The 144,179-nt window shown below is 41.0% G+C and overlaps 2 protein-coding genes across 7 annotated transcripts; both read left to right on the top strand.

The window, feature by feature from the left end:
- The first annotated feature begins 40,561 nt into the window (after positions 1-40,561).
- SPIN1 (spindlin 1) lies at positions 40,562-98,286 on the top strand. Of its 6 annotated transcripts, none has more exons than XM_075410537.1 (6): positions 40,562-40,650; positions 69,576-69,801; positions 82,816-82,864; positions 88,109-88,362; positions 89,381-89,614; positions 92,093-98,286. In XM_075410537.1, exons 2-6 carry the CDS (start codon positions 69,750-69,752, stop codon positions 92,290-92,292), a joined length of 789 nt encoding a protein of 262 aa, XP_075266652.1. In that variant the 5' UTR covers positions 40,562-40,650; positions 69,576-69,749; the 3' UTR covers positions 92,293-98,286. The 6 variants fall into 6 exon arrangements, with proteins under 6 accessions (XP_075266652.1, XP_075266654.1, XP_075266651.1 ...); XM_075410539.1 differs by lacking the exon at positions 40,562-40,650 and adding an exon at positions 40,849-40,898; XM_075410536.1 differs by lacking the exon at positions 40,562-40,650 and adding an exon at positions 40,849-41,139.
- Positions 98,287-110,556: 12,270 nt separating this feature from the next.
- NXNL2 (nucleoredoxin like 2) lies at positions 110,557-119,321 on the top strand. The gene is made up of 2 exons (XM_075411120.1): positions 110,557-110,937; positions 118,767-119,321. The coding sequence occupies exons 1-2, from the start codon at positions 110,636-110,638 to the stop codon at positions 118,933-118,935; spliced, it is 471 nt and encodes a 156-aa protein (XP_075267235.1). The 5' UTR covers positions 110,557-110,635; the 3' UTR covers positions 118,936-119,321.
- Positions 119,322-144,179: the final 24,858 nt, after the last annotated feature.

The raw sequence follows: 144,179 nt of genomic DNA, 5'->3' as shown, positions 1-144,179 counted from the left end.
CTTTCCAGCCACTCTTCCCCAAGCCTGTAGCGTTGCATGGGGTTGTTGTGACCCAAGTGCAGGACCCAGCACTTTGTCTTGTTGTATCTCACACAGTTGGCCTCAGCCCATCAACCCAGCCTGTCCAGAACGCTCTGTACAGCATTCCTACCCTCCAGCAGACCACCACTCCTGCCCAACTTGGTGCTGTCTGTGAACTTACTGAGAGTGTGCTGGATCCCCACATCCTGATCATTGATAAAGACATCAGACAGAACTGGCCCCTCTGCTGAGCCCTGAGAAATGCCACTTGTGACTGGTCACCAGCTGGATTTAGCTCTTTTCACCACAGCTCTTTAGGCCTGGCCATCCATCCATTTTTCTACACAGTGAAAAGCACACCCATCCAAGCCATGAGCAGCTAGCTTCTCCAGGAGAATGCTCTGGGAAACCGTGTCAAAGGCTTTACTGAAGTCCAGATAAACAACATCCACAGCCTTTCCCTCATCCGCTAAGCAGGTCACCTTGTAATAGAAGGAGATCAGGTTGGTAATTTACTTTGTTCTTCCCAAGTCAAATTTCCCACTTGCTATAACCGTGACCTCTAGGGTGGTTAAACTACCTAACAAATCACCTCAGCTTATTTCACAGGCATTAGTATATTTGTTATATACATGTATTTATATGTAGGTAAACTACGTAGCTATGATATAAAGATTATATGCTATTAGATGTACCGGTTCATGCTAGATAATACCAGACATTTATTTCTAATGTGCTGAGAAGTTCAGCAAAACTTTAGACTGTAAAGCTACAGTTTGTCTTTATTTAGGCTAATTGGAAGTAAAAGGAGCAGAAGATACCAGTAGAGGAAAAAAACAAAACTGAGAAATGAGCTGAGATTTTCTGAACACAAGAGTCAGAAGCCAGTTTGAATGGAAAAAAAGAAAAAAAAAAAAAGATAAAAAGTATGTTTGCCTTACACAGATTGTCAACCTGCTGTTAATAATGTCCACTTAATTATACATTTTAGATATTATTAAGTTAATAATAAGTAAGTAAAAGGTCTTGGCATGACGCTTGTCTTTCTCTTCATCTGCAAATGCCCCAACTTTTCTTTAGAATTTATTCTTGCAATTTAAGTGTACCCAGTGGAGCTTTCTCCCCAATAGGCTGACTCACTGTCACAGAATCGTAGAATAATTCAGACTGGAAGAGACCCCAAGGTGTGTTCACAATCCTAAAGGTACAATTTTAAGTGTTGACTCTATATATTGATTTCACGTTATACACAGTAAGAGGCTTTCTACTGCTGTTATAGGTCACTTTCATACGTTTTCTTAGCAGTTAATGATTCTTTATTTACACACTGTTCTTCAGATGTGAAGTAAAAAATTTATATGTGGTTGTCCTGACATCATGTTCAGTTTATAAAGGAGGGTTGGCTGGGGGTCAGGAGCACTTTCTTTGTTTCTTTCCATGGGTTCAAATCCTCTCTTGTCCAGGAGTTTGAACTTTCTCGGGAGTTTCATGAAACTTGCAAAATTCACGACTTCTTAGTTCCGTGATTGCTGCTCAGGGACTGGCTGCAAATTGGTTGTTGGGCGTTGAGAAAATTATGTTGTATACAGCTTGGTTTGCATATTCATTATCATCATTGGTAGTATTAGTATTAGTATTCGCATTTCCTTTGTTGTCTTATTAAACTGACTGCATCTCAACCCATGAGTTTTCCCTTTTGTCCATTTCTCCTTCCCATCCCAATAAGGGGGAAGGGGAGGGGTGACTAAGTGACTGTCTGGTACTTAGTTGCTGGCTGCCGGGTTAAACCACGACCCTGGTAAAATATGGCTGATGTAGGGTACCTTTCTTAAACTGCTACAGGTCTCACCTTAGGTCCAAGAATTAGGAAATTACTAAAACTTTTTGCTAATTAGTTTAAAAGTAGATATTATTAAGAAATAAATGTTAACATTTAATTTTGTTTATTTCTGATGCACAAACATATGATATTTCCACCTGTAATGTGACTGTTTAGCTGGTAAATTTTATTGAAGAATCAGCATATTTCATACCATCTCATAATTGGATTAATGGCTGTGGATCCACCTCTGACCATCAGATAATATGAATTTGAAGTGAACAGAGTAAAATTTTTGCATTATTTCATCTGAAATCACTACAGGAATGATTCAAACCAGCCCATTAGTCAAGCTTTCTGAGCACAAATCTTGAATTAATTGTGAAATATTTTCAGCTTCTCTCATTTTGGACAAATCCACTTAATGTAAGTCACAATGTGACAGACTGAGAGGCTGGGATGTGAAAGAAGAGGAGAATACAAATAATCCTTAGGTCTGATCTCTTGTATCACTTTCAATGTCAAGAATGCAAGCATATCCTTGAAGCTGATGACAACACATATAGCTTACGAGTCTATTAATCAATTTCTGATCCGGACTGCAACTCAAGAGTTAGCTCTGTAGCAATGTATGGTATAAAACACACACAGCTGGGTGAAGATAAGTCCTTCTAAGACCACACCCTCATGAGATTGGCATGTCGATATGACAGCCACATGTCTATCAGGGATACTAACAGATTAGCCAACCAGCTTAACTGTGTCTTGATTTTTTTCTGTAGCAACTAAAGTAACGAATGTGAGACAGTAGGCAAGGTGATTTTTATTTTAAACAAAATTGATTTCACTCAGTGATTTTTATCCTTTCATACTCACAAGCCCCAGGATGTGTATAACCAGTTAACTTGGATTATCCAGTTACTTTGCAGTTACTTTGCCAAGTTACTGGCAAAGTAAATTTTGCCAAAGTTTCTGGTGTGTAATCCAGAAGAAAAGGGATGGTTGCTTTCAAGTCCTTCTCATGTATCACGTGTTACCATGACTGATAATAAGTGGTTTTCAGACATGCCTTTGGTCCCTACCCACTAGGATATGAAAGAATTACATCTTTTTACCTCTTCACCCTGTCTCATCTGTCGTGAGTTGGTGGCCAACCTTGCCAATGTACTTACTTTTTGTTTGTTTTTCTGCAAGTCTTAACACTCCAGCTCTGCTCCTCATCTTCCTTCCATCTTTCCTCAATGGCTTCAGTCTGTCTTCATTTTCCTGATCTTGACAAATGCTTCTACTATGTGCTGTGATCCTGATGACCTGCTTCCTTAGGTGCTACTGATACATACCATTTTCTGACTTTTCTTCTGCCATTTCTTCTTGTGCTTTCACAAACATATGTACATACTTCATTCATACAAATGTTGATATTCCTAATGCAAATTCCTATACTCTCAAACAGCATCTAGAGGATACACCAAACCCCACTTTTTATGAGTAAGGGACTCCTGCAGAATATGGACTTTTCACATTAAGGAAGCAATCTAGTCAACTACTTTTAAAGAAGGAAGATTCGTGTCCACAGAACATATTTTCTTAGTCTGGGTTATGTCTGACATATATATTCGTATCACTCCCCCTGTTTCCAAGTTTTGTAGAGCTTAAAGCAAGAGCAGTCACAGCTTATTTTCACAGTTCAGACTCAGGTACATTGCGTAAGGTCTGGGTGAATTTAGAGGACACAAGCTGATTTTGACAGTCTGAACAATTACTGGTAGAAGTAGTCTAGCTGAATGTTAGAGTTAAGGCTGAATTCTATCTGAAACTTCATCCCAGCTATTTCGGAATATGTTTTTAAACCAACTAGAACCATCTGTAAGCTGTATAAGAGCTAATTTAGCAGCAATTCAGACTACTAGAGTCTAGAGTACTAGTCTCTCTCATAAGGACATCTGTTTTTCTTCTTCCATCAAATAGCTCATAGGGACTCCTAAAAATGATTTTAAGTATTCTCACTCATGAGTCTGATTGCCATAACACAGCAGAAAAAATCTGCTATTATTTTCATTAATGGAACCACCCTTCCAACCAACCATTAATAAATTGCTCATTACATCATCTATCAGTATTTCACTTCTAGATTCAATTCATTCAGCCAAGAATAAATCAGAAACAAGCATTAATGGCAAATTCTCCTTTCGTTTTTGTTGTAAAGACAGTAAAAAAGTGAGACCCGCCCTACATTTATGTCATCAGTGGTATCATAGCTCATTGTTAGATGGAATGATCTTTACTGACATTTTCCCCAAGACTTTATTCAAGGTGAGACACTGTGCTGTATACCTCAGGTTTCAAAAGAGCAGAAGTAATTATCTCCATAGAATGCAATCCATTCACAGATTACCTGACACACTTGATTGCAGAGGATTCAAAGGAAAATTATTTTTGCCTTAGATTTTCAAAATGGACTGCTGGTTGTAAATGGCAACATATGATATTAACTGGGTGACTCATTTAGATATTCCTGGACCTTATTCACTACAGATGCAAACTAGGCTGACACATCCTTCAGCAGAATTGCCTTAACCAAAAAACAGTGAACAGCCACACTGAGTCCATTCATATATTTCCTATGAGTCCTGAGGGATGGCATCACATGAGACCCTCAGACTTATTAAAAAAATTCCATGTGGACCAAACCATATGCCATTCACCAAGTTTAGGGTTCAGTCATAATAATAAAAAGCTACATGTACAGTAAAAATGGTCTTTTACAGATAGTTTTTAATTATGACTCCTATAACTTGACAGCCTTCTCCACAGTTTGAAGTCTTATCGTCTGGATTATAGGTGGAGACAGAAATTAGAGGCAAGCTAAAGAGCTTTTTGTTACTCTCATCTGTATGTCAAAAAAGTTCACGCAAGGGACTGGCAAGATACAGAAGAAGGACAAGGGGCATTTTCATACTCTTTTGCCATAGCCATATATCCTGAAGGAGAACATGAGTGCTAAATATCATAAAGACCTACAGTCACTATCAAAGTAACTAGCTTTTGTAGTCATACTTAACTCTCTTCAAATGTTGTCCTCCTAAAGGGCAATTCAAGTAGTTCATTTAGAAATTCAGGTCTTGTGGTTGTGGTGGTTTTATTAATATATGCTGCTTCATGCATCTTGGAAAACTGAAATCAGACTTGCCTGCTTTGCTTCCTTAGGCATTAGTAACACCTCACTGCTGTAAAACAGTACTGTAAAAGTATATAAAAGCAAAAGGGAAATAACAAAAACTTTCTTGTATGACAGTGCTTTTGTCATAAAGCTTTTGTAGTAGATTAAGTTTTGAGAAATCCATTGCTTCTTTTTGTTGCTGTTTTCTTTTTCTTTCTATTCATTCCCTTGGCTGCTTAAGGCCTGGTGGAGATCCTCTACACGCTCACTGCCTGGGGTGGACTTTTACCCACATAATCTTTTTAAGGCAGTATTATCAGGAATATTTTGTGTTCTGCCATTTCTTGGAAATCACCCAAATACATCCATGAGATTGTTGATTTCCATAGTGTTACAGTTGTGTGAAGTGAACAAAAAACCATCGTGGTTTTCAATATTACAGCTGTGACAATTTAGTACTATTTTGTTTCACACAAAGGGAATATGATTCTCTCAGGTTTTCTTTTTAATACATGTCTGTGTGAAACAGCAATAAAATTTCAGCTGCTCCTAATCAGACAGGACTTCCTTCATTCTTGACCCAAATTTCCCAGACCCACAAAACCATTTTCCTCTGTTGTTGCAAGCAACAAACATTTGAGGTGTTGATTTAAAACTCCTAAAAATATAATGCCTGCATCATGAGTCATGAAAGAACTTCTCTTACTGCAAACAAGAAAAAAAACCTTTTCATTGAAGACAAGATTTACCCCTTACAGAATAATTGCTTGAACTCCTTATTGGTGACATAGCTAATAGTGAAAAGCAGAAAGAGGCATTAGTTAATGTGGGCAGTGGGAATCAGCTTCTGATCTTGCTTTCAGGAAAAACATCCAAAGTCAACAAGAGCAAGCATATAGCATTGTTCACATAAAATTACAGCCCCCAGTCCTGCAAGTGCTGTACCATGAATAGTCCAGCTGATACCCGAATGCACACATAAAATGACTCAAAAGTGTGTTTTCAGAATTGAGCTATTTTGGCCAGGTGCGTTGAAATGCCTGGCAGAGTAGAAGTGCAACAGAAAGATGTCTCTTTGTATTTCACAACTCATGCATACCACGAGGAGGCAAGTTCTCCATTTCTCAGACAACAATAGATTTGCAAGCCAGGAGTACATCTGTCATGGTTTAACCCTGCAGCAAGCAACTAGGACCATGCAGCCGCTCACCCACTCCTTCCCCCCCACAGTGCAATGGGGACGATAATGGACAAAAAGTAGAACTCATGGACTGAGATAAAAACAATTTAATAAGACAACAAAGAAAGGAATTATAATAATAATAATAACAACAACAATAATAAGGAGTATGCAAATCAAGTGATACTCAATACAATTTTTCTCACCGCCCAACAGCCAATTGTGCAGCCAGTCCCCAAGCAGTGACTGCAGAATTCGCAGATTTCCTGGACAACAACAATCACAGAATCACAGAATGGTAGGGGTTGGAAGGGACCTCTGTGGGTCATCTAGTCCAACCCTCCTGCCGAAGCAGGGTCACCCACAGCAGGCTGCAGGGGACCTTGTCCAGGCGCGTCTTGAATATCTCCAGAGAAGGAGACTCCACAACCTCCCTGGGCAGCCTGTTCCAGTGCTCCATCACCCTCAGAGTGAAGAAATTCTTCCTCATATTCAGACAGAACTTCCTCTGCTTCAGTTTGTGCCCATTGCCCCTTGTCCTGTCGCTGGGCACTACTGAAAAGAGCTTGGCCCCATCCTCCTGACACCCACCCTTCAGATATTTGTAAGCATAACAACAAAGATAGCAATGAATATGCAAAACAATCTATACACAATACAATTTTTCTCACCACCCGATGACCAATTGCACAGCCGGTCCCCGAGCAGTGATTACGGAACTAGCAGATTTCCTGGATCTCGCAGATTTCGCCAAACTCATGCAAAAGGACAAACTCACTGAAAAAGGGAGTTCCTGCCCCCCAGCCAACCCCCATTTATATACTGAGCATGATGCCTATGGTATGGAGTATTTCCACTGGCCAGCTTGGTCTAGCTGCCTGGCTGTGCTCCTTCCCAGCTCCTGCACACCTGCTCATTAGCCGTACATGGGAAATTGCAAAAAGCCCTTGATTTCACAGCAATGACTAAAACCATCAGTGTATTATCAACATTCTTCTCATACTAAATTCAGATCACAGCAGCTACTGGAAAGAAATTTAACTCTATCCCAGCTGAAACCAGGACAGTGTCCACACTTTACTTTCTTCGTCATAACCCAAATACCCTGAGGGGTTATGCGTTGGTAAAGGTTCAGGCTGTTGAGAATGGATCTGAATAAGAATAATCCCCGGATTTCTCCCCGGCTGCCTTACTTCCACCCAACTGTTTGACATGGGTACACATACAATACTGGACCAATGTCCATAAAATGATGTTCGAAAATAGGAAGTAGAAGTACCCACTGGGCTCCAGTAGGTAGAGAATTAAACCAATCAAACATCTGGATTACTGATGTATGTACGTTTTATTAAGCATCTAAGTATTCACTAATGCTTGTTAGATTAGATCTAATGGAGCTAACTGTATTCAAGTATTAATGGATAAAATCGTTTATGTATTCAATAGTAACAAGAATAATACAGATAACACTCATGACTGCAATTAAGGCAACTAGCAGTGTTACACGGTTAGGTATCACTGGCCGAGAGGATGTCACTGCACTCGTGAGATCCTCAACTAGTTCTGTCCTAAAATCAGCTTTTATAAAGTTGCTTTACCTACACGCAATTACTAATAGCCATGATCTGAAAACAAACCGCAAACCACAGGCAAAGTGCCTTCTCAACTAGGTTTCCATCTTTTCAGAGCTAATTTCCGTACAGCAAAGTGCTTGTGGTTTCAGCAATGTTCACTGCAGCACACCATTCAGTCTACAGCTGCTAAGAGAAAGGGAGGGGTGGGCGGAATCAGTCACCACACTAAATCATCTACATCATGACCAGGTCCCACATGTTCCAGTAAATTACTGCCACTTTTCCTGTGTTTTGATATACACACACAGGTATCATTCCCTAGGTCTATGGGCCATCCCTCCAAAATGTCCATTGAGTTCATTTAGTTCCCAACTGTGGGTTCCATCTGCCATAACAGTCTTTCAGGGCAGGAGAGATGGTGCAAAGCAGAGCAGTCGGCAGAGGAGGACGAGGCTTCAGTGGGGTGCAGCAGCCAGGTGACATTGGGCACAGCAGGAGGATGGTGTGTAATACTGGATTGTCACATATTGCATCTGGAGGTCACAGCTGGTGTATCTGACATACAGCAACAAATAGATGTGATGACATACAATATTAGCAATTAACATCATACAGTTCAAATTACTGGATATTTTCACTCAAAGTCAAATCTACTTCACGTACACACTGGACTTCTCCATCCTTCCACATCACCCACCAGGTGCACCCAGGTCCTTGAGAAAAAGCAATTGCATGGATGGATTTGCCTTTGACCGTGGCAGGACTAACCCAGACTGTTTTCCCTAACACATTCTTCATGTGGACTGTGGGGACTTTATCCCCTTCTACAGTATGTAAAAATTTTGACAGGGAGGGCCAGCTCGATTGGTAAATCCCCTGGTGTTCATTAACCAGGTAGCCTTTGCTAAGTGAGTATCCCAATGTTTGAAGGTCCCACCAAACATTGCTCTCAGAGTAGGTTTTAACGGTCCATTGTACTGTTCACTTTTCCTGCAGGCTGGCACACAGTAGGGGATGTGATACAGCCACTCAGTATCACGCTCTTTGGCCTAGATGTCTGTGAGGCTGTTTCGGAAATGAGTCCTGTTGTCTGACTCAGTTCTTTCTCGGGTGCCATGTCTCCACAGGACTTGCTTTTCAAGGCCCAGGACAGTGTTCTGTGTGGTGGCATGGGGTACAGGGTAGGTTTCCAGCCATCCAGTGGTGGCCTCCACCATTGTGAGCACATAGCGCTTGCCTTGGCACGTTTGTGGCAGTGTGATGTAGTCAATCTGCCAGGCCTCCCCATATCGATATTTCAGCCATCGTTCTCCATATCACTGAGGCTTTACCCGCTTGGCTTGCTTGATTGCAGTGCATTCATGGATAACCTGTGCGATAGTGTCCATGGTCAAGTCCACCCCTCGGTCACGAGCCCATCGGTATGTCGCGTCTCTTCCTTGGTGGCCCGAGGTGTCATGGGCCCACCGAGCTATAAACAGCTCACCCTTATGTTGCCAGTCCAGATCCACCTGAGCCACTTCAATCTTAGCAACATGACCCACCTGCTGGTCATTTTGATGTTGCTCAGTGGCCCAGCTCTTAGGGGAAATGGGAGTCCATGTGACGCACTTTTACAACCAACTGCTCCAGCCGGGCAGCAATATCTTGCCACAATGGGGCAGCCCAGATAGGTTTGCCTCTGCGCTGCCAGTTGTTCTTCTTCCATTGCTGCAGCCACCCCCACAAGGCATTGGCCACCATCCAGGAGTCGGTGTAGAGCTAGGGCACTGGCCACTTTTCCCATTCAGTAATGTCTAAAGCCAGCTGGCTGAAGTAAAAGAATATCTCTGGTGAAATATTAGCTATCTGCCAAATTAGGAAAATCATGTTATATACTCCTGCCATGCTAGGCATTTCTTCCCTTCCTATGGCCCTCTCTTACCTTTGACATTTCTAGGTTCTGTTTTAATCGCCATGTGTAAAACACATTAATACATATCTTCTTTTGAAGTAGTAGCTTAGATTCTTGGTGCCACTTTCAACTGTGGTATCATGTAAATATATCTATCACATGTGTCAATCCCCTTAGGTCTCAAAGGAAGATCAAAGATTTCTGGAGGTTCTCTTGAAATGAAATGTACAGACCTCCATCGTTTTCATTACTGTTCATCCCAAGCCTCTGTGGTGGTACAGCCTCCCCTCACCAGACCACCTGGCAGTCTCAGAATGAGTTGACATTGTGTTCTTGCCTGTACTGCAAAAGCAGTGAGCTGGGACGCCTTGGCACTTTCCTTGCCTTTGTACAAGAGCAGTGAGCTGGGCCGATCAGACACTCCCTGACCGCACCTGGAACTCCTGCTGCCTGGATCGTACATTCTGGTAAGTACTGGAATTGTGTGGTTGCTGTCAAGATACCAGAATTACCGCATATGGATTGTGGACGGGATGGAAATTTACTGATGCCTGAAGTCAATCATCTCGCGACTCTATAAACAGCGGTACCAAGTGAGGCCCTTTGAGCTCTTCTAGACTGCAGCGAGCTGCACCCAGTATCTCCCTCTGAGTGGGACGCCTTTCAGAGCCCTCAAACTCTGAAGTTCAAGGTTACCTGGGCTGAACTACAGGGATTCCTCACTCCTTGAGGCTCAACTTTTGCCTGATGAGGAAAATAATTTGAAGTATTTCACTGAACTTGAGGGGAATTCTTAACAGGTACCTTTATCTATGCGTATTGTCTGCGTGCGTGTGTGTGTGTGTATGTGTGAATCAATTCAAATCATAATATCCTATTATTGTGATTGTAGTGAATTCTTTTCAACCACCTTGTCAATGTTAAGTTAACCAATGATTAATTACTGTTAAATTCCTGTGATTTTCTCTCTCATTCTTTTACTGTGAACAAACCTTAAATTGCTGCTAGACATATCCTTCAGACATAAACCATTGTGGTTAATGCCACACCTAGGCTCCTCTAGGAGAAGGAGTTTAGAAAGAAATGGGGTCCATTCCGAATCTTGTGGCTGAACAGGAGGGTCTCCTTTACCACTTGCAATTTTCTTCAATCTCTGTATAAACCATTTTAGCTCAATCCTACCTCGATTTTGTATTCTATTCATTCAATAAGTAATAGAGTGAACCTTGTCAACAAACTTTGTTAAATCACATAAATTCTTACTAAAATAATTTCTTGCAAATACCTTTGTGAGTGATTCTGTAAGCGACCTAACCACTCATTTGCTACAGCCTCCACCATCAGTTTCATGTCTTCCTCCTTCTAACACCACCATATCTATTCTGCAGTATTAAGTGATTGCAAACTTTTTTTTTTGCAGTATCACAAACCTGCTTTCTGCAACACACAGCTATTTAATACTGTGATCTTAGTTTAACAATGTTAGCTATATTATATATTCTAATTCCTGCATACTCTGGTTGCATAAGCAAAAAGGTCAAGGGTGCAAACTTTCAGGCTCTTTGCCTTGTAAGAGTTTTCAACTTTGGTGACAGGTACACTGGAAGACTGCGGCACCCACTTTTTGCTCTTGATTAGTAGATTTCCTGTTTAAACTTGTCATGCACCTCCTAATACACTTTATATTGGATGGTTCTTGGTTTTATATTAATCTTCTTATTGTAATAATACTGCACACAGAGTAGCTCTTCTTTTACATTGCCTTCTAAGTCACTTTAAGTAGTAGTTCTAGTTATCAAGATAGTAAATCCATGCGAATATCCATTTATTCATGGAAATGGATCTGCTAATTACTTTGCTTCCAGAGGTGCTTCTTTGATTGTGCTCTTCAAATAGCCTTTTTTATACAGAAAAGTACATGATGTTTCAAGGTAGACATAAATATGTATAGCTTCTGTTTATTACAACCTGACCAAATTTCCTCATAACAGTATCCAAGTTATAAGAAACAGCAAATGGGGGTGGAGTGGGTGTAGAATAAAACAGTAGAGCCATTGTAATTTTGTATCTATCAACTACGTTTTGCTGAAGCATACAGGTCATTGGCTGCATTGTTTACACACACACACCCCTTTTTTTTCTACTCAGCCCATTTAATAAGCAATACAAACAATTACAGATTCAGTCAGGTTCTTGACTGTTGTTGACAAAAAGCTCTAAAGAAGTCACACCACCATGTAAAACAAGGGCATATCTTACACTGCAAATATCAAAGTCAAGGTAATGCAGATGCAAAATTTAGTCAGGAAAAACTTTAAAAACAAAAACAAAGAAGTTTTATCTGGTTTGCTGTATAGCAAAAACCTCTAAACTGTTACGTATCTAAACTGTCAGTCCAGTCATTTGTAAGACAAACTTTTAAACGTCCAATAACACCTAATTGTAAAGATTATGTCCTTTGCTGCTTTTGCTGTTGATAAGAGAGAGGAGAAGAGAGACCCACAGTTCTCCATCTAGGAACCATTACGGACACAGTAAGTTACCACTCCTAGTAACTAATACAGATTTGCGAAATTGGTTCTCTGTACGTGGAACATGAGGAGGCAGACGAGAGGTGGCTGTAGGCTCATTTGGCCCTGCCCTCAGGCCGCCAGGCATTTCACAGACAAAATCAGCTAATTGTGGATATCAAGGTATGGAGGAATGTAGTGACAACCACATCTCCGAAGAGGTTGTTTTTTCCTTAAAGATCCCTAAACAGATAGAATAAATTCTATCCACAAGCCACTTGAGAAGACTAGGAAGGCATTGTGTATGGCCATCGTAAATCTGTTTCCAGTGTTTAAATACACAGCCCATGCACTTTGTAGGCCATTCTACGATTCTGGTTCACTATAGTCCAGACCACAGGAGATACAAAAATGCAGCTGGCATCCTCCTGCCCAACTACACAGATTTTGCACTGCAAAAGAATCCTCCTCAGATCTCATTCAGTTGGGATGTAGTCTGGATCCAATGAAATGTTTTTAATTTTTCCCCACCTACATGTACTCTTCAACGCTATTCACTCAAGCCATTTAAGTGGTACCCTTCTCCAGCATCAGTCACACCTGCTTATGTGACTCTTGACAGATTTTTGTCTGTTAACCTTGCCCCTGTGTGTGGATGTATGTGTCTGTATATCTGTCTGTCTGTATGTAAAAAGCATTTATTTTCAGGATGATACTCAAGAGACATTACAATACAGTTTTACTACCAGCATATGTCCTTCTTTGCTGTAAGATAATAGGTGTATCATGTTAGGCTGAGCATAACAAATAAGTTTTTAAATCAGACAAGTGGTCTCTGTTCCATACTTTAAGTAATGTTTTGTCCCTTTCTTCCATCCTGTGCTCAACACTGAGTCACCTTAATCAAAAAATTAAAAATTATACAAATATAGAACTAAGTGTCAATTAACCAGTTTTTTTCTAATCCTTTTATTTTAGAGATGTGTGGCCAATTCCCAACTGAATCTTAACCAACACAGTAGAACTATGAAAATGTAAACATTCCTGCACTGCTGGGAACATACACGTAATGAAAATCTGAAATGATTCAGGCCTGAATGAGAATTGTTTGACTTGGTATATTTACTAAATCCTGTTTGTCACAGGATTATGATTATTTTGAAGTCAAGGACTTAGGGAGAATATAATTCCTTACGTGTAAATGTTCTAACAGGTTCTGGATGAAATTCACAAATAATTGCGAACTCTTACTCTTTTAGATATTGTGTCTTCAATAAGCTTGTGCTGTGTCTTTGAAATTATATGCTACCAGCAACAAAATAATTACAATTATTTTAACATATGCAGATTAACTGCATTAGCACTGTATAATTAATTGCACTCCTTATTTTCCTCTGTATCTCGTGTTACGTTACCAGCTGAGGTGACCCCAAGCCCTTAGTTTTATGTAGCTCAGAGCAGAAGAATGTAACATGTCCCCACACTCATGTTGAAAACAGGCGGTACATGAGGGAAGACTTGTCTTTTCTCATCAACTGATGCAGTTGCCTGTAGTGGGATGCTTACTTCTGCTTGCTCCTAGAGCCTGCTGGAGTGAACACTTTCCTAGAAAGATATAGAAGAAAGGAACAGCTGTCTACGGAAACAAATGCATGTTACATCATGATTGTATTTATGGGAGACTCCAGTCTAATCCTCTAAAATATTTCTGGACAAGATATTTGGTACACATTAGCTAATTACAGTGTAGATAGCAGCTTTCCTGTCTTTTTCTTAACTGCTTTGACTTTACCAGAAAACTGTAGCATGACATTTCCCTGATATTTCTTGATTTATAGGGAAATAGGGTTTCTGTCTCATACATTCATGTAAGCAGTTTTCAAAAGTTGTTTAGGAAAGCTCAGAATTGTCTCCAGCAGGATGAAGACATTTAAGAACTAGGATTTTCTTAACAGGATCATAGCAAATGATAGGCTGGAAGGGACCTCTGAAGGTCGCATAGACCAATTACCTGCTCAAAGCAGACCTAACTTCAGAGTCAGATGGGGTTGCTCAGGGACTTCTCCAGCCAAATTTTGAAAATCTCTGAAGATGGAAATTCCACACTGTTTCTGGGCAGCTCATGCCAGGGCCTGACCCCTTGCACCAGGAGCGAGTCGTTCTTTATATCCAGCCAGAATTTTCACTGCTGTAATTTGTGACTGCTGCCTCCTATCCTTTTGCTGTGCACCTCTGAGATGTGTTTGTCTAGTTAAAACTACAGCATGCTCATCCACCTTGAAGAAAACTCTTACCGGGGTGTAAAGCATAAGTTTAGATATCATGAAATTAAAAACATGCATATACAGATGGCAAAAAGAGACCACACTTGTGAAGGAAAAGAACAGGTGCCCTGTAAATCATGCCGAATTTACCTCATCTGCCAAAAGTGACTCTTCATAATATAGTTGTTCCCACACACTTTGCATTTCCATTATGATCAGCTAAAGTGAATTTTCAAGAGACTGGCTGCACTGCAATAGGCATACATTGGTATAAAGAATTTGACAACTCATCAAGGACCTTATTTAAAGTACATAGCTATCTTGTGGATAGATTATGTGATCTGCCTCTGTCTCTGGTGAAATGGGAGGCTTTAACCATGACACCCCTTTTAGGCTCAGTCAGCACCCCCTTTTTAACACTGTTATTGGTTAGAAAAAGTTTTATTAATCACCATGCTAGAACACGCATTTGTGTTTCAACAGCACTTTCACAGCAATTCAGACTTAATGGAGGAGCCTTAAGAGAGCTGTGTTCCAGTCAAGTGAAGTGACAGACATCCTCATAAAAGAGGCCCCCAATTATAGTCTCGTTTCCTCTTATGTTCTTTCAGTTTTCAGCATTCCCTTTGCTATATAGAGCTCTATACAGGAAATAATATTGCAACACTGGCAGCAAAGCTCAAAATGAGACCTTACAGGAAGGAAAAGTGGTTTTATTTTACAATAAAATATATTTCATCCACGCTGTCATATCCACATACTCACAAGCACCAGTAAGTGTATGTCCAAGAAGTCTGTCAAGCATCAGGTGCCACTCTAAGTGTGCAGCCAGGTGTCTTTCCAGCATTTAGATTTCCTCAGTGATCCAGAGAACAAGGTACACAGACTATCACGCCTCAACACTTCTCCTAGGTCCCTTTTTAGGTTATTGGTGAAATGCTGATATTGGATGTACCTTCTTTTTTCCCTTGGGAGACAATAGTACTACATCCCTTCATCTTGTCCCACCTCTCTGAATCACCGGGATTTACTGATTGTCCTTTGACTCCCCATCTGGGTGCTCTGCAAAGATGCACATAGACTTCATGAGATCTTGATGATCTCCTAATCTACACGTCAACACATTCCGTGCCTGCATCTCTTCTGCTGCTCTTAGTTGCCCTGGTGCTTCCACACCCAGACACTCCCATTAATACCAACCTAAACATTTCTATTGAATTTCTCTACATCAAGCTAAACAGTCATTCATCAAGACTTTTCAGCAGTGGTGCTAGTTCACACAGCTGCTGGCCCCAACCTTCTCCAGTATGCATGCACGCGTGTGCGTGCGCACACGCACTGTGTGTAGCCTGCGGCAGTCGTGACGCTATTGTATGAGGTGGTGAGATGGTGAGAACAACCTGCAAAGAGAGAGGTAGCAACAGCTTAAAATTCACTACTGAGGAACGTGCAGCTGCAATCTAAATCCCCATCTGGCATTCCCTCCTCCCATTCAGAATATATGTTGATGTTGCTACTTGGCCAGTCCGTGTTAATTGTCTCCTCTGATTCATCAGTTGTCTACACCAGAAAGAAAGATTTATTTTCTACCTACCTGATAGAAAAGATACCTTTGGATTCTCTGGAACCACAGGCAGAAAACTTCCAGGATCACCCTCCTTAGTCTTGCCACAGTATACAACAACTATGTCTTCAAACCTAAAATACTCAGATAGTATCATGTTGCAAAGACTGATGATTTCTGCAAGCAGTTAAGACTTCTTTGCATGGTAAGCTTTTATGCGGGCTAATTCTAAAAATCTCCTAACAGCAGGAACTTATAGTTTATTTTGCTCTCCTAATGAAAACAAATCCACTCCAGATCAGAAATAAATAGGAACAATTTGCCTCAGTATTTTTCAGAGATTTTTCTTTCTGCAGTATCTTTGCTGGGAGGCTGGTTAGCTTATTTCAGATTCACTTGATTCATTAAAAAGTCAAGCCAGACCTGTTTGAGGCAACTTTCCTATATTTTTCAATATTGATTTGATTTCCATGGGATATTATTTATTCCTCCCAATGATAACCTGATTTCAGATGATATAATTTTTTATCTGTAGAACAGAGTTAAAATAAACTTTCACAAAACATTAAAGTGAAATTCTAGTTCTGCTTAGACAGGAATGTTTTCCTCAATGAAACACCTGAATGAAAATCATTCAGGTTTGTTTAAAACACAATAGATTATTTTGTAACCATCTGTATTATGAGGTCTGCAGGGTGTAGAAAATAGTATACAAGAGTAAACTAATCAATTCTGTGTCATGAAATGTGTGCCCAGATTACAAATTCATATGTTAGATCTGAAACAGTACGCTGAATCTTGTTGATCACTCTCAGCACAGCCCAAAAATATACGTTTATGAAGACTGTGACAGAATTATTTTAGAGCCATTGACTTACCTGTGAGATGTGAATTTTTATTTTAAAAATACACAGTACATGGAAACATACAAGATGTTTAAAAGGCAAAGGTAACGCACAGAATGGAAAGGAACAAACTGTTGATCTGCAATGATAATGACCACTAAATACTGTCACTTGGAGGCTGGGGATAATATTAACAATCTGATTTCTTGAACTGAAACCTAAGTGACAGATACGCTTCTCCTTAAAATTACAAAAGAACTAAAAGATTTAACATACGGGTGCTGAGAATCACTGTAAGTTAATGAACTCTCTTAATTCATATCAAGATTTACAATATTATCTTTATACTGCATATTAATTGTATATTAGAAATGTATGTTGTCTGGCTGCTATGTGTTGGCTCCAGACTACGGAAGAGTGCTCAGGCTGACTACTCCAACAGTGTTATTAAATATAAACAGACCGAAAAGACCTATTTTTAGACTGCAGATTACAGAATTTCATTACACGAATCGTCAATATGTGTGGTAGTCTAGTTAAGTCTGGCACAAGAAGCATGACAAAGCCTTAACAGTCTTCATCTAGGCACTTAAGCCCACAAGAATGTTCACTCACAGTAACGCCAACGGGTATTTATATATAAAGTCATTTCTTTTATTGCATCTACCAATTTAACAGGGAGCTGGAGGAGAAACCAAACGAGATGAACTTTAAGTTCTTTTGAGAAACCAAACAGAAATAGCACATGTCAAGCTAAGAACATTTATCTAAATTTTATTGAATTGTACTAATCAACATAAAAAACTAGAGAAAAGACAATGCTCTGCATCAAGGGTTTGACAAACGTTAGCAAGGGATAGAGTAAAAGTGTGTGCTAGCAGTGAATATCTGCAGTGAAATTTTAGATCATGCATATGGAGAGAAACATATCAAAATCCAGTACTTTTATTAAATTTACTTAGGGATCATTAGTCCCCTTGTGTGAATGATTGCTCCCAAGTTTGGTTTTGGCGGTATTTTTTGTAATCTCCCCAGAATTAAAAGACTCAGGCATGCAGGATAGTTGTTTGTGAAAAATACTCTACTATTAAATAGACTTCTCCATCCTTCATTGCCAGATTCAGTGCTGATTGACAGAGTTTGTTCAGTTTAACCCACACTGTTTCCATGAAGACATATGATGGATGACATGGAGTATATCACATACTACTACGTGCACATATAGAATTCCTATAGTTTGATGGTTCAGCTGTGAAGGCACCTATGGAAATGGTTGTGAAGACCTGCAGGTAAATGTTTTATCCATTATTCTGGTGCAATCCGCTTCAATTTGTTGTTTGGTGTCCCGGAAGCCTGGGCCTGGTGAGTTTCACTGGGCTGTGGGTAAACAGGGTTTATGTGACATCCAAAGCTTCTTTAAATATATTTAACAAATTCACACAGAAATTCCAAAACAGAGTGGTATAAAATAACTCTATAAGTTATTACTTCATATTGTATTAATTCTATATCGTTTTTTTTCTTTTTCTGGCAATGCTGAGCCTCTCAAACTATATTTTCCTTGTGTTGCCCTTATTTCACTAATTCCTTTAAAGGTTGTGTTGCAAGTACAGCTGTGTATGAAGTAATTGCGGCTTTTATGCAAGCATATGTTTTAGACAGTTGCTGGTTTTATGAAGGTGGATGTGTTAATGTGTGAGTTTAAGTGCACCTAGTAGTCTACAAGTTGCTATTTCTTTTTATGTTCATCATACTACTAGAAGCTTCCTGGATAAATATCACTATCAAAGCAGCTTAATTTGTATCTTTAGACTATCACGGCTGAGACCACTGAAATATAGTTAATCATTCTACCAAGTTATGTGCACACTCCATCTTCAGTATCAACACAGAACAGAGTAAAACCTAATTTTATTTTTACACAACTCATGCATAAGAACTAGCAAATGCATCTAAACTGGAGGTAACATGACTGTAATTAAAGCAAAAAAGTAGTGAAGATATTACACATAAAAAGTGAATGAACAGCAAATGAAAATAATAAATACAAAGTCAAACTAACGTAAATACTATGGCAAATAGAAACAGAAAAGGCATTACGCTCTTTATGTAACTTTAAAATAGCCTGTAATACATCCTAATTAATCCAACATTATTGGAAGCAAAATGACATAGTATTTTGTATTTTCCATCTTGTATGGAAATAAACTTCGCTTCCTTTAAAAATTGATCTGTATTTCAATTTTTTTTCCCTCCTCTTAGTACTAAATCTTTGAAAGAACAGAGCTTTCCTGTCTTCTTTGAAAGCTATTAATAGATTGGGATGCCATGCCTTTTTTTCCAAGATTTCTCACAGTGTGGTTTTTTTTCCTGCTATGTACTTTTTTATATCATTCTTTGGTTCCCCTGGAAAGCTTTAAAGAACGCTACACAGACAGCACTTGTCTCATGCTTCTGTACCTCCTTTTAAGCAAAAATTCTCAGAATGGAAATAAATATCATGTACTTGCAAATTAAGCTGCTCATCAAACTTCTCATGTTTCAAAGCCCATATAAAGGAAATAATGAAGAAAAGGTCTACCTTGGACTACATACCTTCCCTGTCTGTCACAGAGTTTCTCTACCTATATAGAAATTATCAAGGGAAAAAAACCCTATACTTTGTCTACCAAAAGGCTAAGGACTACTGCTTTTGTGTGTGCATGTGAAAGGGAGGAGGAAAGATACTAGAGTGGGACGAGAACTGTTTAAATTTCTGGAATAGGAGTGTGATTCATTTGGTATTCTTTCTTGCTGTGACCAAAGCAAGTCTGTGAACAAGGGTCTCATCTTACACGACAGAAAGTCGTATCTATTTTAAAGGAATGTCAGGTCAACATCCATGACTCTTCTCTCCAAGCACATCTATAACCCTCTTCTTCAGTAGTTTATCTTTCCTTGACACACAGTAATAGATCATTTACGTATAAAAGGGATGTAACTACACTGGTAAAAATGAAGACTTTTGTTGACAGAAGAAAAATCTAATAATGAATTGAGACTGACCTATTAAAAAAATAATTAGTTTTGCCACAAAATATTCCCCATCAAACCTCTAAAACCTCAGATAGTTTTTGGATTTTGCTCAAACTGAAGTCCTGATTTAATTTATATTAAACAAAGGTTTTTTTCCATTTACTTTTTACATATGCTTCAATTCTAAGCAGATTCGTTGTAAGCCTGCTCATAGAAGTTAAATACATTGATCAGAAGTCTCTCTGTGAGAAGAAGGTAGAAATATCTGATAGATTTTTAGTTCAATAGCAGTTGGAGCACTTCCTTTAAAAGCTGAGCTTTATTTACCACTTCCTGATGTATGCATGGACTCACCTTAAAAAGGGCAAATTTTAATGTAGATCACCTGAATTTGAACCTTATTGCTGTTTTACTGATATTGCTAAAACATAGATGTTTGGTTCATGTAGGCATGACATTTGTTAAATGTTGCAACCATGTCATTGAGCAAACACATTGGAAGAAGGCCTCTGTTTCTCTTAATCTTAAATTTCTGTATGTTGGGTTAAACCACGACACAGCTTTACAGCAACTTTCTAGCAAAAGACAAATTGGCCAGGGAGCAAATTAAAGTTACCTTTTACTAAATTAATAGAGTCCCCCTAATTATTCCCATAAAGCAAAGTCAAATCAGAACTGGCTGATCGATCCCAACATTTAAAGATGTTGGTTGAAAATCAGGCTCAGAGGCAAGATGTTGATCCTCCTTCAAATTCAGATCAAGCAAAGATCTTCCCACTTGGATTCTGAGGGTTCTAGATTCTGCCATCAAGTCAAGAGGGCTCTGTTTCTTCAGTAGTTAAGGCTAATTCTTCTTAGGCTTGGAGGATGTCATAAAAGAAAAGTTTTTTGGAAACGGAGGGAATCTGGTTTCCAACCAAAGCATCCCAATAGCCTTCAAAGCTTATGGAAGAGTTCAGCCATTTTGTTCCCAGAAAACATAAGTAGCATTTAAACCATTCCAAAATTCTAGGAAGTTTATGTACGACATTCTTTTATTTTTAAACATTGGTAAGTTAAAAGACAGTTTGCAGGATAGTATTAATTAGGCTAAGTTAAATTTTGATTTCAGAATATGATGGCCTCAAACTCTTCTCAACTCTTAAGGTACAGGAAGTCAGATGAAGAGTGTTTCATGGCTGCCTTTGTGCATTAAAGTTTTGTTGTCTTACGATGTTGTAACAGAAAAAGTCGTATCATGTCACACTATACTTGCCAAGCTCTAATGGAGAGCTAAAAGCTAGGAGCACCTCTGACAGTCCACCAGTCAAAGAGGCAGAATTAAAGCCATCTTAGAAGAAGGCTGCCACTGCTAACATGTATCTTTGCATATCTCTTCAACACACGGCATCAACATATCTCCTTCTAGTTTACACTTTTTCTGAATACTGGGATATCTATACAAATTCACAAAAGCATCAACATTTTCCAAGTTGATGACAAAACAACATCAACTGCAATATAGTGTTAAACTGCAACAACCCATTTTCCGGCCACCATTCCCCATCATCCAATTTGCGATCGGCCACCACTCCATGCAGTATCTTTTCAATTAACCACATTTCTTTTGGATATCTGGTTTTATATACAAAGTCATAAAGGCGTCAACACAAGGTACCTCATCCCACTTTTCCATTCCATGACAAAATAGCATTAATTGTAATATAGTACTCTATTTTGAAGACCCGTTATGTGGCCACATTTCCCCACAATCCAATTTATAATTCAGCCACCATTGATTACAATATACTTTCATCTTGTCTTTTGTCATCGGGTCACTCCAGAATTTCTTCCAATTGTTCAGGATGCATCCAAGAGGGGAACAAGGAGGAATTTCATTAGAAGTACTCATTCCCATATTATTACCATAACCTTACCGATGGCTCTACACAATCAGCTCTGACCCTCTGTTGGCAAAGGTGAAAGACCCCTTCTTTCAGCCACATGTCTATGTGTAGAAACCTCTCTTAAGCTACTGCAGCAAGTCTCTGCTGGCACAACTTGTGCAGATGAAAAAATAAATAAATAAATCTACTACATACCAATAGATGATTCCTTGTTCTCCACATAGAAATATCTCTTTCATGCATTGCACCTTTGAGTTGCTCACTGCCCAACAATGGAGAGGAGCCGGAGGAGGCCCCAATCAACAGTTTGGTGCACTCTGGAGTCCTACTTGGTCCGCTTCTCCTTCGGTGGGGATGGTAAAACGATCTGTGCAAGGCTTTGTGGCTGTCCCATCTGGGTCACCAAAATGTTGTCCCAAAATCAGGGCCCTTTTACGCAGTGTGCAAAAAAGCCAATTAACACACAGAGTCGAGATATTTGCTTATTTCATGTCTGCGCAGAGATGGGTGTTAGGTGGTAATTCCACACGGCACACTTTGGCTAACACACAGTAAACATTTACACATGGCAAACACTTATACGTTTGGAGCAGCACTTATCAGTACTTTTAAAGTTACACTTCATCACCCTCTTGCCCATTGGTCCTTACATGTCTCGCCTCCACTTAAACCTACATTATGCTTCCTTTTTGCGCGCATGTTCCATGAGGAAGGGGCTTTTCTTCGTAGTGGACTTTCATTACTCGAGAGCAGGTTTTTTACCTTCTTTTTATCAGCAGTTCTTTTCTTTTGTATGTATCTTAGTGCCTTGTTTTAATCACAGCTGTGGCTCTTCAACGCTGCCATGCTAGTCTTAATTAGGATCCTTTGAGACCTGCTTGCTCAGGCATCAGAAACAGTCCACCAAGTCCATCAAGACTGTGTAAAGAACTTGTAACCAGTACTTTTGTTTCACTGGGATTTTTGAAGTGTTCCCCTACCTTCTTTTTTGTTTCCCTTTTCCACAGTGACAAGAAGAACTAGAGTTTACAGGAATCTTTTTCAAGGAACTACTCCTCTTCCACCCCAAGAAGTAATGCTGGGCCCCTTCCATAAGGAAGACAATCTAGTGCAAAATGCAGTCTTTTGTTTTGCTTTTGTCAGCATCTATTACTTACTGACACTTTGCCTAGTCACATGAAATGCTAGTTAGCTATCAGGTACCTGCACACTCTTGGGCTTCTCTGTACAAACACGACCACCACCACTTCCCCACATCACCTGAGTGACCACCATTTGGAGGCAGTGTAACCCAGAGCTCCAAGCCTGAACTCGGGCAGCCCGCCAACTCACAGTCTGGCTGAAGCAGAAGGTCAGATCCGAAGCTGCAGGGGTTAAACAGCCAGGTTGGCCCTGCAATGCCTAAGGGTGAGGCACACAGGAGATGTTAGCAAAGAACAAATGGGCTTGATGGGCAGCCAATCTCAAGTGCTTCTCAATCAAGTGGACACTCTGCCACACCGTGAATGGCCATGGGATGGGAATGCAGGATTGTGCATTTCTCCTTCCGGGCACGGAAATGCAGTGTCCTTCCGTGGACAATTCCCAGTACCCACAGAGAACTAGGCAGAGTGGTTGGCTCTTGAAAGAGCTGTTGGCACGGAAACGATGCCGTGGAGTTAAAGACACAACACTTCGACTACATTCCTAAGTAGAAACAGGGGTAGTACAATAGTTACAGCATTAGATCACTATGTATGCAAGAATACAAACTGTAATAATAAAAACTACTAACAACTAGAAAATATCATTAAAGCTACTTTATTATAGTTTCATGTTTCTTATGATGCCTTCTATCACAATGATCTTGCTCTGGGAGGGTTTTCCAAGGTAATGGCTCTCTGCAACCTCCCTTTGTTCCCAGGCGAAGACCTACGACTACCCTGAGGCAGCCCAGGATTACCAGCAGTTAAAAGTTCGGCATTTAAATTGCCCTCCCTTTAACAGCATACAGGAGCTACGCTGTAAGCAGTGTGTGTAAAACTGAATGCAGTCCTTGATCCTGGGCACAGATATCCCTCCAGAAATTACTATTTGTTGACTTCACATTTGGGCTGATGACTTCAGGAACCGTCTCCAAGACAAGACCTAGTTAGACTCAAACAGTATCTCATTCAAGAAGCAGCCGCATCCCTTTTTCGTTTTGTGGCCAGTGGTAAAACTGGAAGGTCTCTGAGTGAGGGTGGCAGCTGCAGTAGCTGGCAGTGCATATTTTGGTCTGGCTCTCTGGATGCTCAGAAGCTACTGAACTCTGAAAAAGAGTATATCTGGAATTGGTTCTTACAGAAAACAATTTAACAGTGTTATAGACGCTCATACTCAAATCAAATTGAGAAGCCAATTTTTCATTAATCAAAGTGAATTTATTAGCAAGCGATAAAAGAGCAAAACAGCGCTGGGCGACCGGGGAGTCAGTGCTCCGCCAACGGTTCGCGCCGATAGAGGATGCAACCCCCCTTTTTATAGAGATCTTATTTCCTGCGTACGTGGCCCCTGGTATCTTCTGCGTTGTGTCTGCGCTTGCGCGACTAGTTGCTAGGTGGTCGTCGTCTGCCTCTCGGTGGTCGTTGGGATGAAGGCCGAAGTCTTTCTCAGGCGTCCTGCTGTCTGCTCGTTCATCCCCCAAGCCATTGCTCGTTCATTCCCCAAGCCATTCCTTTGCTTATCAGCAGATGGGCCATTCCCTTATTTATCAGCAAATGGTTGTTCACTCCTATGGATGTCTGCGGCTCCAGCTTAAGTTGCAAAAGAAACTCTAACACCCACATGCGATTTCATGAACAAAGTTAACCCATTCATCACAGGGTTTCTTCTCTTTCTCCATCAGCCGGTTTGAGAACAAATTTTATATGTATACATTTATTACAACAGGCTTGCTATTTAGTCTGTTTGAGGAACAAAATCCTCCTTAGTGTTTGTGTAAAGGCAGCATGGGAAGTGCATAAGATAAAACTGACCATCCAGATCAGGTTAAAAAATATGTTAAGGAGGAAAAGGATGTTGTCAACCTTGAGAAGTGCATGATTAAACAAAGGAAATACCTTCAGAGCATTGGCTGTTTTAAAGCAGCAGACCCCATATCTGCTGCCTGTGAAACATACATTAGTCTTTGCAAATTGGCAAAATTGAAAGGCAGTAAAAACAAAGCTTGTGCCCTTTGGACCTCGTTATATGCCTTATATCATGGATGGAATCTCCCAAGAGAAAAATCTGAGGATGTAAGGACTGAGAAAAAGAAATCCAGAAACTGAAGGAGGATGAAATTCCCAAATTAAAATAACAAAACACTACCTTAATCGGAAGAATCGGAAGAGATTAAGATCTTAGATCTTGTTTATGAACTGAACAATTAGAGTTAGACACTGGAAAAGTGCAAGTTTATAAACAAGAGGGTTTGGAAAATTATCTAGAAAAAGCTAGAACAGCAGCTCACTTTCTAGCAGAGCAACATAAAGTCATTCAATCAATGCATCAATGAAATGCAGTCATCGAAGATCAAACAGAAAACATTTCTCTGCATGAAGGGTTAACAGCTGTTGTGAGGGGAGAAGAAATTCCTGCTATTTTCCTAGCTCCTGAACCTTGTTGCCTAAGAATTTATTCTGAAACTTGGGAACCCTCTCCCAAAGACACACTATGAGGAGCTCCTTCCAACCCGGAGCTGCAGGGACTCCATCGCATTAACCCGACAGTAACCAGAAAGGTTGAAATTACAGGACATAAAGGAGCAAGCATTCAGGAGGAAGTAAGGGAAACAATCCAACAGAAGTCCCATAAGGCTAAGTCCAGTGTAGACCAGTTAGGTTGGTTCTTTACATACAAATACTCTGACTGGTGCACTTGAGTGTGGAGCACATATCTGCACTTCAGTGGAGAAGATGTAACCCAGATGGCTCATGGCAGTCTGTCTAATGCTGATGCACATATATTTAGGGAAGATTTATGCATTTTGGCCAATCCAGACACAAATTTTTAACAGGTAGATAAGAGGTTTTGGCCCCACTTTTCCCAAGGAAGAGTCTTAATACTCATTTGAGAGTGACTGCATTGGATGCTGGGACCATCAGAAGGCCTGGTCGGTTGCAAGGGAAGAACTCCTGTGACCCTATTCAAACTATGATTTGTTCCAATCATTGCCCTTACTCTGCTTCAGGCAGAAGAGCAGGAAACCTCACAAACCCCAGATTTCAGTGTTTCTTCATGGAGTAGTCTAACCTTTACCCAGCAGTGACCACCTTTTAATCAAAGCCACTTGGGATAAAGAAAACCAAGGCCATCCAAAGGTGCAATTCAACTCACTGCCTACTCATAATCCCTGCACACAATCTCCTGAACTCGCAAAAGATACATTCAGAAATCAACTCTGGAAGGAACTAAATGATCTCGGAGAAGATATGACAATCTGCCATAACCAAGTCTACCAATACTTTTATGGAGGCTTTGTGAATAGATCTGAAGAGATAGAAGCAGGGACTACAGCAACTTCTCTGTCCCCCCAGTGAATCTGTCACCGAAAATCCGGGAATAAAACCTTGTAACACCAATATAGTGTTAAAAGGCAGGCATTCTTTATTGCAACGCTGGATGCACGGGGGATAATTCCACTGAACGTGCATATTTCATACTTGTTCTGTGCAGTTTATATAGATCAAATTATACATATTCATTAGGTTGCATAACCTATCCCTTTCATATTAAAATCTGTTCCAATAAGTCATTTTCATATACTCCTCCCAGCTGCACTTGTGCAGTACCTCCTAGTGGTGGTCGTCGGGGATCCAAGATGAAGGCTCATCCTCTTCATCACAGTTTCTGCGCAAACTCAGTTCTCTTCTGGCTCCCATCCACACAGTGGGGTCGTCTTGACCAGTTCTAGGCGACTTCCAGCCCCTATCAAGAACTAACCCCTTTGTATGGAGATGCAAGACTCTCTGCTTCAGTTAATTTACACAATAGATAGGTACTGTAAATGCACCTGCAACTATTAGGTAATGCTATTTCTATTAAAAATCCCCTTCACTACTATTATTTAACATTAATGGTTACCTAGAGACTAGACCCTCTGTTCCCAGACCTAATGTCCAGGTGGGTAGGGCTGTACCAGGAACGTAGCAGCATTGTTCATGTTCAGGGTTAGCTGATTCTATCTCCCTGGTTACAAATCGGTACCAAGTTCTGTAATACTGAGTTTGGCCAACTCGACAGCAAGTCCTAGGCAAGGTCTGTAAACTCTGCTAGGGAGGCCCAGGTTCCTGTGGGCTGACACCACAGATCCTGGTACCTTTGCCCATGGATTCCTGGGGATGACCCTTAAGTCGGAATGGTCATTGAGAACTGAGAAAAAATTGCCCCAATTATTAACAGACATAGGAGCATCCATAAACATTCTTGAGATGTCTATGGTAAACTCAAGCAGAAAAACTCAAGTGCAAGTCACTTTACGCAGTTAGGGTAGAGCTCACCAGCATGCCCCTTTTTATGAAAACATCCCTTTACAACTAGAGAAATTAAAGGGAGCAGTGCATAGCACAGTTAGCAAGAGCCCAGAAGGAAGACTTGTACGTGTACCATTTCTAAAGGAAAATTGTCTTACATTGCATTTGACAGAAAAAAGTTCATCGTATTTTGAGGTAGGATCCTCAGTCATTTCTGCTGTGCTTCACTGGGCTTCACTCAATGTACCAGGCTCATTGCTACCACAACTGATGATGCTTGGGCAGGAAATCCGTGAAAGCTTGAGCACAGAACGAGACCGAGTGTGTGTGGGAACATACTATATTAACGAAGGTCATGATGTCCTTGAGAGCTTCTGAACAAGACTCAAATAGGACTTTATCACTTGCAACAGAGGACTTTGGCAGAACACCCAGAGCAAACGAAGGAGAAATCATACACAGTTAAGCTAGCCAATGGAATGTTTAGAATAGGCGGGTGAACCATATATGTTAAGGAATAAGCATTTTGGGCTGAAGCGCATGGACAGATTTGTAAGGATATAAAACACAGCCTTCTGATAAATTAAGGGTCTTCGATTTGGATATCGGAGTCCGTGTCGTCAGTCTCCTCAAGTGTGGTACGACTGAAGCAGATATGATGATCTTGTAAATAAAGGTGTTCTCATAGAGATGCTGTCCATCTGTAATGTTCCCCTGTGGCCTGTGAGCAATGCAGATCAGTCTTGGAGGATTATGGTGGACTACAGAGCTTTGAATGCCTGTACAATCCTGGAAGCACTTGTGATTGCCAAATACAAGTAAGTTATGACAGCAGTGACACCAGGATCATGTGGATACTGTGTGACAGATGTGGTCAATGCTTGTTGTCTGTACTGTTAAATCAAGCTTGTTGGTACAGATTTGCTTTTTCCTTTTTGGGAGCTCACTTTGCCTTCACTTGCACCCCCAAGGTTACCACTCTTCCTCCAGTATGTATCACATGCATGTATCACGTATGGCAGAAAAATTGTGACTAAAGTCCAGAAAGCATGTGATGATTAGTGGATGACATTTTAATGCACTCACCCACCCAGGAAAGAAAAAAGAGAACTCATGGAAGAAGTATTGCCTTTCCTAGTTGAAACAGGACTTCAACCCAGTAGGTAAAAGGCTCAGTTAGTTCAAAACTAAGTCAAATACTTAGAGGTGTCCTTGGATAAAAATGGGTCAAACCCTGCATGTTCAGATTGGAAACACCGTAAAATTCCAGCCCCAACCAATGCTCACTCACAATGGTAATTTTCAGGCTTAATTAATTTTCCCAAAGATTTTATCAAATCCTTTGCAAAAAGCCACAAACCTCTATATTGGCTACTCCAGAAAAAATGTAAATGGATGTGGGGAAAGGAACAGAGTGAAGGGCTCGTAACTTAGAGTATTTATATAGGGCCACTGCATGAGCCCACCTAGACCTTTCTCCTTTTTACTTTCAGTTAGCTGGTTCCCCTGAAAGATGGGAGCCACAATTTCTCAAATTCAAACAGGGAAACCAAGGGTTATTGTATATGCATCCAGAATTTTGTATGTAAGTGAACAAAAATTCAGCCTGCGTGAAAGGGTTTGCCTTGCCCTAGTATTGTCCTGGTTTTGGCTGGGATAGAGTTAATTCTCTTCCCACTAGCTGTTTTGGATTTAGTGTGAGAAGGATGTTGATAATACACTGATGTTCTTAGTTGTTGCTAAAAAATCAAGGACCTATCTTTGAGTTCTCCGTGTTCAGCTAATGAGCAGGTGTACAAGAGCTGGCAGGAAGCAGAGCCAGGAAGCAGAGCCAGGCAGCTAGCCCAAGCTGGCCAACGGAAATATTCCATACCATAGGCATCATGCTCAGTATATAAACAGGGGTTGTCCGGAGGACAGGAATCCGCAAGTTCCACAGTCCCTGCTAAGGGACAGGCTGCACCATCAGTCATCGAGTGGTCAGAAAAATTGTATTGTGTATTGCTTATTTTGCATACTCTTTATTATTATTATTATTTTATTATTAACATTATTATTACTTCTCCTTCCTTTGTTGTCTTACTACTTCATATAAAACCACAAGTTTTACTTTCTGTCCATTCTCTTCCCCACTCCACTGGCGGGGCAAGGGTTAGTGAGCAGCGTTAAACCATGACAAGTATGGAGCCCAAAGCACTGAGATAATGTAATTGGAAGGTCCAAAGGGATTATGCACACTGCACATTCCTCTCTAAGATAATTTCACATAAAATCAAGGACAGTCAGGTTAGCAATCCCAGCACAGCACACTTCAGCTGTAGTAAATCATGGTATCAGCTTCAAAACTGCACCCCAAGAATCTTTAGCCCCAAATGAGTTCCTGGTGGAGGGAGAAGTATGCACTTTTCCCTTCCCCAAGGTACAGAATGTTACTCAGCCTGCAAATGCAGTGAATCACAACAGCAAGCTGCAAAACAGGGTTTTACCATCTGCTATACACATGGGTCCCCTTTTTATGATAAAGGTATTATCAAAACAATGATATGTGAGAGAGCAAGTAGAATGCATTGAGCTTGGCCTGGGGGCAAATGAGGAATGAGTTGAAAGCTTGTGGGTTAGAATTAAGGGACAGGCTCATAAGGGTGACATTACGGTGGGTGTGTACTACAGGCCACCTGACCAAGAGGAGGAGGTTGATGAGGCCTTCTACAGGCAGCTGCAAGCAGCCTCACAGTCACAGGCCCTGGTTCTCATGGGGGACTTCAACCACCCTGACATTAGCTGGGAAGACCATACAGCTAGGCAGGCACAATCCAGGAGGTTCCTACAGAGCATCGATGATAACTTTCTGATGCAAGTGGTGGAGGAACCAACAAGGAAAGGCGCGTTGCTGAACCTTGTGTTAACAAACAAGGAGGGACTGGTGGAGGATGTGAAGGTTGGAGGTAGACTCGGCTGCAGTGACCATGAAATGGTCGAGTTCAGGATCCTGCGTGGAGGAAGCAGGGCGATAAGCAGGATCAAAACCTTGGACCTCAGGAGGGCTGATTTTGCCCTCTTCAAGGAGCTACTGGGAGGAATCCCGTGGGCCAGGGCTCTCGAAGGCAGGGGGGTCCATGAGTGCTGGTCGCTCTTTAAACAACACTTCTTCCATGCACAGGAGCAATGCATCCCCCTGAGAAAGAAATCTAGCAAAGGAGGCAGGAGAACTGCATGGTTAAACAAGGAGATTCTAGCGGAGATCAGGCAGAAGAGAAAGGTCCATGGAATGTGGAAAGAGGGGCAGGTCACTTGGGAAGAGTACAGAAACGTGGTCAGAGCATGCAGGGATGCGACGAGGAAGGCCAAGGCTCACCTGGAATTGAAGCTGGCAAGGGATGTCAAAAACAACAAGAAGGGCTTCTTCAACTACATCAGCAGCAAAAGGAAGGCTAGGGACAATGTGGGGCCGCTGCTGAATGAGGCGGGTGTCCTGGTGACGGAGGATGCGGAGAAGGCAGAGCTACTGAATGCCTTCTTTGCTTCAGTCTTCAGTGCTAAGACTGGCCCTCAGGAATCCCAGGCCCCGGAGGTAAGAGAAGAAGCCTACAAAGAGGATGACTTTCCCTTGGTCGAGGAGGACTGTGTGAGGGATCGCTTAAGCGATCTGGATGTCCACAAATCCATGGGCCCCGATGGAATGCACCCACGAGTGCTGAGGGAGCTGGTGGATGTCATTGCTGAGCCACTCTCCATCATCTTTGAGAGGTCCTGGAGGACAGGAGAGGTGCCCGAGGACTGGAGAAAGGCCAATGTCACTCCAGTCTTCAAAAAGGGCAAGAAGGAGGACCCAGGGAACTACAGGCCGGTCAGCCTCACCTCCATCCCGGGAAAGGTGATGGAGCAGCTTATCCTGGAGGCCATCATCAAGCAAGTGGAAGAAAAGAAGGTTATCAGGAGTAGTCAGCATGGATTCACCAAGGGGAAATCATGCCTGACCAATCTGATAGCTTTCTACGATGACATGACTGGCTGGGTAGACGAAGGGAGAGCCGTGGATGTTGTCTACCTGGACTTCAGCAAGGCTTTCGACACAGTCTCCCATGATATCCTCCTAGGGAAGCTGAGGAAGTGTGGGCTGGATGAGTGGTCAGTGAAGTGGATAGAGAACTGGCTGAATGGCAGAACTCAGAGGGTTGTCATCAGCGGCGCTGAGTCTAGTTGGAGGCTGGTAACAAGTGGTGTCCCCCAGGGGTCAGTACTGGGCCCAGTCTTGTTTAACTTCTTCATCAACGACCTGGATGAAGAGTTAGAATGTACCCTCAGCAAGTTTGCTGATGACACCAAACTGGGAGGTGTGGTAGACACACCGGAAGGCTGTGCTGCCATTCAGCGTGACCTGGATAGGCTGGAAAGCTGGGCAGAGAGGAACCTGATGAGGTTCAACAAAGCCAAATGCAGGGTCCTGCACCTGGGGAGGAACAACCTCATGCACCAGTACAGGCTTGGGGTGGACCTGCTGCAGAGCAGCTCTGCGGAGAGGGACCTGGGCGTCCTGGTGGACGACAGGTTAACCATGAGCCAGCAGTGTGCCCTGGCTGCCAAGAAAGCCAATGAGATCCTGGGGTGCATCAAGAAGTGTGTGGCCAGCAGGACGAGGGAGGTTCTCCTTCCCCTCTACACTGCCCTAGTGAGGCCTCATCTGGAGTACTGTGTCCAGTTCTGGGCTCCCCAGTTCAAGAAAGATGAAGAGCTACTGGAGAGAGTCCAGCGGAGGGCTACGAGGATGATGAGGGGACTGGAACATCTCCCCTACGAGGAGAGGCTGAGGGAGCTGGGCTTGTTCAGCCTGAAGAAGAGAAGGCTGCGAGGGGACCTTATAAATGCTTATAAATACCTGAAGGGTGGGTGTCAGGAGGATGGGGCCAAGCTCTTTTCAGTGGTGCCCAGTGACAGGACAAGGGGCAATGGGCACAAACTGAGGCACAGGAAGTTCCGTCTGAACATGAGGAAGAACTTCTTCCCTCTGAGGGTGACGGAGCACTGGAGCAGGCTGCCCAGGGAGGTTGTGGAGTCTCCTTCTCTGGAGATATTCAAGACCCGCCTGGACAAGGTCCTGTGCAGCTTGCTGTAGGTGACCCTGCTTCGGCAGGGCGTTTGGACTACATGACCCACAGAGGTCCCTTCCAACCCCTACTATTCTGTGATTCTGTGATTCTGTGAAAACAAGATACAAAGCAGTTATGTCGTAGATGGTAAAACACTGTCTTGTCCAGCATGTCCTCAGTTTGCATAAACTTTGGAGCTGCAGGCAGTGTTGGAGGTTTTGAAACTCAAATCACCAAATGTTCTTCTGGAAGTTTATATGGACTCAGACTGGAGCATGTCTGGCAACAGTCTGGCCTCCTGTTTGGTAAGCAAGGAATCTAGAGTCGTCAGATGGCAAATGAGTAGCACAAAATGCTGAATGGCAACACATACCTAATCTAATCTAGACCACAAAAGGAGTAATCTGTATCACACACATTCCTGCCCATAGTGAACAGCAATCGGCAGCAACGTATTGTAATAACCAACATGGCTGAAAATGTGGCCAAGCAAGCTGTATACAAGTCTGAGCCCAGCACAGAGCACAATCCTGACTCCATCCCTGTTGCAGCTGTCATAACTCACACTCAGGGCAGAACTGGAAGAGTCATCTTGGACTTAAGAACCTTCCAGGATAAAGATGAAAAAATTAAAGAATTGGCTGAAGCAGAAAAAGACCAATCAGGTCAATTCACCACAGTATATGAGAGTAATAGCTACTGGGCTGCAGACAGAGAAGACAGTAAGCATTGCATTGTGTCTCAGAATACACAATATCTAATACAATTCATACATTAGCAAGGCTATAGAGCTAAGGCAAAGACTCTGAGCAGAGTGAAGGACACAGTCTGGTGGCTTAATAGGAAGAAGGATGTAGATAACTGGTGTGAGAATTGCCTTTTTTTGTGCACAACCAAGGCAGATTATGCTAGAGTAAATGCCCCAATCCAGCACCAATGTATTAAATGCCCATGAGTACAACTGCAGATTGAGCTTGTGGGACATCTGTCAGCGACAGCTATAAATAACAAATACATCTTGGTAGTATCAGATCCTTTCAGAAAAACCAACACTACAGCCACCACTACAAAGCTGTTACTTAAAATGATGGGGTATGCCCCATACCACAGATTCTGATTTTGGCACCTGCTTTGTCTGAACAGTTAACGTATGAGCTACGCAAAGCCCTAGGAATAAAGCAGAGGTTCCACAACGCAGGGCATCCCACATTTTCACATTTACTGGAATACATAAACCTCACAGTTAAGGAAGCTTTAAGAAAAGGGTGCAAAGCTAATAGCAAGAACTGAGATGAGAAACTCTGCATTATTTACACGGCATTGTGAGGATCTGAAGCAACCCATGGTTGTTGTACTCCCAAGTTATGACACAGCGGCAAATGAGAATGCTCAAGTCCTGGTGGTTTGGGGTAGAGTTACCCAGCCCTTGGGAACACAAGGTAGTTACAGATGAGTGCGTACAAACATTAGTGGAAATAGCCAAGGGTCCCCAAGACACAGGAAGACACCTAGGGAAAGCCCAAGTGGGTATGGACAAAAGGTTAGGATGTGATAGCAAACCATCTACATGTGGTGTACACCAGACAGTAATGTATAGGAAATTCCCTGTGAACAAACATTCTCTGACACATCGGTAGAATGGACCCGCCTACATTATGGATAAGGATAGCCCTGTTTATCAGGTTGAAATTTCACAGTGTCAGCATAGCAGGCCATAGAGAAAATACTTCTGTCCTTCTCAACTGAAGGAATAGAAAGCAGAACCTTCAGCCGCCACAGATAGATGAACTCCCAGAGTGGACTTCAGTAACACAGATTTAATGCTTTCATGGTGTGCTAAAAGGTTTGAAGATAAATAGTTCCAAACACTTCAGTTATAACCTTATCCTTTACCAGGGAGTGAGGGTGGGGAAGGCATTGGCAATACCATCCTTCTCTAGTTCTGTTTGTCAGAGGAAAAACGCAGTCATATCTATGCATCTGGTTGATATACACAATGAGAGTAACAACAGTTGAGACCATTCAGCCCATTGATAAGCGACTGAAACATGTCCCTCTAACAGTTTGGAGCTGCTAAGTGAAGCAGAACTGTGTTGGACTGTCATATGCAATGGTTCAACAGCCACAAGAGTGAAACATACCAATGCTCCCATATTTTCCATACACTGAAATGGACTGAGAGCATCCAGCATCTCTCTGGAGATTTGCTGTGCATTTGTTATGGCACACGTCCTTTATGAGGTGATCAGAAGGGAATTATCACAGCTTGTAAACCACTGCAGAATTACACAGGTGAAAAGCCAGACTCCAGCATCACCCGTGATGTTTACACTGAGACTTGAGAGGCACTGCTGTCAGCTATTGCTTAAGCTCCAAGTTCTCCTTTTAGTTTTGTTATTCTAACAGGGTCTCAAATATTAAAAGAGCCAAGCAATGAACTGTACCTTGGTTTGATCAACCTCACCAGTCTTAAGACCATGAAAGTCACTGCAGAACGAACTCCCTACCACTGGACTATTAAAGGCAGAGATTTGAAAAAGAAAGGTCCTGGACTGGCTCAGTCCACTGAGTAGAACCACATCCAGTAAATCTATGTCAGTTATCCACTTCAAAAACTTTGATAAAGCGTCCTTTAATATTAGGGAGGGTCTGGAAGGGAACTATGCATTGGTTTTAGGAAGAAGAATCAAACACTGCACATGTTTTGTATCCTTTCACCATTAATGAAATTTCCCTCCACGACTTAAAATATTCCACTATTGGTTCCCATGTACTTAAAACTGGATCAGCCTACTAAAATCCTCAGAAGCTCAAAATCTTCTCTTAAGGTTAAGTCCAGCTGCGATTAGATGGCTCAAACATCTCCATAACCATATGCCAATGTGCTTCCTACTTGAAAATACACCAACAGGGATGGATGAGATGGACCAATATACAGAGCACTCAGAAACACTCAAATTCGAGTTTAAAAGAGGTTGCAAGATCTAGATAGGTCCTAATGGAGCAGGTTTCTCTCCTATTAATGCTGCAGAATGAAGTAATTGCTAATAAGCTTTCTCATGCTACCAAAAAGTAGGAAAACTGGACGCACCCCATGCCAATTCTTGCCATCAGCTGGGCACCAGACAGCAAGACATTAGTAAAAACCTTCCAGTGTGAGAAAACATTAGGAATAGTTCATGCTTACAAGTATTCAATATCTTGGATCAGGGAAAATAATGTATCTATGGCTATACATGGCTCAGAATGTATTACAGACTATAATCATTGGCATGGTTAGACAAGCTAGATTGGGTAACATGTTTACGGAGGTAGTATCGTTGATCAAACCTCCACTAATCATGAATGAGATTTCTTTAAGTGAATGCAGCAAATTGGCAAGTGCTACTTATTATCAAAACATAAATCAACTATGATTATTCATAACCCTAATTTCAGATGCTGACAGACATATTGAATGTCTATCCTGTGGTCCGCTTGCATTTGCAAGTAATGTAGGATTTCGTAATGTATTCTAGGAGATGAACCACTACGATACTGAGAATGAAATAGTTTTAAAACTGTGAATGTTGAAGGTTGTAACAAATATGACTCTTGTTTTTGTTTGTGAAGATCAAAGGTTAGAGTCATAATCCTTGTTTGTCACCACACCCCGCTGATTCTTCCTCCTGTACATGTGATTTAGTCAAGGAGAACAACTTATCTATAGTTTATGTTGGTACAGGTTGTTTGCATGTCAGAACTGCTTGTACTTACATTCTTACTTCTCTGGGCAAGCTGGAGAACTGGGCCCACATGAACTTCATGAGATTCAACAAGGCCAAGAGCGGGGTCCTGCACCTGGGTTGGGGCAAACCCCAGTATCAATACAGGCTGAGGAATGAAGGGATTGAGAGCAGCCCTACTGAGAAGAACTTTGAGGTACTGGTGGATGAAAAAATTGGACATGACCTGGAAATGTGTGCTTGTAGCCCAGAAGGGCAATTGTGTCCTGCACTGCATCAAAAGCAGTGTGGCAAGCAGGTCGAGGGAGGTGATTCTGCCCCTCTACTCCACTCTAGTGAGACCTCACCTGGAGTCCTGTGTTCAGCTCTGGACCCTCAGCACAGGAAACACATGGAGCTGTTGGAGTGGGTCCAGAGGAGGGCATCAAAATGATCAGAGGGCTGGAGCACCTCTCCTATGAAGACAGGCTGAGAGAGTTGGGGTTGTTCAGCCTGGAGAAGAGGCGGCTCTGGGGAGACCTCATTGCGGCCTTTCAGTACATTAAGGGGGCTTATAAAAGAGCTGGAGAGAGACTTTTTAGTAGGGCCTGTAGCAATAGTGTTGTCCAGGAATAGGTTTGTGCCTGGTGCGCCAGAGCCAATGAGCACACCGAGTCGAAATCCACTTCCTAATCATTAACGCAGTTCTTCTGTACAGAAAGGGGTGCTAAGTGATAATGCACAAGAACTAGCACACCTCTGTGGAGAAGGTGTAGGCTTTTACATGTTACAGAAAAGAAGTTGCACAATACTTGCTCGTTGGTCAACTTTTACTTACATAACTTGTGTACTCCTGCCCATGTTCTGACTAGTGATTAGTTCATCATTCAAAAGTGGTCCTACATCACCATGTCATGTCTCCTTCCAGGAGTGTGATTTTTACCATGCTAATTAGCCTTGGATTACCTTCAGGCAACTTCATCCCCTTCTCCTCCCCGCCCCCTCCACCTCTGATGACATTAGCTGGTTCTTGTCATTCCTGTGTTATCTTGATGTGATTTTCTCACCTTAAGGAACACAATAGGACACAGAGTAATGTTTTTAAACTAAAAGAGGGTAGATTTAGACTAGATATAAGGTAGAAATTTTTTACAATGAGGGTAGTGAAACACTGGAACAGGTTGCCCAGAGAGGTGGTAGATGCCCTATTCCTAGAAACATTCAAGATCATGTTGGACGGGGCTCTCAGCAACCTGATCTAGTTGAAGATGCCCCTGCTTGTTGCAGGGGGGTTGGACTAGATGACCTTTAAAGGTCCCTTCCAACTCAAACTATTCTATGATTCTATAATTCTTTTAATTTTAGGAAAATTCAACCAATAGTTGCTCATCTCAACAGCTGTCTTGTAATAGCTCAATGATATACACATGTGATTGATTACTGATTTTATAACCCTGCTTGGACAGTATAGCATTACTAAGCAGTACCTTCAAATTTACCAGTCTTTATCCTCTATTTCATTAATCTAGTTCTCACTTTCCTAGAAACCTTACTCAATCACCCCAGATTACATGAACAGTTAGATCAGTTAAAGCAAATGAGAGGAACAGCATTCTTCAAACTTTTCCGTAACAACCAACAAATCTTCAAGCATCACTGCTGAGGTAGGCAAGGCAGGCACTCATGAGTAGTGGGAGACTGCTCAGTTGAACACCCTCAGCTAACCAGATGTTCTCAATTGTCATTCATCCCACAATAAAAATTTTAATATTTCAAATACTCATTGTGATATTATGGCCGGCTTGTTGGAAGCAATGAGAACTTGTATAGCATGAGACACTGACTTCTTGTCACTCATAGACCTTCTGCTGGCAAAATTCTCTGAAAACTGCCCAACAAACACAGAGCAGCCAGTGTAACCCAGAGCTCCAAGCCTGCACTCGGGCAACTCGCCGACTCACATAGTCTGGCTGAAGCAGAAGGTCAGATCCGAAGCTGCAGGGGTTAAACAGCCAGGTTTGCCCTGCAATGCCTAAGGGTGAGGCACACAGGAGATGTTAGCATAGAACAAATGGGCTTGATGGGCAGCCAATCTCAAGTGCTTCTGGATCAATTGGACACTCTGCCATGCCGGCTCAGGGATCGCCACACCGTGAATAGCCATGGGATGGGAATGCAGGATTGTGCATTTCTCCCGGGCACGAAAATGCAGTGTCCTTCTGTGGACAACTCCCAGTACCCACAGAGAACTAGGCAGAGTGGTTGGCTCTTGAAAGAGTTGTTGGCACTCGATGATCCTGCTCTGGGAGGGTCTTCCAAGGTAATGGCTCTCTGCAACCTCCCTTTTGTTCCCAGGAGAGGACAACCTACAGCTACCCCTAACTCAGCCGAGGATTAACAGCAGTCTTTAATTCTCGGAGGGTACTGCCACAAACAGAGCTTTCAAGCACCTCTTTTTGTTAACTTCTGTAAATCTTAAAAAAGACCTCATAAGAATCAATGCAAGTTTTTCAAATAACTATGGGGTCTGCATAAGAGAGAGAGAGAGTAGAAGAAGAAAGAAGTGAGAGGTCCAACCCATACAGCAGGGCTTTTGATCCCACTCACTACAAAACTTCAAGACAGGTACAGTTCTCCTCCCTTTACTCCTACAAGAAAGTGAAGCTCTCTTTTTCACACTTTCTCACTCTCTTTCCCTCTCTTTTCCTAATGCTCTTGGAAGCATCTCTCTTTACTCAGTCATCATTGCTGTAAGTTTCTTTAAATTGTAAACAGGTAACATCCCAGATTCTGGGGAACCCTGTTGACAGAGGAATTATTGGGTAAACAGTCCAATTGATGAAATTGATGGCTTTGAAATTAACACAGGTCTGACTAAAGATACGATTCTTTGTTCTCCTGTTTTGCCAGCAACAATTTTAAGCAAAATGTGTATGCCTGTACATTCATGCTCCTGTATTTTATTTTCTGTCAAAGACTCTGAATCTATGAATGACGTGATCTGTGAGTGTGAATTGGGAATTCAGACCTTACCCTCTGTACTTGCTACTGTCGAACTAAGAAATCCCAGATACATATCCATCCTTTGAACCAAATCATCTTTTTCCCAAATTAATTCCATTGGACTCCAACTGCACATGTGGCTCTTAGCCACATGCAAAAGCTCTACACATAACAATACTTCACAGCTCCCTTAATGAATGGAAGTTTGTCTTACGAGGTTAAAAGTTGTATCATGTCATAATACACTCACCAATACATCTGCTGTGAAAAAAAAGTACCCATTTGATTTGTTAAGGCAGACCGGGCCCCAGCTGTTCACCTCTTTTCATTGTTAAACAAATTTGTCAGAGGAGAACACAATCTAACTTACTGACATTTCCCATTTTGTTGTCAGTCTGAAGCTATGAATGGCTCCTGGAAACCTAGCCATACCACAGACATCATGCTCAGTATGTGAACGGGAGTTGCCGGGGGCGGGGGGGGAGGGCCGGGGGGGGGGGGGGGGGGGAGGGCACAAACTTTTCTGTGAGTTCGTCGATCTCTGTGAAATCCGCAAGTTCCACAATTGCCACTTGGGGACTGGCTGCAGCATCAGTCACCGGATGGTGAGAAAACTGTCCTGTGTACCACTTGTTTTGCGTGTTCATTATTCTTCCTTCCTTTGTTGTCTTACTAACAGTCTTTATCACAACCCATGAATTTTTTGTCTCTTCTCCTCCCCATCCCACTGTGGGAGGGAAGGAGTGAGCAAGCGGCTTGGTGTCAGCTGCCCTGATAAACCACGACAATGCCCTCCGTGACTGCTTCGCTTCTTGGTGTCCTGGGATTTAACACTAATGGTTCAGTAGATGACATCTATCTGTGGTCTGCCAATTGCTGAACAACAGTCTCCACTACTTGCAGGTTTTCCATCAGCCGCCTAACGGGAAGGCAAATCTGGGAGCACCCAGGGCAGTCCATCATGGCTACACGTGTAAAGAAATCGTAACCAGCGCAGTGAGGGATTTCTGAAGCATCCCCTCACCCCTTTTTTGTTTCCCAGTTCCACAGATGATGATATGTTTTCAAAAGTATCCTTTAAGTTTGAACAAACTGCTCCTCCTTCGCTTTCCCAGTAACGTTGCCCCTCTTGCGAGGATAACTCAATTCAGTGCAAAACGCAGCCTTTTTTCTTCGCGATCACGCTATACTCGGCACACCCAAGAGCCTCTGCTACCTACTAACACTCTGCCTAGTCACGGGGAATTCTAATCAGCCTTCAGGTGCCTGCACACCCTCGGGCTTCTCTGCACTGACACAACAGCCACCGTTTTCCCAGACCACCCGAACACTCTCTGAGGGCTGGCGGATGACCCGGGACGCGACACAGACCCGCCGCAAAAACGCCGGCCGCCGCGAAACCCGTGAGGCTGCCAGCCGCGGTCCCGGGCCCCAGGCAGGCCGCAGCCCCAAGGCCCGCCCGGGGAGGAGCCGCCGGCACCGCCGACACGGCCCGCCGCGGCCCGCCCGTGAGGCGGCGCTGGGCGCGCTGCGGAGAGCGGGCGGGGCGGCGCGAGGGCCGCCCGCCGCCCCAGGGCCGGGCAGGCCGCGTTTCGAGGCGGCCCGGCACTCGGCCGCCCGCCGGCGGGCTCCCGCAGCAGCGCCGTGATGGTGGGTAGCCTGGCCGGGCCTGCGACAGCGGAGCGGCGAGCGCGCATGCACGCTGGGATGGGCGGCGGCGGGCGGGGCGGGGCGGAGCGGGAGAGCGCGTCCCGCGCTCCTGTCGCAGTTTGGGAGCCGCAGTGCGCCTGCGCGCCGGCGGCGGCAGCGTGGGGGGGGGGGCAGGCGGGGGAGGAGGGCGGGGCCCGGCCCTCTGTTTTGAACGGCTCGATGCGGGTGGCTCACTATTTGGCAGGAAGGTGAGGAGGCCTCTATCCTGGCGGCGGATCTGGCGTAGGCAGAGGGGGATCCAAATGTGGCAGAGGCGAGCAGGAGGCGGCGGCGGCGGAGGGGGGCAAACGAGACAAGGGGAGCGGCCGTCCCCGCTGCCGCCGCGGAGGAGCTGAGCGGCCCGGCGAGGCAGGGGCTGCGGCAGCGGCTGCAGCGCTGGCACCCCCAGGCCGCCCGCCTGGCACCCCCGGGCGCCGGTCCCGCCGGCAGGTGAGCGAGCGGGGAAGGCGGGGGGGGGGGGGGGGGGGGGGGGAGCGCAGCCTGTCGCGCCGCCCTTGGCCTGGCCCGGCCCAGTACCGGGCAGCGCCGGAGGGAGTCGCTGTGGGGAAGCCGGAGCCGCCGCTCCCAGCCCGGCCTCCCCTCCCCTCCCCCGGGGCTGACATTGTGTATGCACCCGCGGCGCCCGGGCCCCGCGCCCCCTCCTCCTCCGCCGCCGTCCGGCGCCTCTCCCGTCCCGCCCCCGCCTGCCGCCCGGAAGCCGGGGGAGGCGGGCGGCAGTGAGGCCGTGCGGGCCCCGGGCTCATGCTGCCGTGTCTGCCCTCCCTCCTCCTTCTCCTCCTCCCTCCCCCTTCCCCCGCAGCGCCCCGGCTGCCTGGCAACCCCCACCCTTCCGGGCTGCCGGGGGCTGCCGCCCTCCCCTGGCACTGGTCCCGCTCGGCATCCACCCGCTGTCCCCTGCCGCCCCACCCCCCCATCCCCCCATCCCCCCGCTGCGGAGCCATTGTATGTGGGCTGGGGCCCGCCGAGGGGCTGCCGGCAGATACGCCTCCCCCTCGGTGCCGGAGCCGGGGGGGCGGACGCGGGCGAAGGGGGCGTGAGTGCGGCGGCAGGCGGAGGGGGAGCCGCCGGGCAGGGCCGGGCCGCGCCGCGGGCTGGCAGTGGGGGGGCTGCGGGCAGCGGCGTGAGGCGCCCCGCGTAGGTGCGTGCGTGAGTCTGCGCGGGTGCGCGCGCCCGGCTCGGGCCGCGCTGGGATCCTTTGTCTGGCGCTGCCGCCTTCCCCTCCTCCCGCCCTCCTCCCCTTCCCTCCGTCCCTCCCTGCCTGTGCCTGCCTCGCCTCCCTCCGCGCCCGCCGCGCTCCCTCCCTCCGTTCCCCTCTCTCCCAGGCTCCAAGCGCTGCTGCAGCTGCAGGTTTGTAAATACTGGACCAAGACACACACACAACATGGCTGACGCTCGCCCTGCTCCTCCACCAGGGTCTCCGCCTGCTCCCTCCTCGGTCTCCGCCGCTTAGCCTCTCCTCCGTTTAGGCTTTTGTTTCTTCCCTCTCCACCCCCCTCCCCCCACCTCCCATCCAAAAAAAAAAAAGGAAAAACAGTTCACCCTCCTTATTGCGCGCATGGCGGGATTTCAAGGGTAAGGATCCTGGCTTTGGAAGCTTTCTCCTTTCGTTTTGCTGTTTGCCACAAAATGAAACCTGAAGTCAGAGGGGATTTGGGAGCCTGGCGAGGCCTGGGGCGAGCGTGGGAGGGAGGGAAGGAGCAGGGGAGCGGGGTGAGCCCTGCTGAGAGAGGCTTGGCTGGAATGTGCATATCTTTTTCTCTGGGTGGGGGGCGGCCGATGCACCAGGGTGCCAGCAGAGACTGAATACCGCTTTACGGCTTGCGGAACAATCGAGGGCCGTTTCTTTCGTTTCGGGACGCAGCTCGGTGTAAGGTATCAATTCAGCACAGTCACATGAAAAAAAAGAGACCTGAACTAGTTATGTCAGAAGAGGCATGGTGGAGGTAAAAACCGTGGCGTAGGCTGTGTGGATTTCTTTGCATTCCCTGTATCTCCTTGTCAGTATCTTAAACTGCTTGCAAATCGTGGGATCCAAACCTGGAATTAACACTTGCCAGGTCTTTGTGCTGCTAGTTTTCGGCCACGGATTAATTTGCCCTTGTGACGACAATAGCACAAACCGAAGCATTTCCTTGTTGCTGGAAGGAGCGCCCCTGCTTTTCAGATTTGTTGCTTTTTCTTTTTTTTTTATCTTTTACAAAAAGGCATGGCATCGTGAGCTGAAGTGAGCACCTGAACTGAAACCAGACCACATGCTTCTGACCTCGTAACACGAGGCCGGTGCACGGTTCACTGCCCCCCACCTCCGTTATTCACAGCACCCCCTTCTGGCGTCGAGGAACGTGGCTTTTTCTTTTTTGTGCTTACTTAGGACGTAAACCCAAAATCGTGTTTGGAGGTAGTTTGTTGGGCATATCTGAAGTGATCTGGCCTGAAAGAGATTTATATCTGGGTTGTAACTGAAGGGTGAATGCTGAAGGTGCACAGACATGATGCATTATACTGCCTTTGGAGAGGTTACTGTAACTCGTAATGAATGCTTTGTTTTTCAAAGATTATGTTTAAAGACACGGTTTTTATTCAGTCATATATGCATGGATAGCCATGGCTTCTGTTAATGTCTGAGCGTTGCCCTAAAGTAGTGCATGTTCTACCCCTGCCGTCTTTGTCTACTTTACTTTGCAAGCTTCTAGTGGAGAAGCACTGGCATGGCACAATCATGCAGCTTTTACTGAGATAGCATTGAATTGTAGTATTTATTACTAGATTAAGTATCATATATTAATACTTTTTTCCTGCTGCGTTTTCCATCTGCATTAACAAGCGTTGATTGACTGGAGGTGAGGAGAAAATAATTTATAATAGTGAGTTTACAACGACGTAAAACTTGAGTGGAGTCATCCAAGTTACAAGATCGTTTTGGAATGTGTATCTACGTCATGGCTTCTGATCCAACTGTACTACTTCTAGATGGAAAAGTCCGAGCAAGAGTCTGCAACTTGATACACAAGTAGATTGCTGCAGCAGTCAGTTGCTTTTTTTTTTTTTTTTATATTTAACAACCTTAGTACAGTATTGGTTGAGCCACTAAAATAGTCTACCCGTTGTAGCTAGTCATTCATTATGGTCGCCACCAAATTTTGAAATTACTGCTCTCTTACTAGAAATGTGAAATGTACTGAGGTACATAGCTGCTCCTTCAGAACAGGCCTTTGGATACTGAAGCTGATTCTTAGGCTGAAGAGCAAAATAAGCAAAATGAAAATAGGCCATCCGCAACACATCTGTTTAAATGATGGATCGCTTAAAAAAAATAGTCATGTTTCTTAACTCTGGTACACTGTAGTTCTGTTGCTACAACTGAATTTTAGTCCATAAAATTCAGGTCTACTTCATTAGCTCTATGAAATTTCTTGTTTATAGCATCTTTGCTATAGTTTGCGATTGTGTTGTTTTCTATGACACCTAGAAGATTTTTCTTTCTGTCTTGGTGGTGTTGGTGGGTTGGTCAAAAATAAATATTGTGGGTCTTAGTATCCCATGAAGAGCTGATCTAGTTGAAGAACTTGCCAAATCTTTGTGTCTTTTGTACCACTAAGTGAGGACACTCGTTTTTGTCATTGTGGGTAAAGCTAAGCTGTATTTAACCAAATTAAAAACCAGGTACTAGTAAAATCTTCTTTTCCAAGACTGTTCATTTTTTCATAATTGCAAGTGAGACCAAGAAAGAAGACTGCAAGAAATGCAGTCTCAGTGATCTACTTGCTGGAAGATTTCTTTTAACAAAAACCAATTTTGAATCAATCTTCAATCAAGTAAATAAATAACTCAGTGTAATTCTAAATATTTATGAAATTACTAGTTAAACAGAAAGTCCTAAAGGTAAGAAAGACTTTCAGCTGATCTTATACTTAATGCTTTCTGTACATTTTCTCAGTCAGAGAAGTATTCTTGCATTGATGCCTCACCTTGTATCTTTCCTTGCTATCTGTTGCCACGCTACACTCTTTTGACATGTTCAGATCTGTAAACATGTAGCTGACGCAATAGCTGTTTGAAAGTGTTTTTTTTTTTTTTAATGTAGCGCATAATCTGCTAAAAGTTTGACAAATGAAAGATTTTCAGCAAGATTCTATTTTCTGAAGAAAAGAAAGAGCTTGGGGGGGGGGGTTGTTGTTATTTTTTGTTTTTAGAATGAAGCCTGTTGCTGTAAACTTTTTATAGTTTCATTTTGGTTTTCCTTGCCTCCTTTCCTCTCTTTCCCCAGATATCAGAAAGCTCAAATTTGATTTTTTGATAGTATGTCATGAGAATATGTTTTTGTAGATGACTAAAACCGATTCCACAAAGTGGTTTGGAAACCACCTTTCGAAAACTGTTCACTGAAGCTGAACCAAGAGAGAGAATCACTATTATGGAAAGTTATTTCCTGTTATATGGTTAGATATCTTGTTCCTCATAGCAGGTGTGGGAGAATTTTTTTTCCTTTGTTTTTCTCATTTTCCATCTCTTACTATTCTTCAGAGTTTGGTGGTTTTATGATGGGAAGGCAAATGCTGATCTTTCTTGACGCTGGTTTTCCGAATGAGTGCTTTCTGTATACCAAGACAGGTCGTGCTTGCTGTCGAGATACTGCCTAGAAGTCTGCATACCACAAGATTTAAAGGAATGAGGAGTGTGACCTTCCTTGTGTAAATGTGCAGGCTGCTTCATCTGCATTGCTATGACATGGCTAAGTGTTGAGTTCCTGGAAACAGTGTAGTTAACTGGTTTGTATTATCTATAAACAGTTGATTCTAGTGACAAAGGGGGCCTTATTTCATCACTGATCCATTTCAAATATGGTGAAATAATTTAATTCAAATTTACTCCTTTCACCATGTGGTGGTTGCAATGAACTTTCCGTTGTTGTAGTGTAAAATGTGAATTTTATGATAGCCTGCAGAATTCAGGAGGTAAATTGATTTGGCTAGCAGGTTGTGGAGAATGATTCTTTAAAAAAACAAAAACAAACAAAAAAACCCCACGAAAAACCCCAAACTTTTTATTCCCTTCTTGTATTAATCCAATTTAAATGTAAAAATGAACTTTGCGAGATCATAATCTGTTACCTGAAGTGGGTAAGAACTGAAAGATTTATAAAGTGTTGCGACTTCTGATTTGGTATTTATTAAAATCAAATAATTATGTTTGTTACAAAACTCATTTTCCTAATTTGGTGTTTATTTTCCCTGCACAGAATTATTCCCTAGTATGCTGAACAAAGGTAGCTAAAGTCCAGTGTATAATCTTGTGTTTGCTGTTGGGATTTTTAAAAATGGAAATTTCCAGCTTTCTATATTTCATGTAAGTGTTGTGAGCCAAGTAGCACAGGAGAAGATGTGTTCTATAACAGAAATGTCACCACAGAAGTATTAAGTTTTCTTGGTAACCTTTTCCAAATATCTTGACAAACATAACATCTGCTAAAATGGAGTACGGTGCTTAGGCTTCTAGTATGCGAAGGTAAGTAACAATTATAAACTGGCTAGTATTGTGTCTGTTCTTTTGCGTGTCTATAGCATATCTGTGGTCTTCAACTTGAACTGTAAAAATGTTTGCAGATGAGACTGTCTCTATTCTGTTTTCTAGGAATGATAAAAATGATGCTTGGAGGATGTAGGTTGTGTAATTCCTATGATTATACTTGGAAGACAGTTGACTATGTCTGTATCATTTGGGACAATTGCTTGCCTGTCTGTTCTGTGACGAGATGTGTTTTAGGCAATGATCTGAACAGCAGAGTGACATCAGGATGGGAGCAAATATGTTAGAGATTAATTTACTACTTCCTTCTCAAAACTGTGCAGTTGCAGAGATCTTTATTAAATATACACAATGACTTTTTTGTTCATTAATTTCCTTCAGAAGTTTTTTGTCTTAATGGTGAAAGATGACGCACAAATTCATTAATGGTGGTTTTCCTGTCAGCGGAACTGCAGTTTTCTGAGGTAGGATTGGTCAAAACCTGTGCTCTGACGAGTATATTCAAAAAATAGCTTAACAGTAAGTTCTGCCTTTCCTGTGACTTCCTAGAAATCTCACTCTTAAGTGCTTTTAGGGTTAAGGAGTATGCAGGTCTTTGATGTGCTGGCAACCACAGATTGTTGGATCACTAGAGACATTCGGCTGTATTAATACTGGATGAAAAGTACATTTTTAAATGGTAGTATCTTACTGTCACCTTGGTGGGGAGGAAGCCTTGCATTACAGATAGTTTTAGGCTAGATGCTTGAAGAACAGATTTTATATGGGTTCATTGGAGGTGGGGTTTTTATTTTGTTTTTGCTCATATATATAGACTTAATTGAAGGAGGAGAAGTGGGGAGGGAGGGTAAGACTTTGCTGTGAACAAATCCTGGTTTTCAGTTGTACTTATCAGGCCTCTAACCAGGTTTCTTTGTGTTTGGGTGGGAGTTACACAAGGCTAAATATGAAGCAGGGATCAGCATAAGAGGCAGAGGCATAGTTACCTGTTTTTGTGTGTGCTGTGTTTATCTGTCGGACAGACTACGAGAAAGCCTCATCTGCTTTTATGATGAAGGATATACTGCTTTCTGAGATCCTGTTTTCATTGGAAGATAGCTCACTTTTTCTCTTTTGAACTTCTGTTTCTCCCCTTCTCTCTTCCTCAGCTGAGCAGACTAAATCTTGTTTCAAACACCACGGGACAATTTGGTCTTCTCTGCAAATAAGTATGTGCATTTGCAAAAGGAAAAAGGGATTTGGTTTTTTTTGGGGTAGTAGTTGTTGTTGTTGTTACTAATACCTAGATTGATACAAAATCTCAGGAAATACAGTTAAATGTTTTATGTTGTTGAATCTAGTTCAGGTGAGACACAAAGCTTTCTGGAGAGAAAATTAGATTACAAAGCTAAACAGAAAAGTCTGCCTTTGCCAGTTGCTGCTGCTGAAAGTTCTTACTCTGAAGTCCTAGCTCGATTAATTTACTTTCTCATTTAATTTGCATTTGTGCTGCATGTACAGTGAAGTAATTTCAAAGTGGGGTTTTTGATCAGAGCTTATTATCAAAGTTTAAGAAGGGAAAGCACATTTGCTGTGGGATGAGCAAGGTGTGGTAGGGAACAAGTGAGTCCAAGATAGTTCTCATTTTTAATGTCTTTGCATCCTTCTTGTCATCATTTTGTCACCTTCCTGCTACTGCAGAACAGAACGATTTCAGTGCTTTAAGGCAGCTGTTACTGAGGAAAAACTGTCATATACTAAAACTTGTGTAGGTGTTCCCTTAGGGGACATTTTTTTCACAGTCCAGTAACTAACTACTCAGAGTATGTTAAAACAGTTCTTCATCCTTTTAATACTTCAGGATCTTCTGATTAGTTTAATGAATACGCAGATGCCATACCAGTTTCAGAACTAGTACTTTGTGCATTTTTCTTCCGTGTTTTAAAAAGCACCAGCAGTGTGGGGATTGGTCTATTCTGATGCCTCCACTGCTTTTTAGAGAACATCACTGGTTTCACAGCTTGACTTTTCTTTCCCTATTGTCCTGCCCCTCCTGCCCTCTTTCAACTTTTACTTATGCAGGACGTGTTGTGTTTTCCACCAAAAATCTGAAAGACCTGTACGTAGGCAAAGAAAATACTGTGTAATGTTAGTCCTGATGGTTCTCATCTTTTACAGAAAAAAAGTATCATCAGCAGTTTGATAAGTTGTCATTGTCCTTGCTGATGAATCCAGTGTTGACTGCAGTATTTAAATTACTAATATGACAAATCTCTGATATCTTTTTCTCTACATCTGTACTACTCTTAAGTAGCAATTTTCAGTTTAAAGTACTGTTCTTCCACCGATCCTCCAAATATATCAAAAACAGTGTAGTTAGCTGTAACTAGATCTCATAGTGCAATGTTGAATTTTGTTTTCAGTGCCTGGCTGTTACTGCAGATTACAACTTTGACGTCCATTGCAGCTACTCACCATTTAAAGCTGATAATCTGTTTAGGTTGAGATTCATATTAATGTTGTAGACAGTGAGTGAATATTCTGCAGTTGGTCTGGAAAAGCAAAGATCACATTATTGATTAGTAGCCATGGCAAGAGTTGCCATTTGTGACAGCAGCTGCTTTTACTTAAGTGATTTATGTTGCCGGTGTACACAGTTACTTGAATGCGTTTGTGTGGAAACTGCTTACATCTAAGGTAAAATGACTGAAGGTGAAGAAAATAGGTAAGACAATTTCAGTTCATGATTGGTTGCTCAGCTTTTCCTTGAGACCTCTTTTTTTTTTTCTGATCATTGCAAAGACAGGATGGAGATTAAATTATCAAATCATGTCTATAAGCTTCTCTTAAAATCAAGTCTGTAAGGAGAAATTTTTCTATGCTTTGAGAATGGGCTTAGGGTCTTTGTATTGGTGTGCTCACACATCAGTTTGCAAAATGTTCCTATTCACTCTTTCATTGCAGTAATTCCTAACAAAGTTATTTGTCCATTTTGTTCTGACTAGGGGAGGCCTTAATTTACCCAACAGCTTCACGCTAATTCCTCCCTCTACCCCCAGCTCATACAAGAAAGAGAACTACATTTTATCAGAGTAGAGGCAGTCAGTATTTGTGTCCAGTAGAGACTCATGTTAATACCTCTGATTCGTTAAGCGTTTTCTGCTATGATTGTAGTTACTGGGGTACTGTGGTGTTGATGATGGGAGAAGTTTAGGCATGTTTGTCTCAAATCTGTGAATTAATGAGCTCATAGTACAGGTTGTCGTAATTCTGGTTGTATACAGAGCTACTGTGGGTAATTGTATTTTCTAATCTGGTACCTCCCAAGTATTTTGTGACTTTTTTTTTTTTAAGTGCTGAAGTACTTATTTGTCAATATCCTGTTTGGCTACTTAGGTTAAGGTTTATAACAATGAAATGTTGACATTCTAGTGAATACTGTGAGTAATAGCTTGTCCTAATAAGAATGTTAAATGTTCATGCATTTTGTCTGCTTTTAAAACTGATAGGTAGTTGCTGCAGTACAGGAAACAAAATTTGTTCTTTGCCGTGGGCCTTCATGGATAAAGTTGTAGAAGCCTGCTGTATTAGAAAAAAATGGTTCAAGTATGTCAGTAAAATATTTGTTCTTGCAGAACTGATACCACAAATTCTTAAGCTTGGGTTAATAAAATATTTTAATTATGCTTATTTTCAATTTAGTGTTGAAGTGGCGTCTTGTCAGTGTACTGGGCTCTAAGGTCTCAGAACACATGTCCAAGAATGATTTGTTACTTAAGATCCACAGACGACTGATGAGCTAAAAAGCTTGACAATGGTCTGCCAAATGGCATTTTTTTTTTTTCACCTCCTCTTTAAAAAGTAATATGAAACTTAAGTTCCCTGGATGTTGGAAGGTGTGTGTAGCAGCGTTACTAGCCTGGATTGTTGAGAACTGGCTGTTGTACAGTTAAAATGCCACTTAGAAAGATCAACCAGCCTCTTAAAGAGATGTGAACCCAAGAGTTTGATTTGCCATGACTAATTAACCAAGCAGACTTAGCTAAGTGCAGTAAGTTACCACTCCGTTACCTTCTAGCAGCAGGGTTAGTTGTGTTTGCCCTGGGCTTGCTCTTCCAGAATGTTTGGGTGGTCCTTTTGACTTTGTTAGTCTGAGAAACGTTCCACAATAGCAATTAAATCTGGTCTTCAAACAAAGGCTGATGACCTAAGTATCTCCTGTGAGGAGACACATAAGCGAAGAACAGAGAAATGTCTTACTTTTGCAAATAGGCATTTCCCTCTCTAGTTTCCTGAGGCCTGTCTTTGTAACTTGTTACCAAACCAAACTGAGTAAACTTGCTTACAAGTATAATAAATTATTTAGGTCAACTGCATCTGTAAGAGAATGAGTAAGGACAAAATACTTACATTACAGCACTTTAAAATTCACTTGCATTTACCATAGAATGGTGGCAAGCTTGTACAGTAATAACGTGCTGCTGTCGTATCCTGGGCGGTGGTTATTTTTGTGTGTAGTTTTTTGGATTCGGGGGAAGAAGAGGATAGTTAACTGTCAATGAGGAAAAGCTAAGCTGCTTCAGCTTTGCCATGATGCAAAAGTGTGCAACTTAAGGCAGTTACACCTGTGACAACTTGTTACTGTGGTGTCCGTGCGTGTTCTTGCCCTGTGGTTAAATGCAAGGTAATTTGCAGTAGACTGAAAAATTAGCAGTGATTGAAAGTTTACCTTTGGATAAAGAGATGCAGGGAATGTTCTCCTGGCTTTGGATAAATACTAGATATCTTCAATTTTTTTTTTTTTTTAATAAAAGCAGTATCTTGTAAGATTTCTCTAAGTATGGAGGGCTGTGCATTTATGAAATGATCAATCGGTAAGTTGGAACATACACACAGTTTAGTCAGCAAGTAGTTTTGCATTGCCTGTAAGAGAAATCATGTGGATGCTTTAAAGAGTCATTGTACTTTAGAGCTGTGGTGTTATGTAAAGTCACAGGCAGGGTTGTAGCAATGTGATAAAAAGAAATGAAATCACACCTTAATACTACTAAGTAAGTGATAAACTTTACCATAGTTTTTAAAGCTGTTGGCTAAACTCTCATAGCTATTCATGGCGGTTCCGTAGCAGAACGGAAAAATACTGAAATTGAGCTATGCCTTCTGTTGACACAGGCAGATCATTCCAGAATAAAGACAAGAGGCAGTGCTTATCCGTGCTACTGGAGGGAAGAGTATGCTAGAGCTCTAAAACAGCCCTTCAAAAATGTGCTATGCAGGTGTCTTTATTGTTCTAGAATGAAAGGTATGCACAATACTGTGGTATTGGGCAAATATTTTTCTTTTCCAAATTAGTTTTGCCATGCCAAAGAGTGACTGAAAGGTTTGTGTGTAGATAAATGTTTCACTTGTTCTCAGTTATTGGAAAGGAAATAGACTGGAAACTACTTTTTTATTTAATAACCTACTGGAAACTACTTTTTTATTTAATAACCTGTACATGAATTAATGTGCAACTTAAAATTTTATGTTGACAAGCACGTTTTTTTTTATTGAAGTTGTTGCAAGCTCATTTGGCACTAGCCACTTGTCTTATTCCTTCTTTAGCTTGGTTCCTGTTCAGTGAACAGCCAGTGCGTGTGTTTTGAATACCGAATTTCGGATCGAGTTTTCAGGATTCTTGTGTTCAATTTTTGGTATGTATTTTTTTGGACTAATGTAGGTGTTGTGGTTTAACCCCAGCTGGCAACTAAGCACTACACAGCTGCTTGCTGACTCCCCCCTAGCAGAATAGGGAGAAGAGAATTGGAAGGGAACAAGTGAGAAAACTTGTGGGTTGAGATAAGAACAGTTTAATAATTGAAATAAAATGAAAGATATTTATAATAATAATAAATTGTAATGAAAAGGTGTTGTGGTTTAAGCAAGCAGCCGGCAACGAGACCAGAGAGCCACTCGTTCACCCCTCCCCTTTGCAGTGGGATGGGGAGAATGGACAAAAAATAAAACTTGTGGGATGAGGTAAAGACAGTTTAATAAGACAACAAAAGAAGGAATAATAATAATAAAGAATATGCAAAACAAGCAATACACAATACGGTTTTTCTCACCGCCTAATGACCGATAGCACAGTGATCATGGAACTTGTGGATTTCACAGTGCCCCTGCCCCCTGGCCAACCCCCAGTTATATACTGAGCGTGGTGTCTACAGTATGGAACATTTCCATGGGCCAGCTTGGGCTAGCTGCCTGGCTGTGCTCCCTCCCTGCTCCGGCACATCTGCTCGTTAGCTGGACATGGGAAGCTGAAGAAAGGTCCTTGATTTCACAGAAGCAACTAAAACCATTAGTGTATTGTCAGCATTCTTCTTATACTAAATGCAAAACACAGCAGCTACTGGGAGGAAAATTAACTATCCCAGACAAATCCAGGACAAAAGGAAAGTAAGAGAAACAAAACCCAGGAAAGACAAGTAATGCAAGTGAAAGTAATTGCTCACCACCAACCAGCCGATGTCCAGCTGGTCTCCGAGCAGCGGCCCCCCCCGACAGCCTCCCCCCGGGTTTGTTGCTGAGCATGACGTTTTGCGGTATCTAACATCCCTTTGGTCAGTGGGGGTTGGCTGTCCTGGCTGTGTCCCCTCCCAGCTTCTTGTGCACCCCCAGCCCACTTGCTGACGTGGCGGTGTGAGGAGCAGAAGAGGCCTTGATGCGGTGTAAGCCCTGCTCAGCGGTGACTAAAAGGTCTCTGTATTGTCAACACTGTTTCCTGCACAAATCCGAAATGTAGCCCCATACTAGCTACTATGAAATTAACTTTACCCCAGCCAAAACCAGCATAATGGCAAACAAGGAATTTTTCAAATGGCAAGCACGTGGCCAAATGTGCTGAGCCCCTTAGACAAGTATTACTGAATCTGATTGTGACATTACAAAGGTGAGAGGCAGATCAAATAAGAAATTATTACATTTAAATCAGTTTAATATTAGACAAATGCTTAATACCTAGCTTTACAAGTACAAAGCCCTAAAAACCAGTCTAAAGCTGCAAGGCTTTCTGGAATACATCTTTGGAGAACTTAACTTCTTTTGTTTTCCGGTATTATTAATTAATGTATTCTTAGAACGGCAGGCATGTAGTTGTCCTTTGCCTCTGAGACCTGTAGGGAGTTTTAGAAAGCTAATTGTATTTAGTGTGAGATTAAACTTCAAACCTGTAACTTAGAGCAGTTTTTTTCGTCTTACTGCATTCTTGGCATTGCATGTGTATGTCGCTTCCTACTCCAAACCTCTTTTACCTCAGGAGTTTCATTTTTCTTTTGATTATTTTGTCACTTTGGTTTTGTCAGTGTTGTTTTTGTTTTTTGTTTTTTTTTTTGCCTGTGCATGTTGATGACTAGCTCTTAACGCTGTGAGGCGAAATCCTATGCCTGTAGTTAATTGTGACCATCAGCTAATGTACTTATAGCTTGTCTGGTTCAGTGAACATGTAGTGTTATCACTGTCACTTACTTCTAATCAACCTGTATGTCTTGAGGTTTAGCATTTAAAGATTAGTGGTCTTTGGATGTTAATTCCTTAACCACTGATGTACGATTCCTTTAGTAGTGGGCTATAGGCCTTTCCTGGCATTTTTTCTTTCTATGAAGAACTCCAGGAACATACAGAGCAACACGTAATTAAACATAACAAAGAAGGCTTTGATCAGAGGTTACCAAACTGTTCCCAATTGATTGAAAGACCCAAACAATGCAAGAAGTCTTGATCTGTGAACTGTTGAGCTGGACCAGCCAAGATCATCATCTCTTGTGTGCGCATCTGGCTGTTCATCAAGGCAAGATCAAGAACTTTAATAACCTCTGGACAGAGGTGAGCTAATTCGTACACAACAGTGCTGGTCTGAACGGTGCATCCATCAATGGAACTTCTTGCTGCCTTTTATATGGGAAAACAAAGGGTGAAAAACAAAGTGTGATAATAGTACGCCTTTCTTCTGATGAAGCCAAAGTTAGCCATGCCCTTTGTCCTTCTTTGTCCATCTCTTAATTCTATGAATGGAAAAACTATCTGGCCTCTGGTTGGCTTTTGTGGTAGCAGAGGGTGAGGACTCATTGGTTTTGTATATCTGCACTTCCGGTGCTATTGCAAAGATCACTCTATGTATCAGGTACATACAGGTGTGATGGAGGCTGCATGCTATGCAAGTTCCTAAAGTTCAGAGAACTGTGTTAATTTGCTGGTATACCCAACACAAAACTAAGTATAAAAGTATGTTTTGTATTGCTTTCACCTTAGTGACTTCTATCCCTGATACATAAATAAGGCTGCAAGTTGAAAGGTTGTTGTGGAGCTGTGCTAGAATATTTTGTGGACAATTAAATGTTCACAGATTTTACTGAAGCATAATATTTCTGATTAATTCCACAATTTTCTGCCATGCTAGGAGTTGATTCTTTGTCCTGTTAGTTCAGAGTTCTTCTCTGAAACTATATAAACAGCAGTATCAGTTTCTTAGTGGGCTGGAATGATGCAAACTTTGTCTACAAATATTTGTAGGGATTTCTTACTTTCTGCTGAGCTTACATTAACTTCAAGTAACTGTTTGCCAACCTTTTACCACCCTTTAGGAAACAGATTTGAAAAACTTGACAGTGAATTGTCCCACATCTTGGATTGTTTTGCTCATAAGATCTTATTAAGCCACATTTCATTGCTGCCTGACTGAAGACTGAGAGGTGTCCAGTCAATCTCTGCTGTTAAAAGGTTATGAGTACAAAACAGAGGAGTTCTTGTTGTTGAAGTTCATTGGGTTAATCTTTGTGTATGTTCATGATGCAAGTATTTAGGTATACATAGGAACACGTGTAATATGTGGTGAGTTTCCAGGTATTTGTGTATATCAGATTTCCTGTCTGGGAATTTGTCATTGTCTCATCATTATGTACTCTTGTCTTTTAAAAAGTTATTGTATTTTTGCTCAACAAAGATCTGTAACAATGGTTGCAAGAACTTTTGTGAGTTTTTAGAAAGAAACCTCTTAGAACAGAAGTGCTTTTCTTAAATACAGTGAAGCATGACAGAATTCTATCAGAACAGAGACTGGTTTCATCAATCAGCTAACTTTCTTAACTTAATTTGACATACTTATGGAACATGTAAGTATAAGAAATTGTGCATGCACACTCAGAGGTATTTTTTGTGAGGAAGGTTAGTTTCTTCAGCTGCAGGACATTCTTGTAGGTATAACTTGTTACATGATCTCATGTGGTGTTCTGATAAGCCATACTTAGCGCGTGTCCTTGGTTTAATTTTCATTCAAGTTCCATTAGCGATTTGAAAGATAAAATGGAAGGGTGCTTACAAAACCTGAGACAAAAATTTTAGGCAGCATACTTTAAAAATAAAAATGGAAAGTATAGAGGAATAGTAAATAGAAAACATAACACTTTGAAAATATGCTTTAGGTATAATTAATTTAACCTACCAACAAGGAAACAGCTAAAAATAGATGATCATTTTGAGGAATTTTTTAAGGTCTGCTTCTCTAAGGTGCTATTTCATTATGCTTGTTACAGGGACGGGGAAAGCACTTCACTGTCTCTGAAGTCTTCAGCGTACAGAATAATTGAGGAATAGTTGAAAAACCTATGGGTGAATGATGAAGACATTTTTAGGACAAGTGTTGCCTTGGTTTTGTGAGTTGATAATGATTTTTTTTAAAAAAAGCTAGTGAAAGAAGAGGCTAATAGAACTCAGATACAACTCGAGAGTTTAGTTAGTTTGGGGGTTGTTTGGTTATTTTTTTTTTGCATAACAGTTTTATAGTGTGGGACTGTATGGATCGTGTTGACTATTGTTGATGGAAAAAATGTTGTTCTTCCACTGTTCTGCAAATAGATTGGAATAATATTTTTCTTAAGCCGTATGAAGAGATTTGTGTGGTGTGATAAGTTCATCTTGCTTTGAGGGCCAGGATTATCATGCTTTATTAGGTGACTGGATTACCTACATATTAGTAGAATTAAGTGTTAAGGCTTGTAACAGAAGAAATAAAATTCTCCAGGTTGTCAGTGAAGTTGTAATGTAATTACCAGTGTCCTAGGGAATTAAGAGAAGAGAAGGCAGAAAGGTTTCTTTTGACCAAATTTTACTCTTACAGTAGAGACACTGGCTCAACTCTACCAATACAGCAAAGCATTCCTTCATAATACTTTTCAGGGAAACAAGATCATGTTAAGTCACACTCTTGCCTTTTCCTGTTTGAGTGTTACACTGGGTTAGTAGGAGACCTCAGCAGAGGAGTTTGATTCCAGGCAACTCTACAGGTGGACAGGTGTTAAATGTAATGTAAATGGAGAGTTTTAAAATGTATGATTCAATACATGGATATTAAAACACGTGATCTGGAGAACCTTTCCGTATTGACATTTACACCTAAACTATTTTGTAAGGAGGTGCAACTCACATCCCTAAGGCTGAATTACAATTTTTTGTTATTTAAAAAAAATCATTTAAAAATAAACCCCACAACTCAGAAGCAATGCAATGCATTGCTAGTGAAACTAGCTACCATGAGGAATACGTGTGCTTCTGAAGGCTTTCTAGAAACAGCTGTTTTGTAAAGAAGCCTGAGATGGATTTTGCAATACTAAGATCCTATTAAAAACAGCATGAGAGGGAGATGCTGAGTTGCTGAAAAATTGGGCCAAGTGTTTTGTGCATTGTTCACAGATGGAATATATGGCCTCCAAAAGGATATTGGTAGTGCCTGCAGCATTTCTAATACCAGTGGTTGTTGTCATCATAGGTTACACACCGTGTAAAGTAGAAAAAATCATGTTTTAATTGTGGTAGAAGATACTACTGGAAATAAGAAAACTATAAATGAGATCCATGCCTGCTCTGAAAACTTATTTAGCTGCAGAAAAAAGGGAAGAAACTCCTGTGTAGTTAGTAGTCACATACGTACATACCTATACTGTTTCAACAAAGCACTGAATGGTAAACAGGTCAGAAAAAACAGTGTTGTGTGATCGCCTCCTGTAAAACGGCAACTGTGTCCCCTGCATAAGTGGAACAGGAATGGATTTCAGGTAGATCTACAACTGATAGCCTGAGCTGTTTTTTGCTGTCTTTAGCAAGAAAATAGGAAAACTTTTTGCTCTTTCTCTGGAAATGTTGGTTATGTTACTCATTCTGTATACCTCAAGACTGTCCCTTGCTTAATGTATGCAAAGTGCTTATCTGTGATGTAATAATTGTATTTTGTGTTCAGCTGAAGGAGGTAGCTGTGTTCTTTCTGAGTTTAGAGCTGTTCCACCTTTTAAACCCATAAAGTGAAGAGGTCACTTGGATTAACCAGTATAGTTTTTTCTCTGGCTGTACGCAGTTGTGTATGCGTGGATGCATGTACTTGAAATTCATTCTGACCAGTGCCTGTTTTGATTAGCTGTCTTCCTAAGTGTTTGCTGCTGAACAGTGAGGAAAGTCAACCATTTTCAATTGCATATTCACTCAGCGAGGGAAAAGGCCGATGAAGTCAGGGCTGAAGTGTTCAACAGTACCTTGCTTCTTAACACTACTAACTAATTCTGGTCGATTTGCAGAATTGAGTAAAATTACTTTAAACTGGAAGGAAATTTTTAAAATGCTTCCAAATCCTGTGCCACTGCTTTTGTTCTTAAAGTTGTGGCTGGTAATAAAATATGTAGTATATGAGTTGTTGAGTTTTATGTACTGTAATGGAAAATACTGCTGTCATTTAAAGTACAAAGGCACTTGTTTGGATAGCTTAACTAGTATTTTAAGTAATATTTTAAATACATCTCATCTTTTAAACTGTAAATGCAGTCTACTTGCTTGTGTGTGCCCTGCATTTTGCTGTTGATTGACTAAAACTGGTGAATACTTCACTGAAAATTATTTATGACTTGTCAAATATCAGTTAATGTTTTCTGACAAACGTAGTTCATTAAATGAAGAATCAGTACTTCACTGCAATGAGTGCAAACTAAGAGCTGCCAATATGTTAGAAAGCATATTCACCTTTACATTTTCGTTAAGGTAGTACCAGATGAACTAAGTTTCTGCCATAGGCTTTTTATTAATTTAGATAACCTAATGTATTTATTGAAAATGAGGTCATTGGGTGGAAGGTGGAAAAGGACCACTGGTTCTAAAACTTTGTGGAGAAGCATCCATCTTCTAACAAAGTGATGGAAAGAACAGTGTGTAACAGCTTGTCAAAATACATTGGTGTAAGAATGGGATTAAAAATGGCTTCCTTTTATTGCATTTTGGATTAATGACATGATAATGTGGTTGGGAAATGCTGCTAAAGAAGGCATATAAGAATTTTGTGGTAGTGGGGGACTGGGGTGCAGTGAGTCTGCCCATGGTTCTGTTTATGGTGGAAGCTACTTGATGTTCTTGTTTGGGAGGGCTTTTTTGCAGTGGTGGCCAAGAAGGCCAGCGGCATCCTGGCTTGTATCAGGAGTAGTGTGGCCAGCAGGAGTAGGGAGGTGATCGTGCCCCTGTACTCAGCTCTGGTGAGGCCGCACCTCGAATACTGTGTTCAGTTTTGGGCCCCTCACTACAAGAAGGACACTGAGGTGCTGGAGCGTGTCCAGAGAAGGGCAAAGAAGCTGGTGAATTGTCTGGAGAACAAGTCTTATGAGGAGCGGCTGAGGGAACAGGGGTTTAGTCTGGAGAAGAGGAGGCCGAAGGGAAACCTTATTGCTCTCTACTACTACTTGAAAGGAGGTTGTACCGAGGTGAGTGTTGGTCTCTTCTCCCGAGAAACAAGTGATAAGAAGAAATGACCTCAAGTTGTGTCAGGAGAGGTTTAGTTTGGATATCGTGAAAAACTTCTTCACCAAAATGGTTGTAAAGCACTGGAAGAGGCTGCCCAAGGAGGTGGTTGAGTCATAATCCAAGGAGGTATTTGAAAGGTGTGTAGATGTGGTTTAGTGATGGACTCGATGGTGCAAAGTTAACGGTTAGACTTTTTCCTAAACAATTCTATGATTCTATGGATTTCTTTTGACTGCCCAAGATCAGCCGTTAAGACTTGCACCTCTGATTCTGGATGTATGCTGTAAGCTCTTTGGAGTGAACTTCTGATAAAATTTCAGCCATGATTGTTTAATTGTCTTCATGATGATACAATGAAGAAAACTGTTTTTTCTGCAGGAAGAAACCATAGCCTTCTTCATACAATACTTCAGTCTTTAGACCAGAGAAGTGAAACTGAAGACTGTAAGAAGTATATGTGGTTTTGATAAGGACACAGCGGTTTTTTTACTAAAAAAAATTGAAGTACTGAACTGTTAATGAAAACTTTGGCTATGAACAAATAAGCACTGAGCAATCCCTGTTCATGCATACTTAGCAGAGACCCACTGGGGTTTGGCAGCAGAGCTCCGTAAGTCCCCACGTGTGTTTTCTTTCTATCCAGTATGGTGTGGGCTGGATAGGATTGCAACCATAATTCGGTAGTGTGTCATTTGTTGTGCTGCTGAAGACGACTAGTGAGAGTTTCTCTGTTTGTGTACTGTGCTCTGGTTTTTTTTCTCGATGCTTTTTTTAAGTGGTTTTGTCACTGACTGAAATGCAGAGTTTTTGAGCAGAGGTGGCTAAAAGTTATTTGTGACAAGTAGCCCTCAGTGAGAAACCAGAAACCACAGAGAAACATGTACTGCAGCTAGTTTTGCAAACAGGCTAGACCATAAAAAAGTGCTGCAGTGATCCCAAGAGAGTATTGGTACGAGGAACTGCGCAAAAAAAAAAAGTTGGGCAGCTGATTGAACTGGTCATTGTCAGATGACTGGAGAATTTTTTCTGTAAAGTAGTGGTAAAATAACTTCCGTAAATACAAGGAAGACTAGAGGCTGAAGTCAGGGTGAAGGACAATGCAGAAAGTGCAAGGCAGTGCTTAGGAAGTGACATCCTTAAACAAAGTTTTGAAAGAGGTGAAAGACTGCTTGGTTTGCTTTATTATTCTGCAGTATTCTGCAGTGGCAGATAGCTTTAGAAACTATGGTAGAGTGAGAAGTAGTTTTGACAGGTAAAGAGACGTAGCCAGTCTGGAAGGATAACTGATGTGTAGTGAATATGGGCAAAAGCCAGGAAAGCTAGGTGCGGGCAGTGGTGCAAACTTCTTAACCTGATACCCTCAGTAGAAGTGTTTGAATGTACATCCGCAGTACTAATACTCGCTTCTGTTGTGCACTCATTAAGGCTTATCTCACCTCTAAAGTAGTTATTATCCGTGTACTTAAAATGTTGTGAAATGTGAGAAGAGCAGAGCTCTAAGGAACATGGAAAGAATTAATTGTGTTTTTATACAGAAAGCCATATGTGATTAGAGTGAAGCAAGCGCAATGGGTGCACAACTTTGCCTTTGGTATTTAACTCCTTTTAAATAGCAATCCATTGTGGCTAGTTCCAAGGATCCTACTAGGAAAAAAGTTTGTAATGATTTACATGCTTTAGAAGTACATGAAGTATTTCCCAGAGTTTGTAGAGTAAAGGTATTTTAAAAAGTTTAAAATCCTTTAGAAGTCTTTTTTCAGCTTATCAAGTAGTTTCTGTATGCAAAAGAAGTTTAATTTAACTTAGACTGGGATTTGATTTCTGAGTTGTACTTTTCCTAAATGTAACTTTTAGATAGGGTTCAAATGTTTTAAATTGTTCTCAGGATACGCTGAACGGTACTTCTTTGCTTTGTGTTTATTTCACATATTCTTTGAGCAGACTTTTTTATTGCTCTGAAATATGAAAGTAAGTAAAATCTAAACATTAGTTACATTGTTATCTTGGAATTTCAACAGCGTGGGCTACAACAGTTCATATTGCAGTTCTGTGTGTCAATCATGGGCTGCGTTTTACAGTGTTCTTAGTACCACAGGATTGGCTGAAATAAGATCAAGGGAAAACTGTTTCCTAGTTTTAATGTAGGTGTTGTGAAGCAAGCTTCTCTATCAGATTTCACTGATCAAAAATGTATGTATGTATGGCATTCTTGTTCCCACTTTCATTTAAGAGCTTTTATTCTTAAAAGAATCTGAAGTAATAATTTTAGACAATTGAAGGTATAAAGTGATTCTGATAAGACCCATGTGGTGAAGTTAGTTGTAAAACTTTTACTTAATATATCAGTGTAAAAATTGTCACTCTTAATTATTTGGCAATTACATTTTGCTGCTGCATGAAGTGGTGATGACGCTGAGGCATAATGTCAAGCCTCTGAGAACGTTTATAGAGCCTTCTATATTCGTGGCAGAGACATCCAGTTTAATTTCAGAAGTTCTGTGTGGCAGTCTGTGCAGAGCAACTGCTAGTTCTGTGTAGCACATAACTTGCTTCTTAAGTCGTGGTGCTCTCTACTAGTAGACCTCTGACCATTTGTGAAATCAGCAAGAAAATTAAACTTCTTATCAGTTCTGTCTGTAATACTTTATCCTTAGCCTGTCGTCTTAATTTCATGCTGGAAAAGAAATCCCTTTATCGGAAGACTTTTTATGCATTGAGCTGATAGCTCTGTGGACTTCTAGAGTAGAGTTTTATTACCATAACTGCACATTAAACCTTCCCACATGGTGATTTCTTGACCTACTTCAACAGATACTGGAGAGTTAATAATGGAACTTCTTACCGGTTATGTTGAGATTCCTACCTAATTTTTATATGTAGGAAACTGTGGAAGATAATTCCAGATCTCTGATGGACCAGGCTTCAACTTCTGCTTTTGTTTGCTAAGAGTCTTTGGACAATTTATTCTAAGGGCTTTTTTCCTGCCCCACTGAAGAATAAATAGAAAAACTAGATGGGTACAACCTGAGACTTCATAACCCAGAAAGTAAATACTAGTTCTCTTATGATGTGTTCATACATACTTAAAATGTTACATCATGTGTTCAAATACACTGAAGAGACTATCCTCCACGTGAAAGACTCTGCAAAGGAAGAAAACCAGATATTCTCTCTAAGGGTATACACAACTGGTGGGTGAAAACAGTGGTATTGTGCAAACAGATGGGGTGAAACTGAGAGAGAAAGAGAGAAAGAAATAACATGAAGAGCATGCAGGCCGCGCTACGATATATATGCCTAGTTTTTAGCTGCTACTATGATCAAAAGTTGTGGCAAATTATCTGTTAATAGCTTTAATCTAGATTGGATAAAAGAAGGTAAATTGAAAGATACCCGAGGTACTTCTGTGCTTTCACTGTACAGATAGCTATTTTTCAGGTAGCTGTTAGGCTCTGCCAGGCTAACAGCTAACATGACAGTTAAGCCATCTCTGGGCAGTTTATCTTGGACAGTTTACTATTTACTCCCTGCATCCACTTGTGGCCCACTGAGTAAAATCTTTGATACGTGTAAATGCAGTGCATTTCATAGGGAGTCCCTTGGAACTGTGTTTATGGTATGCCACTTGTGGAGACTGCTGCTTTTTGAGACCAGAATCCCACATTCGTGTTGCATATGGAGTTGATACTGAGAGCTAGCATGAAGTATCAAGCCGGTCAGATGAGAGTGAGACGACATCACCATAATTTGTAGTTGACCAGCAAGTCTGAAATAATCCTTTGATTGCTGTAAGATTTATATGCAGTTTAGAAAGTGCCACCTTAGTGTGTTTCTAATAAGGAGGAGTTCATTTCTAGATACCTAAACTTCCAGAGAAGTAGTTCTTACTATCTGAGGACACCTTGCCTCCTTCAGTGCTTAATTTCTAGACAGCTAAACTTTGATAATCAATTTCACTGATGTGGCACTAGCCAGATCCATTGACTGTTTTGGTGGGCTGGAACACATTTAGAAATTCTCACATTTGTGGTTGTTTTTCACTTATGGATTTGATTTATTTTAAGAATGCAATGCATACCTCTGTGAATGTTTAAAACGAACACCCTACCCTTCAGTTTAGGGTGCTAGAATTAACTTCCTGAAATTGACCTCTCTCCCAATAATCCAGGGCTTTTCAAGGAACAGATGCAAGTAGAATATGTCCAAACGGGATATAGTGTATTCTTCCTGTAATTTAGTGCAGTTGTCCAAGATGGTAGTGTTAAATGTGGTTACTCTGGTGTTTGGGTGTTTGTTTGATGTTTTTCTGTAGAAAGTGAAAAATCGTGCTAGTTTTGTGTTGGGTGCTGTAATGCAGAAAAGAGCACACTTCCGTACCTTGCCACCTCCCAGGAGTAACTATTTAAGCATAAGGGTAATGCAGACAAAGCTAAGTATTATTTTATAAGCTTTTGGAGGAAAGAACATCTTTTAGCGTTTAACCTGTAACAGTTTGTTTTGTTTCTTTTAATCAGAAATAGGTGCATTCTGAGTCGGGACTGAGAATCCTGTGCTCTGCTCTCTTGTCGCTGGTGCTTTTGTGATAATTTAGAACTGTAGTGTGGGAGTTGTGAAGATTACTCTTGCAAGATGATACTCTGATGCTGAGAGGGTGGTCATTAAGTCCCTGAAACGAAAAAAGATAAGCAAGTTTGTTTAAAATACTGTTTTATAATACTGGCTCTAATTAAGTTCTTACTGCTGCCTTTACAAAGTGGTTGAATTATACACTGTCAGAGCTTATTTCAACATACATCTGTTGCGAAAATAAGAGCTTTTAAATGCTAAATTGGATTAAGTGAGGCAGACTGCTTTAATGATGTATGTCATGAGGAAAATGCAGTGAAAATAAAGAAGAAACTATACTTTGTCTGAGTAACAGCTACATTTTGCGAATTCAGGAGGAAAAAAACAACCATGGATAGGAAACATTGTAAATTATACTTTCAGGGTTTTTCTCTGGCTGTTCTTGCCGTTTTTGTTTTTTTTTTGTGTGCGTGTGTAATAACTTTAAATGCAGTCTTTGAGAGTTACCATTTGCATGTCTTGTAAAACTGTACTAATGCTTGAAGTTAATGAACTTAGTTGTAAAAAATTAGCATTTCACTTGAAATACTGTTTCTAACTTCAGTAGAACTGTGGTAGAGACATGTACTGAATGGTCATTTAGACAAAACTTGTTCAAACTGTTGCCTGAGGTAGACGAGTTCTGAAAGGTTGGTATCCTTTGTAAAGCCACCTGTCTAATTCTGAACCATTGGGATAATTCTTCAAAATAATCTTACTATTGATACTTGTTCTTGGCCTGTAGCATTTTCAGTTTCTTTTAGATTCTTAGATTATGTCAACTTCCCTAGTTTTATGCTAGAATATGAAGTTCATGACTTTGGAACTGATCAGTAAACCCTTTTTTGCTCTGTGTTACGGTAAATAGTCTGTCTATTTGTTTATGCTAATATGTTTTAATAAATAATTGCTTATTAGTAGAAACTGCAGTGTGCTGTCTCTTGCATTCTATATTGTTAATATAAAGTTAAAATACAGGAGTTTGCTGAGGGGTTAAAAACATTTTTGTTTGATTCCAGAATCGTCATTAAATATCATAGTCTGATCCCTAGAATTCGAGTGTACACATGTGCTGCTTCCTCTGTAGCAGAAACAGTACAGTGTTTGCAGACCCATGCTCAACAAAAGTCACTTGAATGGACACCCTATCAAGAGACAGTTTGCACAAATTTCAGATTCTTTCAGTCTTCTGCTGGATAATCTGCAGTTGCATCACTATAACATTGTAGCTTGAAGGTAACCTAAAATTTTGTTTGTATAGCGGTCGTAGGATCAGTGTGTGGTTTGTGTTGGAAGGGACCTTTAAAGACCATCTAGTCCAGCCCCTCTGCCAGGAGCAGGGACATCTTTCACTAGATCAGATTGCTTGAAGAAGCCCCGTCCAACCAAATAGATGTGCATGTGTGTTTGTGTATATACCCACACAGTTGCATGCCAGTGCTGCTTGTTTCTGTACAATTGTAGATGAATAACTCCACATCTATGGGTAGAGGAAAAACTGCAGAGGCTATCATAGGTGAGGGGTAGTAGCACTTGATTTTGGGTCTTTCAGCTCATAAATTGATGCCGTGAAAAGCCGGAGTTGGAGACTAAATAGTTGGCAGACTATTAAGCAGGTATTCCTTATTGCGGCGCCGGGCACACAGGGATCTCTCCTCCGTGTGTGCGCGCCGAACACCCTGACATTTCAGGTTAAACACAATCACAATATACATATTCACTATGTTTCCAAGAAATGATTAGCATATTCATGACTGTTCCAATAACTAATTAGCTTATGTTAATATCTTTCACACATGTCTGTTAGCGTCCTTGGGTGGTCTATGGGTGTTCTAAGATGAAGGCTTTATACACCTCATCACAGCGTCTGCTGTTTGACCTTTGTTTCTGCGCAGACTCAGTTTTAAGATCAGTATACCATGTCCCTCCAGGTTGTTTTGCTCTGGTCTTGTTGCCTGCTTGGTGCCTCTTTATCGCTGTAGCTTGGTGCATCTGCCCTCCCACGGCTGAGCTGTCTGCGGTAGAATTATTTAGGAGTCTCTCTATCTTAGAGCTTTCCTGTCTTCTCAAAACAGCAATGATATACTTTAGTTTAATTACAATTGCTCTACGAAGTGGAAATTTTACATTTATGGGTGTCAAATACGTAGTTGAAATGTATTGCTCTTCATGGGTGTCAGCTGTAAATCACTTTTATGTTCAGAGTTTATATACTGTAATCTTTCTTCTCGGACATCAGTTGTTACTACCTATGCAAAATCCTGGTGGTAGGATAAAAAATTGTTCTTAATAACCCATATGTTGGATGAGCCTGTAGGATACTTAAAAAAAAAAAGTTGAAATTTGAATGGCTGATTTCTTATACCGCAGGAAAGTGTTTGGTGAGATTTTTAGGGAAGGAAAAAAAGTGACACAAACCAAAACTGGGCGTATATTTTTATTCCCCCTGTTATTTAGGAGGTATTTTAACATAAAGGTTGCCTTTGGGGGGAGTGGTGCAGAAGACTTGCATATGATGATCCTTTCTATTTGTATGGTAAGAATCAGGGAGTCTGAGTAACATACGTGTTTCATCCAGCTTGTTAGTGCTGAAACCAGGGTACTGCTTGAACCGAAACATCTACCAGCAGCTCTGAGCTGAGTTATGGATATCAAAATACTACTGCAAAAATAAACTTTGTAAAACAGCTTTATTGTTTCTGTCTTAATGTTGTGTCTTCCTCCCTGCTCTGAGAGTATGATTGTGCTATTCTTATTAAAACTGGTATTATTGACAATCTGTAGGGCTTGTGTTTTTAGTCTGACACTTAAGCTTCTGTGAAACGCTCCACAATAGTTAGAACAGTATCAGAAAAAGTACTCATCTAATTTCCACATTGCTTTTTTAGCAATTGTGCTGTGATCTAGGAAGGTTTGTAAAAATGAACAAGAAAAACACCTGGGCTGGTGAGTAGCTGCAGCAAGTCAAAAGAATGCCTGCAGCTGCGCAGCTGGTGACTTCTGCTGTCATCTGTTGGGTAAATCAGTGCCTAACTGGTAGGCTGTGGCATGTCTCTTTTGAAAGTTAATGGCAGTCTGTAAAGACTAGTATAACTTGTTTTGAATGTGTCAGTTTGGATCCAAAAATGCTCCTTGTGGTGGTTTTGCTATATCTGCTGCTATTAACAGAATTACACTAAAAAGGCGATTGTTTCATAAGTCATCTTGTATACATCCAAACAAGGAGTTTCCACTCTTCCTTAACAGTATACCTTATTGCTGAGTACATCAGAAGCACGTTCAAAACTTGTTTTCTGCTTTTATGTGGAACAGGACATTCTTAGAGACTCATAATAAAATTTTATAATAAAATGTTTTGCATTTTGTGAGTTAATTTTTTATTTAATTTTATATGATTTTCTGTATTAAGAGTTTTAAGATATTTGCATGATGGTATTAAATGCGTTGTTTTGTCATGCCTCATATTTAAGAATCCTAAGGTTTATGGGTTTTGGTTTGTTTTTAATCAAATAAATGAGACTTAGTTACATATTCTTTGAAAGTTAAGATGTTGCCAAAGTGCATCAATATATTTTCAGAAAACGAGGTTTTATCCCTCCTTATTAATATCTTCAGAACCATCAGTGTGAAACTGAAATGTAAATTGTATTCAGAATGCTAGTTTTAGGAAAACTCAAGTTTCATTTGGTTTCAGCAAAAATCTTAGGGTGAGTTTTTGAATTAGTGACAGTTACTGGCTTAGTTTTTGGAAAATCAGTTTGAATGGCTGAATCAGGTTTTCAGTTCAGTAGCCATGATGTGTCCTGATGTTCAGAGAACATGGTGAAAACCCTTGATTAAGTGCGAGCAAATTAATAGCGACTTTAAAAGGTTTAGGAAGTAATTTTCCTTTTTAGAGGTATGATTTCAAATTTGTGGCACAGTAATGACTGGGGACATACCATAAAAAAAGAAAAGCCAGCTGGTAGAAATCCGCAACTTTTCTGGTGTTTTAATTATCTTTGTAAAGATAGCTACTTAACAAAGTACTGTGTATAGATATTTTAATTTCAGTGGTTATGTTTTTGCCATGTATTGGAAATCTGGGGGGGGGGATATAATACATACAGCTGTCACGAAAATACTTACAGCTTCTTGTGAAAGGGTGTGTTAGCTTCTACATCTGAGGGATTTTCACAGTTTGGTTTGGGGGGTGTGTGTTTGGTTTATGTTTTTTGGGGCTTGGGGGGTTTGTGGGAGGGGTTTATTAGAATTATATAATTACAGTGACTACAGTTTATTCTCAACTAATACCTCATCTAGAGGAAAAGATTGGATCTCTCCTGTATGCTTATGCAGTGCTTATAAGACTGAATATGGTAGTATATCACAGCAGTACTCTGAATTCAAGGTTTTCATAATCAGTGACACTTCTGTGCAAATGTATTTTCATCCACAGTGAAATATTCTTGAGTTTAGTAGAAAAAGCAATCCTTAGGCTCTGTTCAAGTAAAGTAGTTAAGCAAGCTAATTGCTTCCTATTGTGTCTTCAAGGGCTTTTAAAAAGTTGAGTATTGTTGCCTTGGTATTGTTCAGCATTGTGCATCCACTGGGAGATTTCAGGAAGAGTTGAAATGTGGAAAAGCTAATAAGTTCCTGTAAATGAATTTTTAACTTTGATTTCATAAATTCTTACAAATTCCTGAGTTCTGAATGTCTAAGCCCTTCCAAACATAACACAGATCTTTCTAAAAGCTGCAAATTACGGCAGTTGGTCTCACTATTGCCATTTTTTTCTTAGGAGTTTTCCTTTGTGTTACTTTAGTGTTTAATGGGTGCGATTCATGGAAGAACTGGCAAGTGTTGTTACATGTAAATACACTTTCATCCGTAACAGTTTTACCACATAACAGTTTTACCACACCTCGAGGCATGTCCATTTATGTTCCCTTATTCAGTAAGGCACGAGGGTAAGGTACACTTTCTCACTCAGCTGGGTCGGTAGTTATGAGCATTCCTCTGGTTTTAACCCCTATGTGAAATTGGCGTCAGGTTCCCGAAACTGGAGTAAAAGAGGGAAGGCCAGTGCTGATTAACAAATTGCAGAGAATATGATTGCAGCAATTATATTTCTTAAGGAAATGAGGCTAAAAGGGTGATCAGACCTCACTTGTCTTAGCTGTGTGCATCACTGAAGTAATGGATTAATCTGGATAAATGTCTCCTGTCCAGAAATTTTAGTCTGAAATAAGGTAACCTGTAGTTCTTCAAATTTTCAGGCGATCACAGGTTCATTAATTAAATCCTGAAAAGGACTTTAAAAAGTTGTTCTCACTTATCTCCCTCATCTAGAGGAATGTGATGACTAAATATTTTAGGAATCTGATGAGTTTAGGTGTAGAGAACTGCCAAAAACAACTGCATGTTTTCTATTAACCATTGACGTACTCAAGAAGTTGGTGGCTTGAGCAGTCATTGCAGTGGAATAGGTGTTTTTGATACCATTTATGTGTTGGATTTTTTCAACAGTCTTGCACAGGTATTCTGCTATGTGAGTGTGAGGGTGTTCGGTTTCTAATAAATGGAAATAGTTGATTTGTGCTTTACCTCTGGTCAAGGGAGTACAGTTTCTTCTAAACTAGTAGTCACTCTTCCCTGTGCTAAGCTCAGTGGTTTTTAAGAAGCTTTCCTTTCTGTTTGTAATTGACTTTGGTGTGGTATGCAACTTGCCTGTGAGTAAGAGGGAAAAATAGCAGCCCTAGTATTTATTTTGATGTATTTTTTCCTATATGCCTTCTGTTTGCTAAATGTTTTCAGAGTAACAGAATACAAAGGAACTTCTTGCTGAGTTTGAAAACACGCATTAAAGTGAAACAAAATACATTTATCTTAGACAAGTCAGTTAATATTTATCTTAACCAAATCTCAAATCAAACTATTTATACTTTACCTGTTCTGTTTTTCAGAGTACTGTAATTGAAAGTGCATCTTCTACATTTGAGGAAAGACAATTTCATGATTGAATGGTGGATTAATAAGTAGCTGTCTTATTCCAAGAGTAAGAAGATACCCTGTGAGTTGGGAAGAACTGGATTTTCACCCTAGTCCAGCAGCTTTGCTGCTCACTTAAACACAGATGAATGAAGACCCCATTTGGAAAATCACCAGGTCAGCGGTCCAGAGCTGATGCAGGTGAGATGTTTTTGTGGGTGGTTACAGTTGGGTTTAGTGGGTAAGAAGTGGTCTTGCTTACCAATTTTTTTTGTATACATGTATGTTGATGGTTTTATGAAGGTGTTACAATTCCTGTCTTAAAAGAACATTTGCTTTTGTTATAGAAGCTCTTGAATGGAAAAGGCATATGTAAATTTAATTTAGGATAGGAGCATATGAGAAGCGTTTAATATGGTCTATAATACCGAAGTTTTATTAGAACATCGTTACATAAAATGCTAAAAAGGAACAAAATCAATGTTGTAGGATTACATTGACATTTAAGGGGAGAATTTATCTTCTCAGAAGTGCTGGAACATAAACAGATTTATTCACCATATATCTGTAACGTAGAGTAAAACTCTAAATGATTTTGTAGAAGCTGATCAGCTAGTAACTGTAAAAAAGAATCTCTTGGAAACTACAAAAATGCAAATACTGTTGCTAGTGTATGTGCTTTCTAAAGTGAAATAGGTTGGTCAAAGTATTTTAAAGCAATTTTCAGAGAAATGAACAGTGTGAGTAAGGGTTCATCCTTTTAGGACTAGTTAAACTTATTCACAGTCTTGCAGCTTGAAAGACTGATGAATCTCAGTCAGTCTTGTGTGCTCTGTAGTAAGGATTGTCAGCAGTGATGCAAAAAAAGCATCAAGTGACCCACAAAGAATTGCTCAGTAAATTGATACTTAGTCCTGTGTAAATTAGACTAGACTCTGCTTTGGCCGTGCATTCTGCCAGAACTAGTGTGGGACAGGGACTAAAAGTTACTATTTGCAAGTGACGAATTCTACAGACCAGCAGTGTGAGATGAAAGGGTTACAGGTGAATGTTGTTCATTGTTCTATTCAATTATTTGCTTTTTAATAAGAATTAAAAACTGATTTAGGTAATGTAAATTGTTTTGTATATTTAGTAATTTTTTTCCTGTTATGAAATTACTTTGTGTTTCCCCGGGGCGGGGGGGGGGCGGGCTGGAAGAGTGAGGAACGCCCTTTGTATTTTGTGCTACAGTGAAACTCACTAGTCAGTGACCTGTGCGGGGAAAGGCTTTGTAGACAGATGATGCAGCACATTTTCTATCGCCAACCATTGCGAATTGGTGCTTCTCTAAAAATCTCAAGAAACCAAGCAATTGGGAAAGCTCAGTTAACTTTTGAAAGAGCCACTCAAGTGTCCATTCTGGTGCTTTCAAATCCTTATCTAATTCATTGAAAACTGAAGCAACTGATACTGGAAAATTTCTCTGAAACCCTTTGGAAACTTTCAAAACTGTGTTTACCTGTGATTATCTTACACTAATGTTAATTTGCTGTCACTCATTTGAAACATCTACAGATTTCAAAGGTAACTTCAGCAAATATTTTGTATAAATGGTTTCAAAGGAGAAACCCAGTACAAGGTCTTGAACACTTGATTCGGTGAGTTTTCATTTAGTCAACTGATGAGTCATCCTTCTGCTTGACACTGGGAGAATACCAGTGGGAGTAGAATTGCACTTTTAAGAAAGGAGAGCAGGCTTTGACCTGGTGCTTAACTTCAGTCTTGTTGACTTCTGAGCATTAACTGGGCACTGTGCCCAAGTTCAGAGAATTCGGACACTAGGTTTTTAAGGCAACTGTTAGAAGACTTTTATCTAATGACTTCAGTGTGATATGGGATGAACAAGAACACTACAGCACAGATTTGAAGTGTCATAACATGAAATTTATGTAGAGGGTGATTACGTGGCTCAGTTTTTTATGGTGGAAAACCTTTAGTAAAGCTAGGACATTTTACTTAAATATGTTGAGAAGAAAGTTTTTCTTCAGTTTTTTTTGACTCTTTAAAACAAATTGAGGCAGAAGTCACAGATTTATTTTCAAGAGTCCCGTTCTCCATTATTTCTTCATTATTATTTGTCGTATAGCTGGCACTATGTGAAATTGTCATTAAAATTTACATATTTTAGATACCATTTTTGCTTTTCTAATATCTCTATACAGCAGTTACAATTTGTCTTTATCTTTTTCTCTGTGAAGTTTTTTAATCTCAACTGAGAAGTCCTTAACTTATATTTGTTTGATTAATGCAGTATCAGTGTCACTTAAATACAAAATGTATTTAAATGTGTAAATCATACACATTTGGTCTGCCTCAACTGTTGGCACAGTTGTGGCCTAGGCTTGCATGTTGCCAGCTTTCGGTCTCTGGCTTTGTGTTTTTGAGGAAGACAGCTGCTGACCTTGCTGTTGTTGCTGCTTCTCCTAATCATATTGGGTGGGCTGAGGCTAGATAGCTTTTACTGCTTTTGGCGGGCATGGAGGGGAGAAAGAGGGGTGTGGGATTGTCTACTCTTTATTTCTTCATTATGGATACGCATTAGGAGAGAGTCCAGCAGGCAGCCATTACTAGGCAACTGCATCTTCCACTCTGCAGCAAAGACTGGGCATGGGACTTTTAAAGGCAGCTGCTGAGCAAGGAGGACAGAACATTTATCACAGCAGTTCTTTCACTGATAGTGGTCAAATTCTTCGTTTGAAGAGAACAACAGGTGCAGTACTTGAGTTAGTTGGAGTTCATATAATGATTATTTTGGTGGCTGGAAGACAGGCCTTGCCAGTGTGATGTAAAGGGCCACAAAGATGATCAGAGGGATGGAGCACCTCTCCTACAAGGACAGGCTGAGAGAGTTGGGGCTCTTCATCCTGGAGAAGAGGAGGCTCCGGGGAGACTGAGGTCTTTCAGTTTATAAGGGGAGCTTATAAGAAGACAGAGAGGCTTTTATTTTTCCCAAGGCCTGTAATAACAGCACAAGGAGTAGTGGTTTTAAACAGAAAGAGGGTGGGTGTAGATTGAATATAAGGAAGAAATTATTTGCCATGAGAGTGATGAGACACTGGAACAGGTTGTCCAGATAAGTTGTGGATGCCCCATTATTGGAGGTGTTCAAGCTCAGGTTTGATGGGACTTCGAGCAACCTGGTCTATTGGAAGTTCCCTTTTCCCGGCAGTGGGTTTGGGCTAAGTGATCTTTAAAGGTCCATTCTGTGATTCACCAGAACACCTGTACAAGAAATTCCTGTACATTAACAAGTAACTTTTAAACTGGATTTGCTGTGCTTTACAGCGTTATTGATGCAAATACCTTATTTTGACATTTAGTATCTTCCTATTTTAAAGATGGTCGCCACTTCCAGGAGACTGCGTGAACATGTCGTGTTTCAGAACATGTGTCTCAGAACAACTAGATACTTCAAGTAGAAAATAAGTTTCTAAAAGTCATGGCTATAAAGTTGCTGTCATCTGGGAGTAGATAACACAGCAGTAGTATATTCTTTCTATTATTCATTTTCCCTCCTGGTTAAAAGATATGGAGAAAGCATAGAAATAGCTTACAAACTTTATATTTGATCTTTTAAATCATGTAAAACCAAAAAATTGTGGGATTCTGGGAGACTCCTGGATCATGTACAGGCTACAAAAAATTATCTGGAGGTATAGCTAAACTAGTGGTTGTGTTGGGTATTCAAACAGGCCAATAGAATTACTGTTACAAAATTTAATGTGTTACCAAGGGTTTTTTGCAGTTGACTGTGATTTAATCTCATTGTAGAGACTTATTAATCAGTGACACTACAGGTGTTGTGACTTCTTTGGAAAAGCCAATTTTCATCTGTCCTGTCTGTCTGCCTACAGAGGAGGTGCTTTTATTTGCTGTAAAGTAGGTGTAGAGGAAGAGGTACATTTGATTAAAATATCTAGGCTTTTGAACTCTCTGTGTACTGGAAATAATCCTTCATAGTTCCGTCTTGAGAAAGAAATGGTAGGACTGAAGATGAAGAAAAGAAGGAAAGCTAAACTTTGTATTTTTTTCACAACAGTAGATTACATGGCTACAGCCTCTATGAGTTTCTCAAAGTATAGAGTTGCTTTCCGGCATATAGTTTCAGTAGATCAGCCAGGTGCTCCTGTGCATGGCAGTCTGTCTGTCTCTCTAATTAGTGTATGTCTGTCTCCAGTATAGGGGAGTACAGATTTAATTTTTAAAATTAACATTATGTAGCATAATTGATTGTAAAATAGGTTGTAATTACCCTTTTGTTTACAATTGCATTTGGCCTTTTTTAGTCTAGTGATCAGCTGTTTAATGCTGTGTAAGTGAAAGGCATGGTCCTCTAGAGTCCTTCCTAGCAGTTAACTCCCAGAGGCAGAGAATCCCTCCAAACTGCCTGATGGTCAGGAGCAACTGTAATGCCTTTACGGCATGGTTTGAAAACACAGAAGTAATTTTTTAGTAAGGAAAAGAACCAGGAGATAATAAGTTGTATACAAGCTTTTGCAGTTTTTTCCCCCTTTAAATTGTTTCAGTACTGTGTTTGTGAACGAAGAAAAGGGATCCCACTCCTAGATGTGGCTTACATAGGATTGCAGTGAAATCTTTTGACAGAGTCAGAATTCATTTTTTCACTGCACTTCTGGTCTACTTTGATTAAAAGAACTCTCTTCCTTTCCCAAACTTTTAAGTTGATCTTGAGTGATACTAGGTGTGAATAAGCATTTTGACATATTTCTTAGGTCCCCTTCTAGTTTTGCTGTTGAATTTTAAGGATCTGTTATGAGCAGAATTAACCGAGCCTCAGAAAACGCACAGACCGCGTGACAAACAAATGCTTAATTCTGTTGCTGTTGCCTGGGAGTTGGAGTTTGTGTTCACTTTCTAGTATGAAAAATGTGTTTCTGTGCTGTCTTATATGTGACTGAGACATAAATATTTTCTCCTTCCTCAGATGCATCAAAGTTTGAGTCTTTGCTGCTTATTACAAAGAAGACTAAAACTAATCCATGTACTTTGATTTTTCTTCAGTATTATTTTTTTCTATGTTTGTGTTCAGAGCAATTTAGTTGTACAGAGTATTTTGAGTGTTATCCAAAATAAGGAATTTTGTGGGGTGTTCTAGTTAGAACTTGTCTTTCTGTAGTTAAAAGGAGGTAAAGAAAGTGGATTTAAACCCATTCAGTCAATGGCATTCGTGCTATATAGAATGTAATAACTCTCCTTTATTGTGCTCTAATTAGTATTAACATCTTTGAAGTAATATTGCTGCTTGTGAGCAAACTGTGCTTGACGCCAAAACGCTTTGTATGCAGATGGTTTTTTTTCCTCTTAAAAGCTTGCATGAAGAGACTGCCCTTTAAATGTTTGGGATTTTTTAAATGCCTTTCTGTTTTGAACTGAGCACTTAACTGTGAATGGCTAATGCTAATTAGACTTTTATTCCAAGCCATTTAGGAATTACTGGAGGTTTTAGGAGAATTTATATAAGCCAGGTTACAGCTTTATGTTCCACAATAATAAGGTGAAAGTAGAATATCAGCAATATGTGTCTATGTTAAAAGTTAATTAAAAAAAAACAATTTTCTTTCAAAAAATGTTTTAAGTCATTAAGACATAGCAATACGACATCATAGGCATCACTCATTAAAATGTCATGCATTTACAAATAAATATCTTTGTAAAGAAACTGTATGAGCTCTTGGCAATTCTAAATTGAGGAAGAGTCTCATGCAGAGCTGGTTTCTTGCCATATAAAGAAAAGTTTCGTGTCTGTTTTATTTTGTGGTAACTTTACTTCTTTCTTTAATCTTGAAAAAAAAAACCAGAATACACAAGACTTAAAATATCCTCACACATCAGAAGAATTCTAGTATTTCCAATTCATTTCTTAATTCCTGTATGGACAAGAAAAACTGAACAGCATTTCTAAGTATTTTTATTGGGAATTGGCTATAATGAGCTTTACCAGTTCAAAGGAACAAGTTTTGCAGTTATTCAAAGACTACCTGGCATTAGCTGCTTGAAACAAAGGTTTTTGTCTTGGCATGGGTCAGATGATGTTTTGCAAGGATGGGATGATCATCTCACAGATGCTTTGGGGTCCATAGCTATTCCTCTCTGTCACAGGGGCTGTTCAGAATACTTTCTGTATTTTTACTACCAGTGCTTGTGTCTGTTGGAACATGCTGTCTTTCTGTACCTTGCTGGACTTCAGTGTAAGCTCCTGTTAGCACGGTGGTCTTTCACATACTGCTGTTAAACAGAAGTGTGTACATCTCACTGATGAAATTTGGAGGATTACAGCATTGCATAATACATGCTTATCAACTGTGGAACTAGTTTCCTAAGGTACAAAAGCTGCATTTGCTTGATTTATTTTTTTATTATTAATCTTTACAAATAATAGCCGTAATTGTTTTAGCAGTTACTTTAAAGCGTTACTTTGCCTTAGATAGATACTTCTGATAATAAAAGCAGCTTGAAACAGTTCTGGTGTGTTACGACCATTTTATCTGGACGTCATCTTTGTTTTTCAGTGATGGAAATGGGATCAGGCAGTGAAATTTGGGGGTGTGGTGGGCAAGGGTGTATGTGTTGCAGTTGCCACATCAAGCTGTCTTACTGTTACATGTGCTTGAACGGCTTAATTTGGCTTCTTTGATTGTCTTGATTTCAAAATCCTCACTGAAGATTGCAAGGATTGTAGGTGTACTATTTGAGTATATCTTGTTAGCAGTAAAGAAGATGCTGTCCCGCATGTTAAATAACAAAGTGGCACCGTGGACATCTTGAACACTTCCCTCTCTCTGCGCTATCCTTCTCTCCCTCCCAAGGGTTAGATGTAACTCCAAGCTCCGGATGTTATTGAACTTTGGCCCTACGAGTGCCTCGTAGCTTTCTTGCAGCTTTCCAGTAGCAGTGGAAAAACTACTGTTGAAGGAATTCTCCTGGAATAAGAAGGATTCAGGCAGGCAGATCTATCAGATAATTCTGGTTTTGACCTTGTTGGTAGAATATGTTAAATGTAAGGATTCTGTGCTGTTCCATCCCCCTATTTAGAGGTGCTGTAAGGGACAGAAACGTTCATGATTCAGTGAAGTCTGGGTACAATTTCTGCAACTGTCTAGCCAAGTGAAATGCTACACAATTTGATAGTGTAACCCGAGATGTCTTTGAAAGGAGTTGGCATCTCTTTGAGACATTACTGGATTCAGACAGTGCAAAATACAAAGGTGAATTCTGGCAAATAGGTAAAAGAGTGAATTTGTCCTAGGATCTTCAAATACTTGCTATTGTATCTTCTTGAAAAGCTTGCTATATTTGTATTAAACATCCAAATGCCATTAACTCTGTGTATTGAAGTGGGAGCTATCTTAAAGTACTGACTGACATGAGAAGCTGAGCAGTGCTTAGTCGACTTAGTTGCATTTGGTTTAGAGCTCACTACATAAAAGAACATGTTGAATACGATCAAAAATACGAGGTTCCCAAGGTGAGAAGTTAGTGAACAGGGCAAACACCCATTCCCAGAAGCTTGCATAGCTTCTCCTTTGTGTTTATTGCAGCTGCTGTAGTAAGTCTTCCTTCTGTGTGCATCTGGCATTCCTGTTCTTCACGTTGGGAGACAAATGCCTTAGATCGCCGTTCTTATGCACAGGTTTGGAGTCTATGAGCAGAGGACAGAAAGCAGATTTTGTGGTGAACCTTTCTGCAGAATATGTGGGTGTTATTTCTGTAGTGTTTTTTAACTGCTTGAGCTAATTTAGCCAAAATCCGAGTTGTGTCATCAGCCCAGTAATGTAAAGCATAGAGTGTGTGTGTGTGTGTGTTCCTGTTCTGATGATGCAGTTCCTCTACTTTCTAAGAACAGATCTCTTTCTCTAAGTATTCTGGTTTTAATGAAAGACCATCATATTTTTAATGTAACATGTGTAATATTACATATTAATAAAACACAGCCACCTCCTATACAGAAGAGGTAGCTGGTGGTATGATCACAAAGCTCCTTTAGTGGTTGTAGTCAAGTCCCAAAGTCTTTTGGGTTTCTAATCAAGCTTTTTGTGAAGATGTTTTTTAATTTCCAGTTAATAGTTCTTATAAGCGTGCAGTTTAATTATTTTATCTTAAAACAGTCAAAAATTGCAAATAGGAACTTGACTGTAGTAATTGGTGTGTAAGGCTTAACTGTTGAAACACAAACATTTCAGATTTCATTACAGCTGGAAATGCAGATTCCTGAGGATTTGATACAAGCTTGAATGTTGTAAACAGTAGTAGTAGTAGTATTTTAATTCTGCCATTTCTGTAACTTTGTATGTGTCCTCTTGAATTTTTCATACGAAAATGTACAGATTTAAATATTTATGAAGACTTCAAAGGTTAATGGTACTTTCAGTGCCTGACTGTCTTGTGTTATGCTAGTACTATCACAAAAGTGTTCAATATATGTATTTCAAAGCCATGCTTGTAACATACATATAGAGTTAAATTTAAAAGAATGAGTTTGTTTAGACCTGCAGAGAAACTCAAATTATTTCTCTGTAGGTGTTAATTTAACCATACATACTTGAAATTTGGGATGTGTTTCTACATACACAAGACACTAGTTACTACATGTGTCATCCAGCACTCTGACCAGGTGCTTTTAGATGGTGCAGGCAAGGAGGGTTTAATGTTTTGATCCCGATTACATGCATGTGACATTACATGAGATGCTCATTTAGCAGAGCAATGTAGCTAAATTGCAACATATTCATAATACAGCAATTGCACTATCACAGTGGCTGTCACAGTGTCCTCTTTATGGTGTGAGCCAGCTTGCTGCCTTTTGTCCTGAGCCCTGTAAAAACCACAGTGGCTGGCCCATGACTGACCAAGCTTCTCTATGCTGTAGCACCGAGGAGACTTGGCAGCTGCCTATCCTGACCTACAGGCTGGGATCTGAGTCTGAGAAAGCAGATTTCAGCATGGCGATTTGCAGTCCTTGAGTGACGGAGCATGCGGAGAAGGCAGAGCTACTGAATGCCTTCTTTGCTTCAGTCTTCAGTGCTAAGACTGGCCCTCAGGAATCCCAGGCCCCGGAGGTAAGAGAAGAAGCCTACAAAGAGGACGACTTTCCCTTGGTCAAGGAGGACTGTGTGAGGGATCGCTTAAGCGATCTGGACGTCCACAGATCCATGGGCCCCGATGGAATGCACCCACGAGTGCTGAGGGAGCTGGCGCATGTCATTGCTGAGCCACTCTCCATCATCTTTGAGAGGTCCTGGAGGACAGGAGAGGTGCCCGAGGACTGGAGAAAGGCCAATGTCACTCCAGTCTTCAAAAAGGGCAAGAAGGAGGACCCAGGGAACTACAGGCCGGTCAGCCTCACCTCCATCCTGGGAAAGGTGATGGAGCAGCTTATCCTGGAGGCCATCATGAAGCAAGTGGAAGAAAAGAAGGTTGTGAGGAGTAGTCAGCATGGATTCACCAAGGGAAAATCATGCCTGACCAATCTGATAGCTTTCTATGATGACATGACTGGCTGGGTAGACGAAGGGAGAGCCGTGGATGTTGTCTACCTGGACTTCAGCAAGGCTTTCGACACAGTCTCCCATGATATCCTCCTAGGGAAGCTGAGGAAGTGTGGGCTGGATGAGTGGTCGGTGAAGTGGATAGAGAACTGGCTGAATGGCAGAACTCAGAGGGTTGTCATCAGCGGCGCTGAGTCTAGTTGGAGGCTGGTAACAAGTGGTGTCCCCCAGGGGTCAGTACTGGGCCCAGTCTTGTTTAACTTCTTCATCAACGAGCTGGATGAAGAGTTAGAATGTACCCTCAGCAAGTTTGCTGATGACACCAAACTGGGAGGTGTGGTAGACACACCGGAAGGCTGTGCTGCCATTCAGCGTGACCTGGATAGGCTGGAAAGCTGGGCAGAGAGGAACCTGATGAGGTTCAACAAAGCCAAATGCAGGGTCCTGCACCTGGGGAGGAACAACCTCATGCACCAGTACAGGCTTGGGGTGGACCTGCTGGAGAGCAGCTCTGTGGAGGGGGAACCTGGGTGTCCTGGTGGACGACAGGTTAACCATGAGCCAGCAGTGTGCCCTGGCTGCCAAGAAAGCCAATGGGATCCTGGGGTGCATCAAGAAGAGTGTGGCCAGCAGGATGAGGGAGGTTCTCCTTCCCCTCTACACTGCCCTGATGAGGCCCCATCTGGAGTACTGTGTCCAGTTCTGGGCTCCCCAATTCAAGAAAGATGAGGAGCTACTGGAGAGAGTCCAGCGGAGGGCTACAAGGATGGTGAGGGGACTGGAACATCTCCCCTACGAGGAGAGATTGAGGGAACTGGGCTTGTTTAGCCTGAAGAAGAGAAGGCTGCGAGGGGACCTAATAAATGCTTATAAATACCTGAAGGGTGGGTGTCAGGAGGATGGGGCCAAGCTCTTTTCAGTGGTGCCCAGTGACAGGACAAGGGGCAATGGGCACAAACTGAGGCACAGGAAGTTCCATCTGAACATGAGGAAGAACTTCTTCCCTCTGAGGGTGACAGAGCACTGGAACAGGCTGCCCAGGGAGGTTGTGGAGTCTCCTTCTCTGGAGATGAATTCAAGACCCGCCTGGACAAGGTCCTGTGCAGCCTGCTGTAGGTGACCGTGCTTCGGCAGGAGGGTTGGACTAGATGACCCACAGAGGTCCCTTCCAACCCCTACTATTCTGTGATTCTCCCACCACCATCTCTCCCTTGCCTGCTGCTGATCCGTCATGATGGCTGGCAGGGAGCTGCCTGGCCCATCGGACAGCATAGCCCCGCCTGTTGCAATGCTGGGTTTGTAGGAGAACCCTGAGTCCTTAATACTAAATCTCCAGCCTCCTCCATGGTGAGGGTAACCTGATTTGCTCCTTTTCCCCATAAAATTCACCATTCAAGGGGTGCATCTCCTGGTTTAGCTGAAATTTTAGTTTGGAGATCAAGTAACTAACTCTTAAGAAGATAAAACCTCTCACAAGGGGGTGGATGTGGTATTTGCTCGAGATTTATCATGGGAGCAACTGCTTTAGAGTTGTGTTCTTTTCCTGGATCATATGAATATTCATCATGAGTGTCATGGTTTAACGCTGCCTGGCAACTCAGCACCACACAGCCACTTGCTCACCCCCCGAGGTGGGACGGAGGAAGAATCAGAATGGTAAAAGTAAGGTGGGAAAAAACCCCCAAACTTGTGAGCTGAGATAAAAACAATTAATAATTAGAAAGAGATAGTAATAGGGAAAAGAAAAAAAGAGGGGAAAGTAAAACCTAAGAAAGACAAATTATGAAAATGAGTAACAATTGCTCGCCACCAACTGAGTCATGTCCAGCCAGTCCCCAAGCCGCAGCCTGCCCACCAGCCTCCGCTCGAGGTTCTTGCTGTGCACGACATCATATGGTATGGGATGTCCCTTTGCTCAGTGGGGGTCAGCTGTCCTGGCTGTGTCCCCTCCCAGCTTCTTGTGCACCCCCAGCCCACTCACTAGCGTGGTGGTTTGAGGAGCAGAAGAGGCCTTGATGCGGTGTAAGCACTGCTCAGCAGTGACTAAAGCATCTCTGTATTGTCAACACTGTTTCCCGTACAAATCTGAAACATAGCCCCATACTAGCTACTATGAAGAAATCTAGGTTTATCCTAGCCGAAACCAGCACAATGAGGAAGACGGGGAGAATCAGGGTCAAGCCAGGCATCTCCTGGCGATTTGTTGTCCTCGGCATACATAGCAACCATCACTTTTACAGGTTCTACTTGAGTTGACCTTGGTAAATGATCCCTACACGTGTGGGCGCTGGCTATGATCTGAGGCTGCAGTTTTCATTCTAAGAACTTAATTTGATTTTTCTAGCTGTGCACATCAGCTTTTATACATCACTATCTTTTGTAACTGTGTTTTCTATCATCTTGTTCTTGCATATCTTGGCTACTGACTTCTTCACTCCTGCTCACAAGGAGCTTTCTAACAACCAGCACACGCCTGCTTTCCGCTGTCCGCTCTCCAACTTACTAGACGCTTTCCATTTTTCATATTAATACCAAAATATCACTGGAATGATATATCAGTGCAATATGAATATAATGAGTATCAGTGCAATGTTCTTCCGTCCATGAAAAAATCCCACTCAGGATTTCTCCATTCCTTTTTTTCGAGTTTATCGGCTAGCTTTTCCCAGCCTTTGTTAGCACTCGCGATGTTTTATCCCCTCTAAGCGGTGAAGGGCCTGACTGTAGACAGTCATATCACTACCTTTCCTTACAGAGCAGGTCACCTCGCTGAGGCTCTTATTCATGACTAAAGCTCTAAATCAGAACTCCCAGTATTACTGAACTAATAGTACATATCATCCACCCTGTCAAGGCCATGATGCCAGTTAGTGTGAAGAGTCCACCACTCTCTGACCAGGTTCTCTTACATATTGCACAAAAAGAGAGTTTAATGTTTTAATACCTTTTTTAAAGGTTTTTTTGTACATTGCATCACAGCATGCTACAACCATAAAATCACCAGTACTTATCAGAATATAATAATTGCAATATAAAACTGTGTGTCAATACAAATGTGATTCTGTGTACTGATCTCTATAACATGCTCACTGTCACAGCACTGGGTGTCTCCAGTTGCAGGGAAGGAATACACAGATTGAAGCCAGCTCAAGCCTGTTTCTCTTCTGAAGGATTTTTTTGTTCATTGTTCATTTTTTGTGTGAAAAAAGCCTCTTGTTAGGCTGAGATGTGTGTATACTTCCCCAGTGCCATTCTGGCTAGCACAGGAAGATGTGTATTTGCACCTTTTTGATTAACTAAAGGATGGTAAGTTAGAAAGCCAGTTGAGTCACGTAACTGTTGTAGCTGATTGATCGTCTGGGTTTTTACAATCGTTTTCCCAGAACAAAGACTACACATGTCTATATTGTGTTGATTTCGGCTTTGTTTTTAATAGTTGTGGTCAGTTTCTCCTTGTGTTCATCTGTGAGCTTCATGAGTATGTCGACTGTGTATAGCTTTGCAGAGCTTTCTCCCATGGTAGCAGTTCATTGATCAGTCATAACATGAAGTGTTTGGATTTTTTACATTTTGACATTCAAAAGAAAGACTTTTGTATAATATGGCTTTTTTTGGCATTATATACACACTTTGTTTTTCAATAACTCCAACGTCATTTATATTGTAGGTCATGCAGGAGTATCTGCCAGCATGATGAAGAAAAGAACTTCCCACAAGTAAGTTGTTAATATTTTTACTAAAGTATAGCTCTCAGTAACTGGAGGTACTGTTCTAGAAAAACATCTGTATTGTTCCGCACACTTTGTTTTTGAAAGCCATGTGGAACAGTATGCAGTCTGTGCATGTGTATAGAGTCAGACTTTTAAGTTTGTCTGGAGGATGGTAGGAAAGAAAGCCCCACAGATAAAGTTTTAAAATCATTTTGACTGTTAATATGAAATTGTCCTTGAATACAATTTTGTAACTGAGAGAAGGAGTTGCAAGCCAGAAGTTAGCCACGTGCTCTGTAGGATCTCTGTTCTCTGGCACAGAGTTCGTGCATTGTCGCCACGCTGGTAAAAACTGCAAAGCATGCTTGCTGATAACCCAGTCTGGAAGTAATCTTAGAAATACCTGATCTTGCATTCATTACAACTGTAGTTTTGAAAAGGATTTTTTACTTTTCTAAAATCAAGCATATACCGAAGTACTCCTGTAAGGTGGCTGCTATTTGCGTGTGTGAAGGATACCTGCTTATCCTAGACATTCATGGCATGTATTTTTCCCTATACAATGTTTTTAAATAGTAGCAGCTGAACATTGGTGAGTAGCTGTGTGAAAATAGAGGTAATATTCTGGGCATAATTGATCTTAGTGTCAAACAGCAAGATATATCTAGCTACATCTCTGGTGGGAAAAATCTAAGATGGGTAAGTGTGAAACTTAACTGAAAATGTTACCAGTCGTATTTTAAGTGTGAAGTCCTATAGTGGTGCATCAGTTGAGTTGTTTGGCAGGTGTATTTTCCACAATTAACATAGTTAATCACTGCTAATAGTGTTAACTTTTTCCCAGAGACAACACCTGATGTAAAACTACTCTAACCCCTTCCACCAGCTCATCATTATCCATTCTTGTCTATCTTCATAGAAGGCAAAGAGAAACATTTTTTTGTCTAGGGGCAGGTAGAGTTGGTTAAAACTTAATTTCTCTTGTTCTCTTTCAACCGCTCAGAGAAAGGAGTGTATGATGGGAAGACTATCAGAGGTGGGTTGCCTTTTGTACTTGAGGGTGGCTAGATTTGTCTTTATTGTTGTGTTGATATACACTTATTTAAATACTGAAGTAGGCTGTAAATTTGTTAGCACAAAGGCTTTTATGAGGTATACGAAGTTTTGATCCTAAGTGACATGATTTTGAGGCATTTAACTTTAAGTGTCCAGCTTAGTTTTATGCTAATTTAGCCTAGTTCAATTGTGTATTAATTATTTAGTAAAGGTTTTGTGTACTGAACCAAGATGATCTTTTGTGTGCTGCTCACTGACTTGTTTGAGGCAGAGTAGTAGAGAATTGTTTATATTTGTAGTTTACCATAAACGAGTAGAACGTGAATGACCATGTAATAATATATGCTGATATTATTCTGAGCTGTTATGGTAGACCGTGAGTTAGTAATGCATACTTTGTCACTGATTTAGTTATTTATTTAGTTACTTCTCATTCAAAGAAAAAGAGGAATAAGCCTACTGACACTCAAAGGCTGATAAGACTTTAAACTAGCTTGAGAAGGTTTGTGGCAGAGGAAGGAGCCAAGAGCATGGAACAGGGCATAACTGTAATTGAAGATGGGGTAGAATGAGCAGTGTGGATGAGTCTTCTGAACTCTTCTTTACTAAATGGCAGTTAACTGTCGAGCCTTTTGGAAATAGTTCACGTGGTTATAGGGCAGTTCTTCCAAGTGCTCTGTCAATGGGTAGTGGTGATCTCTGCCAGTATGAAGATGACCTCACTGGCATCAGATCAGTCTGTAATCTTCCAGATCTCATTCTTTCCACCCTTGATGCATAAGGAAAGAGTACAAGAATTAGGGTAAGTATAAAACAACCTCTTATTCATAGGCTTTCCAGATTTCTTGTAGTTGGTGACTCAAGGACTTTGAGGGGTAGGTTGTACCTGCAGTTTAACTACAAGTGAACTTAAACATTTTGAAATTCTGATCCTGTTTTAGGCTAACTTGTAATCTTGGTTCCTGCAGCATCTGAAGGTGAAATTCACAACAGATTGATGGCTTTTGAGGGTGTACAGAAAGCAGTTTTACACTTTTGCCTCAGCTGATGTGCCTCAGTCTCAATATTGTGAAAAGTAGTTAAGAACAATTCTCTCATCACCATTCTGCTATTAATGATAGTCTGTAGTAAGATCACAGTTGTGGTAAGTTTTGGGTCCTGTTTTTAATAACTTCTCTGCTTAGCACCATGAAAGACTTGAAATTGTGCTCACCATTGCTGCTGTAGTGCATTAATACTTTTTTTTATAGTTTTCCTTCCTGTTTTTCACAGTTGTGCCTTTTTCCATATCTGAGGGATATGGTTTTCTTTCAACCTTCTGGTTTTTTTCTTAGTTGTGTGGTGTTTTGCTGAGATGAGATGGTCAGAAAAATAGAACAACCAACAACCAAACCTAAATTAAGAACTTTACTTGATAGGTTATTGGGAATCACCATTCTTCTTTTTATAAATGCTAGTTTGTCTTTTAAGCACAACACTGAAGTAGCAGTTGATTTTTTTCTTCTACCAGTCATGTGGAGTTCTGCACTACATTGGTTTCCCTGGTAGCAGCTGACAAATAAAAGTTTGTGCAAAAACCATATAATTGCAGCTTTAAAATGTGAGAGGACTGCTTTCTGCCTGTGTAGTCTTTAGAAATTTTCTAAAGTGTCTGGTTCTGATAATGAAACCTTTTCACATAACTAGATTTTACTTACCAGCTCACTGCCTTCAAGATAAGGAAGAGGATCTGAAACTTTTGGGGATTGAAGGGCCGCTTCCAATGATGATGTGTCTAATGTGGCAAGAGCTATTTGCAGGACTTGCTGTTCTCTGTGTTTTTTGGCTCCATGTTTTATGTGTCTAGGAAAACCATTATCCAGTCTTTAAGAGCAAATCTTTACAGAATTTTAAAGATAATTCTGATGAAACAGAAGGAGAAAATTGTGTGGGGTCTTCTGGATATAGCATCGTAGAAGGTGATGTACATTTGTATTGCTAGGTGTGTCACAGAAATAACACTGTTGAGAAGAGGTTGAAGTTGGTTACTTGGTTGTCTTAAGTGGAAGTATATTCATAGCTATTATTTATCGATAGTTAGAAACCTATGCTTACTTTCTTACCGCATGTTTAGATGCAGGAAGAAGTAGGTTTTCCTTGGTAATTTACTATATTGAAAATATAATTTCTTAACAGTGTGAACAACTGCAAATGAGAGTGAATGGCTGTTCAGCAGTACAACCTTCAAACAAAAATTTGAACTGCAAGTACACCTGGCGGGTACTTGACTTGTAATTAAATTTTTAATTCTTTTTGCCCTGAGGCATTTTAAAGGTGGTTACCAGTTTGAACTCAGTTATGTAGTCATCTTCAATCATACTTTTTAAAATGAGTATAGAGCTTTTTGCTTAACTGTTCTGATTTTAACATTAAAGTGGATTATGCTTTATAGGCAGAAAGCAAAATTGACTGTGAGGTCTGAACATTAAAACCTTTTTCAGTGATCAGATTATCAGCAGCAGAGACAAACTGTTTGATATTGTTTTGTCTACTTTAACTTTTTTATCTTTAGTTGGTTTTATTTTGCAACAGAATGGAACTACGATTCATTAGAACTACATAAATGAATTGCATGCAAAACAAACTCTTTTTTTATTATGCCAAGAACCAGATCTCCAATCTCATTTTGTAATAGTAAACTATTACTGAGACTTTTACAGTTTTTTAAAGAAATATACCTGAGCAAGGACTTGAAAACACGTTCTAGTTTCTGCATTAAATTAGAACCAGCTTTGTGCGAGAGTGCCTCTTAACTGGAAGAGGCTGGAATTCCTGTAATAATCTGTGCTGTCAACGTTAGGAATACAAAAACTGCAGTGATCTTGCTGAAAAGGTCAAATGATAACAAAATTTTTAATAGTTATGATTACATCTTCAGCATTATGCATTGCAGTGTCATGTAGTGAGTGCGTTATTCTGAAAAGCTGCTTCCAGGATTTCAGTGGTATGATTGTTGTTTGTGTTTTTTTGGGTCATACAGGGACTTTTCTGAGAGTATCCACCGTTCCAGGAGATGTTTCTCTTTGGTCACTAATCTAAGGAAGATAATTGTTTTCTGCAACTGATAGACTCTTTTTGTTGTTGCTTTTAAGCATGCTAGTGGTGTGCATATTTTACTGCCATTGAAATGAAGTATGCTACAAATAGTAACCTGAAAATTTATTCTACAGCTAGTTTACATTCATGAGAAGTTTGATCAGGCAACCCTCTAAATAATCTTTTTAGGAATAAGTAAGTGCATTGTAACAGGCTAAAATAGATACAATATCCATTTCTTATCACTAATATACTGTCGTAATGTTCCTTAGTTGCTTCCATTTGTATTAAAAATTGTCAATTTGTGTTTTTGATAACTGAGTGGAACAAAACTTGTTTAACGCTTCTAATGATTTGAAACTGTTAAATAGCTTGTATGACTGTTGATCCCAACTGTTATTCACCAGAGGGAATTTCCGTGCAACTTCCATGGAAATAGAGGAAGGACAAAAAAGTATATTTGATCTGTTTTCCATATTAAGGAGTATCCATTCTATTGCCATTATCATTGCATATCATTTTTCTTTTGCTATACTAAAAAGGAATGCTTAGAGAAGTGTTGTTGGTACTATGTGTTTTTAAAAACATTTGGAGTAAAAAATAACTCTAAATGGAGAAGGAAGCTAGATTTTCTTCAGGTGAAAACACAGGTTAGAGAAAACAAATGCCTTGGAAGAATTTTAGTGAGGCACTTGTAGTGTTTGCACTGACTACTTCTTCCTGGAACAGGAGTTGCATTTACTTTTCTGCAGTGAGCAACAAGGCAGTAAAGTTACAATAGTGCCAGATAACCTCATGCTTTGAGACTTGATCCAGCTCAGTTTTACTGTTGATATTTAATGTGGCAAGGGCTGAAATAATTCTTTTGGCTCAACCAAACTAGTTTTAGAAACAACTGTTAGGAAACTGACCTTACAAAGCACATCAAAAAATCTTTCACTACTTTTCAGTGTGTTTTTTCTTTTTTCCAGTACAGTGTAATATGTTTTATATCCTAATATGAATAAGGTGCGCTAAGCTATAAAACACATTACCATCTTAAAGCATACAGCTCTTGTCTGGAGTAGAATTTTGAATATGTATGTACTCGTTTAATATTATGTTTGTGTCTGTGTACAGAAAGCATAGAAACAATGTGGGACCAAGCAAACCTATTTCTCAGCCACGAAGAAATATTGTAGGCTGCAGAATACAGCATGGATGGAAAGAAGGGAGTGGACCTGTAACACAGTGGAAGGGCACAGTTCTTGATCAAGTTCCTGTAAATCCTTCTCTATATCTTATAAAGTATGATGGTTTTGACTGTGTGTATGGACTAGAACTGCACAAAGATGAAAGAGTTTCAGCACTTGAAGTTCTTCCAGACAGAGTTGGTAGGTGATTTTGATTTTTCTCCTAAATTCACAGACATATAAGCCAACATTTACTGTTCAGTGTTCTCCACTAATCTCTCCAGACTTCCCTGAGGATAACATCTGACCACTTGAAATTTATTAGTCCATTTAATTTTTGTCACATGGCAGGTAATCTAAATGCTTTATTTAAATTTTCTTGATTCCAGAAAGATCTGATGATACCAATGAGTGCAGTGCTGTCTTCTGTCTTTAAGTAGTATGCAGTGAATTCTGTAGTTTTTGTTTAGAGTCTTATCCCTAAGAACAATATGTAAAGTTAACATTGATACTTCTGTTAAAAATTGAAACTCTAAGCCATCTTGGATGTGTTGTCTGTTGTGTGTATCTGACAGTTATAATGCTACATTTTTTCTCATGTACTTTCCCCCTATTAATAAAAGTACTTTGGGGAAGGGCGTTTTCCAAGTGAAACAACTTTATTAGTAACAAGGCTTTTTCATTTTCAGAATTAGCACTGGAATGTTAAACTGCAGGCTTTTCAAACTGCCAAGTTTGATAATTTACCGAAGTAATTGCTAGTTGATAAACAGAATAAGCTGTTGCTTCTTCTGACTGCAGAGCCATTGGTAGCAGTCTCTAGACTGGTGTTAGGGGGAATCAAACCCCAAAGTTTCGTTAATAACTTCATAGAACTGTTCTGTGATTGGCTTCTCTTACTCTTCTTCCCTGCCTGCCTCTCCCCCTCTATAATGTCTAGTTAAAATGCAAAGAGGCTTCACTGCTTTGGCTCGATTGATCTCCCTTTATCTTGCATGACGATAGTTTAATTGTAGGGAGCACTATGATGTATTGTTATTTTAACAACATGCTGATGTTCTGCAGTTCTTCAGCAGTGAACTCTCTGGAATGGACAGTGTTTGTTTTGTATATGAATAACTTCCAACCAAATTTGTTTATCAATCAGGGTAAAGATTATTTTTTCAGAAAGACATATATCTCTGCTTTTGAATGAACTTAGGCAATGCTGTCATTTCAGCTTCATCTCGAATCAGTGATGCCCACCTGGCAGACACAATGATTGGTAAAGCTGTGGAACATATGTTTGAGACAGAGGATGGCTCAAAAGATGAATGGAGGGGGATGGTTTTGGCTCGAGCTCCTATTATGAACACGTGGTTTTATATTACCTACGAGAAAGATCCCGTCTTGTATATGTACCAACTCTTAGATGACTATAAAGAAGGTGACCTTCGCATTATGCCCGATTCAAGTAAGTAGGCCGGTTACTGCTTTGTTCTGGGAACTGGCAGCTTTTTATGTTAACATTTGGCTGTGTTTTATTTATGGACAGAGACATCTTGTTTGTTACTCCCTTCAAATTTTTTTTTTTTAAAAGTATCACAGCTGACAGAGGTTATAGTTAAACAAAGAGCATCGGTGTTAACTGATGAAATATTTTATCAGCAGTGACACATGCAGGGAAAGCATTTTCCATAATTATTTCTAGTTCTGCTGAAAATATGTACATACTACTGTGGAAGAGTTAATGCATGGATTTTTTAATGGAAACTGACAAACCACAAGTTTTGTGGTTGAAGTGAAAGTCATTAGGGCTTTTGCTATTAATTTAAAAGGATTTTCACAGAATGTATATTGTTCAGGAGATTTGGATAGCCAGTTCAAAAAAGAAGGCAAAAAAGCTTTGAAAGGGTACTTCAGTTTTATTTCTCCCATGTGCCTAAAACACACTTCTCTGACAGAAGAAATCTGGGCTTTAAAGAAGATAATTGGGTAAGTGTAGAGGTTGGCAACTCAGTGTTTTACATAAGTATTAGTTAAAATTAATTTGTTGTTTGAGACTGTCTTCCTTCAGATCTATCAGTGATAACAGTCTGCTGGCTAAATAAACAAGTGGCACTTACTTGCATAATGTCTGTAGTAATCATCTGTGTTTAGATTTTACACACACACACACACACCCCTCTTAACAAAAAGCAACGTCTGCTGCCTGTAAAGAGTGATCCACAAGTGTTAATGAAAACAAAGTGACCTTCCTCTTCCTAAAGAAATAAAGCAAGCTCTTTCGGATTTGAATCTTCAAATAATTTGTTCTGTCCAAACTATTAAAAAGAATTTGGAATGTCTTTAAAGTCTACTTTGCTGTCTTCCACCTTTGGGGGTAGGGAAAGAGCTTACATGCATTCCATTGAAGAACTAACTGGTTTTAGTGCACTTTTTCCTCCATGTTCACCACGAGACTATTTACTGACTGCTTACCTGTTTCCAAGATGCTTCTAAGTATTTGCTGCCTTCCCTGAATCTGGATACTTTGCAGATCTTTTGAATTGTGTCCTTAAGCCAATGATTGGATGTTAAGAATAGTACTTTTCAAATCAGATTGTAGAATACCTGAAAGAATATCTGTAAATTTGGTGGAACTTGCCATAGTATTATAACTAAAGTTTCTAGGGAACCCTTTCTTCTCAAAGACAGGCTTTGCGTACGTGAAGGGAACAAAATGTAGATAATTTCTTTTAAGCTTTTTCGATAAGGGGAGAATGTATTGCTGGATCTGATACTAAAGCTTTGTCAACGCTTTGTAATTCCTTGTAAATGAAAATGTAAGAATTTAACTTGCATCTTTGCCAAGGAAAACTCTTTACATAGAAATGATATTAAGAGAATAGTAACTATGTATGACTGTGTTTATAGAGAAACTGAAATAAAAGTTGAAAGAGAAACTTCTGAAGTTTGTGGAAGAATCTTAAGTGCAAGTACAAGCCAATCTGTTCATTGCTTGTTGGTTTTATTTCTCCTTTGGTAGTTCTTTCACAACTCACAGAACTGAAAATAGGCGAAATATGTAAGTGATTCTTAATGCAAACTTGGAAAAAAGACATTTATTTAAAGGCTTAGGATTTCCAGGGTAAAAGCCACATCAGGTGTGACCCTTATAAGAAGATTCCTCACTGGAATACAAAACACAAGTTTATCTAAACTAGTCACAAAGACAAGCTGAGAAAGAAGGTGTGCTTAGCTTCCAGTTCTCCAGTACAGTACTTTTACCTTTTATCACATTTATTCTGTGATTGTTTTGTAACCAGCCCCCTGGCAACTGACATGCTACAAATCATGCCTCTTTGTATCCAAGTTTAGCATAGGCATCAGCTAAAATACAAAGGTATTTATGGCTAGGTTTTGCTACACAAGAAGACGATATGGTTAGACTTTACCAACAGCATTATTCCAATATGAAGTCAAAAGCCCCTTTTAATAAGGAGTTTACACCTACTAACATTTTAGAAGAGATGTTTTTGTTGAAGTGGCATGCATGCAGTGAAACTCTGAATGATGTGTGTGGGAAGAGGGAGATTTAGTTTGACTGCCTTTCTGCTAAGGAGACCCAGTGCCTTTTTGTGCTGGTGGCTTAAATTCAATTATCTACGGACATGTTCTATAACTTGTGCATAAACCTTCATGTCAAAAGACTTACTTCTCGTACCAATCAAAATGCTACTTTTGTCTTAATAAAACTGAAGACAGTGTTACTTGAAACTTTTCCTGCAACTGCATTTTCGAGACACATGGCAATCGTTAGGTGCTTGTCTGAACAAAACTGATTTTCTACATACTCTGTATTTAAAACTTCTGATTGTTTCATATGAGTTTTGAAGAAGACTCTGCAGTTGTCTTCCATATTGAAAAAATCAGTTAATGTCTACCAAAGTACACTGGTTTTGTGTTACAGATGATTCACCTCCTGCAGAACGTGAACCAGGTGAAGTTGTGGACAGCCTGGTAGGCAAACAAGTGGAATATGCCAAAGAAGATGGCTCAAAAAGGACTGGCATGGTCATTCATCAAGTTGAAGCCAAACCATCTGTCTATTTCATCAAGTTTGATGACGATTTCCATATTTATGTCTACGATTTGGTGAAGACATCCTAGACATCTTCGTGAACTTTTGCCAAATTTGTGGAACTATTAAATGTACAATTTGTAGACACAAAGACTTGACTGCTTTCCAGTTTAATGAAAGCTTAAATGTCGCTGCGAACCCACAATCTCTGCCAGCAAAACTGTTTTGTTCTGAATAACATAAACGTGACACATTTTGTGTAAGGGAACTCCTTTTCTTGAAGGAAGTCAATATATTTGGGCAGGAGGGAGTTAAAAGCAAAGAACAGCTGCAAATTCAAGCTGTGTAAAGTTGATCTAGTATTTTAATCATTAATCTAATTTTTTTCATAGATTTTAACATTTTCTTCAACCTTGCACTCACTTGTTTAACTGCCACATGCAAGTGTAGTTTGATATTTTGATATGCCTTCTTTTGTAACATTAAATTTAATTTCTTGGCTACTGGCAGTCCTTGTTTTCAGGGTTGGGACAGAGGTAACTTTTCTGAAAGGTTTAAACAGTTTGTGCAGCATTGAGGAGTGCCTAACCCAAGTAACATCAATCTGCTGTGTTTCTACACTTTATTTTAAATTTAGCTTTTTAAGAACTTGCAGTACGTGGAAATACGTGTGCATTTTTACTAGTCACAGGGCAATAGGACATCAAGTGTTTGACTTATGCACCTTTCAGTGAAAAGGCTTTAAACTATAAAAATATATTTAATCTGTATAACCAGTTAATTAGAAAATGCAGGTTAATGGCCCATATTTACAAGTTGTAGGAACCAGTAAAATACATGCAACAAGGCTGCCTTCAATCCTAATTGTTGTACTTCTTTCTTTGTTTGTTATACACACTTCTTAGCAAAACCCAAGTGCTTGGTGCCACAACTTTAACAGTATATATGCTACTTCAGAAGACTTTAGACTACGCATTGGCAATCGGTAGTCTCTCATTTAATGTGAAAACCTAGCAACCTGAATGTTTGTGTGTGGACTTAGAAGCCTAATGGTAGTTAATATTTTACATGGTAAATACAATCTCATGCCGGGGGGTGGGAGGGGGTGTCCTTTTACATTGAAGACTTGTTTTAGAGAGGGAGAAGCATTTGTTGCCTTCTGCTCAGTCTGTTGCGTTCCTTTGGTTTGATTTGGTTTTAACCATTTTGGTTCAAGAAGGCGTCTTCCCAATTTATTCTTTTTCTGGCTTTTCCACATAAGGAGTGTCTGGACAAATCTACAGCTTCAACCTGTTGTTGCCTTTTGTGGTGTACATTGTACTTGCTTTGAGGTACGCTGTTAACGTGAATTTCATTCTATGAACACTAGAGTTCTGCATGCCAGTGGTGTACTATCTAATGGAAGCTATAGGCAGTCTCAGTGGTTCAGTCATCTGCATTAGATTGTGGATGTAAATAGCAGCCCACAATAGCAAAATCCTTTCACGGTTTTAATCTTGCAAGGTAGTTGTAAATGAAGATTAGAGTTTAAGTGTGGCAGCTTTTAAAAGTATCAGAATTGCAACAACGATCAGCACAGCAACAAAATCGTCATGTTACATTAAGGCAGAGGTCTGCAAGTTTCAAAAAACTGCTTCACAGAAATGCAGTGTGTGAAGACAGTCAACGCTGTTGATGGAAGGAACAAATACTCTGGTATCCAACCTTACGCCGTTAGTGGAAGGATGCAGGAGAGGTGCTGTTAGTCAGAGATCAGAGGTCCAGACGACCTCTGTTGTGGGTATTCTTGATACTGAAGACTCGGTGGTTTAAGCCCCTTTCTGTCCATTTTTTTGCCTGATTTCATATTTTAGCCTTAAGGCTCGTGCCTCATTATGCTGTTGAATGGTAATAAATACTCTCCATATAAATATGATACCTTAATTCTTTGTCCATTGCTACTATATTGCATTGTGTCCAGTATTTCATCATGGGCAACCAAAGGCAGGCTGTTGTCTTTCAGTGAATAGCTTCTCAATGCAGTCCTTAAGCACTAAGTACCCGAGTCAGTAAATGTTCCTTGTGTTTTGAACAAAGTGAGCAGATTTGCAACCCAGTGTTTTCATCCTGCAGATCTGTTATGTGTTTTCTATTGACTCTTAAGAGTCCTGCATGTAAATCTCAAAGCTGAGCCTGGCTCCATGAGCCCAAGTTGATATTTGTGGCACAAGAGTGAGTGAGTGTATTGACTATACACAAGATACATGAATAACCTAGTACACTGAACTTTGGGCTATATATCTGAGGAATACAAGGTTTGTTTTGAAATGTCGGAGGTTTAGGCCTACTGGAACATTTTTAGCATTAGGCTTGCATTTGTGGGTTTTCTGCAAGCCTCTTGAATATACCACCTGTTCTGCCAATTAGACTATAATCTATGAACCGTAAATTTTATGGTTGTTTTTAGATGGCCCCATTGTCTGTTGTGTGGGTATTTCATTTCATCTTTTTTTTTCCTCTTTTACTTTTTTTGGGGTGTTTTTTTTTTGTTTTTTTTCTTTTTCTGATAGCTTAAACCACCTTTTTGAGGCTTGAGACTATTTCCACTCCCTGCCCATCTGCTTTGGGCTTTGTTTTAGGCTCATGTTTCAGATCTGCATGCAGTGCTTGCGTTACCCTGGTAACTAAATGTTGGTTCCTTGTTATAGGGGTTCAACATTACTTTCCAAAATCACATAGGGCTTGTGATGGCACAAGCCATGGATCTTTGTATAAAAGTTATTCGCCTTTCACATTTACCTGCTGTAGTATTGTTGTATATTGTGTGTGTGTGCGTGTGACGTCAGGCTGCCATGTAAAACTTTTTAAAAGGAAAAAAAAAACACTTAAATGCAGACCATCCTTTTTTGCATGCTTAAAGGGTTAGAACGTTCAATGTAACAAACTAAAGTTGCATGTTAAAATGTTTAGGTTTTTTGTTTTGTTCTGTTTTTATTTTGTGTTCAGTTTTTTGTGAATTTGCTTATTGTGCTGTTTTAATGGTTGTTAGTAGGATTAAATGCACCGGTGAGACGAGCATAGTGCCAACGGAAGGTAATTTTCCAGTTGTATGTGTCATACAGCATTTGAAGGGACCATGTATTCTGTTAAAGAAAAAATAAAATTGCAGTTATCAGCAAAACACTACATTTTTCTTCTTTCTTTTGAGTGCCAAACCCTAAACTATGTTGGAGTAGACTATGGGGAAAACCCTTTTTATTGCAACAGGTAGAAGCCGCCTTTAAGTGTATTACTGAAAACAGAGGCTTTATCTTCAGATAGAATTGACTAGTTGCTGTGGGGAAAAGAATTACGGTAAAAACAGTTTCTGGTTCCTTGAAAATGCTGTACTTTTTGTATTTTACATCATTAGTGCAATTTGGATGGTTCTTGGTATGTGTATAGTTCAAAGGTCTTCGTGTTCACATTTTAAAATTAGGTAATGACTTCATTTTTAGAGCTTGGTTTTATTATTTTATTTTATTTTGAACAATGTAGACAGTTCCCTGTTCTCTGCATTTAGAAGTATAAACACTTTAAATCTGTTACTTAATTCTGTAAGTAATTTTTATAATTATGATGTAACTCTATCCTTAAAACATTTAAAATAAACCCTTTATGTGCAACTTATGACTGTAAACTTTGTTCGCATGAGCAAAATGTGGTGATGTGATTTCAGGTTGTGAAGAAGCAGTTTCTTCAGTTTTCTAATTAAATAGGATTTATTATTTTAATGCTGAGCCATATATGCTGGTATAATATTTGTTCTATGTTAGAAGTTTGCTTGCAATGCCAAATCTCTATGCTTTTTTTCTAAGTATGTATAAATGCTGATAAGATGGAACTCGGCTAACGTAAAGCATAGCGCTTAAATTGTATTTTACGAAACACAGAAAAACTCCTCTCCAGGGCATTTTGCAAGGCTGTGAAGGAGTCTCTATTTCCAGAGCAGACAGTATTTCAGCAGTGGGGAACAGCAGAAGCATGTGGCAGTGTTTAGATGATACATTTGTCTGCTTTGAATTAGTGAAATTCAGTTAAGCACACTTTAGTGATGATAGAAAAGCAAAATTGGTCGAAATTGGAGGTGGTGAGCAGAGCAGGTAACATCACAATGCTGCAGATTTTTTTTAAGTCATTTAAGTTATGATTAATGCATGAAGCCTTAATTGTTTTATGTTGTTTAATTACTAAGGCAGACTTCCAATATTGAACAGATTTTCTGTATTCATACCTCTTTCTGATAATAGAGGGGAAAGTGTTGTATGGATACCCCAAAATGCATTTTTTGGCACCAAGCTCATTAGATGTATAGTGAAGATCTTGGAGCATGCCAGCATGCAGTTGGGATGAATACCTGAGCCTCTTTGGTTCCCTTAGTTTAATGTCCTGTTTGTTGGAACCTGTTGCCTGAGAGACTCGTCCCAGTGAAGATTTATATTGTGTACATCTGCTGATTAGGGAGAGTCTAAGACTTTGCTTTAGCCAAGAGTATCACATCCAAAAAGCAGATATTAATTTGTGTGAGCTGGCTACGTTAAATTGTAGTTAGATACACTAACATTTTATGACTAATGCCTGAACCTGTTCTGCATTACAGCTGATAAACCAGCCTGAAGTTTTGTAGCATCTCTTTTCTCTTAATGGAGGAAGGAGCCTTATAAAAACAAAGATATTTTTGTTCTCTGTTACTGCAGTAATGAAACTGCCCCTGAAAGCTGGTTACTTAGGAGGTCGTTTACAAGTAGCTCAAATGTTAGTGTTTTGAAGACAGTAATGTCCCACAGATAGAGGAGGGTGGGGCTAGGAGTCCTACCCGGAGCTGCAGCTTTGGTACTACTGTACTCTGTTTTCACATCCATCAGGTTCCTCCTTGTGCATATGAATAGGTTATATTTTTGGGGGAAAAATAGCTTCTCTCTTTCTCCTCAATGAGTTCTGTATTTTGAAGTTAGTAATTTTTTAAATATTCAGACTGTGAGCAGTTTTGCTGCTCATGACAAGTGGACTCCATTGCTTTTCAGAAAGGATAAGCTTTAGTAAGGATATTTTGGAGCAGATTGGGCTGCCACAATTTAAGATCATTAAGGTCTAAAAGGAGAAGTAAGAATAGGTCAAGGAAAAGATAGGTATGTTCTTTCATCCTTGACCACTGGATAATAAAAGATTTTCACTTTTTTTGCACACTTAAAAGCATTTATTTCAATCTAACCCCAGTTTCTTTTTCAGTACATTCCTGCCTTGGTGTATTACATCACTTAACTCTTTTCTCTGCCAATATCAGTACCTTACCAATTAGATTCATTTCACGATTGGCAGCCTGGGAAAGTTACCAGGTTACTAAGCTTTTTTTTTTCTCCCAGGCTCTGCTTGTCCTGTTTTAATAGTTTACTGCCTTGTGAGTTCTTGATTCCTCTTCCAAATTCAGAGTGCAGAGCTGCATATGCACAATACACAGCTGTGTATGCACAACAGAAGGCAGCTAGGGTCTCAGCAGTGTAAGCAAGGTGGCGTCTACTTCAGATTTCCCCGTTCTGCTTGGATGTGAATTACAGATTTCTGCACATTATTTTCCTGAAATCAGTTATGATTTGCATAACTTCACTTGTACACAGTTTGTGTGAATGGGTTTGTAGCCTGACAGTTTAAAAAGCTGCATGCTTTGGCGCTGGTTCCACTTACCCCACCCCTGTGCAATTAATCCTTAAATCTGCTTGTATTCAGTGGAGTCTGACGTAATTTTACAAGTCCTTCTTTGAACATGTTGATGCATTTTCGTGCCACATTTTCACAGGTGTCTGCACTAAAGACTGATCTGTTCAAAGCTGATTTTGGTAATGAGCATGGACATGTGGACATTTACTTTGATTTGAGCAAACTTCTTTTGTTACTTCTGAAGAATGTTGCACCCAGACCTGATATTTGAGAGACATATTTTTGTTAATAAATTAGTCAACACAACTTTACACTACTTTAAATGCATATTCATGTTGATGAAAGTGATTTCATGTGAACAGTCACTACTTTGGAAGAGAGGAGGGCTGAGGGGTTTTTTCTTACATTTATATGGAAGATTGATTGCCCAGTGACAGGGCAGCTAGTCCTTGAAGTATGAGAAAGGAAGGTAAGATCCTTGCACATTTCACTCAACTGGATTTTGAGCTGATGGTTTTTAGTCCTGTTGCACTAACTGGCTACACATGGTATATACTCACCTTTGCACTGGACTGTGGGATGACTTCTTAAATTTTCTTCACAGAGATGTTTATCTTTTTACAACTGCAGTTGTGCACCGGGAACACTGGTGGTCATGTTTTTCATAAAAGTTCTAATTAGTTTGATTTTACAACACTGTTTACTAACTCCTAGCCATTTTTAACTGAACAGAAGCAGAAGTCTGATTTAAACTCTCATGAATTTAATGAATTAAAAAAAAAAATAACCTTTTAAGCTGTAAGAACAACAAAATAAATGAACACTAATAGCAGAAGCATAAAATAAGTTATTTTTTGCTACATTACCACACACTTTATTATGGGTTGAAACTGTATCTTGCTTGGAATCCTCGTTAATACCCATCTTTGTTCACTGATTCTCAATTTTCTGCCTTAAAAGATGTTCATTTTGCCTGACACAAAATTCCCTTCTATTGTTAGTGAGGGTCAGTGTATTGTCTACTCAGAAGCTGGCTGACAGAATAAAATTAAAAAGTGGAGTTGTGCTGTCTTCTGAAAAAGTGAGGTGGAAAATCTAACTACTCTGATTCAGAATTTCTGATGGTGGGGTGAGGAGAAAAGGATGCAGTGTCTAGTAATCATGAACTGAGAATAAGAGTCCATTCCAGAAGAAAGCAAGACTAACCAAGAGGATGCTCATAATATATAATAAACAGAAAATTACTGCCTAGGACAGGCAATACTTTCCACTGCTGTAAATCCAAACATCATTATCCTTGTCTTTGACTTGATATTACAAGGCTAGCAGTGTACATAGGAGGAGATTCATAGCATTTTGGCATCCACAGAATTAGTTTAACCCATGGAATTTCTCATATTTAAAACACAAATTATGCAAACAAATGGCTGAAATTAACATCATATGTGCTCCAAATTCTGAATTTTCAGTCCTATAAATAACATTCTTGCGGATTACAAAATTAAAACTACCTAAAATTAATACTAAATATTACCAACTAATCATACTCTTACAGGTATCTGAAAGTGTGAAAAAGGAGATCTGAATTGCTTGAGACTTTTATAGAATACAGTCATGTATGGAGCAGCTTATCCTGGAGGCCATCATGAAGCAAGTGGAAGAAAAGAAGGTTATCAGGAGTAGTCAGCATGGATTCACCAAGGGGAAATCATGCCTGACCAATCTGATAGCTTTCTATGATGACATGACTGGCTGGGTAGACGAAGGGAGAGCCGTGGATGTTGTCTACCTGGACTTCAGCAAGGCTTTCGACACAGTCTCCCATGATATCCTCCTGGGGAAGCTGAGGAAGTGTGGGCTGGATGAGTGGTCAGTGAAGTGGATAGAGAACTGGCTGAATGGCAGAACTCAGAGGGTTGTCATCAGCGGCGCTGAGTCTAGTTGGAGGCTGGTGACAAGTGGTGTCCCTCAGGGGTCAGTACTGGGCCCAGTCTTGTTTAACTTCTTCATCAACGACCTGGATGAAGAGTTAGAATGTACCCTCAGCAAGTTTGCTGACGACACCAAACTGGGAGGTGTGGTAGATACACCAGAAGGCTGTGCTGCCATTCAGCGTGACCTGGATAGGCTGGAGAGCTGGGCAGAGAGGAACCTGATGAGGTTCAACAAGGGCAAGTGCAGGGTCCTGCACCTGGGGAGGAACAACCTCATGCACCACTACAGGCTTGGGGTGGACCTGCTGGAGAGCAGCTCTGCGGAGAGGGACCTGGGTGTCCTGGTGGACGACAGGTTAACTATGAGCCAGCAGTGTGCCCTGGCTGCCAAGAAGGCCAATGGGATCCTGGGGTGCATCAAGAAGAGTGTGGCCAGCAGGACAAGGGAGGTTCTCCTTCCCCTCTACACTGCCCTTGTGAGGCCTCATCTGGAGTACTGTGTCCAGTTCTGGGCTCCCCAGTTCAAGAAGGATGAAGAGCTACTGGAGAGAGTCCAGCGGAGGGCTACAAGGATGGTGAGGGGACTGGAGCATCTCCCCTACGAGGAGAGGTTGAGGGAACTGGGCTTGTTCAGCCTGAAGAAGAGAAGGCTGCGAGGGGACCTTATAAATGCCTACAAATATCTGAAGGGTGGGTGTCAGGAGGATGGGGCCAAGCTCTTTTCAGCAATGCCCAGTGACAGGACAAGGGGCAATGGGCACAAACTGAGGCACAGGAAGTTCCGTCTGAACATGAGGAGGAACTTCTTCCCTCTGAGGGTGACGGAGCACTGGAACAGGCTGCCCAGGGAGGTTGTGGAGTCTCCTTCTCTGGAGATATTCAAGACCCGCCTGGACAAGGTCCTGTGCAGCCTACTGTAGGTGACCCTGCTTCGGCGGGGGGGTTGGACTAGATGACCCACAGAGGTCCCTTCCAACCCCTACTATTCTGTGATTCTGTGGAAGGAAGGAAAGTGCTGAAGATCGCACTGCAGACAAACTGTGACATACATGGTCATATCCCTGGAAACCATTTTTTACTTCATGCTTTGTGCTGAGATGCTCTGTGGAGTAAAAACCTTTTTTTTCACTCAACATAGGTTGTAAATGGCAAAGATAAGTGACACTGATGACTTTGTCCGCTTGTCAATGAAGAACAAAGTACACACTCTGCTGCTGAAGACAGAAATTTGAATTCTGTAGATAGTTTATGTAAAAGCAGGTATCATCATTTAACCAGCAAACATCTTAGAAATAACTAATACAATTTCAAGGTTTGTTTTCGTTTGTGTTCTTTTGTTTTTCTTACCAGAATTAGTCATTAATCTTGTATGGCTACTAGGCAGGGTAAAGTTGCAGAATAACAACCAGAGAAAATGGTGCAGTCGGGTGAAGAAGTCACCTAGCCAACCAGCTGAAATCCTCTTTGGGATGGCAGTGAGACAGCAGGCTCTGGCAAGGTGGGGCAACAACTGAATCCACTTTTTACTAGGCTCTCTACCATAGCTATAAGGGTATAAATACTTCGCTCTGAAGCAATAAGCCTTTAATCACTGGGCCAGATTAAGGCTGGTGCTTCCCCATGCTGGTGCTCTCTTTGCAATGTAATTGACAACAGGTAAGGAAGGCTCTTTCATGGATGCTCTGGTACTGCAGGAGTCCTATGCCTTTCTAAGTCTGTTCCTTATTTTCAAGGTCCAGGTACATCTCATGGGAATAATTTGTGCCACAGCTCATCAGAGATGCAAAATGCAATGTGGTTTCACTGTGAACACTGAAGACTTGTGCTTCAAGGCTTCTTCAAAACTTAACTCCCTGTTTATGCAGACAACAGATTTGCCCTTTTAGCAGCAAATCACCTGTAGAGCTTCCAGGTCCTTGCATCCTGGGCCTGACTTTCTTGCACCATCATGTCACATTTACAGTGATCTGTTCCTGTGGCTTAACCCCAAAACCATCCCTGGAGCTGCCGGTCTTCAGAGTTAACCGCCTTCCAATTTCTTGATGAAAATAAAAGTTGCTGAGTTCAAATATTTCCTCCTCTGAATTGTTTCAGCCATAGAAGAAGTTTTGGCATGAAGTTGTTCTTGGGATTCAAGAATTTAAAATGGCTGTATTGGGTGTACACGGCAAGATGTTGGCAGTGGGGAGGCTGTAGGGGTGGCCTCTGTGAGAAAAGCCCAGCAGCTGCCCCCGTGTTGGACACAGCTAGCCCACCGCCGGACACGGCTGAGCCCATCGGCCGAGCTGATGAGGCCTCTGGAAAGCATGTTAAAGAAAGGGTACAAAACACTACACAGCAGCTGTGAAACAGGAATGAGAAGAATGGGAGAGAAACCTTTGCAGACAACCAGGTTAGTGAGAAAGGAGAGGGAAGACGTGCCCCAGGCACCGGAGCAGAAATTCCCCTGCAGCCCATGGACAAGACCATGGTAGGCAGGCTGTCTGCCTGCAGCCCATGGAAGTCCATGGTGGAGCAGATACCGACCTGCAGCCTGTGGAGGACCCCATGCCAGAGCAGGTGGACATGTCCTGAGGGAAGCTGCAACCACTGGAGAACCCATGATGGAGCAGTCTACTGGCAGGAAGCATGGCTTGTGGAGAGGAGCCCATGCTGGTGCAAGTTTCCTGGTAGGAACTGCAGCCCATGGGGGACCCATACTGGAGCACTCTGTTCCTGAAGGACAGCAGCCCGTGGAAAGGATCTGTACTGGAGCAGTTTGTGAAGAACTGTATCCCATGGGAGGGACTCCACGCTGGAGCATGGCAAAAGTGTGAGGAGGGAGGAGCAGCAGAAGTAGAGTGTTATGAACTGATCACAACCCTCTTTTTCTAGCTCCTTGCACAGTTCGGGGAGGGGTGGAGGAGCTAGAAGATACAGGAGTGAAGTTGAGCCTGGGAAGAAGAGAGGGGCAGGAGAAAGGTATTTTTGGTTTTTGGTTTTCTCTTTGTCGCCATCCTACTCTTATTTTTAATGCACAGTAAATTAATTTTCTCTAGGTCTAGTTTGACTTGCCCGTGATTGTAATGGGTAAGCAACTTGCCTTCTGTATCTCAGCTTTCTCATCCTACTTTCTCCCCCCTGTTCTGTTGAGGGGGACAAGAGACCACCTGGGTGGACATCTGGCTGCCAGGCAAGGTCAACCCACTGCAATAGCATAAGGATTTATTCTACTTAATAACCTTACGTATGATTTTTTTTTTCCCTTGGCTAGAATAATTTTATATGTAATTGAGAAGGATGTGATTATATGAAAATCAAAGTTCATGAGGCAGAGAGTCTAGCAGATGACATCTGAGTCTTTGACATCTTTCATTCTCCCAAGCTAAATGTCATTTTTGAGCTCTAGAATCATAGAATAGAACCATAGAATAGTTTGGGTTGGAAAGGACCTTTAAATGTCATCTACTCCACCCCCTCTCTGATGAGCAGGGACATCTTCAACTGTATCAGGTTGCTCAGACCCCTGTCCAACCTAACCTTGATTCTTTCCAGGGGTGGGGCATCTATCACCTCTCTGGACAACCTGTTCCAGTGTTTTACCACCCTCATTGTGAAAAATGTCTGCTTGATATCTAGTCTAAATCTACCCTCTTTTAGTTTAAAACCATCAGCCCATGTCCTATTGCAACAGGCCCTGCTAGAAGTTTGTCCCCATCTTTCCTACAAGCCCTCTTTAAGTACTGGAAGGCCACAATAAGGTCCCCCTGGAGCCTTCTCTTTTCCGGGCTGAACAGCCCCAACTGTCTCAGCCTTTCCTCATAGCAGAGGTGTTCCAGCCCTCAGGGCTCCAGTGCTGGATGCAGGACTCCAGGTGAGGTCTCACCAGAGCAGCGTAGGCTGGAAGAGTTGGCTAGCAAGAATCTTATGAAGTTCAACAAGAAGTGTAAGGTCTTGCACCTAGGAAAACATAATCTGGGAGTGCAGCAGAGGCTGGGATCTACCCAGCTATAGTGCTGCTGATCTACAGCACCATGCTGCTGTGGCAAAGCAAGCCAACAGGATGCTCATTTTCATCAACAAGGGCATCACCAGCAGAGATAAAGAAGTCATTATCCCACTCTACTCAGCACTTGTCAGGCCACACCTGGAATATTGTGTTCAGTTTTGGTCCCCACTGTGCAAAAAAGATGTGGACAGGCTGGAGAGGGTCCAGAGAAGGGCCACAAAGATGATCAAAGAACTGGAAAGCCTACCACATGAGGAAAAGCTGGGAGAACTGGGTTTGTTTGGCATGCCGAAAAGAATGCTTAGGGGAGACCTTCTCACCATGTTCCAGTATTTAAAGGGTGGCTACAAAGAAGAGAAAGACTCCCTTTTTACTAGGGGTCATATTGAAAAGATGAGGGGTAATGGGTACAAGTTATTCCTGTGGAGATTCTGAATGGATACAAGAAGAAAAATTTTCACAATGAGAGCAATCAATGATTGGAATAATGTACCCAGGGAAGTGGTGAATTCCCCAACACTGGACACTTACAAGATTCAGCTGGACAAGGTACTGGGCCATCTTTTCTAGATTGTGCTTTTGCCAAGAAAGTTTGGATCAGATGATCCTTGAGGCCCCTTCCAACCTGATATTCTATGATAACAATCTAATGAAACAATACATCATTTCAAGTATGTCTTATAAAGATTAAGCTGGAAAAAACATCAGGCAGAAGTGGTGCTGTTTTACATGACAGGCTTTTTGGTAGGGTCATCTCCCCTTCTATAAATAAGAACACAATCCTTTTATTCTTTAAAATATAGCTCTTTCAACTCATCAGAACTAATATTGTGAATGATCACCTGAAATCCTTGGCTTAATTGAAATGTTCAAAGTCAATCCACCTAGAATAGAGGCTGCTAACAAGATTGGCAGAAGTAGATGCAGGCTCTCCTTTCTATGACTGAATCCTCTTATGAGAGTTTTGCCAGAAGAGGATGTGTTTCCGTTGGAGAGACCATTTACTTTTGTATGTGCCTATGAAATTACTGAAACAAAGCAACTGAAACTACTACCAAAACTCAGGAGTCCTTCCTTGTGACAGAGTCCTTGTGACAATCAGGCTGCCTTCTTCCATCAAAACCTCTGTGAATGAATAGGATTTGATGGTGGTGGCTAGTGACTGTAGAGGACTAAGCTGCAAGGAGTCTCCCACAGCCTAACACCTCTCATGAGGGACAGAAATGCAGGATCTAAAGGATCTAATATTGGATGATTGTGACCCTGAAAGTGATGCACCTAGTCAGAGGTCTCATCGCAAAAAAAAAATCTACTGAATTACACTAAACTGCCAAAAGGCTAAAGAGTGAAGAGCATCAGTACTCAAATGAACTTGAGCAGAATTTTATTTCAGTATTTTTCCACTGCTGCACGTGCAAATGTTGTTCCTTGTTGCCATGCTGCTGCTGCTGTATTAGATGACTCTGAATTGCGTCCCTCTTGTGCCTGTTTGGAAGCCAGAAATGCTTGAGCACTGATATTTAGACTGTCTAACACTATTTGGCAATTTTATACACCCTATCTAGGATAAAGTTAGATGCCTAGGATGGTTGAATCAGGCTTTTCATACTGCAAGGAAAAATTTGTCTACCTTTTCTGTTTTCCCGAAGTTCAGCACTGTCGTAATTTTGAACTGAGGGAACAATATGAAGAATGTAGCCCTAGTTTGTTTACTTTTTGTAATAGATTTCTTGCTTAGTTACAATCTGTAAATAAGTTTGAGTATTTCCTGATTAAAAGAAAAAGTATTTCTTGCAATCTCCTAAATCCAGCTAATTTATAAGTCTTTGTAATGCCATACTTTTCTCCTTGCTCTATGTGCTGCTGTTTATTTATGCCAAGAATGCATGTTAAGCTGCGATGCAGGGGTATGTTCCAAAGGTTAGTATAACAATTGTTATCTGTAATAATTATTACCCAGAACTTGTAACAATCTGTTGCTTAAATAAAAATTGGATAGTCCTTGCCTAAACAGTATCTTCTGTACTAAAATGTTTTGGTTAACTGGTAGCTGTTACAGCTCTTATTCAGTCCAGACTTGATGCTGGATCTCTTTGTGGTGAGAACGATAAACTACATCCCAGTATCCCTTTTATTAAGGGAAATCAAGATTCCTTTACAGCTAGCTTTTGACGTCTGCGATATGTCAGACAGTTTGAATGACAGTAATAAAATTGTAATTTCAGGAACCTATGCACTATTTATTTGGTTAATGTTCCCACTTGAAAAAAAGATACTGTTATTTCTTTTGTGTTTGGAGGTTACACAGAGGAAGTAGATCCAAAAATAGTCATGAAGGAACATTCACGAATTATTTGTGTTACTCCTGGCTGCGTAATAATGACTTGTGTTTGAGTCTCCTGATCCCAGCGGAGGAAACATCGTAACAAATGTGGCAGCTTTAAGGAGTGCTATGAATATCCAATAACTATTTCAGTTAGCAGATTGTGTATGGTATAATTGACAATTTTTTTTGTTCGGGACTTCTTTGTGTACTGATCTCTTTCCAAAGCTTACTGGTTAATGTTTTGGGTTGAGACTGAGAAGCTTTCTTTCACTCTTTTTCACTGTGTACACTGTGGAAAGTAATTTTAACTCTTTTCTTACTAATAACTCAGATTATAACAACTCCGTCCCATAAAGCACATTGATATGTATTGTGAGGGTGGATTAAAAAGCAACTATTTCACCTAGTTGTATCAATGACTGCTATATATTTAACTCTCTAACCCACTGGTATGCTTCCTTTTTTCCGCGTGTTCCTTCCTTTGATGTCTCCTTTGGGGTCTGCTTTTCTGCCTGGCTACTGTTCACACACAGTGAAATCCTCCAAGGTCAGTTTCTAATCTGACGTCTTCAGGGATTGCATTCCATATGGCTTTGCCCAATCAAAATTTATCTTGATTGTGTTTGTCACTTCTGTTTTTTAATTAGGGTATAATTAAGTACACAGTGTGCCAGTGATTAAATTGAACACAGGTCCAACAAGCCCTCATCCAGGTAAGGCTCTCCTTTGAGTAAATTTAGTCAGCTTTTGCCTTATGGCTTCACTGGATGTAGATACGTCTTGTCAGTGCCAGTTGTGTTATACAAGTATGCATTTCCTACAGACCGCTCAAGAATTACAAGCAGAGTGAAACCTTGTGTTTAATACCTTTTCACTTCAAAATCCAGCATCATGCATACACTGCAAGTTACAATAGACTGCTTATTGCAAATGCTTATTGGATCAACCACTTTACTACTCAGAACAGTGTCAGCTGTGGAAAAGGTGCACCAAGGAGAGAGTGACGGGTATGTTCACAAAAGACCTGGGCAGGCTATCAGAACCTTCTCCTAGTTTAACTTGCATATAGCCTACAGAGACATTAGCTCTGCCACCAGAGTTGTATGGAATTACACTCTCTTGAGCATATATGTATTACATAATATAGGAGTTAGCAAGTTTGAACATTTTTTACTTCCATTTCATGTCTTCTATGTGTCTTTTTCAGCATACTGTCCTATTTCCTTGAAAACATGACTTTATTGATGCAAGCTCTTAGTATATTTTTTTTAAATTCTCATTTGCTTGTCAAAACCTGGATATGTAATTAACTTCGATGGTAACTGAAGCAGGATGCACAAGGGAAGCAGGATCATCTTTCCAATGTGAGCACAAATAAACTGAAAGTCTTGCTTTTGGATTAAAAGACAGAACTAAATACTGGTACATTAAAATGATACAGTAAATTCCATAGTAAAAATCTTATTTTCTAGCAAAATCAGAAATGCAGCATTTTGTGGTGGGAAGTTTTCATCTCAGTTATTTTACCCTGGAATTCCCCAGAGGCTTCCACTGGATGAGCATTGTTTACAAGCTTTCTGATAGTGTCATCTCAGAGCTGAAACACTCGCTTGAGAAAGGACCACAGGTTCTGTATAAAATGCTCCATTATTATCAGTCCAAGTAGAGATCGGTGAACGGAATAAAGCACAACAGTGTCAACAACTCTAACGAGAATAGTCCTAGAAAACATTTGCTGCCAAAACAGGCTCTAGCCTCCTCGGTATAAACCGTAAAGTGAAACTTTTCATATTGGTCCATGCTAGTGTCATAGAGAACTGTCTTTGTAGTCAAATCAGAGGCAGGTGCAAGACAAGACTTTCTGTGATACGCAGCATTTTCAGTGAATCTGTGATGTCCTGACAGAGTTGATCACCTTAAGCTTCCCAGCGAAGGTGTCTGGTTTCTCATGGTTAGTAGCAGCTACTCCTTAAATGGTTTCAAGAACTTTAATATCACAGTCATTGAGACTTACAACCTGGACCACATCAGCCAATAATTTATAATTTTCTTTATAAGCCAGTACGTGTGCATGTGCCTGCCTTCTGTATTGACAAGGCATGGCTCGAGCCGTACAGCCTTCTGCACATGTTTTAAACTTTTATCCTCTCTTCCGCTGTTTGTATGCTTAGGGAAGGGGGAAGCACACCCAAACTAAAACCATTTACAGAAGATAGTACGGTTACCTCCTCACATGCAAGATCATGCTTTTTACCAGCTACAGCAATTGCCAGAGGTAAAAAAAGGCAGTTGTTTTGCACAGAGAGGCTTTCAGCAAGTTACACTAACAAGAAGCAGCAAAGCACTGCACTAATTGCAGCTGTACTCCCCATCATCTTGGACTCCCTCCTTTGCTTGTTACGTTTGTCAACAAGCTTATTACAGACAACTGTAAGCTGAAACCTTGCACACCTTGTACACCCAGCTCTTTCTCCCGATGGAGCTCTAAGTAGCTGGGAGCTTTTCCCTGCGTGCCCAGAGGCCTCGAAGACAGTCTCGAGATGTCCTTTTCTCATGGAGCAGTACTGTGTCTGGCCAGCCAGCTTTCTAACCTGTAGAGATAGGACAGCTGCACGTTCTCTGGGTCGTTGCTTCAGTTCATAATACCTGAGAAAACACGCTTTCACTGGTTGAAGGAGAAATTGGTAGGAATATCAATAATGAACCTATGGTAGCCTAAACTTATATGGAAACTTTCTTTCCATTTTCCCATGACTCTACAGGGTCCAACAGCTCCGACTCCACCCTGTTCCACAAGCGGCCTCACAAAGGCAGACAGGATGGCAAATCAAAGGCTCAAGCAAGCTGAACTTCCCTTCTGTGCCATTTTAAGAGCAAGCAGCCTTTCACAGCTCCTTCGGTCTGCTGCTTCTGACACCAGGTGGAAGTCTGCAGGGCGGAAATTAAGTCAAAACTTTGAGAAAGAATTGATGAGAGATGTGAGTGAGGTGGGAGGACTCCGTTGCTTTAAATGTCATTTCTGTACTGAAAGCAGAGACTTGGATTTGAAAATAACATAGCTCAGCAGTCCATGAAAATGGAGACCTTGCATTTGAGTAAAAAACACTTTCCAAACACCTAAGCAATTTTATTCCCCCGCCATCCCTCCCAGTAAAATATCAGAATAGTAATTACAAATTAGTCAGGCTTTCTCTCACACGGTCAAATTTTTATAAACAGTACCTTGTTTCTTTCCCCCAGGACAGAAAGCGGTAGCAGACAACCAAAAATTTTGGATCAAGTCAATGGAACTAAAAAACATTTCAAAAAGATCTCAAAAACAAAGGTATGTGTGTGGGAAGAGAGCTGTGCTCAGTTTATTCCTACGCAAAATTAAATTTGAATTTTTGACTTCAAGTACTGCCGTTCTTACAGCGCATGCCTTATGGTCCAGTAGATGGTCTTCATTTCACTCTGAATTTCGTTGCAATTTACTTAATGAAGAGCTTGCCATGATTAACTATTAGTTCCATTCCAGTGACGAGTATTTGACTCCTGATGCATCCTTGTCACAACTGTCTTTTCCAAAAGTAAAGCTGTCAGTTTTTTGAGGGCCCCCAGCCTTAAACACAGGACCAACCAAACAGTAAAAGCCTAGAATGCATTTGGACACACAGTTCGAAAGTGAAATATTTTCTGTGGTAGCTCCACGATTAGACACTTGAAGTACCCAGCATAAGCAGCAGAATTCATTTGGGGGATACTGATAATTAATTCCCTTTTTACCGGGTATGGTGCAGTTAAATGACAATAAGACAATGCACCAGGTGCGGTTATCGCCCTACCGTGACCCTTTAATTGAGCTGTAAGTTAAGCCTCCTGCAGCCAAATCACCTTTCCTCTCCTTTCTGCAGGTTGCTTGAGGCAGAAGGGAGATGGCGTGTGTGTAACACAACGCTGTTTTCATTCGTTTCCAACTCTGCAGCAGCTGCAGAAAAATAGCACCGGAATGCGAATTCCCCCTCTGCTTGGACAGAGCACAGGCAGCGCCTTTTACAGCCAGAATTCAGTCGATTTTCCACGCCAGAAAGCAAACAAACAAACAAACAAATTCAGCGCCGCGTGTCCGTCGGAACCAACCCTCGCGACGAGACCTGCGGGGGAGGGAAGGTGCAACCCACGGCCGGGCGCGGGGATGTGACCGTCGGTGGGGAGGCGACCGACTGCGGCCCCGCCTCGTCAGCACTTCAGCGCCTCCGGCGAGCTCGGGAGGCCGTGCAGGTCCGGCACCGCCGGGCCTGGCACCCCCCGCCACCGGCGGCGCGAGGGGCGGGGCGGGGCAGCGCCCTCCTCGCGCGGCCATTGGCGAGCGCGGCTGTCGGTCAGCGGTGGGCGGTGGCGGGCGGCTATAAAGGCGGCGGCGGCGAGCCCGGTGGGGTGTTGTGAGGGCGCGGGGGTCGGTGCCGAGCAGAGGTGGGCCCTCGCGCGGGGCCGGAGGACGGTACCGGCGCGGAAGTCCGGCCGGTGTCAGCATGGTGGACGTGTTCAGCGGGCGGGTCCTGGTCGGTAGGGACGGCCGCAGCGTGGACCCGGAGGAGGCCCTGCAGAACAAGGTGGTGGGCTTGTACTTCTCCGCCGGCTGGTGCTCGCCGTGCCGCGACTTCACCCCGCTCCTCTGCGACTTCTACGCGGAGCTGCTGGAGGAGACCCAGCCCCCCGCCCCCTTCGAGGTCGTCTTCATCTCGTCGGACCGCAGCGCCGAGGAGATGGCCGGCTACATGCGCGCCATGCACGGGGACTGGCTGGCCCTGCCCTTCCACGACCCCTACAAGCAGTGAGTACCCCCGGCCCCGGGCCGGGAGCGCCGTGAGGGAAGGCTGGCTCTGCGCCCTCGATCTGGGGTTTAAAAGATCCCTCGAGAAGGCGTTAACGAAGACCCAGGAGTTCTGAGCAACCCGTTCTAGTGTAAGATGTCCCTGCTCGTGGCAGGGGGGCGTTGGAACCAGATGCTCTTTAAGGTCCCTTCCAACCCAAACCATTCCATGATTCTATGATTAACGAGGTGGTGTGAGCAGTGAGCCAGAAAACGATTGGCAAACAAGGACCAAGGGGTTGTTTTTCAGCACAGCAGTAGTTGTTAAGGTTGTTCTGGGTCGTGTAGCATATTAATGCTCTGGAAAAAAGGTGTAGAAGTGGCAAAGCTCGTAGCTGAACGACTTAGAGGAGGGCAGAGCAAACTAGGTAGAATTTCAGCCAGATACAGGTGAGCTAGGTGAAGAAGAAATGTAGCAACAGCTGGAGCTTAGCTGTGGCAAATGCACATGGTAACTGAAGTGTAAAATTCTTGTGCTGATAGGTTTCTGTAGGGGCATTCCTGCAGGCAGCTTGCTCGGTAAAGCAGCGAAAGGGAAGGACCTGACCATGTGCAAGTCGCAGGGTGAAGGATACCAAGAACTGTTTTGATGACCTAAGTCAAGGGTGCAGACTCGTGTGGAGGACTGTCAGAAATATGGTCTAGCTCACATCAAGTATAGGCTGAGATTACAGGGCTGCAGGTAAGATGTTCAGGCCCACTGAAATGCCTGTAACTGGAGACTTAAAATACATGTAAATACTGGTAAATGGATTTATGAATTTCCCCTCCCCCCCGCCCACCCTTTAAATAATGTATAAGTAGATTGTGGGAAATACTGTTTGAATGTCATCAAAGTCAAGGAGTTAGCTACCCCATCTATGTTTAAAAGTCACGCTAAACCCGCAACAAGATTTATTCTAACAAAGAACTCGGTTCTAGTGCTTCTGGTAACTTCTAGCATACTTTTAACTCTGGATCCATCTCTGTGCACTAGCTGGGATGGAGCTGTGGTACGCCCCAGCTGCTCGCTCGGTGCAGAGCAGGCTTACTGATCTCCTTTCGTCAATGCACTTTGACACCCTCAGGAGCAAACAGTCTGAAGCCAGGAACGGTTTCATCCTTCCTTGGCTCATTCTTGGGCGTCAGCAGCCAATTAATGTTAGGTTTTTTTAATGACAGTTTCCATTAGCTTAAAAATTGATTGAAATAGCCGTGCTGTTTTCCACCGATCTCCAAAGGCTCCCCAGGCAGTGATTGTATTTGGTAACTACTAATCCTGATACACTTCAGGCATATTTCGTGATTGAAATGTAGCACTTGAAGTTATGGCATCCAGCAAGCTGTTCAGTGTAGAATGCGCTTATAGATTCAGCCTCTGTGGATTAGGGGTCTATTTCTGATGCTGCTCTTGCCCAAGTCATGTGGAATGGAGGTACAGAGACAGTTTAATTGGCTTTTCTGTGGTAGTCCGTAATGCCCTTCAGAATCCTGTAGAGAAATGCGGCTTGTTCTGTCAGGGATAGCTGTGAGATCGTAGCGTTTGAAGTGGGTTACTGAAGAACAAAGTGCAGAGGGATATTAAAAGTCGATGTTTCTGAAGTTGTGTTTCTTGCATGTGGCAGTAAAGGGCTGTGTGGAGAAGTTGAGGGTGCTGAGGCTGAATTGCCTGGTAGTTTGGCTTCAGAGATACTGGTGAATTATTGTAGACTTAAAGCAGACAGATGTGTGTTCACTCAGCCAAATTATAATTCTGGCTAGATGCTAGTTCTAAGTAAGAATATATTTTTAAATTGAAGAACATCTGTTAATAATTTTATTATTAGTATTTATTGATGTTCATGTATTAACATTATTCATTAATATTTTTAAAGTTCCATTGTAATTAGTTCAAATTGGTTGCTCTTTAGTGGACTGTGCAAAGAAGGCATTTCAATATCTTCAGTGAAGTTAACTTATTGTAGCTGGTGACTTCAGTGTTTAAGATACATAACTGGAGCATAAACTGAAGTCTCTTGTAGGCACAATAGAGCTGATTTTAAATTTGCGATCTAAAACACATTTCATGGAAGCATGGAGCTTCTGGGGGATGAATTTTGTCTTGTTCAGAAATTGCCTGCATTCGTACTTGTAGTGTGTGAAGTGTAACGCCTTGCCCTTTCACATAGCTGCAGAGAAGCAAAATACTGAATTCAGAGCAGGATCTCAAGACTGCTCTGTGCTGTCAGTCCTCGCTATTTCCCTGAGGTGGTACTGCACCTTCACTACTTTATGTAGACTGTGGCATGACTGACAGAAAATACTACATCCTGCTGATGCCTTGACTGCAGCTTTATTGTTGATTTTTTGCTGGCTGAGGCACAGGCTTTTGATCCCTGCAGGGGTATGTGAAGACAATCTAATAAGAAGTGAGCTCTAAGAAGAGAAAGGGAATAATAGAGAGGAAGAGCAGCAGTAGGACAGAATGTGTCGACTGAACGCTGGTAAATGGGGAGTGATGTTTTAATTTTGATACACTAAGACATACTGCTGTGTTTATACTGAGCCCTGCTGTGAAAAGGGTCTTTCCCTGTGGGTGCCCAGCACATGCTAGTAGTTCTTGCAGGCTGCTCAACAGGTGTTTACTGAGTCCATGTCCTGTATACCTCAGTGAAAACTCAGAGAATTCCTGGAAAAGGTAAATAAAAAGGGTATGCTGACACTTTACGTTATGAAGCTTTAGGTACAAGGGTGGATTGGCACCTACAGCAATATCGGGGGGGGGGGGGGGCGGGGGCGGTGAGGGGGAAGGCAGGCAGGCTAAAAAAGGAAGACAGAAGGGGAAGAGTGAAAGTGAGCAGTTAAGAGCTATTGCCTGTTCTTAAGTCGTCTTAGACTGCTATCCCAGAATCTCAATAGACACTTTATAATTGAATCCCATCCATACAATATGCTTGTTTATGTGACTAACATGTAACAATGCAGAAAGTTCACAGCCAAAAGAAATTACAGCAGTATTACAGGGTATACTGCCAGAAGCAGATTAGCAAGGTGTCCATCCCTTCCAAGTGAAAGCTGTTAAAATTCAAGTATTGTCAGATGCCATGTTACACAAGTGTATAAAATGTACCGTTTATGTTCCCAAGATGATATTAACTTTGCCCTGTGTTGTCTGCATCTCAAAAACCCTCTTATCTATAGATCTTAATCACCTCTATAAAAATGCTTGCCTGTGTTGTGAGTTGGCCCCGGTAGGCAGCCAGGCCCCACCCAGCTGCTGGGTCACTCCCTGCCCCGGTGGGATGGGGGAAAGAGGTTCTGGAGGGTGAATGTGAGAGAACTTGTGGGCTGAGGTAAAGACAGTTTAATAGATAAAGCAAAGGGGAACACACAAGCAAAGCAAGAAAAGGAATTAATTCACTGCTTCCTGTCAGTGGGCAGGCGTTTAGCTATTTCCAGGGTAACAGGGCTTGATGGTGAGTAACGGTTGCTTGGGAAGACAGAAGCCCTAACTCCGAACATTGGTCTGTTCCTCCTCCTTTCTTCAGGTTTTATTGCTGAGCATGACGTTACATGGTATGGAACATCCCTTTGGTCAGTGGGGGTCGGCTGTCCCGACTGTGTCCCCTCCCAGCTTCTTGTGCACCCCCAGCCCACGCAGTGGCAGGGCGGTGTGAGGAGCAGAAGAGGCCTTGATGTGGTGTAAGCACTGCTCAGCAATAGCTAAAACACTGGTGTGTTATCAACACTTCTGGCAACAAATCCAAAAAAACAGCACCATGCAAGCTGCTGTGAAGAAAACTGGCTCCATCCCAGCCAATGCCCGTACTACCTAGCAGTGTAATACCTGTGCTCTCAGAAACTTTCATCCAGACTTCTCATAAGAATCAAAAGACCTAGCCATTGCAATGACTTCCAGTTTGCCTGAATCTTAATTTCGTCTTTTTGGTGTTTCATATGCAAATGAAGATTGCGCTCTCGTGTTCTAACCTGCACAGCCAAGGTCTGATATCTTAGAAGATTTGTCTGAAAGATTCCCTGTGCCTGTACAAAGGTTACTTGTTCAGTCTTCTGTACCTATCTTTTATTAAAGCTTCTTCTGCTGCTCTGTCTGTTTGGGTGTTGCATTTTTCTAGTCTGTAAGACACTGTAGGTACCTCTGCACTTACCTGGCAGTAGCTAGGCAACTGATTTTTAAGAATGTCCTTAGTTACATCGCTGTATTTTACTGTAAGAGAATGGTGTTTGCCTTTGTAGGACATGTGATGTTTCTGTTTATGGTCAATGATTTCGTAAATTGTCATTGGAGTTAATCCCATGGTGCATATGTAATTTGTGCGAGTGAGTCACAGGATTGGAGATCCCTATAGGAGAGGATGATCTTAGTAGGTTTTATAAAGTTGTTTTTGTAAGCACCTGTATACATGTACAGTGATGAAGAAGCGTTGTCTGCAGAACTGTTCCTGAGCTGTGTTCGGGTTCATCTGTTTTACAGGTTGCACACCACAAAATCTGTGCATGCTTCAGTCTGGTTTGATGCAAGCACCCTTCAGCCCGGAAGCTGTGTAAATAAGATGCCGTGCTGGAGTGAATAAGCTATATAAGCATTCCCTTAGGAAAGCCAAGTGTTAGTTTCCAGTCTCCGCAGCAAATTACCTTCAGCTTCCTACTGTTGTCTCTGCTACAATTGTGTTAGGTATCTCAAGCTATTTTATTGTCCACTGAACCAATAAAATGCATCTTCCACCCATCTTGTCCATCGTGCAAGTGGTATGTGGTGATACTCTGTTAGGTGGTTACTACATGGACTTGCTTTGAAATGCATTTTGTCTGGTTTTGGCAGACTTCAGAAAGGTCTGTGGGGATTCTTGGTTGCTTGCTTTTATTTCAGAATTCAATAAGAAAGAAAACCTGTTGCTAAGCTGTATTATTGCTGCTTCCATAGTATTTCCTGCGTTATTGCTCAGCCAGTGTAATGGCAGAGCCGCATCTTTCACCTATTGATTTTTCTTCTCTTAAGGAGAAACACAGAAGGAAAGATGTGTTTCAGGGGCCAGTATTTCACCTAAGTCTTATTTTCTGTATTTTTAAGACTCTTCCAGGAAATAGTAGAGAACGTCTATATATTATGATATACTACTATATATTAATTATGATATATTATGATATATTACTATATATTAATGTCATGTGTTTTTTAACAAGGTCTACAAATATTTTTTTTCAACCCAATCAAAATCCTTTGGCTTTTGAACCTTACACAGCAGACGTTCTTGCTTGTAGTGACGGTGCTCAGGCACTTGGACTCCATTTAGTGTTTTTAATTTCTGAGAGTGATGTTATTTGTATTTTGGTAGTTGGCTATCCTATTATTGCTTGTTGTGTCTCTGACCTCTGGTTCTTCTAAAGGTGCTTAATTTTCGCTCACTTTGATATAAGGCAAGCAGGGAGGTAATTTTTCGTAAGTCGGATTCCATTTGTTTTGGGGAGATTGTTAACTTTTAGCTGATCTCTTGCAGTTTGCTTAACCTGTTTCTTTTACCTGTTCTGAAACAGTGACCTCTTCCGCAGAACTGATCACATTTTTCTGGGATTTCTTTTAGACTACACAACTTCTGTCTTAGGTACAGATTTTATGTTCCTTGCTTTTCCTATTAAATACCAGCGTGTCTGTCACCATGGCTTGCATTCTGGTTGCTGAAATTGTGGAATGTCACTTGTAGGGACCATGTGCTAGAAGATACCTTGTTTAACTTCTGCCTGCCATTATGAGTTCATTAGCATCTATATTGTTTCATTCGTGGCTCTTTAATGTGAACACCTAGTACAATGAATAAATGTGCCAAGGATGACATATAGTGAGACATAGTAGGAGGTAGGTAGCACTTTTCCTAACTTTTAGCTGAGTTTGAAAAGGGTGGGGAAACACACCGACGTGGTTCTGACTTTATGACTATCAGTCTAAACCCGTTTCTCTGCCTGCTTATTTGTATTCAACAAATGGTTTCCTTTCTTCTTTGGACATTTATCATTAGTGAGAGCAGTGTTTTTGCTGTTGCCATGTATTTGGACAGAATTTGTTTTTGCAGTGTCCTGATAAACACAGCAGGAAACTTCAGACATTCTTTATCTGCTTTTCTTTCTGAGTTCGGCTGGGGAAGTGAATGGGTTCTCGAATTCCAGGGAACACTGGAGGCTCCTCCTGTCGAGCAGTGCTCTCAACAGCTAACTTTGGATTTATCTGATCTCCACTGAGATGTTTATGAGCTCAGAGTTCATTGACTGTCTTTTAATTACCTCTGTGAATTATAAAAATTCATGCCAGAAAGTTTTTGATAGTGCTAGTGATTAAGTCTTAGTCTCAAAATTGGTTTTTTCTGGATTATTTGTGTCCTGAATTTTACTTTTTCATTTGCACTGAAACACCACCCTTCCAAATGAGGTGAATTTCTCTTATAGAAGATACTGATAGATCTATGTGCCTTGCTCTTTTCCTCTTCTTTATTTTGTCCTGTAACAAACGAACTGTGTCATAGCTGTTAAACTGTTTTCCCTGGACCTGTTTATTTCCTCTTGCCATTTCTATTGCCTGTGTCATGCTCAGCTGAAGTGGCTACTGTGTGGTATTCTTTGATTCTTTCTCCTAGTTTTGCATGTTCCTTTTGTTCACACCTTACTCATCTCTTTCAACTCATCTGTAGAAACAGTGAATTCTATTTTACTACTTCATGTGTCTGATAGCCTGCTGTTTGTGCTTTTTCACCTCCGCGGTGTGTAAGTAGTCATGCCTTGTTCTTTATTGTGTGCCCGTGTCAACAAGTTTCTTTGTTTATCTCTGGATGTTTTGTCCTCTAGGTTTTTCCCTCCCAAATGTTATTTTTACTTCCAGTATTAATAATACTTTTATTGATTTTCCATGTATCTTGAATTTGATCCCATTAAATTTCCATCCTTCAGAAGTCTTTTTCTTACTAGTTTTTCCTGTGTTGCCTACTCATCAATTGTTTGAATAGATCCTGATTTCGTTTGTGGAACATCACTGTATGCCTTTTTAATTTTTTGACTGTATTTTAAGGTTTTTTATTGTAAAACAGACTATTTAGGGCCAAGTTACATGTAATCTAGCTGGATTTTTCTGACATAGAGTTATGGTGGCTATTGTCTGTGTGATGGACAGAGGATGAGTTGAAATTTTATTCTTGGACAGCTTAGATGGGTGGCCCTTATTCCAAATCTTTTGATTGCTTACAGTTCTGCATGTAGAAGGCCTATTTCACTGAGAGCGTTTAAGGCATTTCTGCAGTCCCTTCTGTTTACACTAAAGCGTTATGCATCATGCATTAATGGAGATTATAGGGAGTAGCTCTATGGGATTGGCACACTTGAACACCATTATATGGGAATAAATGTCTAATGCTAATTTAAGTGAGATCCTCCTCCTATCCAATAAAAAAGGACCAGAAGACATCTGTTTCTGGCTAATAAAAACAAGGTGGAAGGGTGTGTCACACTTCCCTGCCATGGACCTCTGTATAGTCTGTGAGAGTCAGTGCTGCTGTGGAGACTACAGGCAGCAGTGAAGAGCAGTTACAGGAAGGGTGCTGCAACTCTCTGAACTCCCCAAGCTGGGTTTCACTGCATTAAACTCCCAGCTGCAGCCTTGTTCATCTCCCTGTACTATGCAGTGCTCTGCCTCGAGCTCTGAGGAAGCCCAGGCACTCATCACTTCTGCTCTCCCGTGCATCCTGACCAGAGTACCCTTCACAAGATACTAGGAGTTTTCTTAAAATGCTCCCTAACGGTGTGGTTTATTTTCAATTTTTTCCCTTCAGTGATCTGAAGAAGAAATACAACATAACAGCAATTCCTAAACTGGTGATTGTGAAACAAACTGGAGAAGTCATTACGGACAAGGGAAGAAAACAGATCAGAGACAAAGGGCTATCCTGTTTTCGGAACTGGCTTGAGGGTGCAGATATCTTTCAGAATTTTTCTAGCTGAATACTTGGCAGATGAAAGCAAGACAAGGCATCATGGAAAACTTCGTAGAAGTCTGAAAAGATTGTTGTCTTCTTCAGAACAAGAAGGGTGAGGCTTATTTATCTTTGCCTGTAAACAAATTTGGTTTTCTACTTGAAGATTAGCTATTCCAGTAAGTCATAAAATGCAATATTGTTTTATTTGTATTGTTCTATCTAGTATATTCAGTATGAACCAAAGCATTCCTGATAGTACCGAAGAACTTCAGGAGGATAGGCTATCTTAGACAGGAATAATGGAGCACTGTGAAATCTATGCAAACACTTACTTTGCAAAATCTGTATAGTAAAAATTATATATACATATGTACAAACCTATTTTTCTTGATGACACTTTTTTCTGGTGATTAGCACATATTTCAAAGGAAATTGTTTGGTTTAATAAATAACTGTTTAAGAAGTATGTGTCTGATGTGTCTTCCTTATCTATCTTAACAAGCTGATAAGACAGTGTCACGATTTTTAAATAGGACACATTTGTTTGTCAGCACTGAAGAAATACTTTTCTTTGTTTTTGATGGTTTTTTTTTTACTTTGTGGGGGATTTACTTAAGTTCTGCTGAGTGTTCCTTACCCCTGGCACTTTAAGCTAAGTTGTTATCTCCCAAGTTAATGTCAGGTCAAGTCTAAGAAGAAAGCATTTTCCGTCTCCTTTTGCTGAAGTATATAGAAGCAAACATCAAAAATGAGACGTGCTCTCTACGGTGAGGGCTCATGTTGCATCTAAAGTAGAGCCTGGTTTGCCTGTATTCTTCTCTAGTTGCATGCATCCGACTAGTGAGCTAAAGAATCGCTTCCTATGCAAGCCAAGAGTTTGTTGATAGAATTTAAAGACTTCAGCAGAGTTGTTATTAGTCCAGTTACTAGCACTTACGTTACTAACACTTCAAGTCCAGATTGCTCAGTTATTACAAGTCATTCCCAATAAAGATACAGTTAAAACTGATACACATTAACTTTGCACCTCTCTTCCTAGGTTCACCCTTTGTTTTAAAACAGTGCTATTATTAATAGTGTTTTCCTGAAGATGATGACTTGTCTCTAACTGGACTGTGTGCTGCTGATCACAACCTTAGGGCCTGGCTGTTCAGCCAGGTAGGAGTGGCATTTCCTCTCTTCAAGCATGAGGAACCTTGTGTGACCTTGCAAGGACATCAGCCAGCTCCCTAAGCACTCATAGGTGCAACTGATCCAGGCCCATGGACTTCTGTATGTCAGGGCTGGTTAAGTGCTTCCTACTTGTGTGCTCCTCTTCTGGGTGTAAGTCTTCTGTGCTCCAGACTTTCCCTCTAGTGTCAGGGGTTGTGAATACCAGAAGGCTGATCTTATGATACGTGCTACAGGAGCACTTGCGTTGGTCTGCCTGCAAAGCGTGGCCCATAGGCTCTCAGCTGGCTCCTGAGCAGTCCCGGGGCAGAGCTCCATGAACTCCAGTGGCTGTTCTCTCATGTGAAATGCCATACCCCCTCTTTGCCTTCACAGCCTGTGCTTGCTAAAGATGGGTGGATACATCCGTTGTAGGACTCCTGCTGTGTGAGCTATCCCACCGTATATTTGTGATCCCAAGGAGGTTGCAGCCCCGTAGCTGTGCACAGACTTCTGACTCCTGTCCGCCGTGCTGTGAACATTAATGTCGAGGCATTTCAGTGAGGCACCCAAGTGTGCTGATTTCCCAGAACAGCAGAACACAGATGTTCTGCATGCACTTCTTTGCGTGCCTGTGCTCGAAGGGATTCCACTTCAGCCTTGTTTTGTTGATTGATATGTCGCTTCTGAAGCCATTGGCTTACTGACCCCATCTACGACTGCCTCGTGATGGTGGAGGAACGCTTTGACCATGAGAAAACTCAGCAAGGAAGACCTGAAACTAGTGTGTATGGATAACTTTATCATTTAATAACACACCTCTGTCATTTTCTTGTAATGGAAGAAAAAAATAATTTTCCCTTAAGAGTGTGGGGGTGGGGGGGAGGGAATATATAGGCAAGAGAAGTCAAGTACTCCTCACAGTGTCAAAAAGCAAGTACTCCAGAGAAACAGAATCTAAAAAGAAAAATACTAGATCTAGGGAGCGTTCAGCAAAGTTGTGAGTCAAAGCATCTTATAGCTGTTCTTAAAATGACATCTGGGGATACTGCAGACAATTTCTAATTTTTGCCGTCTAACCATAAAAATAATGCTGAGGTTCTTGTCTAATGAATACTAAGTTCCCTACCAACTTTCCTGTGCAAGTGTTGCATGGGCACTGTCTGCTGTTCTGGGACCAGCTAATGGCAAATGTATTTCAAACATAACACGAGAAAAGAAGAATAAAAGTTTTTCAAAAAGTTTTTACAAGTAGTGTTGCCTGAATGTGGAATGAATTATATAGCAAACTTATCCATCACTTAGGCTGAGATAGCTTCGTTCATTTTTTGTCTGTATGTATGCATGTGGAAGAACACAGTATTTTAAGTCTGAGATGGAGTTAGATTCTATGAATGATTGACACACTGATTCAGCAACACAGGTTGAAATTAAAATTCAGCTGGGAAATTCATAATGATGAAGCAAAGATGTATACTATACAAATATGTGGTTTGACTTCAATCAAGGGCTGTTGGTTTTGCACATCGGTGTTTGGAAGCTCAGAAAATTTGTTTTCCTTGTCAGTGCTAAAATAAGGCATGTTTGACATAGACAACATACTGAGTACTGGAAAATATTTGCTGCTTAGCAGCAGGAGAGCTGCTCAGTGGGACAACTGTAAGGCTTGTTATTACTCTGAATGTGTCCACTGGGAATGAAACTCACCAGTGTACTAGTATTTGACTTTACAGAATTGACCCTTTAACTTTCTTAAACATCTTTAATTCACTACCAGCTCTCTGCCCTCTATCTTTAGTCATGGTTACCTTGAATATTAGTGAATACTAGTACTTCTTCTGAATGAGAAGTGCATTTTTATATATATATATATATATATATATATATATATGAAACAGACAGTAGCATAGTGATATTGGTAGATGCTGCACACTCACAAAGGAACCGACTGAAAAACAGCTAAGGTTAAGAGGAGGATCGTCCTTCCTTATTCCTTTGGACAAGAAATTGCCCATTATTAGTAAATTATTTATGGAGCAGTGCATGTTCAGATTGCATAAGAGCCCACATTGTTGATTTGGTTTGTAGGCTTCATGGAGAATTATTTTGCTAGGAAAAATGGCGAGGTTTGTAAGTTGATAATTTGTGAATTGATCCATACCATGACTGTTGAGGAGGATGACTAGCTGCAGATGAATCCTGCAGGCTCTCCTGTGACCACTGAATATACCATTTTGGAGGAGGCGAAGCATGGTGGCAAATTCAGGCATGAAATAAACAGCATCATCGTGGCAAATGCAACCAACATCTTTGTTAATCTTTTTATTTCTGTTACTTTCTATCATCTACAGCCCAGCTACCCACTAGGCATTCCTTCTTCCTCCTGGACAGCTGCTGTTGTCAAACTTTAGTAGTTCTATTTCTATCCAATATTGTCAAATAAATACAATGCTTTTGTTAGAATTTTTAAAGGGAAGATTACTTACCAGTGATATGTGTTTTAAAAGGTAGAATTTCAAAAATTCCAAGAACAATTTTTTCACTATTGGTCTCTAAAATACAAACCCTCAAGCACTTTCTCTCTGTTTGCGTTATAGACAAGGATTCATTTTTTATTCTTCTGCTTTTTTCATTCTTTCAGAGTTAGGGTCACAACAAGTCTTTCAGTTTTAAACACCAAAGTTATTTTCCTACTGAATAATCTTTACTGCAGGAAGATTTTTCTGTTGCAGACGCCAAACTCGGCTTTCTCTGAGGTGTAACTTACGTGTATGTGTCTTCTAATTATCAAATTCAGCTGTGCTGTACCAAAATAATTCATATTTCTGTCTTGTTTTGCAGTGTCATTGCTGTAAATAGTATTGTTTAAAATATAAAAATCAGCATCTGACACTATTAAAAAATAGATAGAAAATTATGTTTTCTGTCAACAGTTGCCTGTGCAGTTATAGAGATCCTCAAAACAGAGAAAATGAAAAAGTTAAAAAGAAGGGATTTGGGGCCAACTGAAGTTTGCCTTCATCTCACTGCAGTGGTCACTGGAATTTAAGCATGTACTTATGTGGTTTGTAGAAAAGGGCTCTAAACCAAAACTAACATTAGGAAATTGTCATTGCCTCTCTACTACCAGTTGAATGCTATTTGGCAGCACTTCTCTTGTCCTACTACTGCTGCTAACTGGCTTGTGGAAGAACACAAGCCAGGCAGAACTGCTGAGTTGGTCTAACATCTATATTGAGTTTAAGCTAGTATCACACGTGCATATCTGAAGATTATATTTCAGTCCTTTTCTCATGATCACCAAATAACAGATAAGCTTTCCTGTGACTATAGTTCACTGAAGTTCTAACAATTGCTTATTATCTGCCTGTGCATGAAGTGGTGAGCCAAGCAGAAAATGCCAAGGCCTTCTTTTCTGTGCATTACAGAGTAAAAAGCAGGTCATTGATCTAGTTACAGAATTTTGGGTCATTCTCAATTGTGCTTAAATCAGATATTATCTAGCTGGTAGTGCAATAATAATAGTGTGTCATTGGATCTAGCCACTAAAAACTTGAGTAGCCTGAATGCACTTCAATAAAAAAAGGTAAAGAAAGCATTACATTGCAAAGGGTGCACTAATCTTACATTAATTCAACAGAAAGTTGCATTTTCCTTTCAGATTTTATCCAAGACAAGGTTCAGATGTTTTGACAAAATAGGAAAGGGTTGGGTTTGTTTCATTCCAAGTGATGATGCTTTTATCTGTGGTTGACAGTCACTCTTCCATCCAAATGATTTCCAAAATGCTGCATGCCTCTGTCCACTGAGAACCTCTTCTCATTACCCTAGAATTAGATTTTGGAATCAAAAGTGAAGGTCTTTGACGTATGTCAAGTCAGATACATTGGGTGCTAAAAGCAATGTTGCATTTGTAATTCGTCACTTGCATAGAATATAAATTGTGGCTGCTCTTATTATTGAGCACAGTTACCTAATATATGTTAAATGATATAGAACAGCTTAGTTACATATACATTTTGTATAGTTCAGTTAAAATTCAGAGCACATTAATAGCACTAGAGGTGGAGCCAGTAGAAAGTTTTCTGTCCTTTCTAGCTTCTGTGAGGCTGCCTCACACAAAGTTAATGCAGCATGCCTTAAAGAGATGGCGTCCGAAGTACATACTAGAATATATGTGCGTAAATGCAATTTTTTTAATCAATGTTTAGTTTTTCTTATTATTGCGATTTCTTTGGGTGACTTGCAATGAAAGGAGTTTTGAGTCTCACATGTTTTAGCCTTTGGGCCTGTTACGGAGAAGATTCCTTTGGGAGCTCTAAATACCTATGCAGAAAATATTTATGGTTGTCAAAATTCTTACATTTTCTCTGTGAATAGAAAAATTTAAATTAACAAAGTTTTTGTCACACCTGAACTGTGTAATTTTGAGATTTATGCTGAAGAATAAAGACCTGAAGTGGGTACTTGGAAATTTCTTCAAATGCTATAATGATTTCTTGAATGTGCATTTTTAATGTAAATGTAGTCTTCCACTTTGCATCTCAACTGAGTACATACAAAATGAAATATCAATAGCAATTTTTTTAGTCAGAGGAAAGAGTAGACTGCGAACAGGTTTTCTTCAGAAAACAGATAGCAATTGATACATACATGACAGCTTTTTACTTTTCATACCATTTCCACCTGTGTTAAGACCAGACACTGGTCTTAACAAATAACTAGAGTGAGCTCTAGCTGTTACGTGTTCTCTGTGTAGCCAATATTAACAAATGGGCAACCCTCAATTTTCGTCTGTCAGTTTCTGTGAAGATCGCCATATACATGAGCAAATCAAAACAGGCAGATTTTAAGCCTTCTACCTCCTCAGTTTCATTTAAATTTCATTAGATCAAATTTAATACAGTTCATGACTCTCCGATGTTAGGAAATGCTGGCAAAGTCAACTGAAGAAGTTGCTATGGAAAGTGCCATTTCTACCCAAAACACTGTGCTTAAGCACAGTGGTACAGTCCCAAAGAAATACTTCAAACACAAGTTGAAGTAATTTAGCACAGGAGTGTTCTCCGACTCCTGTCTGAGTAGGAACTGAGGTGTGAGTCCTGATGATTCAAACAGATAAACAGAACTGTGCAGGCATGCTGTCAATAGATACAAGTACTGTCCTGGAAATGTTTGTACCATGCTGATGCAGTAACTGTGCCTACCTAGATTTGGAAGATGTTAATAAATGTATAGATCCTTGGAATGATAAACAACCATTTTGCATGGTCAGTAGCTGAACCTCCCCAGCCCTTCTCATACTAATAACCTTAAGCACATGCAAAGGGCAGCAAGGAAAACATTATCCAGAGATGAGTGTTTTTCTGAGCATAACACGATGGCACAGTGCAAACATAAAATTTACCAGTATTACTATGTTTGCATCAAAATTGTTTTCAAAGGAAATTATTTTACTCAAGTAAGTGGAGCTTTGTCCCAAAACAAGGCTGTTTAGTGTGATTCTGTGCTTTGGTAGTAGTTTGATTTTGAAGTGTACCCAGGTTTCTAACAGGGCTGTCTGAGGCCCAAGCTTTACTTAAGAGATAACCTGCCTGCTTAAACATAAAAAAGGATATCTTTAGTCACATTTCATTTATGCAGCCATCTACTGTTTATGTTTATCTCTTTCTCTGAGATTAAAAACAATATTCTGAGCTGCAAATGGTACCTTGGGGCTCCTAATCTCTGTTTTGTCATGCAACTCAGTCTCTCTGCTCCTAGTTTCTCCTGGTATAACATACAGTAACACAATGGATGCCATCTCTGAAGAGTAAGATGTTTGAAGGGTACTCTGGAGCTCCAGGTAAGCTGATGCAATGCCAGTGCATACACATTTTGTGACCCAGTACAGTCTACATACATTGGAGGCATGCAGCTGTATCATGTCGGCATCACCAAAGCAAAATTCCGTTATCTAAGGGTAGGTATCTTCTTTCTACAGCTTTCTAAAGTTGCTACCGCGTGTAGTCCTGTGTGGTAAAGAGACCAAAGACTGAAGGGCAAGCAACAAGAATGAGTTGAGATCTTGACTATATCCTGGTGTCCCAGTCCTGACTTGCTTATCAACACTGAAATGCACATGCTCTGTTCCCTGGCTCCATATTCAGGGCTGCAGCTTGTCTGTGATTACAAAGAGTGTTGCTTTTACCAATACCCTTAATTAACACCTATCACCAGAGTAGCATTCACGTTAATGGTATGTCAATTTAGATTTGAAGCTAACAGATTGTCACACTCTTCCAAGAGAATAGACTACTCCTTTCTAAACAGTATCTGTTTTGAAATTTAAACAATTGCACATCTAAGGTCACACAAGAATTTAAGTATATGGAGGATTTTACTGTGCGTGGGGCAGAAGGAAAGACCAAGGCAAAAGTGTCCCACATGTGGAAAGAAGAAAGAACTGAACTGCTTGGTGCGGAGGTAGCTGTAACTGCCATGAAAGAAGCTTACAGAGAAAGTTGTTGGGACTGGGCTTAGACAGGTGTGGGGCTGTGACAATAAAATTCTGCTGTGTTTGTCTGAGTCATCCTACATTCAAGATAGTGGGACGTTCTTTGAAAATGAGCAAGACTGGCTCAGAAAACTCCAAAGCATTCGAATAGATAGTGGTAAATTACAAAACTTCAAGCCTTTGGCTTTCTGCTCAAGCTGAGGGAGTAAGCACCAGATTTGTCTAATCTTCTAGCAAATGTCCAGACCCAAGCAACGTTCTCGCAGGTATGTGGAAGCAGGCCTTGCCATGCTTAAAATTGGATCAAGGACACAGCAGCATCACGAGTGAGAAATGGAGGAGCTGGACAGAGGTATGTGGAGGTCGCATGGCTGCAGTTGCTGAGTTGTCGGGAAGAAATTGGTACATCTGCTGGAACACAGTTCCCTCCTACACAGATGCTGCACCGCCGTATGAAGCCCCTTTGCAGAGCAGTTTATATCTGCTGTAAGCATATATAAACCCTAGTGCGGTTGTGTTGAGTCAGAGTTTGTATCGATAGATGGCTGAACCTCTGTCTCTCTGCCTTCTGTCCTTTTGCTGTAGAAATAACCTTCTGCCTGACCTGAAGCTGCAAAGTAGACTGTGTTTACACCGTGACAGGAATTGTGTGTAGCAATGCACAAAAACATAATAGCTCAGACAATTTATATTCTGCTGTATTTCAAGCATGGGAATTTCTGACCGGCTGCACTTGACTGTGAATCCAGGCAGAATGCTCCTTGCTCACAGATCAAGCCACAGTTTGTAATCTGCTTACCAGATTTGTTTTAAAAAGAGTGAATGCACTTGTTCTTTGAAGTAAGACTATTAGTTTGAGGCATTTATTTTCAATCTCATGCTAGAACACTTCTCTAATGGTCAGATGCAAAAACACAACATGAAATATAAAATCTGATGGCATTAGAAGCTAGAATTGTTTGATCTGTTAGAGCTTAAAGGAAAGAACTGGATGGGACCATCAAGTGTAGTCTGAATATGCCATGGTATATTCCCAGCTGTATTTGTTGACAAACTGTATTTGTTGACAAATAATTTATTGCTACACCCAAACTGCACGTAGCATGTAGATAATCCATTAGTGCAGGGCTTCCAGAAGCATTCCTGTGGCTTTCAGAAGGGTGATGTGATTGTGATGCCAGATAGAGCCAGGTTGATTATTGAAGTGGGGGACACGGGACGGTCTCTTCTGCTTAAAATAGTGAGGGAGTGGGTGTTTGAGAGTTAAGCAAGCCAGCAGGAGACACTGCCAGCTGCAGCTGCTCCTGGCTAGGAGGGAGAGGCAGAAGGGGGAACCATATCAGCCTGGAGTTGCTCTTAGCCTGCAGGCTGTTCCTGTAGACCAAAGGTCAAGGGTAGCTCAAACTAAGGGCCAGGGGGGAAAACAGGAGGGAGCGGTGCTACCCCTCTGTCTTGCCTGTGCTTTCTGTATGGAACAGCAAAGCTGAGATGCAGCAGCAGAAGCCAAACCTGAATCCCCATCCGAGGGTGACAAAGAGACAGGCTTGGTCCTTCACTAGGCACGACGAAAAGGACTGCAAACTGTTACATCCACCCCTACCTGCCCTGTGCTATGCCTGCATTGGGAAATCCTATCTGTTCAGCTGCCTTCAAATGTTCAGATTCCTCTCTGAATCCTTAAATGTTCTATCTAAGGAAGAGGGTCATAGTTCCTGAGGACTCATGAGAATGGCGATTTTAATCTCACTAAGTGTCACACTTCGTTAAACATGGGGTCAGTTAATGCAGTGGCTAGCCCTGGACCATCAGTCACCTGGTAGTTTTCAGCATATAACCTTTACTTTTCCATGTGTTTCTCCAGTTTCTGTCATCCTTATTTATCACTCTTCTATCTACCGTTTGGACAGAAGTATGCTAACTCCTAAATTTTCATGCATTAGTAAAACAAAATCTTCTAGCAAACTTCTTTTGTTTGTACTAGGTGTAATTTACAATGCATGTAATAAGTAAAATGGATTCTTTTTAAAAATTTAGTGTATAAAGTTATACCAGTGAGTCACAGTCTGGAAGTTAAGAAGGAAAGCGAAGTTTAAAATTTAAGGTCTGCGTATGTATGTCTGATTTAAATATGCAGAACTGTAATTTATATTACTCGATATCAAGTGATCTCCCCAGAAACAGTTCATCTTAACGCACACAAAAACTAAGCTTTCAAATGGTGTATTACTGGATGAAGATTCTTCCTCATTTTACTTTTGTAATACTTCAGAAAATTTCTTTAAGACTTAAATTGCCATTAAAGGACCTTGAAAATAAATACAAAATAACTGATGACTGACCACTGAAAACTAAGAACTCTAAAAAACCAAACACCTCTCAATCAGATGGGAAAGCATTTCTAGTTCATATCACTTACCCAGGATGGGACAGTAGGGAACAAATATATAATTTAACAAAAAATAAATTTAGAAAATTGATCATCTCTCTCATTCTGACTCCACGTTTATTAGGTTTTATCAGCAAAACACCACTCTTACTAGTTTTATTCCCGATACACACCACACTAAGAATCCCTCTATCTTCTAGCTTATCTGGAAAAATTAAACTGTTACTTAAGAATTTATTTTATTGAAAATAGAATATGGACTCACAAAGCTTGCACCTTATGGCCTTCTGAGATTTTAAAAAGGCACCAAAACTATGCCACTGGATTTTTAACAGCCTTGAAACACAAAACCTTTTTCTCCCACGAGTGATTGACCAGGATGAAATGCCACTTCTTTACAGAAATGTTTTACTGTATTCCATGAAAGGTTGCATGAAGATCCAAATTTCTCTGATTCTCCTAAATCTGATGACAAATTGCCACAAGAAAGTTTCTCGTCAGTCTTTCAGTCTCTGGATGATAAATACTTAAGGAATTTTGCTGAGCTGATGCTCTACAAGGTAATTGTCTGATCCCAGTGCACATATTTCAAGTGGTTTCTCAGCCTTCTGGTTTGTTGTAGGAGGAACTCTGTTGCTGTGTGTAAAACAAAAGCAGCTACAAAGCAGTGCTTCTACATAAAACTAATTCAGCACTTAATATTTTTATTCCATCCCCTCTTTTCTTTCTAGTTAAGCGGGTGAGAGAACACATTAGTAGTTACTGGCATGTCTAGAACTGCTGAACACACTCAGGAAGTTAGCTCATCACCACTCTGTCTCAGGCAGGGGAAAGTCTCCAGAGAAAAATTAAACCACATTCATAAACCATCCATGGAATGCACAAATGTCTGTATGAGACCAGAGAGATTCTTGAAGAGAAATTCTCTTCTATGCTAGAACAGGATCCATTGCCCATTTAAATTAAATTTAATTCTGAAAAGAGGATTTAAGTGGGCTTTAAATAATTCAAGGATGATTTTCAGGACAGTAATGAAATTTATCTTCCGGCACTGATCTCACCACAACCATGACACTGATCTCTAGAGATACTGTTTTCTCAGTTTACCTCCCAGTTACTGAGAACATCTCCAGAATTTACATGAACATTAGCCATAATTTTAGAGAAAATACAATGTAAAATAGCTCCCATTATGTACCAAAGTAACTATTCTTCTCCATGTAAAGTGTACAAGAGTAAGTATTTTTATCAGCATGCTCAGAAATAACGATTCTTTTCATTGATTACTGCAAATGTGGAGCAGCAGTGCTCTTGCATTATTTTGTGCTAGGTGGAAATCTTCAGTTGGGCTGCTATAGAATATAATAACAGCAAAAGCAAATTGATGGAAGTAGCAATGATGAAAAGCAGAATGTTTTTTCTCTTAGGACTCATCAATGCAAAAATGAATAGAAGAGCATTGTTCTTACTACGAAACCAAGAAATAGATTCACGAATGTAAGCTAGTAAGCACAAGAAAAATACCAGATTCCAGGGCAGGTTTTTAAGGTACTTTTCTTACCCTCCAGTTAAACAACATGATTCATCCACTAGGAAAAGGATCTGTTGTGAGAAACAATGCAGCAATCCTTTTTGTAATTTCATCTTGTAGAAAAGCCTTTCCTTCCAAATACTAGAAGCTGCAAAGCTGTAAACTAGCCAGGGAAATGATGGCTTAAAAGATGTCCCAAACAAAAGAAAAACGAACATTATTTAGTGGCTAAAGCATTGTGACAAATTATGCCATTACCCAGCTCCAGGAAAGGTAAGGCAGTACCTGAAGGCAAAATTATTTTCTTCTGCATGGCTCTTTGTTTGTTTTGAGTTTTTTCTTTTGTAGATCAATCTGCTTGTCTTCTGTGAGTGTTAAGCTAAGTATTTTTTCCTCAAACACCTAATTTAATGAAAGATGATGAGCATTCTTTGCTGTTTAGTCCTTGGCTATTTTTTAAATTTTCTAATCTGCTTTCTTTAGAATCTGCTGGAGCCTAACTCAAAACCAAAGGGTTTATTTGATGGTAAAACATAATAATGACACTTTGTGCCTGTCTGGTCACATCCACCCAGATTTCACCATCATCAAAACACCAGTCATCCCAACAGTCCTGGGAAGCAGCTGATATGATCTGTATTAATTTTACTGATGGGGAAAATAAGACATAATGAAAGTGTCTGGAAAGGTTGCCTGTGAAATTTGTGGCAATGCCAGGACCTGAACACAAATTGTGTTGTGATTTGATTCCTAAGCCAGCAGTTACCAAACTGGGGCTGTGGACTACTGCATAATTACAGTAAATAATCTACACGTAATTCACCATAATTAATAACATTTTCAATTAGAAAAGTTGATCGTAAGGGAGTGTGGAAAGTTACGCACTCTTGGTCTGAAATATTTGGAAAGCACACCTTCTGCAATGAGTATGAAACGCAATATAGACAAAAGGCCTATAGCTGTAACTGCTAGATGAATGTGTGCCTTCATACACTGACTTTTTCTCTTCAGAGATGTACGAATGAAAAACACCATGATAGCGAGATATGTTAATTATACATTCACTCACAGCACCAAATGTATGTATATCCCAAAAAAGAAAAAGGAAAGAGAGTATGTACCCCAACAAAATTTATATAGTTCCAGTATATGAAAAGAATATTTACTCCAAGATTAATGATGAAGTTCCATCACACTCATGACACCTGGTGTAATGTAGGGCATGGGAAGGATGCAGAGTCACTGCGGGTACCTCCCGAGCCCATTTTATGCTCAGCATAATTACATATGCTTGTGCTATGGCTACCGCACCTGTTTTTCCATGACACGTTCTCCTTTCCCGCTCTCAGAGTTTTGCCCAGGCTGATTTTTGGTAAAAGCAGCCTGTGCCTGTGGTTTTTGATCTCTGTGAAAGCTGGAGCCAGAGCTGTTGCGGGAGGTGTGGGGAGCAGAAGTACCTGGGCCAGCAGAACAGGAGGAGCTGAGCAGCAGGTGTCTGGCTTCTGGACAGAGAGCTTAGGCTGGGATGGGAAGACAGGGGAAGATTGGCAGCTCAGGATAAGGAATTTAGGGAGACATTTCAAAGGGATGGGATGATCCAGAGTGGGAGAAACTGAATTTTCGTCTTGCAGCCATATGATTCTGAGTTGGACTACGCCAGCAGTATCAGGACAAGCAGAGGCAGGAGTAGAAGAGGCTGGGGGCTGTGCGTTACGTGAGGGTCTGGGAGGGATGGGGTTACACTGGGATGCCTCCACGCTCTTCCCACTCAAATAGTAGGACCTTGTCAGGTTTGTGGACCAGAGCAGATATACCCAAAACTTGTTGAAACACCCACTAAAGCTATGGGTCCAGGTGCTACCTTCTCTTCTTTTTTGATGTTGGAAACTTGTTCTCCCACCAGCAGGCACAGCAGAAAGGAGCCACAAGTCCATTGCAGCACCAGATAGCAGTCACTGAGTTCGCAGAGGGGATTTTTCTGGCTATTTGTGGCATTGTGGATGGAGCCTGGGGACTCCTGCTCCCCAGGAGAGATGCTGAGGGCTGGCAGAGGGCTGGCAGGCCAACTCTGGCTTTGCAGCTGGGCGACTGCTTGGTTCATCTGTGCCACGCTACCGTGCTGCGACAGTGTGGAGATATGCAGGAGACATGGGTGCTGTATGGCTTGTCACTCAGTCCAGAGCTAGCAGGACATCAAACCCAGGCACTGCTTTGCTTACCTCAGCATGACATCATTCCTTTAGCTAAGCTCTGGCAGTTGTTCAAAGGTGGACCCAAAACAGTTCCTTTTACTCATAACCAATTGTCTTCACCTACAGATAAACTATTGTTACCATTTTTCTCTCTTTAAACACCTTTTACCTGCAATATCCAACACAATAAAGGTAGCTATTTTTTGAAAGTGCTTGCATTCTCCTCTCTTGTATTATCCTGACAGACAAGATGTCAGAATGTGGTTTCCTTTTGTGTGCATTGATCTGTTAGATAGTCCTCTTATCTCCCATCTCACCTTTCCAACAGTCAGCTGAATCTTCAAAGCACTGTTTGTTCTCTGAGCAAGATGTTGCTTGTTCTCTCAGTATTTGTCCTCCATCCCAAATAAATTGAAATTGGGGCAGTTTGAACAAGAACGTTGATAGATTAAGTTTTTTACTTAGTTGCTCCAGTTTCTGCCCACAGTTGTATATATATGTATAGATATATGTACAGGGAGAATGGGAGATAAACAAGTAATTTTAAAACCAGAACATTGCTAGTTTAACGTATTTTTATGTAGTTTTGCTGTGGTTGTTAAAAGCTGCTGTTCACAGTGGATGACAGGAACCGTGATTATTCTTCTGGTGTTGAGAAGAGAATGTTTATTAATTTATAATATCCCAGCAGCCACACTTACTATAACAATCCTGTGTATGCCATTGACAGTGACCCACCGGTATAAACAATGTGCCTTCTTCATAAAGATATTCTGAGATCAGTAATTATGGCATTTTTGTCATTGCAGAAATGTGGACTTCAGATACATTTCTGGGCACAGGAAACAGGCTGCTTTGCATAACAGAAAACCGAGCTGCATCATCCTCGGCCTTGCTGTCCTCAACCTGTTCTCTCCCGCTTGCTTTTGCCCCCTCTCCTCCATCCCAAGTTTACCAGTGAAATAGTTCATCTTCTACAACCAGGTTCTCTTAAAAGATCCAGCCAAAAATTAAAATCAGCTGTCTTTATAACATGTAGCCCCTCAGGACATTCCATTTTTAATGTCCACAACCATTGTGGCAGGCCAGTCACCCACTCAGTACCACAGATTTTCAATACACTCCATGAATAGTTTACATGTCTTCTGAAATGAATCCCATCTTGCTTTCATCCCTCCACTCTATATTGTGTGAACTACTCTTTTAGGAGACGTGATCTGAACTATTTATGTTAAACACTTGGTGACAAACAGAAAAGAACATTTTCAAAGCAAAGCAGTCCTAGCCAGGTTTGACTCTCAGTAGCCTAGCTCTGTGTCTTAGCTTTTAGGCTAAAACACTAAAAAGCAGTGCTTTTCCCTGTGTTCTTCCAGTAAAGAGAATCCTGAGCTCAAATATCTGGCATTTACACAGAAGCTTCTGGGCCACAGCCGCAGAGGTGCAGTCCTAGCCTGAGTTTTCTCAGTCCTGGAGCATGCCACGAGTTCAGTTTTTCCTGACCCTGGAGCATCCCGCGAGTTCTCAACTCTGAATGACCTGAACACATGGAATGAAAATGCTGAGAGGTGTAAGCGCCTGCTGCAGTGAAACTTGCAGGGTTAATAAACCAGGCCGGCAGTAGGACTGGAGCTTGCCATTTTCCATTTCAGCCATTACCCACGAGAGGGCAATGTCATCCCTACATTCACTCGTTCAGTAGCAGAAAACATCCAAAGCCTTTGACATGCTGCACCAATATCTCCATATTGCTTGCTGAGTTGTTCTAACATAAATAGTTCTATTTAACAGTATGGCTATTAATCATCAGTAGCTGGACTGCTATTTATTGGCAAAGGTACTGAAACACCAGTAACTGGGAGGCCATTCACTGGCAAAGCTGATGTAAGCCCAAAAGTTTTGTGTCATTTATGTGAGCCCCAAACTTGTGTACTCTGCTGACATTTTATAATCTACTCTCTAAATATATGAGGAAAGCAGCTTCAGAATTCAGTGCTGGCCTGCTATCCCTAGTAACACAATCATCAAGCAGGTGAAAGGAACATGAGCCCAATGTGTATTTGTTACCCGTGGGGAGCGGTGAGGAGAGGAAGATGGGATTTACTGTTCAGTGTCCTGGCAAGTCACGTCACCAGTGCATTGGTACACACTTGTGTAGACAGCTCCATAAAACAACCTTGGGTTTCATTAATCTGCTGTAAGACCACTTCATACATAACAGTAACAAATTGTGTTTGCTTATTTGAGCCCAAGGTGTGTCAGTCGTGCCTAGCCCCTCTACGATGTCTACCTGCCTTTTTAAAAAGCACAGTCTTTACAGCTGGTTTTTGTTGTCTTTGCCTTTATATGCAGAGAGGACAAGCTGGCAACATCATCCATCCCAGTGTTACCGGTTTTATTGCTGTCTGGCAATAAACAGCAGTGCAGGTACAATATTGCAACATCCAACTCCTCCACATCATTCTCTCCTTGCCACAGAGGCAGTGAAGATAAATGGTATTCCAGAAGAGACACTTCAGCAGAAATCCATGCCAGGGCCACATCTCTGCATTTCACAGGAGACACTTAGTATCTTTTAGGATCGAGCCTACATGAATTACTCAAGCGAGTCTGCATCCTCTACAGGGCTAGGTATGAGGTCTTCCTGGCTCCAGGCCTTCTGTTTTGACACAGCCCTTTGAAAAGGAAACTGTAGACACATCCAGATGATGAGCCTTCGGTGTTGCAACTGGTGAAGCTCACACAATACTTGGCTTTACTCAGAGTATGCATGCTGCATGTTTTAAAACTCTAATATCGAGGCGGGGGGGGCGGGAATTCCAGTTTGAGTTACAGCATTCTATTTTTTCTAATAATTGAGTTAGACTTTTTTTTAATAGACAAAAATGCCCCCCAAAACAGAAAAAATACTACAACTGGAATAATTTTTTTTTCTCTGAGATAGTTTTGGGATTTTGTAGTTCAGGGATCAGAAAAGTTCAAATTGCTAATGTTTTCTTTTCTAACATTCGAAAATGTTCCCAGCAGATGACTTTTTTTGCATTCCTTGACCTCTCCTGCCATTGTAGATAATGTTCATTCAGTTCAGTCTTGGCTGGTGTAATTATTCACGTGCTGCCGTGTTGATGCTCTCTGAAGTATTCAATTACACCTGTAGACACGCGATGGAAAAGGAATTCTGTTTCCTGACTATGAAGAATATACTGTGTTCTCTTTTGGCAGCTTTGTGGTTTCCACTGCCTGAACATCCACCTACATCAATCCAAAGCCTCTTCTGCTACCTGAATGGTGTGAAATGATTAGAAGTAGGCCATAAACTTCCATACAGTTCGTGTTACAATTGCTGTATAGCTCCCCTCTCATTTTATCTAGAGATTTTTTGTTAGTTTCTTTCTCCAGTATGGTAAGTGAGACTGAACATTTTTACAGAGCTGTTTTTCTCTTTTTTATTTCTTCGCTTTGCTTTTTGGTTTTGAGCATTGTGCTTATTAAAAAATGCAAAGGTCATTTTACTGCCCCTTACATGCAGTTCTCCACTGCTTACCAGTTTCATATATTGTCTAGGCGCAGCCTTAAAAAAGTAGCAATAATATGCAGAGCATTGCTCTAACTGGACAAGCTAAATGTAGGAGAGAATACTCTGTCAGAACCTTGTTGTTACCTATGGAGTGCAGCTGATTTGAGACAGACGGTGATCTGACGACTGGGCCGAGATGCACTGGGCTGCCTGGGACATGGGTCTGCAGCGGCAGCGTACCTGTGGTACTAATGACATCCTGTGTTCACTGGTCTTTATTTTTTGCATATGGAATAGGCTTGATGGGAAAGAATAAGAAGTAGATTCCAAAGTTTTCTTTGTCCTACTAAAATAAACCATGTCTCACATGACTTAACTAACTTGCTGACCTTTGCAGTCTTGAAGCTTTAACTGTAAAGCACAGGTTGGGAGATAAAAAAATTTTGTTCTCCCAGAGCCTGTGCTCTAGTTTTTGGGATCCTGGATTAGAGATATGGGATGTGTGAGATGTCAAGAGCAGATTTTCTTTTACTCCTAGGGGGTTCTGTTTTCACAAATGCTAGATTGCATTGCCAGTGGCACAAAACCATAGAGCATCACACATGTGATTATGAGAGCCTCTCTACTAGATTTGGCAAGTCACACTACCGTAAAAATATTTAAACAAGACCATTGACTAGTCCAAAAAGTGACACTGTGGTTTTCTTTAACATCTTTTAAGCCTCTGTCACTGTTCTAGACTACCTGGATATGTTTTGAAACAGAACCCTTTGAAATAAACACTAAATGCACTTTGGAAAAAGACGCAGTTTGAAATCAAGTGGTTTGATTTTTTTCTTTTTAGTTGGCTCCTCTAATCATTAATTTCTGTGACTGGGAAAGAAATCTGGATAAATGTGTCAGTCACTCTTATTTGCGTTCAGCTGATACAAACTGACGTGTTTTCATTTTGTCTTTTGTGGATTTCAGCAGAGGCATTCAAATGTGCACTTTGTTCAAATGTTCACAGAACAGAGCACAACACTGACCTGGGAAATCGTTAGTTCAACAATAATGGTTTGAAAAGGTGTATATATATATATATGTATATATATATTTATATTAAAAAAAATAACAAATTATGTCCCATCAAAAATGCAAATACCTTTGACAAAAGGTCTGCAAATGTGGTACCATTGTTATAGTTCCATGTTCCTGAAGTCTTTGAATTTTATTTATGTTTCTTTTAATTACAGCAGTATTTGTCTGAGGGTATGAAACAGAAAATCTATGCATAGAAAGACAGAACGTGACAGAAGTGTTGTTTCTTTAACACATTTGTGACAAAAAAGACAAAAAATCTGTACAACAGTTTATTCAGCCTGCAGTGATAACCTGCTGGTTGTTACTGGTGCAATGGTCCCTACAAATATTGCCAAGTGTCATCCTTTGAAACAAACTTACTAAAGGATTAAAGCCTTGTGATAGTGTCATAACTCCTTATTTTCTTATCATGACAAGTAAGAGAGACAAGTTTTTTCCTTGCCGGTTCCCAGTTCTGCCTGTCTCCTGATTATCGTACCAGCTCCTAGGGCATCACTGACAGTTCCTTCCCACTTTTCTTACCCACTACCCGCTTCCCCTCCTTACCACAGGTGGGTGTTCCTACAGGAGAGGATATGTTCATGATGCTTTTTGCCATTGATAACCTGGTAAGTGGTTACCTCTGGAGTGATGCAGAAGACATATGGTAGCGTCGTCCTGTTTCACCGGGAGCTGGAACTGTGTGAGTCAGAATATTCCCTTTCTGCTGGGTGTTCAAGATGGAAGCTGGACTCCTCAAAATGGTCCATCACAGCACAATACTGGAAAAAAGTGGGCTGAGCACACCAGACAATGCCTAGAACTGTAAATTAAAAAGCAATTTCCAATGACTTGTTCTATTGACAGTAACAAGGAGATGTTTGGTCACAACATGTATAGTCTTCTTCTGCCACTTGCTACCAGATGTTTCATTTTGGTGGCTTGGTCCCTATGAGTTTCCGCTGTTTTCTGGAGGCTTGCTTGAATCGTGAACATCGGCTGTTCCTCTTCTGCTCTCTACCTGGTGAATGTTCCTTTGACGAGGATATTGACAGAGTTGGGTTAGCATGTAAGACTGCACTCGGGGCCCATGACGCTGCAAGGTGTAGAACAGTTCTTGAGAGATGTCAATGTCTGGGAGAGGACGCTATTTTGTTGTGTGCTTCATACGCCAAGGATCAGTTCTCTGCTTAGAGCTTGTAGTGGCTAATGTAATACAATGAGCCATCCTGATTTCATTGCTAGCCCGTGGATTTTGGAACAGATGGATTACACTCAACGATTAAAATCAATAGTTGATTAAGACTGTGAAATCTTAATGTGACTTAGAGTAGCTTAAAAATGTAAACTGCCTGGAGGATGAAGCCTCAACATTCTCATGGAGATGTGTTATTTTAGTGATCTGGGCTGTGTGAGCTTTCTAAAAATATAGTGTGAATGTAAGAAAGCAGTGTCATGACCTTTATTGTAGCAATAAAGTGTCGTCCTTCTTTCTCGGAGAGTTTTTATTGAAAGCAATGAGCTCATCCTATTGTATGTTCTGCAGACTGTGCAGCACTCTCAGGGAAGCCATCCTGGAAAGAATAGGTGCAGGTTTAAAAGCTATGGATGAAGTGGGATGCAGACGGGAGACCGTTTCCACCTCGCATTAGAGGCAGAGCAGACAATGAGAGTCACTGTCTCCCAAGGGAAAGCTGTGCGAGTCAGTGATCAGGGAAAGACACTCAAAATCATACTGGTTTATTTTCTTTTCAGTTTCTGATATTCACTTGCTCTGTGACCTTCAACAGACCTTCCAGCTGCTGCTCTCCATGAATTAAAGGCAGATGAGTTTTTTTCACCTTGAAAAAATGCTTTGAAATCAGAGGACACTAAAAAAGTGGAATTTATCCTAAAAATCAAAGATGACCGTTGTGCCCAGGAAGGGTACAGTAGAAGCAGGCCTTCACTGTTCCCTTAGATTACCTTTAGTAGCACTTCAGAGTTCTGAGGACTTCTCTTATTTTTGTTTCCCAGATTTTTGCCCCTTTTATTCCTCTCGCTCCCCCAGACCTATTTTTGAAGCTTCTGACGTAGAAGTAGCATAGCATTACAGCTTAAAATCAAAACAAGAAAGTAATGGCCATGATTTACGGCTATCAAATGCTACAAAAAACCCCAGTGTCAATGTTTGCCAAGCACACACAATAACACTTGTACCCCTCTGCCTTCTCTTCAACATGACATAAATAAGGATGAATCTGGGCAGTAACCATCACACCCTTTCTGCAAGTGGTGCAGGCGGACACCTTTTAAGGATAGCACCAGCTTTTTGCTGCTTTACGAGTCAGGAAATATTACTGCAGCATTCCCAGTCTGAATCTGTGAGCTGAGCAATGGCTAAATATTACCCTGCTCTTTGGTTAAGCAGCAGTGATCTCCTCTTCTGCTTCTTGGGACTATTACGATGCTCCACAGGTGGGAAGGGAGTGCAGTGGAGCCGGGAACAGGTGGGGGGCAGAGCTGAACCCCAGACAGAGCTCTGAGGCACACAGCCAGTCTGCTAGCCAGGGGCTGTAGCAGGGCATCCATTGGGTATCCACTGGGTATCTGTAACGAAGCTTGCATCAGTCTTACCCAAACAACTTATATTGTGATTGAAAAGTTCAGTTGACTAGCCGTCATAGTGCTTCCAACAGGGAGACAGGGCATGTTAAACCACAGCAGACTTGATGTCTATCTAGTTTAGGTGGTTGCTGCTGCGCTGATTCCAGGAATCACAAGAACCCCACAAGACGTAACCGTGGGACCACTTGTCTTACAGAAGGAATGCTACATGGGTCAGAGGAAGATAGGCCTGGGACTTAGAATTCCTTCAATTAAGGAGAATACCATTGGACATTTTTGATGTCTGCGCCAGTGTGTTGCAGCACACAGGTGAACGCATATTTAGATTGAAAAGGTGTGTAACAAAGATATTATTTCTCTTTGCACAGCAGTGAGCTTGCTAGTGCAACAACTTTTTTCAGCCCTGCTACAATAACAAATTTGTCATTTCCCAGGCTTCAGTCAGTATCTAGCTGTTGTTGATGTGACCTTTGAAATGAATGGATGATCTGCAAAGAGGTGTAAAATCCATAAAGAGTAAGTCAGCAAGGACAAGATAATTTCACAACAGAGAACTCATAGCCATCATATCTTTCAGTGTTCCAATTGTCTTTCTATTTCCTGCCTTGTCTAAATCTGAACACAGTATTTTTCTTTTCCTCCTCTGCTACCCACTTGCTTTCCATCCTGTCTCCCCACTCCCACAATGGTATCCAGAGATATTCAGTTACCTTTTTCACAAACAATTCTAGTATCAGTGCTTTTTCAGGAAAAAAGCCACCTAAACCCCCCCAAGCCCCCCAAAATTCTCCAAAAGACCCATGATATGTAACTTCAATGGGCATTAAATATGTGAACCCATGGTTAGCTCTTTAGAGGCTGCTAAGGTAATGTGAAAAGAACAGTGTCAAGTAATCAGTCCTGTTCATGCCGAAGGACTAAATGGACACTAGTAGAGGTGAGCCTGGTTTCTCTAGGTAACGAAAGATTATACTGACATCCCAGTCATGCTCGTGACCCCAGTGGTTTGTTTCTATTCACTTGATCAGCAGCACTCCCTGTGCACTTACAGCACTGACCTTTTCACTGCTATTTACTTGACCTTTGTTCAAAACCATTTTATTTGCATGTTCTTTTCTGAATCCCAACAAAGGTAAGAGAGTACACTGATTACCCTCTAGAAGAGAAATCTGTGGCTCAAATCAAGTGCAGAGTCTGTATTTACACTTTTCTTTTCTCTCTCTACTTGACTAGAGGGTGCAGAGCTCTCTTTCCTTGCTGGGAAGTTTGAGCAGCTACTTCTTTACATGGCTGTCATTTCCCTTTCCCCTATCCCTGCTCTAGTTTTCTACAGCCAATCCCTCCCTGGCAAGGGCAGCCTGCTCTGCACTGTGGGAGATGTTGTGGAGCTACACACACAGACAGTCTGTTCCTCAGAAATCCCAGGAGAACTGGAAAGGCAGCATCCTTACTGGAAGGTGTGACTTCAGCCCAACTCCATACTACCACTAGACCCCAAGCGCTACTGGCATGCAGAAAGCAGGCAAAGGGAACCTTCTTCCCTGCTCCAGGCTAAGCACCCCATGGTATTGCTTTAGGAGAAAAAGTTGTGTAAATTGTTACTGCTCTCTGGTGTTTAAGGAAGAATGCAGAAATTATTTCAATTGTGATGCTTAATATTGCAACAATTTTTTTCTTGTCAGTGCATTTTTATCATATCCTAACGATTATCTGTGGCACGTTTCTTTTCCACAGCCAGATTGCAAGACATGGAAAATACAAGGAATTTACTCTGACTGAAAGAATCATGGCATATAAGTTGAGCCACAGCCTATGGGAATGCTCTAGGCTTATGGCAAAATCAGGATCAGGAGGTTTAGTGGCAGTCTTTTTATTTTGAATGCAGGTTACCTCAATATCAATTTAAGGATAAGAAATACAGAATGAGCTATTGCAAAGAACACAGCAGATCATGTAGTAAATTGTTGTGGGTGTGAAACAAAACGGCAGCTGCTGTTTTCAAGAGTTTGAGGGATTCCTGGATAATTAATGTCTCCATGACACTGCCTCTATCATACAGAGCATGACTCAATCATCTTCTTCATGCTGTGATTCTTGAGACAAACAGCTCTCAGGAACGGCAGAAAGGCAAGAGCCACTGGGCCGGCCATGCATTTGTTGAACGGCCAAGTGAGTGGGCTCTCAAAGTGTCCCAAGTCTCTAAACTTTTATGACTTGGCTCTGAGGAAAAGAGCTTAAGTTGAGATCAACTGGCTGAATGTCATAGTCCTTGAGAATTCAAGGAATTCTGAGAAAAATAAAAGCTACGACCAAGCCCATACAAGCTGCAGTGACTTTCAAAACCTATTGCCAGCCTTAAGTATAAAGTTTGCATACTAATAGCCCAGTTCATGTTTTGGAAGATTCACAATAAAGAAATCATCTTATTTCCAATATCTCTGTTTTGGTTTTAGCGTTGTACAATATGTTCCATGCTTAGATTATTCTTCTGAATGCAGACACAAATTTCACAAGAAAAGTCATATTTCAAGTAGTATATTTGGCTCTCAGAGTACTCTTATAAAAAAGAAAATTGTCAGTAAGGCAACTGAGACGAAGGGCTTTGCACGGTGAATTAATGATTCAGCTAAGAAAAGATGATTGACTCTTGTTCTTTCCCTTTTCTACCCCAACCATTACTATCTCCTGCCTGTACAAACAGTCTGCATAACTTGGTAAGAAGGTTAAAAAGTCAGGTCAAGTTCATTTTCATTTGCTTGAACCACTTGTGGAATGTAAACTCTATGGTCAAGTCTGTATTTAACCATGAATCTTCAAATAGTTCAGTACTGGAACAAATACTGATTGTGCAGCAAGCTACAGCTGCATGATAGGTACAGGACAACAGTGTAGGTGGATTTTCTAATCTTCTGCTGGAAGCTCTAAAATGATTTTCTATCTCCATATAACAGATGTTCTCCATTCTCCTAGAAAAGTTAAACCCAAGTGGCTACATTAGAATTAGATAACACACAGCCCTGGTAAACAGGGCTTGTTGGAGTATGTAAGAATAAAACTACTTAATCAGCTATTAAGAATGATGAAGAAACACCCATGATGTTTCTGCAATTTAGCATAATAATGAAGCAATACTCTGGAAGGAAAATAAAGGACATAGGGCATGCCCTGCTCTGAGTGGGAGGAATACTTGCACCACGTGCAAGCATTTTGAATCAGTATCACTTGCAGTCAGAGCAGCTAAGGCAGGATGTCACTGACTTTCATGCACACTAGGTCCCCCAGGCATAATCCAGGGCTAGAAAAGCCTATTGCAAAAATAAGAACTAAATACCTTAATTTCTGCGCCTGTTATTTGCATGGTACTTTCATCTAGAAAGCATGGAAATTCATATCAAGAACTAGTGTCTGCCGTCAAGCTCACAATATGAGCAAAGAAGACAGGTAAACAGCTGGAAAAAGGCATCTATTTGGTGCTGTATTACTTCTGAGGATGGAAGGCAAAAAGACTAACCCTTGTTAATTAAGGATTAAGCCTGTGTTCATTCTCCAAGCTCCATCTATCCCTGGTAACTACACAGTAGTTCCCTAGGGTGAAGCTCAGAGCAGAAGAGCTATGGCAAAAGGCAGTTCTGGTTTAGAGTGGGGTGTCAGTTCACACAAGCTGTGGGGATGCCGCAGACTCAAACCCTTGGATCACAGTCACTGAAAGCTGCCTAGCCAGTCAAAGGCTGTTAAACCAGCAAAGACACTTACTTTGGCACTGAGGGTTACTTGGCCAAACCCAGCACTCGGAGCCGGACCACCCCTACCTGCCAGCGGCTGACTCCTGGAGATGCCTGCAGTCCTATAGCAGCTTCGTGTCGGAAAAAGGCATCCCTCAGATGCTTGCATATCTCTGCAGGCACATCCAGAGCTGCCCACCCCTGCAAAGAGCGGAGTAGCTGGGCGGCCACCTCTCCCCGCAGACTTGCTTGGGGACCCTGCTGCTCTCCTCCTAGGGGACCATGCTGGACGGCCCTGCTCCTGGCCACCACAGACACGAGGTGAATGGGGTTCTGGGTTATGCCTCCGTGTCTGGATGAGTGGAAGGCAGAGGCAGGCACACAGGTGTGTGTTGTCAAACACCATTGGTGCCAGCTGCTGCTGCAAGGAACACAGAAGAGATTCCTTCATTTTATACAAAACTGTTTTTTTCTGTAAAGCATTAGGTGTTAAGACAAGAAGCCAGGTTCTCTTGCTCAGCAGAAGACCTAAGGGCAAAGATAGTTTTCTGTCTTTTTTTTTTTTCCCCCCTCCCCTGACACCAGAAAGCATAAAGAATTTTTTTCTTTT

This window comes from Opisthocomus hoazin, chromosome Z (genome assembly GCF_030867145.1).
Source record: "Opisthocomus hoazin isolate bOpiHoa1 chromosome Z, bOpiHoa1.hap1, whole genome shotgun sequence".
In the NCBI taxonomy this organism is placed as follows: Eukaryota; Metazoa; Chordata; class Aves; order Opisthocomiformes; family Opisthocomidae; genus Opisthocomus; species Opisthocomus hoazin.
Note: the sequence above shows the minus strand (reverse complement) of the source record. Positions and strands in the feature narration are given on the sequence as shown.

Coding starts and splice junctions, on each gene's coding strand:
- SPIN1 (XM_075410537.1), top strand. CDS start 69,750: ATGAAGACCCCATTTGGAAAATCACCAGGTCAGCGGTCCAGAGCTGAT. Junction 69,802..82,815: donor GCGGTCCAGAGCTGATGCAG/GTGAGATGTTTT, acceptor TTTATATTGTAG/GTCATGCAGGAGTATCTGCC. Junction 88,363..89,380: donor AGTTCTTCCAGACAGAGTTG/GTAGGTGATTTT, acceptor CTGTCATTTCAG/CTTCATCTCGAATCAGTGAT.
- NXNL2 (XM_075411120.1), top strand. CDS start 110,636: ATGGTGGACGTGTTCAGCGGGCGGGTCCTGGTCGGTAGGGACGGCCGC. Junction 110,938..118,766: donor TTCCACGACCCCTACAAGCA/GTGAGTACCCCC, acceptor TTTTCCCTTCAG/TGATCTGAAGAAGAAATACA.